We start from the raw sequence: 144,179 nt of genomic DNA on the forward strand, positions 1-144,179 counted from the left end.
AGAAGAAACCTGGACAACATTATAAGACCAGTGAAATCATATGAAAGTTGCTTAAACAACTCTAGTTTCCCTGTAGTCTACAGAGCATGGTTTCAAGATTTTTCCCATGATGCTTGTGGAGCAAGCTTTTTTCTTATATACTTTCAATTATTTGTGCAAAACTTATTTCCAGTGAAGATGCAAACAACAAAGCGAGCCTCTCAAGGCAAGATGCTTTCATACGTGCCTTTATTGCATTAATGCAGCCAGCTAGGTCCAACTTTAAAATTTCAGAAACTAAAGTCATAAACTTCTTAATGTGCAACTGAGCTCCAGCAAGGTTTCTGGGTAATAATTTAAGAAGACTTTAGGTTGCTTCTGCAGAATTGACAGTCACGGAACCAGAGTTACAGAAAAAAGCCCTAAACACCTACTGTATAGAATTTCTAAATTTCTGCTGAGTTGTTCCATGATTTTTTTTTTGTTAGAACTTTGTATTATTATTAGTTCATAAATTTGAAAACCCTGGAAGCTGATCCTGCAGGGTTTCCAAGCACAATGAGACAATCTCCATAAATTATTTTTAGCAAATAACTTCATACCTTTGAAACAAACAAAAATATTATACATCAGAAAGTATTGAAAATAAACTGGTACATACATTTTTGCAGTTCCTGTGCTACATCTTTTTAGATTTGATACTCCAGGCAATGTAAGACTTCTTCAAAGTTAAACTCTTCCCTTTAAAAAAAAATAAAAATTAAGCATAGCTTCTTCTTTTTAATACTACGTAAACATGGTTTCCCCGGAAAAAAAAAAATACCTCTTTGTAAAAAGACTAAATTTGTCATATTTCAGGTGAAAGAGTAGACTTTGCTTTTTTAAGACTGAGGATACATACATATACATAGAATAAAACGTTATTTTAGAATTTTCAATTTCCATCATGTCTGGATCACTTACGCTTTTTCTAAGACTTCCCAGGCTGTTATAAAGATTGAGAAGACAGCATCAGACCTTCAGATCTCCTATAGATCATCAGGGTGCCTTCATGCAAACCAAGTTACACGCAGGACACTGTTCCTTACATGAATATATGCGACAAACTGGTATGTGGCTCGCTGTTACAAGACCCATTGTTCACGTGGTTATAGCTGCATTCTGAGCTGTTTTCATTCCTCTCCAGCACATATCTCACGTTTTGAATACTACTCCAACCAGCCAGTCTAGCAACACAAAGACCAAATTACTCCTGTATCCTAGAGCTTACAGAGGGTGTCTTCCTGGGCTTGTGCCACGCTAACTCCTGGTGCTACCAAACAGACTCACAATATGCTCCCCAGTTTCCTCACTCTTTGAAGAGAGGCAAAGATCAAGAAATCCCCAAGAACTGTAAAACCATAGTCTGTTTGTGTAAATCAATATGACAGTGGCTGAGAAAATACAAAAAAATCATGCTATATAAGGCCTTGTTAATGCCAAGGACAAACAGGTAGCTCTCCCAGAGGGTAACGTACAAAACGTAGACCTTCAAGCATACTGGACAACCATGAGACCTGGCACAAGGACCTTGAAATCCTGTCTAGGCAGGCTTCAACCCCTGCCTGCTACTCTCACTGTCCATTCTCCAGCCTAAGAAGTCTCTAGCTGCCAGCACACATAAAAGGCATTGGTGTTATCTCCTAAAACATCTATCTGAAATCTGTTTTTATTCCTGGGTCCCAGTATTGCTGTTTTAGACAGCTGTACTCTTTCCCAGTTGAATTAGTCCCAATCCACACGCTCAAAACAATATAGCCCCTGAAATAGCCAGTAACACCCACCTGTGAGCCTCTGATGTCCTCCTTCTTCTTTTTGTCTCTCCTGCTGACATATGTTCTGTATCATGCAATTAAAATGACAATCCCACCTTCATCAATTTATTGTTGTTCCTGTTGTTCCAGGATGTTGTCCATTGCCCTGATTACAGACAAGTGGCATACTTAATCTGCTAACTATACTCTATTTTAAAATAAGTACTTTATCCAAGAAATACGATTACAGAGTGTTTGGAACCGTATGTTCTCCAGTTCTGATGGGAGCACCTGTCTCATGATTTTAATGCCAGAAATTAAATCATGGCACAAAAGAAATCTTAGCAATCTATCTTTTTCATCTGTTCAGCTATCATTCAGGAAGGTTTAACTTTGTAAAAAAACACAGCAGTACTGTTTTTCAAACAAAAGCTACTATAAGCAATGTATACCTAGAAAATGTTTACATTACCAAGTAGTGGGGCAATAGGAGCAGATCTGTATTTGCAAACCTGGAAACAGAAAACCAAACAAAAAGCACTAGGTATTTTTTCCGGTTTACAGTGTCCAGGAGAATGGACATCCAGACCATGAGCGATACCAGAGACATGAGCCAAACCCAAAAGGAGTCAGTATTCACAGGAGCCTCTGACAAATGAAGATATGTTGACACACAAAAATAATAAGGAAAGAAAAATATGAAGACCAAGAGAGAAGGCATTACTCAGAAGCAAAAGGACAGAGAAACTCGTGGGAGGACGTTGTAATTACCAAGGAAATAGTGACATGGGTAGTCCTCTGACTCAAGAAAGAGGGAAATGCTGGTCTTATCAGGGAAACATTCTTGGAAAGCAAAACTGAGGCTACTCAACAGGGGAGATATTTCAAAATGAGTCTCTTTCTTTCATTGTATCATTGAAAGGCCACACTGAAAAGCAATGAGTTTCCTCTCAGATACTTCTTCAGCCTGTCATCCTGAGCTAAATATCATACAAAGTAGGTTATAATTGCTATCGATCCCTACAGTACAGATGAACAAGTATATATCTGTAAAGATCTGCATAGAGTTATTATTTGGGTGAAAATCTCCATATTGGTCTTTTTTTTGCGATCTAATCTCTATGAAGACAAAGGTCTGCCTTTCAACAATCTGAAGCTGAAGTGCTGAAGTTATCAGTGTAAATCAACTAGCCAAAAGTTTCTGAAATGCAGATTTCAGCAGGACATCAGAAAATTTTTTGTTAAACTTGTCTTAAACTGCAAGTTATTTTTAGCAAAAAGAAAGCATCCAGACATCATGGCAAAGGCTGAGGAACAAGTTGAAGATCAAATAGCACGAGCAAGTTGAAAAGCAAAGAGCAAGGGTAAGAGCATATACTTCTACGGAGAAGACAAATTCTACTAAAGTCTGAGCTCCCTTCTTAAAAACTAGCAGCAGCATCTTTCAGTGTGCTTCTTAAAAATATTTCATTAAGACATAAAACTGGCAAAAAATTACACACCTTAGTACCCCTCCAATCCTGAGGATATAATCTCCACAAGTAATCTGCTGAGTCTATTATGTGTAATGGAAATAGAGCTGCTTAGTTGTTCATTTCCCTAAACTGTTCATCTGCTGTCAGTCTAAATCTCTTGTGCAATATTTGTGCCCTCCAGTTACTGTAACAGCAATTTTAGCTTTCAGAAGGCTTCCCCTTCCTCTTAAAGACTGAAATTTGTTTTGCAATTCAGTTCATTTTATTTATAAATATTTAATTTTCATTTGCCTCCTTAAAATTTGTTCTGAGTGGATAGTAACATGAATTTATTATGAAGTCTATTTATCTTTCTGTACCTCATTAGTGCTCAAGAGTTCTGTTGCCTCTACTAAGCATTCCGCTAAACAAACTTCTGGAGACCAAATTCAAGCACACGGAGGAAATGAAGCATAAATTTAGGATGCAGTGGTTCTTTTATGCCCCTCTGCAATCTTCCTCATGTCCCACTGGAGTTCAGAAATGTCATTAAGGTTGATGATCTGAAGACAGGAGACATGATCCGGACTAGTTTTAACTTCCCTGTTTCCTATACAAATTGCATCAACACTATTTCCAGGAATAACCCAAAGTGGCAGTTTCGAGGGTTATAAACACACACCCAACATAAGAAAAAAGGTGAAAAAAAGCCCAGTCAATCTTTAAAATTAAGCAAGAAACTCTGAGTCAGAGATTGTAGTTGTTATCCAATAGTACTTTATACTAGTTGTTATCCAATATTACTTTACGTTAGGTTCACTCACTGTTCATGTCTCAAAGAGAGATGAACACAACTGAGCGAATCAGAGAGTTCAAATTGAATTTGAGGGTGCTTGGAAAAAACAGAAGTGAAAAATGAAATGAAGAATACAGCAAAAGTTTTAAGATCAAAAAAAACCCCCAAATTCAAATCCCTAACATGCAGCTTGTCAGTGAAGGAATAACTAACAAAGAAATAACGGAACTTTTAGCCCATCTGTGCATCTCATCATGACAATGGCTGATGACATTGTCAACATACCTTCAATTCAACCACAATTAGCAAATATTCTGATAATTTAAATATCCCCAAAACACCAGCCAGGAACAGCACGGCATGATTTCAATCTATTTTGACTTAGGTGCATCACTACAGTTTCAGAGACACAGGTCACAATTAATGGAATTTTATTTGTCACTTAAAAACATTTATGATGCAACTTTCTTGGCTGGCTATCAAAAACTCTCTGACCTCCTCCCTGTTAGGGGGAAATTAGAAAGCAGTTAGCAACTGGGCAATTCCAAACACATTTGCATACTTTTTCTCCTAAGACCAGCACAACTACTTTATGTTTTATCAGTAAGTTCATAAAGGGAATCAGATTTTCTCATTAACACTAAGTAAATTGGGAGCTGGAGAGTAAAAAAATCTAGAAGGAGTTAATTCCGTTTTGAATTCTATATCAAAAATCATTGCAATGCTGAACATCTTGAGTACAGTAAGAGAATCATAGAATCATAAAATGGTTAGGGTTGGAAGGGACCTCAAAGATCATGTAGTTCCAACCCCCCTGCCATGGGTAGGGAAACCTTCCACTACACCAGGTTTCCCAAAGCCTCATCCAACCTGGCCTTGAACACTTCCAGGGATGGGGCAGCCACAACTTCTCTGGGAAACCTGTTCCACTGCCTCACCAACCTCAGAGTGAAAAATTTCTTTCTTATATCAGTCTAAATCTCCCCTCTTTCAGTTTAAAGCCATTGTCCCGTGTCCTATCACTACACGCCCTTGTAAAAAGTCCCTCTCCAGCTTTCCTGTAGGCCCCCTTTAAGTACTGGAAGGCTGCTATAAGATCACCTCAGAGCCTTCTCTTTTCCAGGCTGAACAGCCCCAACTCTCTCAGCCTGTCTTCATAGGAGAGGTGCTCCAGCCCTTGGATCATCTTTGTGGCTCTCCTCTGGACCCACTCCAGCAGCTCCATGTCCTTCTTGTGTTGGGGACTCCAGAGCTGAACGCAGTATTCCAGGTGGGGTCTGATGAGTGCAGAGTAGAGGGGCAGAATCACCTCCCTCGACCTGCTGGCCATGCTTCTTCTGACAAATGAAAACCATACTTTATACTTCTCATTGTTGGCTTACTGCAGCACATCAGAAAAAAAAAAAAAAAAAGAGAAAGTAACACTGCACTGCAAACATTTAACAGAAGTATTAAAAGAACAAGTGCTTCTTACTCTGTCTCTGCACAGATAAAAGGTAACGTATGTTGGGGCTGACGGAAAATGCATTATGTTCTTAAATCAGTGGGAAAGAATATAGTCAAAACTATCACTACTGGAATTATTGAAATGTTATGATGATCCATTTTCTTTAATACAGACTGATACTAATATCAGTGTGTACTTCAGATGAAACAACTAGTATTTTGAAAAGTTCATGCTGGTCTAGTAAAATAGATCCTGCAGTTCTCTGTATCACTATAATACCCATTAATCTGCCATGCTGTGCTATTTCAGACATCTGAACAGGTTTCTGGTTGCTATTATAATGGACTTCAGACTGGGTTTTGTAGTTTATAAAAGATTGCTCTAACACATTCTCTTCTTATTCCCAGACAAAACACAAAGCTTAGGACTGCCAGTAAGGTCCTACTATAACAGATACACTTTTTCAAAATACTGTTCACTACAGATGCTTCTGGCATTTAAGTTTCGTGAACAGGAACTACTCCAAAAATTGATGTCTACAACATCAGCTTTTGTCTTAACAGTTTCTAGACACCAGACATTTACAAAAGTCACATATTTTATTACAGAAATTTCTGAATTAACATGGGGTTTTCTTAGCTACTGGGAGAGTCTTATCAAGCACACTATCTAGTTAGCAAATCCTTGTGACAGTGAAAGCAAACTACCATAACCAGCTTAGCGTTCTTGACTATTTCTGGATTCTGCTAAAAAATGCGGTTTGCAGTAAAGTACTCACTGTAACACCCACCACAATTTTTAAGATTGAAGTCAGTACTGTTTGCTTAGTACATTAAAACTAAAATCCTATCAGATTACAGCTTGAAAATACAATACAGTTCCTTCTGAACCAGTAGTAAATCTGAAAAAATTGTATTATTTTCTTGATGGTCATAAATATTGTTAAAAAACTAGAACAAAGTCCTAGCCAGGGAAGAATACAGAGATATTGTTCAAGCAACCAGAGATCAGGTTAGGAAAGCTAAAGCCCTGATAGAGTTAAATCTGGCCACGGACATCAAGGGCAACAAAAAAAACTTCTATAGGTATGTCAGTGATAAAAAGAGATCTAGGGAAAACGTAGGCCCTCTCCAGAAGGAAACGGGGGACCTGGCTATCCGGGATATGGAGAAGGCTGAGGTTCTCAATAATTTCTTTGCCTCAGTCTTCACTGGCAAGAGCTCCAGCTGCACAGCCCAAGTCACAGAAGGCAAAGGCAGGGACTGTGAGAATGAAGAACCGCCCACAGTAGGAGAAGACCAGGTTCGAGACCATCTAAAGAATATGAAGGTGGACAAGTCCATGGGACCTGATAAGGTGCATCCGCGGGTCGGGAGGGAACTGGCAGATGAAGTTGCTAAGCCACTATCCATCATATTTCAGAAGACATGGCAGTCTGGTGAAGTTCCCAATGACTGGAAAAGGGGAAACATAGCCCCCATCTTTAAAAAGGGGAAAAAAGAAGACCCAGGGAACTACAGGCCAGTCAGTCTCACGTCTGTGCCCGGCAAGATCGTGGAGCAGATCCTCCTGGCAACTATGCTAAGGCACATAGAAAATAAGGAGGTGATTGGTGACAGCCAACATGGCTTCACTAAGGGCAAATCCTGCCTGATTAATTTGGTGGCCTTCTATGATGAGGTTACAGCACTGATGGAAAGGGAAGAGCAACTGACATCGTCTACCTGGACTTATCCAAAGCATTTGATACTGTCCCACATGACATCCTTGTCTCTAAACTGGAAAGACATGGTTTTGATGGGTGGACCACTTGGTGGATAAGGAACTGGCTGGATGGTCACACTCGAAGAGTTGTGGTCAACGGTTCAATGTCCAAGTGGAGGCCAGTGACAAATGGTGTTCCTCAGGGGTCAGTACTGGGACCAGTGCTATTTAACATCTTTGTTGGCAACATGGACAGTGGGATGGAGTGCACTCTCAGCAAGTTCGCAGATGACACCAAGTTGTGTGGTGTTGTGGACACGCTGGAGGGAAGGGATGCCATCCAGAGGGACCTTGACAGGCTGGAAAGGTGGGCCTGTGAGAACTTCATGAAGTTCAACAAGGCCAAGTGCAAGGTCCTGCACGTCGGTCGGGGCAATCCTAAGCACAAGTCCAGGCTGGGTGGAGAATGGATTGAGAGCAGCCCTGAGGAAAAGGACTTGGGAGTGCTGGTGGATGAGAAGCTCAACATGAGCTGGCAATGTGCACTGGCAGCCCAGAAAGCCAACCATATCCTGGGCTGCATCAAAAGGAGCATGGCCAGCAGGTCAAGGGAGGTGATTCTGCCCCTCTACTCAGCTCTTGTGAGACCCCACCTGGAATACTGCGTTCAGCTCTGGAGTCCCCAACATAAGAAGGACATGGAGCTGCTGGAGCAAATGCAGAGGAGGGCCACAAAGATGATCCAAGGGCTGGAACACCTCTCCTATGAAGACAGGCTGAGAGAGTTGGGGCTTTTCAGCCTGGAGAAGAGAAGGCTCTGAGGTGATCTTATAGCAGCCTTCCAGTACTTAAAGGGGGCCTACAGGAAAGCTGGAGAGGGACTTTTTACAAGGGCATGTAGTGATAGGACTAGGGGCAATGGATTTAAACTGAAAGAGGGGAGATTTAGATTAGATATACGGAAGAAATTTTTCACTCTGAGGTTGGTGAGGCAGTGGAACAGGTTTCCCAGAGAAGTTGTGGCTGCCCCATCCCTGGAAGTGTTCAAGGCCAGGTTGGATGAGGCTTTGGGCAGCCTGGTGTAGTGGAGGGTTTCCCTGGCCATGGCAGGGGGGTTGGAACTAGATGATCTTTGAGGTCCCTTCCAACCCTAACCATTTTATGATTCTATGATTCTATAATTTGCATAGTTCCCAAAAGTTGGAAGATAACAATGTGACTGGTACAGATCATTTCTACTATTTAAATTTTTATGCATTTGTACAAGATACTGGATGAGCCATTAACCTCTCAAAAGGTGACTACCAATGACTATGCAGTAAAATAATCAACAAAACCTAGGATAATAATTCAGATAAAATAGATTGATTAGTTTTTGTAGGGAACAAAAAATGAGTGGAAAGAACATTGATATTATCATTGTCATACATTCGTCAAGTTGGTTAATACAGTATAAGAAAGCACTCCAATAAGGAAGTGATGAAAGCTAAAAACAACCTACAGAAACTATTGGTAAGATAATCAGCTTTGAACAGACACATGACGTAATGTATTTGAAGGAGCAATTTTAGACATGGAATCTAGCAAAAAGGAACTGAGAGATTCTTGCAAGAACAAGTGGCAACAAATAGGAAACAGGAAGCCATGAAAACAGGAGACACAAAGAGGAGGTTTGAGAGACACATACAACACCAAAAGGATCAAAGCAGTGATAGCAGCACAAGAGATTACATGGGACTTTAAAAATACCTTACGTTTTCAGCATTGACATGCATGGTTAGATCTACATAACTATACTACAGGTAGGAATCAGATACTTGATTTGGTGCTTAAGTTCCAAAATTAGATACTCAGCATCATCACTGCTACTTAACCCTGAATATCAGCATACTCAGCTGCTAATGCGCAAGACAGCTGACGTCTCTAGCACCATCTTAATTTTAATCAGTTTCACTTCTGTTCGTATCTATGGATAGTTCCACATTCCTCTGTTTCTCTCAGCTGTGACACCCTAATCAAGGACATCCTCAGAAACCAGGCTGAAGACGGACAGTAAGACTAATGACAACCGTTCCCTGGAGCTAGGGCTTAAAACCCATGTCTTTCTACTCGCAGATGTGCAAGATCAAAAACTGATCTTTTGCACTCCCAATTAATATTTGATTATTCCACGCAAAGCCAAACACCTTCAAAAGGAGACACTGCAACCATCCCACCTCAGAGTATTTTATAGCCAGGATGCTTTCCTGGAAGATAGCAGATGCTGATTAGAGCTCCCTCAGGCAGAGGAAGGAACCAAACGTAAGCCTGCTGCCTTTTAACTGCTGAGCTAGTGCATAGCGTGCATTGGGAGTGGCAGGCAAGGAACAGAACAGTAAGAGTTTTTTGAACAAAAAAGGCTATATGGCTAATTGCAGGAAAGGGATCCTGAGTTAAAAGAGACTACAGTATCCGAGTCTCAGACAATGTCATTGCTTAAGGCACGGCCCCATCTGAAGTTCAAGATGTCTCGCAAGCAGCTCCCCACTCGGCTTGTTGGGATTTGTCATAAAAATCTCCTTTCCAGAGCGGCTGCCTAAGCAGTTAACCTTAACGTGTTAATTCACTAACACCAAGCACCTAGGCACTGCACAGCTCAAAGCTGCAGCAACTGGTGCTCTTCGTTGGGAGTGTGGTGCCCAGTTAGACGTCCAGAGATCCAGAAGCAAGGTGTCACTGCCAGCGCAGGGAAATACGTTGGTGACTTGGCAGCAGCACAATTCTGCGTGGACACTAGGCAATACAGTTCAAAAGCAAGCAGCCCAGACTGAGAGCACTGATTGTAATTCAACAGAAAGTCACAAGGAAATGGAGTGAAGAAAACCTTTTGGATATACAAACAGTGAAGTTCAGAGGGAAAGACATGCACCTACAAAACAAGTCTCCAACTCTGCCTCTCCACCTCCTCCCGTTGTGCTCCTCTCTTCCATAATTTCCAGTCTTATCACCAAACCTCCCACAATTTGTGTGCCACACCAGCTGCCTCCTTGAAAGCTACCATCTTTCCACAGCCTTACAGATAATAACCCTTCTCTCATCACACTAATAAAATTAAAATGATTAGCCACTAATCATTAAAATAAAACATTCTGTGTATATCTCTCCCTGAACATATATAAAATTATTTTAGGTTATTTGTAATGCAGACTGTAATTTCCCCTAATTAGGGATATTGGATTAGATTCTCAGTTGTGATACGAGTCAGTACATTTCCAAGAAACTATCTGATTTACACCACATGAGTATCTCGCTTGTCTAATTAATATGCATCAGGACATTATGCAGGAATGCTTGCCGCATGGCATACATGTCCATGAACTGAGTGATACATCACACAGATTCTTTCCAGATCTGAGATGTCAGAGAGGGTGTCCCACAACACTGCTATACTTGCACCTGTTCACATAGGTGTGGTTGAAGCATTACTGCAATAAGCATATTACAGATATATGTGCAGGAAGAAATTACAATCAAGATGGCATAAACCTTTGAGATTTTCATATGCTATTATCATCCAACAAGAAAACACTGATCCTTTGCATTGTTTTCTTTAATCTTGCTTGTCCGCATGTCTCAAGGAGTCTCCTATAGCACAAAAACACTTGGTACAAAACTTAAAATCTTAATACATCTTGAGCTATCATTTTCCTGAGAGCTGTCCAATCATTCCTAGGATTAGACAACACATGTCACGCATGTGAAAGTAAGTTTATCTAAGAAAGGGTGGGAAGCACACGGACACTTCAATTACCGTACTAAACAAAGAGTGCTGAAGTGCATTCCTCCACATGACACGGTAGCAGCTTCAATCTTCTTTCTTTCTTCCTCCTCAGATTAGATAAGGAGTGCAGCCACTCCACTTCCTAAACTGATCCTCAAGTTCTTCAATAATTCTTCCGACTGAAACCAAATAAGACAGCACAACAAGAACAAAAAAAAAACCCTGTAAAGTACTGTAGAGACACTATAGAGCACTTAACTTTCTTCATGCTACGTAACTAGGAAAGAATCATGTAGAGTTCCTTGAAAATGTTCAGGCCTCAGCAACCAACAACCTTTCTAAAATTAATACTAGGCTCAGCAGCACTGCACAAGATATCACAAGCCTGTGTGATCACAGGTAATTACTCATACCCGGTGCGATTTGAGCTTTCATCACAGTACCAAAACTGTTACAGTTGCATATAGTAGCTGTAGCAACGGATTGTTTAGTCAAGAATATTTACATTATCTAAATGTCTGATCTGAAATGTGCACACGTGTAAAATTCAGCTACAATTTAGTGATACACATATTGAAATTATACAGAAAAGAGCGGCAACAATGCCAAGGTACATAAACCAAAGTTTATCTTGTGAAAAGTTACAATTCCTGATGACATGTGGAAGTTCAGGCTGTTGCAATCAAAAGGCGTGTTTGCAAGTCTAACATTTATAATTACACAAACATTCCCCCACCCTTAATGTCAAATACACTGAATGCCTTTCCAACAGTGAGAGGCTTTCCAGCTGGTGGAGAAAACAGCATCAGGAATTCAATTTGTATATTATTTAAAACTATTATCTATCCACATTTCTAAAGAGAACAGAGTTCATTCTTGTTCCAGTCTGCTACTCTACTGCAGCCAGATTCTATAATAATGGATAGGATACAGAAATAACAGACATACGTATGAAGATTCACTTATAAACGGCTCAAAAATATTACTAAGCTAATACATACCTTTAATAAATGCTGAACTGTTTATTATAGAATGCAGTGGCTCAAAGTTTACTTATGCCTATTAAAAGTATATTAATTGTTAACACATGTATTCTCCATCTGCAACAAGCTTACAGTCTCAATTAACCAGACATTGGCCCTTTGCAAACTGCTTACCAGAGAAACAGTATTAAGTTCAAACTAAATACATTAAATCAACTACATATGGGTCCTTCTCCTCTAGACAAAGCTATTTCCAGTTTGGAAGGCAACAGAGTCAACTGAGATTGCAAAGGACAGGCCAGTAATAATTCTGTGTGTGACTTTGGAAAAGCTGTCCCAGGTTCCTCCACCTTCTTTTGTCTGTCTGGTGTTTTGACAACAATGATCTTGGATCAGTTCTCAGGCCTGGAATCATCCCACATTAGTAAGATACCTAACCAAAGTGCCTGCCTTAGAAGATTAATTGCCTAGGCTTCTTCTATAACCAGTGGACAGCATGACATAAATCTTCTACTGAACCATACGAAAGCTTTTCTGTATTCCTTTGATCATGTAGAATATGGGTTTAAAAATTAAATCAAGGTAATTGGTTATACCTGTATTGCTCCAAAACAAGGAATTTAGATACATTATTCATCCCTGATACAGTCTGGGCTTTTTTTCTAATAAATAGAAAGCAATAATGTGTCATTTCTGAAAGCAAATTCAAAACTTGAAGAGGCAGAAAAAGGCTGTAACACAGAGGGATACAGCTAGATTTGACTTACAGGCTTACCTGACTCAGATATACATTAAAAAAAAAAAAGTCCCATACACCACAGGGAAAACTCCAAGTGGTAGCAACGCCAAGATAAAACTAGCCATGGAAGCATTTCCATGGACATGATTGACACTAACCATATTCACAAGTTTCTTAAAGGACTACTGCTTTTTTTATTCCCCGGAGCAAATGATACAGATGTTCAAAATTAAAATATGCAGCATAGTACTGTTTATGCTAGGCTTCTGACTGAGATGAATAGAATGATAAATATGAGTTGCTGTTATTTACTATTCAGTTAGGCAGTTTATCAATGGCTATGTCAAAAATTTCATGTGCCACCTGCAAGATCTGCAGAGGCCCGAAGCAGCCTGAAGTACAGACTCACACTTAGTTTCCCTCATGGGGCTTTCAGAGCACACCCTGCCTTTTCTTTCCACGATCATTCTAGAAATCGAGTAAAAAGGGTAATATCATGAGGAGCTGAAACACTGATTTGAATGGAAACAAATTCTGAGTAATAGGGCTTCACTGAAGCATGGCAACAGAATAGCTGTGGATCCGCACATCCCTTCTGTCAACCTTTCAAAGATTCGGTGGTCGCTGCACTCCCTCGTGCTCTCACATCAGAAGAGCTTCTACTGCACTTCAGGACTGACCGCCACAGAAGTTTACTGGTGGGACTGCTCCCTGACAACCTGATAATTAAAATAAAATATCAGAGAAGAGAACTCAGAAAGAATATCCCCCTAGTCATCACATACTACCAGCGTAGCAGGGAGCAGATGCAGGCAGGTACTATCATGACAATCCACAAACATATATTCTCCATAACATTGGCTGCTGTAGCAGTGGGTACAGTGGCAGAAAGAAGGGTGACAGATACCACCCCTTGTAAAACCACTCCCAACTTTGTACGAGGCTTTAAGTGGTGTATGTCTCACTACCACAGCCAAGATGTCCTTGTTCTAGAGTAAAGAGCTAAAACCAGGCACAATTGCAGCAGGCCAGAGATTTTTAAGCAACTATAAACAAGCTGAATACTCTTCCACTAGAGTGATTCTATACGTTCAGCTTAAAAAATTTTTCATGTTTTATCTGCTTTACTAGCTGACAAATGAAAGTCAAGTAGTTCTTGAGCATCAGGCTGATGATGCAACTGTTTTCATCACAAGCAAACTGCAGGAATTCTTACAGGGCAAATGAAGCGCTTGATAGCAGGACAGGAGTGGGACTACTGTTGAATTTGGCTGTCTATTCCAGTTCCTGCCTAAGAACATACTGTAGCCTAACAGTATGTTTCAGCATTTGTTAATCTGATGAGGTCAGTCTGTTGAAGTTAATTTTTATTGCCCTATCTCAAACAAAAGGAAATGGGAATCATTAAGTTACCTTTCCCGATCATTCCTTCAATACACCTAGCTTCTTAGAGGATAAACTACCCTCTGCTGGAATAACAGAGAATTTACAGAAAAGAAAACATTTCCTTAAAATCTTCTTTTAGACCTTCTTAAAAGCACTCAGCTGCAAATACAGTTTGCCATTTGCTGCCAGCTTACTAACACTGGGGTTTATTCCAATGATTTTGCAGCCAGTGTCCTCTTAGTTAAAAGATAACTGACTCACCTAATATATGAATCATTCCCACAAAATTAGCCTTTTGTCAATTAGCTTAAGTAGATTTTTCTAAGAATCAAGCTTCTGATTTACAGATAGTATCTAGTAGCTTGTTGCTTTGTATTATTTTTCTTGTCCTGGAATCTTTCAGAATTCAAAGCTTAATTTTGTATAATTCACCCCGTGCAAGATTTGATTACATACAGTAGTTACATAATGTACAAAAACTTTCTGAATAATTGCAATGGCAAACATTTATAAAAAGGAAAAATCTTTGCTGAAGAGCCCAGCCTTCGAGAATACTTCCACCAGACATTGAAAGAGCTGTCCCACTGCACTACTAATTGCTCGTCCATCCTGACAGCTGGAAACACTTTCAAGCCCAGCCCCATAGTGGGCAGGATGGTACAAGAAGAAACTTATGTTAAACTTTCAGCTGATGATACTCATATCTAGCCTTAAATTACATGCCAAAGCCAGCCTCCAGGCTGCAGAGGTGGCATACAGCCTCAGCATTTACTATATAGGATTCTGCCGTCTTTCCAAAGATGGTCAAGGTACCTTCACAGAAGAAAACAAATTTCACCTCAAAATTAGTAACAATCTTCTTGGTAGTGCTTCACCAGGATAGAAATAGAGAACACAATCTGTACAGAGGTAGTATATTTTCCAGAAAAACTTCAGTTTATTTTACAAGGAGGTGTTGAAAAAAAAAAACAAAGCCAAGTATGACTACAAAGAAAGGAATGCTACAAAACTGTACCATAAATTAAGCCATGTCCATGACTGTTAATCTGGCTGCAAAAATCACAGGTCCACTGATTTCATTACAGGTGTCTTTGCTACACAGCTTTTAACACTTGATAAAAGTTTAAACTTTCAAAGATAGCTTCAGTTCGTTCTTCAAAGTTGCAGAATACGGCTGTTTAACACTCTCCCGGGTCCCGTTACAACACCTCAAGGAGGAAAAAAAAAACCAACAAAACACAAACAAACAAAGAGAAGAAAGCCTGCCAGTTTGTTGAAATTTCTGGCACACAGATACCATCACACAGTTACAGTCAGGATCCTTGGAAAGAGCCTTCAGTCTGCCTCTCATGGAAAATCTGCAGAACAGTTAGGCTCCAACAGGACCTGCCGGATAACTACTTCCGAGGTAATGCTGGGTTGCTTCTGCTTCCACCACAGCCGTCGATTACAATACGTCGTCACAACAAAATGAAACACCACACACATCCAATTGCAGAAACCTGAAACAACACAAAAATTTCTGATTACTAATCTTTGCAAAGTGTATTCTAAAGTTCTCTGTAAAACCAATCCAGCATATGTTCTAAAAAGATACTAGTTTACTCCAGTGAAGGTGCCACAGTCTGTGCCCAAGAGGAATTTAATTCATAACATTTTTTTCTACATAGGGTCTTACTTAGTTGTCTACTTGCAATTCATCAGGTAAGATCTGAAATAGTCAAAATTATTTTGGCTCTAAAAGGGCCCTTACTATAAGGGCTCTAAAATAAGAAAGTATGTTCCCAGCTGATTATTAGTGCTACTCTATGAACTTCTCTTATGCTGTTGGCCTCTGAAAGGCAAGTAAGAACTGCCAAATCTAAAAAAAAAAAAAAAAAAATCAGGAAAAACAGTATAAACAATAGTTGAGGAAGAAGCTAATTTAATCTATACTGCTCCAAAGAAAAGGGTTGGAAAAAAAAATAAAAGTATTTTAACTGTTAACGCAGACTTATTGCTGAAATAAAACTACATGCTGCTGCAGTGACAAATGTTATTACAGAGGAAAAAGTAATTCAGTGTACTATGAAGATTAGCAACATCGTTTAAACAGGAAAAAAACCCCAAACTTCAGTAGCATGATTGACTAATACGGAACACATGACTGTGGAGTAAATTATAGAGCTGTGTTTTTTGGCACGATAGCGTCCTACTGGAGTGCAGAGGTGCCTGGCGTGCCAGCACACCATCAGACCCCCCGGCAGCGGCAGTCTGCAGCTCTCTCCTCGGCAGTCACGCCATGAGAAGAGCGAGGGGCACGGCTGCTCACACTCCCCAGAGAATTCCCCGGCCCAGGGAAACCCCCCATTCATCGAGGTGTTTTATCAGGTACAACGGAAATGTGCCAGAAGTGCTAGTAACATTGCTAGTCATACTAGTAATAACCAGAACTCCTAAAATAAATTTAATATTGTTACTATCTGTGATGATTTTATATGAAAATATGTGGGCAGGAAAATATTAAATGCTTTAAAATATAAATTTGTTTAGCTACTTAAAATGCTGTTTCTATTCAGATTACATTACAGAATTCCCCACTTCCTTTTAAACATTTTTTCAACTTACTCCTTGTATATTTTTTTTCTTTTCTAATGCTTAATTAAAGAAAGGCTATTATGTAACCTTTGGTTCAGTCTATTTCCATTGTCTATTAATAGTGATTTTATTTTGGCATACAGACAGACTTTAGTCTAATGGTTGTTTTTTTCCTGAAAAACTTCATGTGTCAAAAGCATGACAGCTGAACAAAAATTAAGCAAAAAACCTACAAGAAAGTTTTCCCGTAGCCAAATTTCCCACCAAATGAGAAAGGCTGACAAACTGCTGAGTAAGTCAAGAACGCTATTGAACTTCAGATATTTAATGGGAGTTTAACATGCCAAACGTTTTTCAGACCTGCAGTGTTTTAAGAGCTTAGTCCAAAGTTTCCAAAATTGGTTGCATATCCACTTTCGCTGCCCGCTGAACACACAGCTCCTCTGGAAGTGGATATCATAGGAGCACTTACAGAAAATATTAATCGATTCATATGCCTACGTGAGCATTTTAGCATTAAAACCGCAGTTGCATACAGCAGGGAGACGTTTGTGTAGTTTATTTGTCTATATTCCAGCTGCCGCTGAGCAACACAGGTAAGGTTTTGGAACCATCGGCTGGTTACAGGAGCTTCACAAGGGATGTCACGTGGCAGCTGAGACATGCTGAATAAATATGAGCCTCTTACCACACCATGGAAGAAGAATAAAAACATCAAATATTGTAATTTAAATCTTTCACCAAGCTAGAAATAGGATCACAGTTAGTTATACAGCTCAACTAATCAAGCTATAGTAGTTGGCTCACACATTTCAGTATTAATCATCTAAAAATTTTATCAACACTAAAATCAGGAAGAGTCTACTCTGAAGCAAGTAGAAGTTTATCCTAATGATTTTCAGTGTCCATGTTTTCCAATCTAGTATTTTTTAAATTAATTGAGGTTTTTTCCATACGTGATTATCGCTCCAAAAGTTTCATTTTTTTCTTCGTAAAATTCTGACTTCTCACCTAAGCGGCCTCTGCACAAACAGTTCTTTGGTGGTTACTCAATGGTACAACGTTTGACATCGCAGCTATGACAGCATGACTACTCATGTTGCAAGTGGAAATTCTTCAGTTTTTCAGTTCCACTTTCTCTTCTTTGCTCTGAAGACTAGGGCTTTTGTGTGGTTACGCTTTTCATCCTGACTACAAGTTCTAGATATCAGAACCATTAGTTCAAAGGGAAACTCCTAAAAGTTACTGATTTTTTCTAATAAAAGTTTTACACAATGGGTAAATACACTAAGCTCACATGCAACCTGTCTCATAACTAACTCTGTGACTGATTTCTATCATATTTTCTAATTAAAGAACTAACAGTATTTCACAAAACACATCTTAATATCCTTGCACTCAAAACTATACCTCTGTTGTTTCTTCATTCATTTTCCTGGCTTCCCTGCATTTTTAATTAGTTCCTTAGATGCATCCATCATAAAACAGACCTTGTAGAATGAAAACCAGCATTCACTCCTTCACATGCACACATGTGTATACATACCCACAGAAGGTTCTGAGCACCCTCTACCACAGATTGAGGCTTCTGAAGACACACAGTCTTTAACGAGATGGTCAAAATACCTCGTAGGACTGGATCTACGAATAAGAGGAGCTAGAAAAAGGCAGCAAGAAATAAACACAAATCATTTCCTCTGCCCTTAGTCATTAAAAACTTTTGCACCCCTTCAGGGAAGCAAGGTAATTCTTTTCCCATGCTAGTAATGACTGCTGCACCTGTGTTAACTTAATCCCACATTGTAGACTCTAATACCAGAGCACCGAAGTCTCAACGTAGGAAAAAAGGACTATTGAGAAAGCACGTGCAATTACACCGCCTGAATTCGGAGCCTGCTCTGTACCTGGGTCAGCTTTCCTGGAACAGCTGGAAAACTGTTTAAAAGATAAGAAAAAACAGCCTTTGTGCTGTGCTTTCTTTTGAAAGTATTTTGAAGCCCTTACAATTTGCTTCTGACAATTAGGCAAACCTAATTGAGCAACCTCTCCTCCCACATGTAGCTCTGTGCTTGTGACAGAATGATTTCCAATTTTCTGAAAGTTAAAGAGCTGTTAATACTAACAAAACACACACAAAAAAGTTCTGTTTATTTCCTCTGAGCAGACAAGACCACCACCACTACTATCATTTATCTCTGTACACATTGTTTCAAAACCAACTATTTCTTCTAAAATTGAATTTTAGTTTTCAAAGCAGTTAGAAAACAACACTAAAAATCTAATCAAATAAAAACCCACTTTTTTCTTCATATCTGTTCATACAGCATTGACAACTGAAACTCTTCTTTCTCTTTCCCACAGTACACACTTGCTCTCTCTCCTCTATTTTGCTCTGTCAGTACTCTTACTGTCAGTATGTCATGATATTATCGTGACCTTACCAAATGCTATTAAGTCCACAGGCATCACTTTCACAGGCTTAAAAAACGAGAGGGGAGAGGACAGTAAGACTGAAAAAGAGTTTCATAATACATTTTGCCTTTACGTCGGAGAAGAGGTTCCTGAAAGGGTATAAATGCCATGCTCCAGGGCACAGCTTTTGTGTCCTCTGTAGCAAATGATGTCTCCTCACATAGCAGAAAGGGCGTCAGACCAGTCGGATCCGCGTGTCCGATCTGGTACGACGGTGCCAAGCTTCATCCCTGACCCAACAGCATTAGCACAGGTCACTAGTACTTTCCCCTCCAGCAGAAACACCCGCGTGTCTGCCCGTTGGGGTGGTCAGGTTTTCGTGGACGTTTCTGGACTAGGGACTCCATCACCACCACCGCCTGGGTGAAAGCCACTGCCGACCTGACATCAGCTCCGCTGAAGACGGAACTGTAACCTTGAGGCTCTGCCAGCAAGCGTAACCCTATTTCCAATTTATACGTGATCGCCTCACGGTCAAGACAAAACAAGTTCTTGAAACAAACATATAAACACTTCCCTCGAACGTGCACACGCCCTTCCTGTGTTTAGTAACCTCGCTAACAGAGGCCATCGGGAGATCTTCTCTCCGGCAGCCGGAGACACCGGGCATGGCTCACCTGATGCAAGAGCGTCCGCTGCCAGCCGCCGTGCTGCGGCATCGCCTCGCCGCCCCTGCGCTTACCTGCGCGGCACAGGGCCCGGCCGCAGCCGCTCCCGCGGCCGCCCGTCACTCAGCATCCGCGCAGGGGCTCCGGGGCGCGGAGGTGACAGAGCTCACCGCCCCTGCCAGGGCTCCGCGCCGAGCCAGCTCCTCGGCAAACACCGCTCCCTCGGAGCGCCCGTCCGGCAGCGCTGCCCACTAGGGGTAGGTGCGAGGAGCCCTCGCTCCCGTCCATTACAACGCAGGGGAGCACACGGGGCCGGGAGAGGAGACGGCCAAGCAGGGGCTGCGCCGCCAGGTACCCCCGACCCGGCGGGCGCCCGCCGCCCCCTCGCACGCGCGTACCGCGTACCCCGCACCCCCCCGCCCCGCCACCGGCCGCCCGCCTCCCGCTGCCGACGCCCCGCCTCGCCCCGCAGGCAGCCGTGGGCGGAGGTGCCCGCGCCCGGCCCCGCGCAACCTGCCCTCCCCGGCGCGGCCAATGGAGCGAGAGGGCGGGGAGGAGCGGCGGGAGCTGCCCTCGCCGCCTCCGCCCTCCGCGGCGAAACTCGGCGGGAGCGCCGCGGGGAGTTAGACGGCGCCCGCGCCCCGCAACGCACCGCACCGCGCCGCGCCGCGCCGGCCGGCGGGAGGGGATGAGCGGCGGCCACCGCGCTCCGGCACCTTCCCGCGCCGCCCCCGGGGGCACCTGGAGCCGCCGCCCGCTCGTCCAGGGCCGCCCCAGCGCCGCGCTGAGCCCTCCCCGGCGTCCGTGCGAGAGACGGTGAGGCGGCTCCGCTCCGCTCGGCTCCGCGCTCGGGCCGCCGCGATCCCGCTCCGGACTGGGCGGCGGGGCGCTGCGGTCTGCGCGGGGAGAGCAGCGGCAGGAAGAGGCAGCCTCGGCTCCCCCGGCCGCAGTCGGTCGCTGACGGACGGCACCCCGCTTCGGCTGCTTTTTAGGAGGTTTTTTTTTTTTTCTTTTTTTTAACTAAAACACACCGCTTTTTTTTTTTCCTTTTGAATTTTTATTTTCACGCTATACTACTCCCTCCCCTCCCTTACTCTGCCCGTACTTTTTGGACTCGCTCTCACCTTCGCTTGACTCCCCAGCAGCATCGTGGGCATCATGTCCTTCGACCCCACCATCATGCCACCTGCAAATGGCTCCGCCAACGGGACCGCCAGCGGGGCCGAGGGCGGGAAGCCCCCCACCATCCCCACCATCATGTTCATCTTCGGTGTGGTGGGCAACCTCATAGCCATCGTGGTGCTCTGCAAGTCCCGGAAGGAGCAGAAGGAGACCACTTTCTACACACTGGTCTGCGGGCTGGCGGTCACCGACCTCTTGGGGACCTGCCTGGTCAGTCCGGTCACTATTGCCACTTACCTGCAGAACCGCTGGCCAGGAGGAGCAGCGCTGTGTGAGTACAGCTCCTTCATCCTCCTTTTCTTTGGACTCTCTGGCCTGAGCATTATCTGTGCCATGTCTATAGAGAGGTACCTGGCCATCAACCATGCCTATTTCTACAACCATTATGTAGACAAGAAGCTGGCAGGGCTCACGCTCTTTGCCATCTATGCTTCCAACGTGCTGTTCTGCGCCCTCCCCAGCATGGGGCTCGGCAAATCTACCTTGCAGTACCCTTACACCTGGTGTTTCATAGACTGGCGAGCAAAAGAGGCTACCCATGCAGCATATTCCTACATGTACGCCGGCTTCAGCTCCTTCCTGATCATGGTCACCGTGATCTGCAACATCCTGGTGTGTGTGGCCCTCATTCGCATGCATCGCCAGTTCATGCGACGCACATCCTTGGGGACAGACACCACCTCCAGCCGTTTATCTGACTTTCGCAGACGCCGGAGCTTCCGTCGGATGGCCGGAGCAGAGATCCAGATGGTTATTCTGCTCATTGCCACTTCCCTGGTGGTGGTCATCTGCTCCATTCCTCTGGTGGTGAGTAACGTTGTGCAACCCTTCTTCTTTTCCATCACCGCTGAGTCTTTTTTCTTCCTAGTCTGTGCTGTGGGACAGTCTCTTATTTAGCTGGTGCTGCAAACAGTTACAATAACTTAAAGGCTGTTAGCATACGTGCATGGTGAGAGAAAGTTGTGTTGACTTAAATTTACACAAAAAGAAACACGCTTATCCCGAGTCCTGGGCTCCTTTGATTGGCTAAAAACACCAAAAGTTCTCAATAATTTTTCCACTGTTCAACTGGAATCCACATAGCAAAAATCTTACTGACAGCAAAAGGCACTTTAAAGTTCAGTTCCAAAATTAATTTGTGATGAGTGAAGTTTGGGTCTGGCCTGCGTTTCTGGATGTTTATTGTGTTTTAAAAATGTGCACACTGTTGCTGAAGGGTACAGTGGTCCTTGATGTGCGAAAGGAGGAGAGAGCTCTGTTCACTTGGCAGCACCAACACGCAGAGTACTTCACACCCAAAACGTGAGCCAAGCTTCCCCTCCTGAGGGATTCACCCACCATTTCTGGGGTAGATCCCACACAGACATCCCTCCAGCAGCTCCCCGCTGTGGGAGGAGTAAACTTGGTGGGACCACCCGTCCCTGTAATGCTCAGCTAAATGAGAGTTGGAGGAATCTGGCCCACGCAAACCTAGAGATCACACCGAAATGTCAAACAACATTACCACTAAGTGACTGCTAATTTTCTGAAATGGCTGATACAATTAGTGTCATTAAATTGAACATGCAGGATCCACTTATTTCTATTCCTCCACCTTATCTCCAAGGAAGACGAAAAAAACCCACCAGCTGGAGGCTCAGTTCTTACTTGCCACTCACCATAATAAAGCTTGGCAAACTTCTCTCCTCCTCTGGCTCAGAGACATTAAACAAATAGCTGGCTTGCCTTCTTCCCCACCTTCCAAAACACAGCGGAGGGAGCCAAGCAGTGGTTGTCAGACAGAAAGTGTTTTTAGAAGGATTGTTTTAAGAGGGTTTATTGTCGGTAGGGTGATCCTTCTGTTGTAGAGGGGCTACAATGTGTGAAATGCAGCTGGCCAGCTGGGGATGCGAAACAAATAAGAGTATACCGCAGCAAGGAAGCTTAGAGAAGTACATGCGAACAGCACTCGGGAAGTCAGTGAGTCCGACCTCTGCTTCACAGGAGCTGTAAGCGCAAGGGTCGGGCCAGTTTTGCCACATTACTGACATGAACAGGAGCCAGTGAAGTGTGGCTGTGCTGGAGCACCAGCGCCCCGGCTGTCGCTGAATGCCGTCTCCTGTCCCTCGGCGTTGTCACTTTGCTTCGCGCAGTGGCACGACCGAGCATGGTGCTGTGCGTTCGTTGCTTGACATCTGAAGGAAGTCAAAGGGTGCTGAGCTGCACGTAGGGTGTCTCTAGGAGGTGCACGTGTGTTGGATGGAGGAGCCACGCACAACCTGTCCTCCAGTCCAGCTCCAGAAACTGCAGGGGTAAGCCGACCTGCTGCGCCGTGAGGCATCAGGTCACGGAGTGGCCAAAACTCTGACAGTACTGTGGGTTGACAGTACTTAATTCGATTAATCTAGTATTGTAACAGCTACTTCACAAAAGAACAATATTGCATTTTCGAAAGAGATTCTGGTAAACGCAGAGAATGGGTTCCGGGAATTAAATAGTGTCGTAATGCGATACAGGGTATCAGGTGATAGACTCCAGCGGTTTCAGAAAAAAGCCAAACCTTATCCCCTGGAGGAGCAGCTAGAGGAAGACTGAGAAGTCTGAACGTAAAATGAAAAATGAAATTGCTCATATCCACTTGGAGCTAGGCGGTCTTTTACAGAATATTAAAAAGCAAAAAAAAGAGAAAAATCAAACGGGAGGGGTTACTAGAAAGGGAACTGGATTGTTGACAGTTAAAATTAATGAACCTGGGACGGGCAAAAGGTTTAATAAACAGTAGCTAGTGAAAAACTAGCAGAAGGTATGTGAAGGTGCAGGTGATGAAGTTGTGTAGCGCTCTCAGACCTTGATTTCAGTCTTTATAAAGGCACAGTGTTAGCTCGGTAGTGTTCGCGTAAGTTAGCTTTTCTCTGCTAGAGCTGCACATCTTTTCTGTATCTAAGATGAGGTAAGAGACCATCCTTTCACTTAGATGGATGACTAAGAAAAAAAGGAAGCTTTCTTTAAAAAAACAACATAACCACATATATACACATCATCACAGTGTCCACTGTGGTTACATTTCTTCATTGTTAAGTAGTTTTTATAAGTCATTTGCCTCCCCCTGCGGGAATAAGCTATAGCCATATACGCTTCTTTGAGCCATGATGTATGTACTGCAGTGTACGCCACTGTATTAAGCCCTCTGGTTGCATATAGACTGAGGTTAAGAACTCAGGTATAAACTCAGAGAAGTGACACCTTTATGCTATAAATCCCTAAAAAGACTCACTAGCAGAGACAGGTAAATACGAACCTAGACGTACGTTTTCATGACTTGGAGAGTTTCAGGGAGTGCTCACCGAGCGAGAGGCTCATCTATAGCAGGACAGCGGGGCAGTCGTCAGGAATATGCAGGTGGTAAGGTCGTGGGGGCAGCATGATTCAGATACACAAAGCAAGCTCAGAGGGTGCTTTGTGACTGAAGTTTTCTGATGAGCGGACTTCCTAGTGATGATTTCAGCTGAATAAGCCATCGCTGAAGTTGAAGCAAAAGCAGCTTCTGAAAGACAGACATAAACGTCTAACGTTTTACAACAAACACTTTCACAACATAATAAAATAGCAGGCTCTATTTATTAGGGATTGACAAAAAATTTTCAAGTCTTAAAATATTAAATAACCCTGAAATAATAAGCAAAGGCTTGTCTTGATTTAAAAAGTGGTTAAAGAACAGCAAGCTGAGTCACAGAGAACAGCAGGTTTTTATTAATGAGATGGTCCAGCACTCAGCTTGCAAGTAAGGTTTTTTAGTGTCTTAATGATTTATTCATAAAATCAGCAAAATTTTACAGCGACAAGTGCTGTAACAAAATTATGAGAGATTGTGCAAAACACTGAATGAACTTGACAGAACTGAAGGCTAATAAAATTTATCACAGAAAGAAAAGTTGAACAAAAAACATTAGTGAAAGGAAACTTTTTATATAACCTGATATGTTCTCAGTGTGCAGAAAGCGATGTGAAAGACATGAAGAGGAATCTGATAATAGTTGAAAAATGAAATAAGGAAAATACATAAATTGTGCACTGACTCTCATCTGTACTCCACACTGGTTATCTCATCTTTTAATATGCTGTGAGATTTTAGAAAATAGAATTGGATGGAGCTAAAACTAGGGAATAAGTTATATTAAAAAGGATTTTATCAAGGATACAGTAGCAATTATTACCCACCTTTAAAAAAACCACAACCTCTGTCAAGAGTAAATAGGCACACACTGCTCAAAATCTGTAATTCTCTCCTGCAGCCTGTTTAGATAGTTTTAAGATTTTTTAAGTGCATGATCTTCTTCTGATCCTGACCACTGAACATTGTTGTTAAATTACAGTGAAGTGGAAAATAAAATATCATGTTTCAGGATGTACATCTGGTTGTTTACATTAAATAATGAGGAGTTTCTAACTTAATGTTTAATTGATCTCAGAGTTTGGATTTTCTTTTGGATTGATTGGTTTTGACTTTTCTCTTTAAAATATTGGGGACTGTCCACAGACAAAAACAAGGTGGCAGATACAATTTTTGAGCAATGGAGTAGATACCAAGCAGACACCCAGCCCTTGAAGGGCAAAGGTTATTGGCTTGTGGAGCTGAAAAACTTGTTCCTGCTTACTACCGTACAGTTTTTAAATTTATCCTATCAGTATGTGGGGAGATTGTGAGGGCAGGTAGAAGCTATGAAGACAACTACCACTGTGACTGTAACTAAACAAGTCGCTTTATAATACTTCATAGGATTAGAAATTATGGTTTGCTTCCGTAGTTAGTAAAAAGGAAAAGTGGCAAAGAGCACACAGGACTCTGATCCTACAAGTACCTATCACCTGAGCATAAACTCAACATACCTTGGAGCTATATGCTTCTTAACACAATTGCAAACAAACTGCTTAGTACTTTTAAAATATGTTGCCTGAATTCTTCAGCTACAGAGCTAAATACAAAACTCATACTCTTTTGAGATTTGAATGGCTCTAGTTTGCTTCTTTCTTTCATGAGGGTTTCAAATTGCACAAGTTCAAACATCAGATTAGCTAACTGGGGAGTGGATTCCACTTACTTGGCATTAACTTAGAAGATGCAAGCCACTTTATCATGCTGCCTCCTGCAGCAGCAGATTTGTAGCCAAAACAGGGTACATCTCTTGCCGCTCGTGTAGATGATACGTTAGAAAATGCTGTTTCAGCAGTATGTAAAGAAACGATAAAACTGGCATTCCAACACAGATTAATTTTTACCTTACCGTGATTAAGATGCAATCCCAGCAATAGGTCTGAATTGATAAATGCATTTGAATTGATAAACGCAATTGATAAATGCATTTGACGTTTGGGAGGAGCTTCTGATAAAAGACATGAGACCTTTGTGGAAAGTAGAAACAGTTTTGTGCAGTTCAAAGTTTTCACTAAATAGGTCTGTTTTATGAACCTTTACCCTGTCCGTGCTGCGTATCTGTCAAAAGGAAATGAAGCCTACAGAGATAACGCGCGGCAAGCTTAGCTGCGCGATGAGCGACTGTGCTTTTCAGCCGGAGTCAGGACTTGAAAGGCATTTCTGCCTTTCCATGGAGTCTGCCGGGTAGACAGAGAAAGGTGAAATGGGTTCCTCAGTTTCGTGTGCTGCTTATCAAAAGAACAATCCCGCTGTTAAATCACTGACACGTGTAACTATAGCTCCAAGTTTAAAAAACAAAGTCGGGTCTCCAAAGTTGGACTGTGTACTTCTTCAGCTATCTTCAAAGTGTGCCTCCTGGTTCTGTGCTCCGGATGGATTTATCAGCAAACACCCCTCCCTGTCACACCTCCGACCTTCCCGGTAATGGCTGCACTTAGCTGTGCGAGCCACTCCCGCAGGACTTGTCCTTGGAACTCGCGGCTCCCGGGGCGCAGTGCTGCTCCAGTCGCCAACTGGCCAAACACACCGAGCGGCGTTCACACATCCCCAGGAGCGCTCCCCTGCGCAAGGAAATCCCGGTACAGAAAGAGGACAGGAGCACTTGGAAAGACGTGTCGTCATGGCACGGGTTAAACCCCCTGGGGAATTCTGACCTGTCTGTATGTACACGCTTGACCTCCTGTCGTTCTAGAGGGGAGAAAAAACTGTCAGAAACGGTCAGGTCAGGGATCTCAGGAGCAGATTTTGGCCGATGCCAGGTGGCGTCGCCTCAACTTGTTTTTCAGCCTTCCAGGTTCGGGAATGCCGGCTGCTGCGTTCCGGGTTCGGCGCCGGTGCCGCGCGCAGCCGCTTCACCCGCACGAGCGGGCACGCGGAGCCACGGCGCTCCCCGGACCCCGCGCGCCGCGCGCGCCCCTGCGCGGGGCGCCCCGGGGCTGCGGCCGCCCCTCGCGCGGGGCAGGCGGGCGCGCGCGCCCCGCGGCGGGAGACCGTGTGGCGGCCGCGCCCCCTGGCGGAGCGCGCGGGCCGCTCAGCGCCTCCTCCGGCCTGGCCGTGAACGCTTCCAGGGATGGGGCATCCACAGCTCCCACGGGCAACCTGTTCCAGTGCCTCGCCACCCTCCGAGTGAAGAATTTCTTCCTTATATCCAGTCTAAATCTGCCCACTTTCAGTTTAAAGCCATCGCCCCTTGTCCTGTGGGATAGGAGACTAATACAAAATGCATAATGAAAACATTTAAAGCAAGTAAAGCTTAATAAAAGAAAAATTCCTTAAAAAAAAAAAAAAGCTCAATATGCATAGGAATACTCTTTGAAGTACTTGAAGTCCATGTTTAGCTCAACAGAAAAATACGGTCAATAAATTTGTTGTCAAAAAGACATCTGCAGTGTTAGAAATCATTAGGAAAGTAACCGAGAATAAAACTTGGATCATTATATATTGCTGTATAAATTCAAGGTTTTCCCATATTTCGCATTCTGTGGGCAGGTTTTATTACCCATAAAACTAGAGAAAAGCACTGAGAAAGAAAACAAGGCAACCATGGGCTTGACAGTCAGTTTGAGAGAGACTATGCACAGGGCTTCCGAAGAGGGACTCTGCTTTGGAGCACACTCAGAATTCTGACGAGCCAAATGCCCCTACATTTCCCTGCTGCAGGAAAATTTCTCCAAACAGAACTGTGAAATTTTTCACCAGGCTTGTATGGCTTAACATGAGGAACTTCTAATAAAATGACTTAAGAGGGCTGTTCTAGTTTGGCTCGTGTATTTAAATGCTCGTCTGCCTCTTTGCCTAGCTAGGAGGTTACAGACAAAACTTGATTAATTTCAGGAGTCAAGGATAAGATTTTAAAAACCTCATAATTTTGCTACTAGATTTTTACTGTATCAGGTAAGAAGATAACTAAGGGATTTATTTTGACTTACCTTAAAGAATCTGAAGAAAACAGCATCTTCCACTATCAATCCTTTTCAGTGGCTTTCCTAGGCCTTCCTGTAATTCAACACTCTGTAAGTCTTGCTAAAATGGAGAACAGCTCTTTGAGGCTGATCAACATAACGATGTCATCCTTCTCAGTGACACTGGAAAAATAATGGTATCAAACAATTGGACTGTGCCTTACAGCAGCATTTACGAAAGTGGCTTCTAAACCAGGAAAGGGACTAGCTTACTGTTGTTTTTTTTCTTGGATTCAAAGGAAGACGTTGAAGATGACATTTCTGTGTAGAAGATGGGAACCTTTAGTCTTAAATTTTGTGCATGCTAAACTAAAAATTGATAATTAAATAGTCACTTCATGCAGCAGCTTCAACATCTTAAATTCTCAACCACTTCATCAGTATTTTTATGCTTTCATAAACAGACGCAAAATGCTGGCTCACGTAGGAGAGCAGAGCACTCCAGTCCAGTGCTGCAATCATATCATCATCCTGACCTATTAAAAATATCCTAGCTGGGGGACCTTTCCTTTTTTTTTTTTTTTTTTTTCCACATTTCTTTTTTCCAAACCATGCTGCAGCAAGCAAACAGTTGAGGGTATACAAAAAATCCAGTAAGAACACATGCCAGAAAAATGCATTTCTAAACTTGGTAATTGGCAGCTCTGGACTCGTTTCCAGAGTCTACCATACTTAGATTATAATCTGTGTTTCAGTTTGTTTTTAAACAAACAATTATTAGACCTTTGCTAGAGGGACTGATCAACCAGGTCTCCTCCGCGCAGCGGAGTCAGATATCTCTTTGCAGGTAATTTAAGACTCAAGATATACCAAGGAAGCAGGATACAGGTCGATGTATTTGCTTCTGGGTTCTATCATGGAAAAGGAATTTTTTAAAACACCGGATAAAATTTGGAGATTCAAGGATTAATTGTGAGGGGAGGAGAAAGGAAAAGCCATTCCTTTCTTGCCTGTAACAAAGAAGGCCAATTTCAGCACATTCATCTCTCCGATTTTTTTACTATTTCCGAAAATACACTCACAGCTGCTGATCTGAGATGCCTGGCTTTGCCACTGTCTTCTGTTGTCATAGCTTGCAGTAGCAAATCTAAATAGCTGCTTCAAAATGTAAACTTTGATTTCCTGACCTAATTGTGTAATTGTGTCTTTCTTTTCCCCCATCTCCTTTGGCAGGTCCGTGTCTTCGTGAACCAGCTGTATCAGCCGGAATCAGTACGGGATGTGAGGCAAAACCCTGACCTGCAAGCCATCCGCATTGCCTCGGTCAACCCCATTTTGGACCCATGGATCTACATCCTCCTCCGCAAGACTGTGCTCAGCAAAGCCATCGAGAAGATCAAATGCCTCTTCTGCCGCATTGGAGGGGCGCGGAGGCAGCACTCGGGGGGCAACTTCAACTGCGTGGATGGCCGCAGGACCTCTTCTGCCATGTCAAGTCAGTCGCCCTCCTTCATATCCCGTGAGCTGAGGGAGATCAGCAGCACCTCGCAAACGCTGCTCTACCCTCCCGAGTTCAGCGAAAGCAGCGTCGGGGGCCGCGCGCTGCTCCCAGGCCCCAGCACCAACTTGGCTCAGTCCGACACCACGTCAGTAAGGACACTGCGAAGCTCCGAGACCTCGGACTCTTCACAGGGGCAGGACTCTGAGAGCGTCTTCCTGGTGAATGAGGTCAGGTCTGGTGGCGGGGCCAGCTCTACATCCAAGGGCAGCCCCCTCCAGGTCACCTTTCCCACAGAGACACTGAATTTATCAGAAAAGTGTATATAGATGATAGCCTTGAAAGGCATCAACCCTGGGGATACTTCCTGGTACATTGGAAAAACTGGTGCAATAGATAGGTGTTCTGCCTGTTCACGGGGAGAGGGGTTCAGCTGTGCTCCAAAGGGCTATTTTTCTCTTGCCATGTGATGGGTACATTTCTTTTAAGACTACTGAGGACTGTGCGGAACAGATGCTGCGCTTGGGCCCTGCCATCAGAAATGGTACAAGGCAGGTCTAATGGGACTGGAAACATGAACTGCCTTGTCTTGTTCCGGGACACAGGAGAGCTACTGGGCTTTTGGAAATAGAATGACCCATCGCTTTCTTTTTTCTTTCTTTCCCTTTCCAAATCTGGTGGAACTGTGTTTTCTCTCCCCATGGTCGCTCAGCTACCCAGAGTTTAAGCTTCTGGTACTAGAGCTGAATGTGAGGCAGCTGCTAGGAACTGGGCACAGCTACTCTGAGAGCTGCCTAGGGCAGGATTTTAAAGTGTCTCATGAAGCATGAAAATGTGAATTTTTACCATTGTATATATATCAGGATTGAAAATATTTAAAAGTCTATTCTTCTCTATGAGAAGGTTTTTTATTAATACAAGGTATATAGAAACCAGCCTTCTCTTCCTCCAGTGTTTCCTGCTGATAAGACATTCTTGGTTTAGATTGTTGACCATGCTAGATTCACAGCTGATGAGGTAATTCTCTAGCTGAGAATACATAAGCACTTTCTGAGTGAAATGGGAATATACGCGCTATTAAAAGAGAAAAAGAAAACACATCTTTTCAGTTAAGAATATTCTTTTCAGTGTATGTACATACTAAAAAGCCAGATTTTATTTATGTGCTGAGAATGTTTCTCTGTATAACACATGCGCGCCTCTCTGACTACTTTGGCCCACATTCTGCACACACTTAGGCACACACTTAACACCGCCCATCAGAGTAGTCCCTCTGCTGCCAGGGAGACTCCTTACATGTAACGTTAAGGACATATAGAAGTGCTTTCAATATCAGGGCCTAAAATTTTAACCCCTGGTTAATAGTCTTAATATTCACTTTAGTTAAAGCATCACTGTTGTAATAAAGGTATTTTTTCATAACATTTATCATTTTACTTTAAATAGTAAATAGAATTTTATGACTGTGTAATCTGATACTCCATCAAATAAATGTACAAAACCATGGAGGCAGAATCTTCATTTAAAAGTATAGGTTATATAGAAACATATCTTGGTCTTGCAGCCCTTGAAAATCGTTTGTTCCTAGAGTTTTAACGGCAAACACATCACCAAAACCAGCTGTTAACCACTGACAAAACGGAGTTTTGTGTTTTATGTTGTAAGGGTTAGATCTTGTTCCAGAAACACTGTTTATCAAAATAATTCTGTACAGATATTTGGAGGATGTTTTGTCAAATACTAAGCATGTTATGCTGCTTGAAGTGTTTTCATGTGAAATGCTTTATTGTAATCTTGAGCCTTATGTTGATATGTTTAAGCAGTTGTACTGACCAAAGTAATTTTGGAGATTAAAATTAAATGGAAATGTTCTGCTTGATCTCAGAAGTTTATATGAGTCTGTTGTTCAGTGCCAACTCCTCACCTTAACAAGCCTCCTGTCTTGGAATGCTTTACACTCAGCTACTGTCAAAATGTACTTTGTTCTGTAAGTTTCCAAAGCACCACAGAAATGACCACCAGGACCAAGAAGCAGCCATCTTCAAAAATGTCCCTGAGAGCACTGATGTAGAGCCATGAAAATTCTTCATGCAAACCAACAAACAAAAATAAAAAACTACACTCGATTAAACCTCAGGCCTGCTCCATTATTTGCCTTTAACAGGGGAGCAGTTAAGCATATTTGCCTTGATACATATAGAAAGTGAAGTTAAATCTCTACACAAATATTTGCAGCAGTAGCCACTTTTCCACCAGTCAAGCCAGAGAACAGTATGTCTCAAGTTCCTACTGCAGTGACAGATAAAGTTTTGCCTGAATTCTTTGCAATTAAACCACTTAACTATGGTCTGTTGCTTACTAGTGACCAACAAATAGAATACACTCATGGTACTTCCCAAGACAGGAAATAGTACCTGGCTGAGTGGGAAGGTGGGATTGCCACCTGCAGATACACCCCCTGTGCCAATACTGGACCACACCTTTGCAGCTGGCCTGAAGCAGCAGCACACCCGTGTCATTGGTACTATCTGCAATGACAGTGTTAAACATCTACAGTGTGTAATAAGTATTGAAATAAGCACGGACTTACTATTTTTAATTGGTTTTTATTTTATTAATATTATTTTACTATTATTATTTCTCATCATCACTGATGAGAAACACATGTGGTCTGGAAGAGCTTTAAGCAAGAATAGACTATCTTAAGTAGCTGACCTTCTTGCTTCCCTTATCAAACACATATGATAAGCCTGAGGTGTTCGTACTGCCCACAGCATTGCTGGTGTGTCGGCAGTGGACTGGTCTCATGGCACACACCATCATCAACACTCACTCCCTCAGTAATGAGCTCACGGATTCCCAAACAGCCCACTGATCACAAAGTCTCCTCAGCAATACTGGAATTGCCTGCCACAACTCAATGGCAGTGCACAAAGACAAAATGGGAGCACCATTTGTACAAGTTGTTTGTTCACAAGTACTGCCTACTTGTGAACACAGATGAGCATTCAGATGTAGCCTGGCTAAAAGGACTGGATAAGCGTGTCCCTGTTTAGAGTGACAGACTATTAGGTCTCCCTCTCCTGCCCAACAGTCCCGCTCAGCTTTGGCACCCTCCTCCATGCTGACCACAAACACTTTACTGAATTACCTTCCTCAGCCTCCCTGAGCACAAGTCATCTCGTAAAATACAAGCTACAAGTTTGTAAAGATTAATTTGCCATGTGGAAGTTAACAGGTTATTTTCCTGCTAGGTATCATGAGTAGTTTCCTTACATTCAAAGGGCTTTCCTTCTCACACATAATACCTCCCTTCCACTCCTGGCCCCCTGAGATCCAGCCTGTCTTCCACATCTGTATCCACTTTCCCCAGTTCTCACGGAAAATTCACTAATTTGCCATTCAAAACTTTCTCACCCAAAAAGTTGTATCTACCTGACTGTTCTGCTAGTCCTGCGACGGGCACTCCCACTCCCTCCCTTAACACGGTCTGTCCTGCCCACACGTCCCAGACCCCTGCTTCACAGAACCATTCCCACCCAGAGCTATCGCCAGACCTCCCACTCCATTACCACGTCCCAGACCCCAGCCCTAGCTCAATTTAAGCCCCTGTCCTTTGGTACAGCTTAAAATCATAGAACCATAGAATGGTTTGGGTTGGAAGGGACCTTAAAGATCATAGATTCATAGATTCATAGATTTCTAGGTTGGAAAAGACCTTAGAGATCATCGAGTCCAACCATCCCTAATCCCCATTAAACCATATCCTCAAGTAGCTCATCCACCCTATTCTTAAACACATCCAGGGATGGGGACTCAACCACCTCCCTGGGCAGCTTATTCCAGTGGCTGACAACCCTTTCAGAGAAGAAATACTTCCTAACATCCAACCTGAATCTCCCCTGACTAAGCTTATGCCCATTTCCTCTTGTTCTATCACCCATCACTAATGTAAAGAGCCCTTCCCCTACCTCCCCACCATCTTTTCTCAAGTATTTATAGGCTGTAATCAGGTCTCCCCTCAGCCTCCTCTTCTCCAGGCTAAACAGCCCCAACTCCCTCAGCCGCTCCTCATAAGTTTTATTTTCCAGCCCCTTGACCAGTTTAGTCGCCCTTCTTTGGACTCGCTCCAGGAGCTCAATATCTCTCTTAAAGCGAGGGGCCCAAAACTGGACACAATATTCCAGGTGCGGCCTCACCAGTGCCGAGTACAGGGGCAGGATCACTTCCCTGCTCCTGCTGGTCACACTATTCTTGATACACGCCAGTATCCCATTGGCCTTTTTGGCCACCTGGGCACACTGCTGGCTCATATCAAGCCGGTAGTCAACCAACACCCCCAGGTCCTTCTCCGCCAGGCAGCTCTCCAGCCACTCCTCCCCGAGCCTATAGCGATGCTTGGGGTTTTTATACCCCAAGTGAAGGACTCTGCACTTGGCCTTATTAAAGCTCATGCCATTGGCCTCAGCCCAACGATCCAGTCTGTTCAAATCCCTCTGAAGGGCCTCCCTACCCTCGAGCAGATCGACACAGCCTCCCAGCTTGGTGTCGTCCGCAAATTTACTGAGGGTACATCATCTAGTTCCAAATCCCCTGCCATAGGCAGGGAAACCCTCCACTACACCAGGTTGCCCAAAGCCTCATCCTCAGCAAGTTCGCCGATGACACCAAGCTGTGTGGTGCCGTCGACAACGCTGGAAGGGAGGGATGCCATCCAGAGGGACCTCGACAGGCTGGAGAGGTGGGCCCGTGTCAACCTCATGAAGTTCAACCAGGCCAAATGCAAGGTCCTACATCTGGGTCGTGGCAATCCCAGGCACAAATACAGACTGGGCGGTGAATGGATCGAGAGCAGCCCTGAGGAGAAGGACTTGGGAGTACTGGTGGACGAGAAGCTCAATATGAGCCGGCAATGTGCTCTTGCGGCCCAGAAGGCCAACCGCATCCTGGGCTGCATCAAGAGGAGCGTGGCCAGCAGGTCGAGAGAGGTGATTCTCCCCCTCTACTCTGCCCTCGTGAGACCTCACTTGGAGTACTGCGTCCAGTTCTGGAGCCCCCAACATAAGAAGGACATGGACCAGTTGGAGAGGGTCCAGAGGAGGGCCACGAAGATGATAAGAGGGCTGGAGCCCCTTTCCTATGAGGACAGGCTGAAAGAGTTGGGGCTGTTCAGCCTGGAGAAGAGGAGGCTCCGGGGTGACCTTATAGCGGTCTTCCAGTACCTCAAAGGGGCCTACAAGAAAGATGGGGAGAGGCTGTTCAGGAGGGCCTGTTGTGATAGGACAAGGGGTAATGGTTTTAAAATAGAGGGAGGTAGATTCAGATTGGATATTAGGAAAAAATTTTTTACTATGAGAGTTGTAGAACACTGGAACGGGTTGCCCAGAGAAGTGGTGGATGCTCCATCCCTGGAGACGTTCAAGGCCAGGTTGGACGAGGCCCTGAGCAACCTGATCTAGTTGGAGATATCCCTGTTCCTTGCAGGGGGTTTGGACTAGATGACCTTCGAAGGTCCTTTCCAGCCCTAACCATTCTATGATTCTATGATTCATCCAGCCTGGCCTTGAACACTTCCAGGGATAGGGCATCCACAACTTCTCTGGGCAAACTGTTCCAGTGCCTCACCACCCTCTGAGTGAAAAATTTCTTCCTTATATCTAACCTAAATCTACCCTGTTTCAGTTTAAATCCATTTCCCCTTGTCCTATCACTACATGCCCTTGTAAAAGGTCCCTCTCCAGCTTTCCTGTAGGCCCCCTTTAAGTATTGGAAAGCTGCTATAAGATCACCCCGGAGCCTTCTCTTCTCCAGGCTGAACAGCCCCAACTCTCTCAGCCTGTCTTCATAGCAGAGGTGCTCCAGCACTCCGATCATCTTTGTGGCCCTCCTCTGGACTCGCTCCAGTAGCTCCATGTCCTTCTTATGTTGAGGACTCCAGAGCTGAACACAGTATTCCAGGTGGGGTCTCACGAGAGCTGAGTAGAGGGGCAGAATCACTTCCCTCGACCTGCTGGCCGCGCTTCTTTTGATACAGACCAGGATACGATTTGCTTTCTGGGCTGCCAGTGCACATTGCCGGCTCATGTTGAGCTTTTCATCCACCAGCACTCCCAAGTCCTTTTCCTCAGGGCTGCTCTCAATCCATTCTCCACCCAGCCTGGACTTGTGCTTGGGACTTCCCCGACCCATGTGCAGGACCTCGCACTTGGCCTTGTTGAACTTCATGAGGTTCTCACAGGCCCACCTCTCCAGCCTGTCAAGGTCCCTCTGGATGGCATCCCTTCCCTCCAGCGTGTCCACAACACCACACAACTTGGTGTCATCTGTAAACTTGCTGAGGGTGCACTCGATCCCACTGTCCATGTCTCCAACAAAGATGTTAAATAGCACTGGCCCCAGTACTGACTGCTGAGGAACACCACTCGTCACAGGCCTCCACTTGGACATTGAACCACTGACCACAACTCTTTGAGTGCGACCATCCAGCCAATTCCTTATCCACCAAGTCGTCCACCCATCGAAACCATGTCTTTCCAGTTTAGAGACAAGGATGTGGTGTGGGACAGTATCAAATGCTTTGGATAAGTCCAGGTAGATGATGTCAGTTGCTCTTCCCCTATCCATCGATGCTGTAACCTCATCATAGAAGGCCACCAAATTAGGCACGATTTGCCCTTAGTGAAGCCATGTTGGCTGTCACCAATCACCTCCTTATTTTCTATGTGCCTTAGCATAGTTGCCAGGAGGATCTGCTCCACGATCTTGCCGGGCACAGAGGTGAGACTGACTGGCCTGTAGTTCCCTGGGTCTTCTTTTTTCCCCTTTTTAAAGATGGGGGCTATGTTTCCCCTCTTCCTGTCACTGGGAACTTCACCAGATTGCCACGACTTAGACAATCGACAGTCAGGATGACAGGCAGCATCTGCGGGAGACAGTGGTTTCTATGAAAATGTGTAGATTAATTTGAATCTCTGATCAAGACTATATGTTAGCATTACAACCAGGCCCAGGTTTAGGGTGTAGGATACACTGACAGAGGGTTTGGACTATAAGGGTGGGCTGTAGGATCCTGTTTTAAACGAAGCTTACACATCTCTGCTGTCTGCAACACTACTGCTACCTAAGCCAAATCGGTGCTATTGGCACAATGCAAAGCACGAACAAAATTAGTCTAACCCACTAACTTCAAATGGCACCAGCCATCATCCTAACCAACAAGCTTTTTACAAAGTTTTTAGTTCTGCTCCTAGATACAACTGAAAATCTATCAAACTCAAGGCAGATTTACTATTAGAGCTACTAAATACCACCAGACTTTTCCAATCCTAGGCCCTGTTCTAGACCTGCTAGCTTTACCAGATCTAGAGACCATCTGAAGCCTAAATCACCTGCTTTCTGAGCATAAATAGTCAGCTCACTCCCCACATCTAATCTTTCCCCTCTACAACCCTTAATGCTCCTGGAGTTCCAGCTCTTAGAAAATCAGCCCTCAAAACCAGACCAGCACATTTGGCAGAATCCAGCAATCATCCATGTTCCTAAGCTCCTCCCACTTCTAAAGTAGCCCTCTCTGGAGATACCACAGATCAAGGACTCCAATCCATTTGAGAACACGATGTTAACATGATACCGACCTAATAAACCTGCCAATAAAGGAAGCCCACATGCTTCTGCTTTCCTGTGCACCAGTCATAACTATGCTTGTTATAGTTTTATAGCTATTATGTGACCTCAAAATAAATTAAGAGAGCTCCTGCCCTCAACATTAGTTTTTGCCTCCTTCCTCTTGGTTTTAGGATCTGGGGAGCACTTACTTTGTATGGTCAGGTAAGTTTCCACGCTACCTCTCTCATCTTGAACCCCAACACCAACAGATATTCAAGGAAAACTTTCAGGAACTAGAAGAGTTACAATTGCTATTTTCCCTTCATAAGTACTTTTTAAATCCAATCTCTTACAGTATTACTGAATTAGAGTCACTGTTGTGTTACCCAATCCATACTTTTACCCTCTAGTATTGTCAGAAAGGATTTATGGTCTCTCAGTATAATCTATGTTTAGTTTTTTAAAGATACTTATCTCCTCCTATAAGGGTGGAATTCACCTGCCCTGTTTCAGCATCTGAAGTTAACGACCAGTTAGTCACCTTCAGCTTCCTTTGTAGTCGATGGAAATAATTAGGCACCTTGGCAGGCTGATTCAACTCATCTTAAGATACTTATCTAACCAAAGGCACATGAATGGCCCTCTGAGGCTGTGTATTTCTTTCCACTGGATATAAAGGGATCCAAAGGGAAAAAATTATATTTAAATGTTTAATTGTAGATTTTAAATTAAGCAGAATTAATCTACCTAACCTACTGTTGTTGTTGAGACTTCCTCTTTAACGATGTTGAAACACTCAGCATTTTAACACATGATTCACACGGAAGGCACACACATGGAAGCTACTGCAGCCATTGCCACTAGTGATGATGAAGAACAATAAAAATAAATTCCTGCTGGCAAAGTGGGAGTATGCTTCACAGATATCCCACTTTAGTAACAAAGGCTTTTTCCTTTGGGTCCTTCTCATTTGGATACCCCGCGAGAAGTTTAAAAGCACTGAGCACTACCTTTTATTAAGTATTTTTCCTGATATGTCTTTTATTTCACTGTAACACATCAACACATTCAGCAGACACAGAAGAAGTCAATTCGTTAAATGAGTAACATTATAAAACGGTCAATGGTAACCCGTATTCTTGTTATAACCAAAAGAATAAAAAGGCATCACTAAGCAGCAGAGAAGTCAGTATTTTATTCAAATAGATCCAGAAAATCCCATACATGCAAAACATGGCATGCTGTACAAAAAACAATGTTGAAATCATCAATTTTTGGACTTCTTCCTAGTTTGAGAATAACAGTGCCACAAGAACTTGTCTGATCTACAGTGCTCTACCAGACACTACGGTCCTGACAATACCCAGAATTCATAACCTAATCCACTCAGAAGAAAAACACATTCAGCACAGAGGATGGAAACTACCACCCCTCAAACCCAGCATGGCCATTCTGCCTGATGGTGTAGATGCACACCCCTCCATTAGTTCGGCCCAGCAGTGCTGAAATCAATAGGAATTTTGTGAATCATTTCAGTGGAAACAGATTCTGTGATAACAGGGACCTCTGAAAGGAGGGAGGCAGTCCTTCCTGTATGAGTAAATACATAATGCTGACGCAAGTATAAAGCACAAAGATAGAAAAGATGTGTTGGATTGTAGCCAAGCGCCTTCAAAATCACAGAATGGTTTGGGTTGGAAGGGACCTGAAAGATATCTAGTTCCAACCCCCCTGCCGTGGGCAAGGACAAATTACAAAAGGAAAACATACCTTACAGCTTCTCACACATTTCCTTTTCTAGCCAGAGAATGTCTCTTCTTTCAAGAAATCTGTCCAAATGCTTCTCATGCTAACTCTTCCTATGGCTGACTAGATTGTATCATTAAGGAAAAATAAGATTTAGAAATTCTTCAACTAGGACAATTTAAACTTTCTATCAAGCCATACCTTAATCAAATATCTATTCAGTAAGCATTTAAGATCTATTTCTGAACTGAATGGACAAATAAAAATGTATCAGAGTGATGTTTTACATTTCCTAATATACTTCAGTTGCTGTAATTGTAATTATTTTGAGAACTCAGGAGATGTTATAAAGTGTAAATTTTTTGTGTTTGCTCGTGCAAGGGCAGATCTAAAAATTCACACATACACAAAAATATATCCAGGAAGACTCTTGCGAAAATTAATGAAAACTTAGTAAGTACGAGATGGCAATTCAGTTTTTGAAAAAGATAACTAATTTCTGCAAAGGCTGTAAGTGTCCTCTGAAATAAAGATATTCAACTGAAAGGATGATCTGAGGTAAATAATTTTTCTACAATACACTTTCTATAGCTAAAGTCAGTATGCTTCTCAAGCAACTTTGTTTCCTTTTAAAATGTGTTATTTTGCAAATAGAAATCAGATATGAAAAACGCGAAGATGACTGATTTCAAAAGGTTTCACTTTTCACTTACATAAAACCATTATTCAAAATGTTTTTATCATTCAAAATGTTATCAAGATCAAGTAGAAATGACATCTCCCAATCCTGAATTCTCCGGGAATTCCTCAGTTGACCATTTTTTCCAGTCCAGTTAGAAGATCACCATCTCTACCATGTCTCCAAGACAATGAAAAGAAAGTGGCCTCAGCACAGAGCACAAAGAAACAGCCTGACTTTGTTCCCCTGAACCGCCTCCGTGAGGAACCAACGGCCACCTTCCTCTAAAAAACGACAAATATTACACAAATCTGCTACGTTATGCCTCCACGTTAACGCCATGTGAACACCCACTGCAGCATTCAAAACACAAAAAGGATAAAAAGAGAGACGCAGGCAACGCTGTCTTGAAGAACTGGTTCACTAAGAACATGCTTTAAACGGCAGGTCATAAAAATCACGAAAAACAGATAAACACTATCCTAGTGCCACTAGAAAAGAAAAGGCTAAATGTAACACACTACTTAGACATACCTATTTCCAACTCTCACCATTTTACTTTTGGTGATGTCTGCAGCACAGCACTCAAGACCAAGAGCAGGCCAGCTTCAGTATCAGCTGAACGTTTTCTCTTCTGGTGAAACATTTGGTAATAACTAAGCACGCAGGGGCTTGTTTGGAATAGCATTTCCTTTCATCTAATCAGAAAGTGTTCAACACATTCGCCTATGAAAGCAACATAAAGGTTTCTACTGATTCGACTACAAATCAGATGCCAGGTCTATCGCACACACACAAGCGAAATAATAATCCATCTCTGCTTCATAGAAACTTCCTCATAGAAAAAGTAATCTTAATGAAAGCAAAGAATTCTGACAACAGAGAAAAGGAAAGTAAATAATGCTAACGAATGAGGATTTAAATTGATTTTTTTAAAAATCCTTTTTCCTTTACAGTTTAAATAAAAGCTTATTAATCACAGGAAAAATGTAGGCATTAACTTGAAAAATCATTAAGTACAGAAAGATGAAAGCAGTTGTTAGAACGTAGCTAAGCACTTTAACATTACATTTGTTTGTAATATTTTTACAATGAACTCTTGACATTCTTCTCCAGAAATATGGATGGAACAACAACTCAAGTCATTGCTTTTTCAATTTAGAAAATAAAAATAAGTTCAATTATTTAACTTTTGTAGGCTCTCCCACTGCTTAAAAAACAAAAACAGAGCAAGCCCAATACAATAAATAACACTAGTTCTGAAAACAGTACTGGCAAACCATAAGGCTGCCCTATCGGGCTCTGATGAAAAGGGTTTCATCAGGAGTTGTGGGACAATTCTCCTTCTCTGCAACAGTCTCTACCGCACCTGAAGCAGACACAATCACTACCGTTTTAGCTGCTGAAAGAGCTTTCTCCTTCTCTGCAATGGCAGCACAGACTTCCACAATTTCATCACTTTCAAAGTCATAGTCTGGGATTGATTCTTGTGCAAGATCTTTTTCTTTTGCCAGTGCTTGCACTGCCTCAGTCTTCGTTGCCTTCTGTTGTTCATGTAGTTTTCTTGCCCAGGAAAGGTCCTCTTTCCATACTTCAGGGTTCATTGGAAAGATGTGTAAGGATACCTGGAAACTTCGGATTGCCTACAAACAGAATAGAGCAGAAACAAGGATTGGAAACTTTAAAGCCTACATATTTCATAATAGAAATTAACAAACAAACAAACAAAAAAGTACAGAATTCAAAAAAAGATAAAAATGATTTTGATCCAGCCCGCCTTTAGCAGAACAATGCTCCCTCAGCTGTAAGTTCAATAGCAGTGTTAACCCCAAACAACTGCACATACAAGTGTCTGAAAGTATCAAGAATGCATGAACAAATCAGGTACCTGGCAACAAGGGTACAAATAAGGAGTTCACATGTCAAAAAGAATATTGTCAATAAAAAAGAAAATGCAAAAATAATTTTTGTTTTGATGGTTTTCTATCTCACTCTTCTCCTATCATCAGATGTATGAGAAGGCAAAAGCAGACAGATACGGTTTAAAGAATTGCAGAAAAGGGATGACTGGGATTTGAAGTATCACTAATATTGCTGCTTTTGAATTAGAAGTAGGCATTTCACACGCAGACATAATACTACAAGTAATCCCAGCCCCGTGATAAGCAGTTTCCGTAACAGGCTTGTGGCTGCAAACACACTTACCTAAACTGGTAAAGTAGACAAATAAACCCTCAACTTGGAAAGTTGCTCAAAGAAAGAACTCCTATAATCTTATAAACCATGTAATATTAATACAAGTAAGTATAGTTGATACTGTTTCTCCAGTCTTTCAGTTCAGTTGTGAGAAGTCCCACAAATACAAATACTCAGTATAGAAGTTATTAAATATAAAAAGAGATGACCATTTAATTTGGCAATAAGAAGAGATTGCCACAATACTGGAAAAAGGCTAGACCAAGAATTACAACTGTACTGGATTTGTAGCAACATTAACAGTGAAAAGGTCAAGACTGACTTTACCTACTCTGACTTATGTGTATGTGCACACAGGTATGTGTATATTTCACATTTATGACCATCAGTTATGGAAACAGCGACCTGAGTGACCAAACTCTTGTGTGACGATGTACAGAAGCATTCCTGTAGGGTGGGAAAACAGTGATGATACAGATTTGGATTATACCTGGGAACGGTTGTAGCAACTTGCCTATAAAGACGTATGAACCATCGAATTCCATATTCTGTTGTAATTTATAAATGCTCAAAGCATCCAAATTAATTTGAAAAATCACAACTTTTCATCTGCATTGACAGAAACTGCCAATTCACCCTTCTGCTGGCACAGAGTAACATACGAACGACATATGATGTGAACTCAGTGGACAAGAGATGCAAATCATACTTAAGAAACACTGATCATGCTATCAGTATTACTGTTGCTGCAATAGGCAGCCTTTTAGTTCCACGGGAAAAAAAAAAACAAACAACTTTATTACTGGTCCACAGCCAGCTCTGCAGTGCAGGAGCATGCTGAACTTTCAACAGAAGGAGGAGTGCAGTTAAATTCTTGTAAAACAGTGTCACTATTCAACTTTGCTAGCTTTTAATTTCCAGGGGTAGATGACCCTCTCAAACAAATAAAAAATGGTCTTTTTTTGCGTTTCAGTTGAAAATAAAATATAAACAAACACTATCTGCTTTTAAGCTTTCCATGAAAGAAGCCCGCTAATTAAAACATACATATAGTTATGTTCATGCACAATAAACATTAAACACAGTAATCAAATATAAGGTAAAATTTAATAAGCGTAGAAGCTGCCTCAATAATTCACACAATACAGCATAAACTGATCATTTTTGTAAATCTATTAGAGAAAATATTTGACATTTTTATAAATAAATAATAATGACACAATAAAGTAAGTTTTAAGTGCTGCAAAAAATCAAAGGGATTTGTTTTAAAGCAGAAATGTAATACCAAAAAATACAGAATTGTCATCTACATAACTGTTACATAACTGTAACTGCTTCCACAGCCGTTAATTTCTATTAAGACAGAAGAGAAGAAAATAATTGTGCTACTTTTAATGCTCCTGCTGATGGAGATGTAAATCTCCTTCTCCAGCTACCTGTCTGGCATTATAAAAAAATGCAGTCGCACTACATAAACTTGGTATTTCCAGATGTCGTGGTTTAGGCTGGCTGGCAACTAAATGCCACACAGCCACTTGCTCACCCTCCCCAACCCCCAGGAGATAGGGAAGACAATTTTAAAGGGCAGCTATGGTCTTAGAGACCCTGCATGTAAGGAATACGGGATTTTAAATCGGTATGTAGCTACATATCTACTTTTGCTTCTGTAGAGAAAAGTACTATAAAACCTACTGAAAGACGTTCTTGCTTGCTGAATTACACTACTTGAAGAATTCGTATTTTTAAAATAATTTACAATTCATCTCACTATAGGGTATTCTGTAGCAAACAATCTTCCATTTGTCCCATGAGCAGAATCTCTTCTGCTGGTTTGCAGAGTGTTTAGACTAGAAGGGCAGTTTTAATGAGACCACACTTTTTATAGCATGTTTTATAACACATGGACCTAGTAATGGTCATTATACAGTGATCTCAAGAAAAGGTAAAGGAGCATTGAAGAGGTTATGCAGTTCACATCTGCCCCCAAGGTTTGTATTAAGCCTTTATGTTACACCTGACAGACACTATCTGACCCATTTCAAAGGATGTTCGTCAGTGAAGATACGTATACATCTGTAAGTAATTTTACCCTGTGTTTAATGATCCTTAACTGTGGATTTTTTTACAGCATTCAGCGTAACACTTGGGGGTGCTGATGGATGAAAAGCTGGACATGAGCTGGCAACGTGTGCTGGCAGCCCAGAAAGCCAACCGTACCCTGGGCTGCATCAAAAGAAGTGTGGCCAGCAGGTAAAGGGAGGTGATTCTGCCCCTCTACTCTGCTGTCGTGAGAACCCACCTGGAGCGCTGAATTCAGCTCTGGGGCCCCCAACATAAGAAGGACATGGACCTGTCCTTCCACCTCAAAAGAAGTGGAAGAAGGCAAAGTCAGGGAGAATGGGAGAATGAAGAGCTGCTCACTGTAGGAGAAGATCAGGTTCAAGACCATCTAAGGAACCTGAAGGTGCACAAGTACATGTGACCTGATGAGATGCATCCAAGGGTCCAGATAGAACTTGCAGATGAAGTTGTTAAACCATTACCCATCATATTGGAGAATTCGTGGCAGTCCAGTGAAGTTCTCACCAACTGGAAAAGGGGAAACATAGCCCCCATCTTTAAAAAGGGAAAAAAAGGAAGACCTGAGGAACTACGGACCAGCCAGTCTCATCTCTGTGCCTGGCAAGGTCATGGAGCAGATCCTCCTGGAAACCATGCTAAAGCATATGGAAAAAAAGGAGGTGATTGGTGACAGTCAACATGGCTTCACTAAGGGCAAATCCTGCCGGACACATTTGGTGGCCTTCTATGACAGGGTTACAGCCTTGGTGGATAAAGGAAGAGCAAATGACATCATCTACCTGGACTTCTCCAAAGCATTTGACACCCTTGTCTCTAAATTGGAGAGACATCAAGCTGTGTGGTGTGGTGGACAAGCTGCTGCGACAGTCATCCAGAGGGACCTTCACAGGCTTGAGAAGTGGGCCTGTGTGAACCTCAGGAAGCACAACGAGGCCAAGTGCAATGTCCTGCATATGGGTGGGGGCAATCCCAAGCACAAGGACAGGCTGGGCGGAGAAGCAGCCCTGAGGAGAAGGACTTAGGGTGTTAGTGGATAAGAAGATCAACATGAACCGGCAACGTGCACTTGCAGCCCAGAAAGCCAACCGTATCCAGGGCTGCATCCAAAGAAATGTAGCCAGCAGGTCGAGGGAAGTGATTCTGCCCTCTACTCTGCTCTCGTGAGATCCCATCTGGAGTACTGTGTTCAGCTCTGGGGACTCCAACATAAGAAGGACATGGAGCTGCTGGAGTGAGTCCAGAGGAGGGCCACAAAGATGATCCAAGGGCTGGAGCACCTCTGCTATGAAGAGAGGCTGAAAGAGTTGGAGTTCAGCTTGGAGAAGAGAACATTCCAGGGAGAACATAGAGCAACCTCCCAGTACCTAAAGGGGGCCTACAAGAAAGCTGGAGAGGGACTTTTGACAAGGGCATGTAGTGATAGGACAAGGGGCAATGGCTTTAAACTGAAAGAGGGCAGATTTAGATTAGATATAAGGAAAAACTTCTTCACTGTGAGGGTGGTCAGACACTGGAACAGGTTTCCCAGAGAAGTTGTGGATGCCCCATCCCTGAAAGAGGTCAAGGCCAGGTTGGATGAGGCTTTGAGCAACCTGATCTAGTGGAAAGTGTCCCTGCTCGTGACAGGCAGGTTGGAACTGGATGATCTTTAAGGTTGCCTCCAACCCAAACCATTCTATGATTCTATGACTTCTGAGGAAGGCAGTATTACAGAGTATTACCTGATATTACCTATAACTGGGTAGGACTGTTTAAAGATGTTGAAAAGAATTTAACAGAACCCCACTTTAACTGACACAGCATTTTATTTTCTCTATAACTTAATACTTCCCAAATACTCTTCTCTAGAATGTGTGTGTGGCTGGAAGGTACTTCAAGATGGAGTTGGCAGGACAGAAATATGCCTTGTCCTGTGTTTTATTTTCAAAAGAAATGTTTTTTATCAAAGGCTGATAAGGAAAACATTACCATTTAACGTGTGACCACAAAAACTATAAATGGAATAACATGAAATTCTAGTCCAAAATTAGAAAACAAATAGCAATTTTTAAAATTGCATTGCCTCCTTTTCTTTCCATTTATGCACATAAGAAGAATAACTTTCAACTATATTAATATACTGATAAAATTAAATATTCCATGACTATAAAATAATACACACATTTTGTTGTTCTTAGAAAGATTACCACAGCAGTGTAATTAAATTTTCTAATCTCATATAAAACTATAAAAATAAAATCTGAGTTATTTATACCTCAAGTTGAAAGGAACACAATCTGAAGCACAGACTTGACTGCTTTTCAATGGAAAGCCAAGCATTCGTTTCCTTTTGATTATCAAAATCTTTATGTTTCTACATACTTACATTAGTAACATTTTGAAAAATTCTCTCAAATTCAGAATGTTACGCTAATTAGCTGGATTCCAAGAGAATGCAGTAATTTACCTCTTTGCTAGTACATAACTCCCACCATTACGCAAAAGACCTAAAACTATTTCTTTCAATAAAAGAAAAGGACTAATCTGAGGATTCATATTGCCAAGGCTTGATGTAGTATCACATTTGAAGACTGCTAAACCACTAACTACTTAGTAACAATACAGTAAGCCACATCCTCCAAAACTCCAAACAAAAAGCACGCATAAGCAGTTCGTATTTACGCGTCTGCTTGGTTAACTTTGTAATCTTCAGTACTCCAGATTTGACATGGAAGCCCCAGCCTCCAACGGGGTAAGCTTAAGTCACAGAATCCCAGAATGGTTGAGGTTGGCCAGATCTTCCGAGGTCATCTGGGCGAACCTGCTGCTCAAGCAGGGCCACCTGGAGGTGGCCACCCATCACCATGTCCAGCTGGCTTATGAATTTCTCCAAGGTGTGAGCCTCAGACACTTTCAGTTGGTTGGTTGTTTTTTTTAAAAAAATTTATTTTGTTTTTGTTGTTTGCTTGTTTAATAAGTGTGAGGCTTACTCTGTCTCATTGGAAGAACTGTTCTAATGAAGATACTAGTGTGAAATTGTTACTATTTAAATTATCATTGTTACTATTTGTTACATTTAATTGTCATCAATACAGTAAATATCATTTGTAAAAACAAACATTTACAATTAAATGAAAGAAATATTGCAAGTCTGACTACATTTCTACAGTATCGACATTTACGTTGCTAAGTTTACTTGGGTATGCCTTTGCAAATTGATTTGTAGAATTTAAGGAATCTCTGCCTTTACAGAAGTAAAGTTCTACCTGCTCACATTTAAGTATTACTGTTGAATTACCCTGTTTAGTCAATCCAGAAAAAAGAGCAAACATCTTTTGTAAAAGCTAAATAAAAAGGGGCTAATTTATCTCACTCTTTCTGTCACAAGTTTGGCAAAAACAAACCAAACCAAATCTTTCTTTTTTTGCCAGAAATGAATATATTACACAGCTCATAATATAAATTAGATTTGTTTGGAAGCTGTATTTTAGACCTGGGAAACATGAAATTAAAATACAGTAAATTGTTTTTTCTGATGAAAAAGGGCATCATTCATTGTGAAGTAATAAAAATATTTACAACAGACCATTTGGCAGGATGTGGGTAGTGAAGACAGACATTGGTGGGGGAGAAATGAAACAAAGCAACAGAAGGAGCTGCTCTTGAGATGGATAGTAATTCCCAAATATCAAACATTACTAAAAAGCCCTTACATCTATCCTTTATTAACTTTTCTTTGTAAAATATATAATGCAGTGAAAAATTAAAAGATTATGGTAATAAAAGGCTAATGGGAAAAGGATAATTAAGACTTAGACCACCTGGTCAAGAAGCCTCCACAGATTCAATAATTATGAAATCATTTAACCTTTTAAGACTCCTCCAGTCTTAATCTTTTAAGATTCCTTAAAAATTGCTTGGTTCAAAAATAAATAGTGAACATTATCTGCATTTTAGAATAGCTCCCCAAGTTATTCTTTGTACGTGAGAACATAGAAAGGCAAAAAAGTAGAAACACCAGTACTAAAGCACTGGAGACACCGACAGGAGCTTAGTCACCTCTGGGCTCCCTACGCAAACAGACAGACAAAAACATTCAGAGGGCAAACTACCTCGTGATAATCCCTCCTCCCTCTCTCTTCACAGACAGTAAGGTTAATTTAACAATTACAGAAGCACCTAGCGTTCTGTTTCAGATTAATAACGCGCTTTGATGCAAATCTCTGATTGTTCCCACTTACAGTGCTTTGGTCTGCATCATGAAACAGTCTCAGGCTACACAAACTGGATTCCTTTCTCATTAAGCTTGGCGGTGCACTCCAAGAGAGCACCTGAGGTGCACCAAACTGCTTCCAAGCAGAACAAAATTAGTCTAATGTGGACATTGGGTCCCCAGCACTAGTAATTCAAGATATCTACTCCTATTGGTGTGATGTGACTTGCCAATGTAGACAACACTTACAGTATCTGGTGAGCAGATACCTGGTGGTATAACTAGTATTGGTATATCAATATCTACAATTCACACCACAGTAACTAGCATATTTTATACAATAAGCAGCATCAGTTACCTAGGATTCTTGAAGGAAATAAAACTTTGAATTCCCAGAGACTAATGCATTTAAAAATCTCAGACATAATTTACAGCAACAATTTCAGGCACTTAAAAGGAAAAAAAAAAAATTATAGATTGTAGATCCAGAGAGGACAGACCATCTACTTTTACCTTCTACACCACAAAAGTCATGGAATGTCACCAGTTAAGTGATGTGATGCAGATATGTCTGGATTCATATTGAATATGTTGTATTATGATACTGCAGCAAGATAAAATAGCCCACTACACATCTGTAACACACAGCTTTTATCTTATGTTATTCTGTGCTGGGTTTATGTGGTGAGGTTTTGGTAGCAGGTGAGGAGCTACAAGTATAGCCCCTGTCAGGAGCTGCTGGAAGTTTCCACAGCTCCAAGTGGGACCCACCTCTGTCCAGGGCCGAGATAATCACCGCCTCTGGGAGCAATGCATTTAAGAAGGGACAAAGGAACCCGCGACATGTGCGACATGTGCGGCCTGCAGTGCAGAGGGGTGCTTAGCTGCTGCCTGGGGCTAAACCATGACATATTCTCATTGTTTGTTTTTTTTGTTTGTACTTTAATACTGCTCCTCAGTACATTTTAAATTAAAAGAAACTGGTTTTGTGTGATGTTAGCCTCCCTCAAAAAAATCATAATTATTTTTTTTATTCCTGAAAATGTTTGGTCCAAACATTGTAAACTTGCAAAAACATTCTAGAACAAAATTTTATGTATTAAACCAGCACACAGCTACTTCTATTAAAAAAAAAATAAATCTTTTTTTACGTGAAAACTCATGGTGAAACATTTTTCTAACAGACTTTAGTTAATGTGTCTGAATTAAAAAACTTCACTCACTATGTTTCCACACTACCTAGCAGAAAACTATTACATTATGTACTTTACGTTATTTACAAGTGTATAGCCTACAGGTGGAGGGTGATCTGACATGGAGGAAGAGTCTCCTTTTGCATCACATCATGTAGCCAAGACAGCACGAGGGCAAACAGCTGCAGGTAGAGAAAAGATGCACTCCAGCTACTGCAGAGCATCCCAGCCTTTTTGCTGTCTCATTAGAAAAGAAGCAGCTTCAGCCAGCATTTAGGGTCAAGGAGCCAGAGGAAAGCATGAATGAGCACACGTGATTTGCTGCACCTCAGTAGGAGTCGGTGAAAACAAGGTACTAGAATTATATTAGCAGGCATGTATAGAACTGAGCCTGAACATCAACTGGGACTTCACAGTACCTTCACCTTTAAACTATGGTGAGCTGCACTGCAGCAGTACAGTGCTCAGAATGTAGTATGTGCAGTTATGTCAACATAATTATTCTATTACATAAAGCCACCACGTAAATATTGTAGATAACACAAAAGGTTTCAAGCTAGGCAGGTCTTCCAAAAGCCTAGCAACAAAACCACACAGGATGTATTTGTAAAAAATACAAAGTAGAGGGAATACTGGAGATAAATAACAACAACCTTTTCCCTTGCCTATTTTCAGGTTACATAAGGATATTCAGCTACCTTGGTATTTCTGTATTCTCATTCTCTCACATACAATTTAGAGATACTACACTACACTTGATCTTAGCCAAAAGGCCGAGAGTGTGGTTTACAAGTTTAGCATATTAATGTTGTCCATCTTCCTACCAGTGCTATCTCTCCTAATCCAAGCTGGGCACGTCCCAAAGTCTGCCAGGCATCCCAGGAACGTGGGTTTCTCTGGACCGCCATTTCTGCTGCATGCACTGCTGGGAACATTTCATGTAAAGACATCAGGACCTATAACAGAAAAAGAAAAATAAGAGAAATAAGAATAAGCAAAATTGAAAAGAGATTTAAGTTTTCTATGATTACCCAGGCAACCACCATTCTTTCAAATACTAAGGACAGGTTCATCTCACTCAGCTTTTTCTAGTTGTCTAGTCTCAGAGAGTCACCCAGACTCATTCCACAGCCTATGGAGAGAAATAGACATGTGAGAGGATGATTCATCTAAACTAATTAAGCAACTCTATTAGAAGTGGATTAATTACTTCTGAAGGTGTATCTCCCTCTCCTGTTCTTCCTACAAACCCCACACTGTAAAAGCATAACAGAATACACTGAAGGACAAACATATTGAGAATTAAACACAATAAATAAACAAGTAGTGTTGAAAAACAATATTGAAAAACTTGGCTTATATTTTTCTTTTTAATAGAAGACTGGAATCTACTAAATACAGTTGCAGTGCACATGACAGAATTATAGAAACAATCCCTGTAATTCAGTATGGAAACAGCCTGTAACAATGACTGTTGCATTTGGAGAGTAAGCATTCTGCAATAGCAAAGCCTAACTTAGACATGAAGTCACCTACATTTATTTTTTTTTTAAAAAAGTGGTTTCTGAATGTGGAAATCTCTTTTACTCAGCAGTACAGGTTAGTGTGTCAGCCTGTCACCATAGTATTCTACTCTTTGCATTGAATCTCCATAACTAAGCCTATAAATCATAGACAACTATACATAACATGGCTCAAAGCTTGCCGTATTTTTCCAAGACCACCATGAGGTTGGCATATTACCTGAAGACCTGCATCACTCTGAGATCATGATTTCAGACACCCACATGCTATGGTGATAGATACCAGTCTAAGAAACAAATGACAACTGCATTCCAATAGTATGATGAGAATGTAAACCACAAGAGTAAGACTCATGTGTGGGCAACCACTTTCATCCCAACTGACCCACAAGTATGATGAATAATATTAGAACATATTAGACTACTGCTGAAGTGCAAAAAGCATTTTTTTAACCTTACAGTTCTATGATATATTAAATAGACAAATATGAGTGTGGAGTAGAGGAGGATTCAAATGCAATAATCTTGAGTATTTAATTAATATGAAGTACTTGCACAGAACTGGGCAAGCACAGTAAAAACAAAACCAAAACCAAACTAACAGCTTTACTACAGAAAGTAATCCTCTAACCAAGAAACACAGGAAGCATCACTTCCAAAAACCCCTTTGGATCCATGCTGCTGCTGTTTTAATAAGTCGAATTTTTCTAAACACTAGTCCTGTGGTTTCTCTTTAATTCCATTTAATAGGCTGTACACTGGAATTTAGAAGTACCTAAAAATCCTTAAAAAACAACCCACAGCTGTATGTCATGTCATCTTTCTTTTTTTCCTCAACAGTTCTCAATGACTGTGCTTTGTAAGCAAAGTTTGTAATGAATAATATGTATTTTTCCAAAACTTTCAGTTCAATTGCATTTTTGTGTGCAGTTTCTCTTATCTGCAGCAGATTGGTGAATTGAATCAAACTGTTACTAGTGGATAGGTGTACATCCTATCGAGATGAAGTGATTCTGCATCCATCAGTAAGCTTTTACATTAATCTCTCAATGTGTTTGTTCTCATAAGAGAAAAAAAAATCCAAGTATACACTCACTTGAACATTTTTATGCATCCTGAGTATTCAGTATTTCCAACTAGTACTTTCTACCACAACACAATTCCAAAACATCTACATAAGTATTTAGGAAATGTTTTCTAGTTTTTAATGAATTTTACTGTTTTGTTTACTCAGTTGTGATCTCACTAACAAAAGACAATTTTTCCACTTTCCTCTGTTTATGACTGTTGCGTGTACTAATTTAGACAGCTGCTTTACAAATGCTCTTCTAGATCATGGTGGTAATTACTGTGCTTATAGTAACTACAGCATCAGTTTATCAAGGTACATTCCAACAAATATGAATTTGAATGTACATGCATTTTGTCCAGCACAGGAGTTTTCTTCAGTTATTAACAGAATTACTCAACTATACTTGCCAGTCATTACAAAGGAACAAACTTGTTAATGCACACTATTTTCCTACACTTTTGTTTTCGGGTGAAGAGATCATCAAAATGAACATACAATAGCAGACCTGAATGTGTGCAGCCTTGCCTTGGGTTACTCTACCTATGATATTATTATCACTTCAATAAAATACCGCTGCATGCTAAATACCACTGCTACTTGAAAAACTGAACCAGTCAACACTCAGTTAGTCCAGATCTGGAAAGCCATCCTGAAAAAAAGACTGAAAAACACCGCTAGCATGAAGTTTTCTTCTGCACAGATTTGACAAGAGGTGCTCAGTCCTCTTACTGGGGCCGGCCAGATGGCCAAGACAAGGCCAGGCAGGAACATGTGTGCTGTAGCCCCCTTCGTCCTACAACATGCCTGTCAGTCATATGCTCAACGTGCCGCCACCTCGAGCACCAAATCTATGTGCACATACGTTATCCCCCAATAACACGTAGTTTAGTGTGGTCTCCATTTCACTCATATGGTAAGTACCTAAAGGGTTATTGTCACTTCTTACACATGTGCCCCTTAGACAGGGTGTGTCCAAAAAGGGGGAAGTCAAGTAGTAGATCATAGGAATTATACTGGTGGCCTTTGTCGAAGCACAGATTTCTCATCCTGAACTAGTTTAACATAGCAGTCTAACAAAACCGCACAATCATACTTCTAATTCCATCGACAGCATTTCATGCACAGCATATACTTCAGTATTTACACATACTTGAATAATATAATAATTTGAGTTCTGCATGACAATACAAGATGTGAGGCTTATTTTCAAGGATGCAGCTACTCTTAAATACTCACTTCACTGCATTTCAGATTTTCTTGCATAACTCATTGCTAGTTTAAACATACCTAGGACTGACCTTGTCTCTCCCAAATGATCTTACTTTCTTTTTCCTGTAGTACAGTCATTAGCACGACAGTATCATTTTTAATTTTTTCTTCTTTCACATAAATTTAGTCTACATTTATGCCTTATATAAGACCAAGGTTATTTTGCTATCTGCAAAACTCTTTTCATTGTCTTGATTATGTTCTCTTATTGCCGGTTTCCTTGATCCCTACATATCCCACTATAACGGACCAAAGTCCATTTGACTTGACTAAAAAAAATTAGACGCTTACTGAATGTCTTGTTTAACGTCTACCTCCCATTTTCTACTGTGTGCAATTTATTTTCTCCTCTCGTTTTAAGAATCTATATTATTTGTTTCCTTTTATTTACCTCATTTTGAATAAGTTACTCTCATTTTATTTGCTTCAACATGGCACGAACATAATGGTCTATTTTTCTGCTTCTAACGAAAATGCACACAGGTCTTCTTTCATTTCAGTCCATTTGTTTGAAATACTTGAGCTGATCAGAAAACTATTACGTTTTCATTCAGATGTGTGACTGAAACATTAAGCTGGAAGCCAGTAGCAGCACCTACACCCGATTTGAGCAGAATGCTTGCTGCTCCTCTTGCCTTTGCTCAATTTTATCTCATTGTTACAGTCATTTATTTTCTTTGTAAGTTTGTTTACACTTAGACATTTAACTTCAGTAACTGCTTTGAAATAGTTATTCTGTAGAAAACAGAATAAATAGAACATGCCCGCAAGGGCTCCCTCCAAAATGGATTTGTGCTGAAAAAAGTGTTGATAACAGAGATGTTTTCGTTACCGCCGAGCAGTGCTTGCACAGAGTCAAGGCCTTTTCTGCTCCTCACCCCACCCCACCAGCCAGCAGGCCGGCGATGCACAAGAAGTTGGAAGGGGACACAGCTGGGACAGCTGATCCCAACTCACCAAAGGGGTATCCCATACCATATGACACCATGCTCAGCATATAAAGCTGAGGGAAGAAGGAGGAAGGGAGAGACGTTCAGAGTGATGGCATTTGTCTTCCCAAGTAACTACTAAGCATGATGAAGTCTTGCTTTCCTGGAGGTGGCTGAACACCTGCCTGTCCACGAGAAGTAGTGAAGGAATCCCTTGTTTTGCTTTGCTTGCGTGCGCATCTTTTGCTTTACCTATTAAACTGTATTTATCGCAACCCACAAGTTTTCTCAATTTTACTCTTCTGATTGTTTCTTCATCCCACCGAGGAGGGAGGAAGGGAGTGGCTGTGTGGTGCTTAGTTGCCAGCTGGGGTTAAAACATAACGCTTCATCAGTAACTTCGTGCAATCTCTTTTGATTCAAGGTACATTCACAGCAATTTCAGCATGGTTTTGGTGTTTGTTTTTTTTTTTTTTTGGACAGCAGAGACAATTGTCACCCTCTGCTAGTTACTTCTTGCAAAACATTCAAATTATAGTAAGAACAGCAACACGCAAGCATTATTCTAAAAAGGTCACAAACCATTATAATAGAGTACTCGGACTTAATTTTTTTTTTAATACATGTTTATTTTTCAGAGAAACTCACTCAGTTGCATTAGGGTATTTTTCAATGACCAGACAAATAGTATGATCCTTCACAGAGGAACTATGTATCACTGAAAGCTCCATTTAACTCCCCCTTCCTCAATATTTTAGCCTCAACTTAGGGTCTTTAGCTTGCCATGCATTCAGAAAAATGCACAAATACAGCTTTCTTATTTGAGAGTATGAAGATATTAAGCATTTACTTATCAAAATTATGCTGGGAAAAACCTTCCTAAAACAGACAATCCTACCAGCAAATTAAGTTTGTCATCTATTTTGCAGCAACCTATGACAGATTCGCCATAATCACCTAAGGTAAATATGAGTATCTGTGTGTTTGCTTATGAACACTCTTTCAAGACCTGACATGGTAAGATTCTATTCCTTTCCTGTTTCTCTCAAATTAATTTCTCAGATTAAATTTCTTTTGTAAACTTCATCAGCAGGACGGCACTCAGGTTTCACAGCTAAGTGATCTCACTGCATATTTGATTTTTTCCAATTAGAGTGATAACACTGTTAGAAAACATTCATAAAACTGATCAAACAAATAGAAAAAAAAATCTTACAAAACAGAAAAATCATCTCAAGACTCTCATGTACGAATACATTAAAAACTACTAGAGGGAAATGACTTACAAAGATGATCACTAGGTGTATTTTCAGAACTTACTTTATTCCAACACAGACTTATCATGATCACGTGCATTGAAAGAATCATAAAATCATAGAATGGTTAGGATTGGAAGGGATCTTAAAGATCATCTAGTTCCAACCCCTCTGCCACAGGCAGGGACATCTTCCACTGGGATCAGGTTGCTCAGAACATCCATGTCACCACAAAGACTTAGTTTAACAGATGTAGCATTAACAAAAAACATGTGAGACAGATTAGAAGAATTAGAAGAACTCAGCGGAAAAAAAACAATTAAACATAGCAACTGTCATCGGAAGACTGATGAAGTATAAAGAATCCAGGCAGTAGAGTGACCCATCCTGTCCTACTCACATTTTGGAAGTGTTATGAATCTGAGTAAGTCCTGGTTTTAGAGGAGGTCACTGGCTTGAAGCTGAATCACTATATATAGATACATTCCACGTCCAGCGAAACCAACCCAATTCCTTCTTCCATCCAAAAAGCCATTTCAAAACACTGATGAATAAATTCTTCCTACCCCTAAGCAGTTTACATTTATCCATGCTGTACCACTGCACCACACAGCAATGCCTTTTGATAGCTACCTTTCTGGAGTTTACATCAATGTTTTGATGATAAACTCTTCTCGCTACATCCCAGCTCGAAAATAAAAAAAAAAAAAAAACAAATGACAAAACATTTAAAAATAATCAGCAATTATTAGCTGATTTGTTATAACATAAACTTGGGATTGTGAGTCTGGTCATGTTTTAGGAACCTTACAATTTCTTAGGCAGGAAGAGGGATGAGTGGAAGTTGATATTTTCTTCACTGAGTTTGAGATTAAGAAAACCTTTAGAGGAAGAGAAACAGAATGATTTGAATGCGAGTATGATGGGTTTGGCCTATTAAAAAAGAAAAAAAAAAAAAAGAGATATACATCTGAAATCCCAGTCCTGTTCACTGAACGCACATTGAGGATGCAGGGTTGTACAGAAACTAGACAGTCAGACAGCTGATGACAAACATCCAAAAAGCTTATTAAGTAGAGCTTAAATAGCTTAAAGAGTCCCACGTGGTGCAGCATACAAACATTCAGACTCAAATTCAAAGGATTTCTCAAAGCCTGGTCCTCCATCTTTGTAATTCGAAGCAGCAATAAAATAAGCCAGTCCATGTTTAAGAAGCTTAGCCCACAATGAATTTCAAGCAGTCTTAGCGACTGCATTAATATAAGCAGTCTTCATATACTCCTTTTAATATACTTACAATACTACTTATCTAATACTAGAATCAACACTAGGCTGTTGTTTTTGTTAAAGACTTTTTTTTAAGGAAAAATGCAAAAATTCTAACTGCTTGCACAAACATTTACTTGTCACTCATTGTTCTTGAAATGGGGGAGCAGTTTAGGCTGTTAATGGAGTATTAGGTACATACACTGAAAGATCTTGCATGCAAAGAACAGTTTAAGTGCACTCCTAACCTCTCCACACATCATAATAATCTGTTTTTAAATGGAGCAAAGAGTAGCTGAGAGTAATGGAAAAAAAAAATCTCACCAACTTTTATGGGTTTTTGAAGAGGTTGAGCAATTTCACAATTCCCATATGTTTTTCTGGGAACACACTTACAGCAAGTGTCATTGACAACTGGGGACTTTAAACACTATTTCCGCTCTTCAGAAATACTGAAATACATTTGTCCTACATCTGTTAAAATACAGATCTTTAAGAACTTACGATAAATATTTAAAGATTCCTGCTGTGCCATCAGCATATTTATCTGAGCTGTGTATTAAACAACGGAGTATTTAAAATGTTAAGTTTGCTGCTGAGAAAGGAAATACTAATGAACTGGCAAGCTGCTATATAACCCAACATAAGATTATCTTCATAAATGTAACAGGATACACAGATATTCAAGCCCTTGCAAAACACTCCATCCAATGTTAATTCTCAAAAGAAATTACTTCATGAGGAGACTTTTTCTCTCTGAAAAAGAATTAGTATAGACCATAAAGAATCTTCGCATATCGCAAGTCATAGAATCATAGAATGGTTAGGGTTGGAAGGGACCTCAAAGATCATCTAGTTCCAACTGCTGCCATGGACAGAGAAATCCTCCACTACACCAGGTTGCCCAAAGCCTCATCCAACCTGGCCTTGAACACTTCCAGGGATGGGGCATCCACAAATTCTCTGGGCAACGTGTTCCACTGCCTCACCACCCTCAATGAAAAAAAATTCCTTCCTTATATCTAATCTCAATCTGCCCTCTTTCAGTTTAAAGCCATTGCCCTTTGTCCTATCACTACATGCCCTCGTCAAAAGTCCCTCTTCAGCTTTCCTGTAGGCCCCCTTGAAGTACTGGAAGGCTGCAACACAATCACCCCAGAGCCTTCTCTTTTCCAGGCTGAACAGCCCCAACTGTCTCAGCCTGTCTTCATAGCAGAGGTGTTCCAGCCCTTGGATCATATTCGTGGCCCTCCTCATCCTTAACATGAATCACCACCTCTAGTATGTGACTCACGTACCAAGACAGGCAGATTTTCATAGGCCCAGCGGTGGCCAAGCCCTTACTGAAGCTGATGTACAATGTTCTTTGAAATGTGAAGCTACCAAAACTTTCTCATTTAGCTACACAATAATAGCTGCAGTATTTGTGCTGGTATGCTGGACTGGAATCATATAGTCAGCTTTAAGACAGTATCATTTAAATATTGACCACAATATTTTTGGAATGAACTACGTATTCCTAACCTGGCAGAAACAGATTTTTACAGCTCACATTAGTGCTTTTAAAAGTACAAAGGTATCAAATTACACATCATGCTAATAAACTTCCAGTAAGCCTAAGTCATACCACAAAAAAACATCTGTAATAGTTATTTGCGTGTACTGGAGAGATGTTACCAATTAAAGATTAGAGGTTTTGTTAAAAGGATTCAAGAAATTATTTTATAAATGCATATTTTGTACGTAAACTTTTCTTGTGTTCTCATTCACAGTGTAACAGAAGTGTTATGCAGTATCAGATAGTGGAAGCACAGGGAAAATGTGTAACTGCCCGGCACTGCTCTCCTCTTCACGAAAGAAAGTAAGCAAAGGCATGCTGGAGGCAGAGGCTTGGGTTCCTTTATTCTTCCAGCTTTCATTACTCTCCAATGGTTTCATTAGACAGGCAAAGACATTTTACAAGACAAATCAGAGTCACACAGCTGGTTTCTCAGCTCCTCCTGGTCAACAGGAAAGCTGTGTGCCTTATTCCTCCAACTCACCTTTTACCATTCAGCTGAATTACAGGGACTCAGGTGCTGACTAAGCAAACAGCCCTCAGTATTAAGTATTGCAGCTAGAGCACTGATTGAAGGATGTTGTAGTAAGCAACCGTTTGCCTAAGTCACTGTATCATAGCTTTGATCCTAGTAAGCTAACGTAATTCCTTGTTCTCCTGTTATTTCCACTGTGAAAATATTTAATTTTAATCTATTTCTATTAGAATACTTTGGGAGAGCTAGCTTAATTCCCCGTATTCACATAAGACCATAATAAAGAACTGTTACAAGAGAGCTATTCGTTAATTTGTCCCACTGAGCATAACTGTCCTTTTCAACAGCTTTCTCTTGACTTTAAGTCAAAAAAAGAAATTCTAATTGCAAAATAAAGGGTACTTCAAAAACATCCTGTGTTAAAGAGCCAGCATTGGACATGAACTATTTCCTTCCAACCTAGAAGAAATCCTACTAGGTGATCTGTTTTATTCAAAATAGAGCTAAATCTTTTAAACTACAGTAAAAAAAAAACTCTAGGACTCATACCATTTTCACGTCTTATCAGAATTTCTTTACAAGTGGAGTTAAAAATTAAATGCACAAATGTACAGCTACATAAGTTAACAACCTTTACAGCAACCTGGAAAGCTGCTTATTAAAGAATTCTATTATTCTGCCTCTTCCACAACTTCCAATACTTCCAACTTCCGATACTGCATATTAAGATTTGGAACTCCTTGGCACATAGCTCTGCAGATGCTAAAAGTTTACACAAGAGCAGAAAGTAATGAGACAAAACTGTTGAAGAAAAATCTCTCAAACACAGAGAAGTTTAGAAGGGCCAAAGCTTGCTGGAGGCTGGGCAAAGTCATGGAGGAAGTCCTGCTACATGCTTGTACCATTTGTATGACTCTTTCCCAGCCATCCACTGCTGGAAGTGGCTAGATAGATCATAGAATGGTTTGAGTTGGAAAGGACCTTAAAGATTATCTAGTTCCAACCCCCTGCCATGTGCAGGGACACTTTCCACTAGATCAGGTTGCTCAAAGCCTCATCCAACCTGGCCTTGAACGCTTCCAGGGATGGGTCATCCACAAGTTCTCCAGGCAACCTGTTCCAGTGCCTCACCGCTCTCAGAGTAAAGAATTTCTTCCCTCAAGTCTAGTCTGAATCTACTCTCTTTCAGTTTAAAGCCATTTCCCCTTGTCCTATCACTACATGCCCTTGTAAAAATTCCCTCTCCAGCTTTCCTGTAGGCCCCCTTGAAGTACTGGAAGGCTGCTATAAAGTCTTTTATTTAAGCTAGCATTGATGTAAAGACATCTAAATACAAGTAAATATTCAATGGAGCTTAAAAGTTTAAGATGTTTTGTTACCATAGAACTCTAGAAGTATGTAGGAGCCGGGCAGCTGCCTGTGTCGGGCCGGCGCCGCCCACGGAGAATGGCGGTGGCGGAGCCAGCTGGGGAACTCGGGGGCACCCCACTCCCGGGGTGCCCACTGGGCTGAGTTCACCTGGAGAGGACTGAGATCTGAGAGAAACAGCCACATCGACACCAGGTCAGTGAGGATGGAGCGGGAGGAGGTGTGCCGGAGCCGAGTTTCCCCTGCGGCTGATGGTGAGATAGCAGGCGGCCCCCTGCAACCAGGACGGCCTCGGTGGAGCAGAGACCCACTCGCAGCCCGTGGGGAGAAGATGCCTGAGCCTGAGCATGGTCGTGTTGGGACACACGACAAGGCAGAGAGGCATCTGAAGTCTGCGTGATGACCCACGCTGGAGCGAGTGGCTACAGCTCCCTAAGCATCCGAGACTGTGGTAAAGCCCACACTGGAGCAATCTGTGGGGAAGGATTGTTTCAAGTGGGCTGGACTCACGCTGGAGAAGTTTGTGGATTTTTCCTCATGGGTAGGGGACCCACTGGAGCAGGGGAAAAGGGTGTAAGGACTCCTCCTCCTTTAAGAAAGAGGCAGCAGTAACAACATGGGATGAACTGACCTGCACTCCCCCAGTCCCTGCCCCCTGTGCTGCTGGGGGGAGGAGGTAGAGCCGGGAGGAAAAGGAAGGGGGGGGGAAGGTGTCGGTTTTAAGATCTGGTTTTGTTTCTTTCTGTCCTCTCAAGTAATCGGTTTTTGTTTCCCTTCGTCCTTCTAAGTAATCATTAATAAACTGTTTTGCTTTGAGAAAAGCTCTGCCTGTTTTGCCCAGGACCATGGTTGGTGGGTGCTCCCTCTGTTCTTGTCTCAACCCTCAGTCCCTTTGGAGTTTTTTTTCTCTCCTCTCTACTTTACTGGAGAAGGAGAGACTGTGTGAGTTTTAGTTGCTGGATCAGCCTAAAACCACAAGGAGTAAATGCTAATATGCTATCTAAATAACATATAGATCGGATCCTAAGCATGGCCAAGTTAAGAGAAAGTGCCAGTGCAGAATTTCCATAAAGTTTGGACAACGTGCATGAAGAGATTTTTTTATTTTTTCTTTCTAAAAAGATATACACCTCCTGGTTTAGAAATTACAAAGAAATAATTGACTACAAATCTAGTCTGCCGAGAAGAAAGTGAAGAGAACAAATGCCTACTTTTCAGCATCATTTAGGCTATAGGATGAGAGAAATGCACTAGAAAAATTCAGCTATTTAGAGTAAAAACAACTACTGCATCTTATCACCAACACCATTCAAATTAACGAACCAAGTCAGAAATCAATCTCTCATACACAACCCTCCTTGAATCTTTCCTAACACAGTCTATCTGGATCCCTTATATACACTTGATATGTTGACAAAGCAATCCAACAATACACTTCTCCCAAAATAATTCAGGAAAAAAAAGCTTTAAAGCCATGAAGTTTTTCTCAAATCAAATAAGATCTAAACCTTCTGCAGCTATATAAAACCAAAGCCTCCTTCAGCGTTACTGTACTGAAATGAGCTTATGATTATTCAATGCATTATTCTGCAGAATCAAACTTTCTTCACTTCACAGACAACACAACTGTGAGGAGGAGATGTGATAGCATCCAGGAAAAAAAAAAAAAGCAGTCACCACACCTTGGAAAAGAGTCAGCTTTGCTTCATGGGTTTTGTTGGCGGATTTCTTGGGTTTGTATTTTTTTGTGGGTTTGTTTGGTTTGTTGTTTTGTCGGGGTTTTTTTTGGGTGGGGAGGAAGGAAAGGTTGTTTAATTTTTTATACAAGAAAAGAATTACAATAACAACTAAGATTTTAAAAATAAACAATATAGTAAGCTTCCTAAAAGTTACGTAACATATTCATTGAAGTACCATGATTTCACTTTCTCTTTTCCTATCTCCTAAATTCAGATGATGTATTTTTCAGCCATATTTTGAGTAGCTACCTTCCTAAAAATAATCCTTCCCATTCTAATCTATCCAGCTGGTTTAAAGAAGCCATACATTTCTTGTTCTCATGTTCAATCTAAATTAAAATCACTTTTGCAGAAGAGAGAATACAGGAGAAAAATATAATGTATTTTTGTACCTTTGCATACAGATGGAGACAAAAAGCTTCCCCATCCGAATAAAATAATGCATCCTGGTACTTTTGCCACCCAAGTCACGCAAAGACACGCTGAAATTACAATCTGATCTTACAAATTTAGTGAAATAGTGATGGCTGCAAGCCTTTTTCCTCAAAACTGCTTTAGAATAAAGGCTTAGATGAATTGACTAGTAAGTATACTCTGTTTAGTGCTTTTTTCCAAGACTAATTTATCTACGTAATACTCAATATGGAAACAGACTGGAGCATATCTTTTGCATACAGTATCCCTGTTTAATGTTCATAGTATTAAGTCAACTTTTTAGAAAAAATAGGCTTATTTTCAATGGTTAAATTTGCTAATTTATCACAATAAGGCTTTCTCTGCTTCTCCCAATATAATTTTTCAATATTCCAGTTGTTTTTTCTACATTGTACCGTCTTAATTCATGTCTAACAAAACATTATTTATTGTAATTGGCTAGGATAACAGCATTACTTTAATTCCTGTTAAAAGCTACCCTGTCGTGTTGGGAAAAATTAAAACTTGAAAAAAACATGAAAAGTCATGCTGTAGTTTACGTGCACAACAACTGCACAATGTTGCACAGTATCTGTTCACAAGCACAATGTTTTATTTTTTAATTTCTAAACTGAAAAAGAATTGTCATGCTTTACCTGTGATTTCATCTCATAAAGTGTAGCATCCTCTGGAGTTAACTGAAGTGCTTCATCCCACTTGTGAATAGCCTCTCGGTACCTGTAGTCAAAACAATATTACAGTCTCACTATATTTAAAGATAGTAGATATTTATATCCTGACATTGTCCTAAATAAAGTGCTATGGCATCTCATTAGTATTAATAATTTTTCTAACCACTTCCCTATAAGACATGCTGAACTGTTCTGAAGAACTGGCTGTTTGTTCTGACCAAATGGATGCTAAGTACTACTGTATAACTGGGCTCAACTGAATTTACAAGGCAACACAGGAAACTTATGGCAAAGCAACACCTTAAAACTAGAAATCTTGAACTGAGTCCAGTCCCCCTCATTGTCAAAATCATCCTTAGTCAGGCATAAAGAAATATAATCTGAACCCGACATGCCTTGCTACAGTCATCATTTAAATTTCTAAATTTTAGCCTAAAAAGGCTGAAATGTAGGACTTGCCCTCCTGCATTTCTATACTATAAGATACTAAAGACATCTGAGTAACTCTGGTATACAAACATAAGAAGGAAGTTGAAAGTAAACATTTACAACAAAATCACTCAACTTTGGGAAGGTATACAATAGCTTCATCATATACTGATTGCCCTTCCCTAGAGAACTGAAGAGCACAGAAGAGCTGAACAAAATAAAAAAAAAAGTATGTCTTTGTCTTGAACAAAGAGGTAAAACTTCGACAAATGCATACTAGGGTTCTGAACCATACTGAAGAACTCTAACAGCATAATAAGATGCAGTTACAGAGGTGCAGTCTTTCAACCCTGAAGGTGGCCTCAGATTAACATTAACGAGCCTGTGGGGTGCCACAAGTTCTATGAATCTGTTTCAAAATCCACCTTTGTTATGGAACTGCATAGGAACTCCTATATTTATATTACTTTCAATGCAAAGGTATGAAAACAGTTACTCTGGATAGATACATACACTGCAATTTTAATACAGTATAGATAAAACAAAAGTAATTTTCACACACACTTCATGTGGAAACAGTTTTCATCTTCCCCTACTCCCCATTCTTCCTTCCCTTTCCCTTCCCAGTTTTTATGTCCTCTAGCTTCTATTACACCTCCAGGTTTTCCAGAGCAGTCACATAAAGACTTCATTAAGTTCTGAACCAACTTGGAATAGAAGAACATTTTGTAAAAACAATGCAACTGAAGTCAAACTCTTAATACAATTCAGGTATTATTAGTTTGCAAATGACACTGATAAGTATGTTTAGCATTCAAATTAAACACCAAAGGATGTTTCAGTAATTTTTCACATTTCCTCAAAGTTTAGCCACCAGCTGTACGCTTGTCACCTCAGTTCATTCCCCATGGGCAGGTGCTCACGCTAATGGAAACATCACCACATTTTCTACGTGTGTCAGTAGAAGCACTAGGCTGTCATTTAGTCAGCAAGACTACTTTTTGAGTACAAGATAATAGTTTTGTTCCAGACCTAGCACACATGTAGTGCAATAAAACCTACGTGAGTAAGCAAGTCCTCAGCTCAGCTAGGTGATGTCCTGGCCACGCTGTAAGGCACAATATTGTAAGCGTGGCAAAACAGTTTAGAAAAAGACGATTTTGGAAAACAAAGCAAATACAGTAATGACATCCAGTAACCAGACAGCAAAGAACACTGGCATTCTGGAAACAGAAAGATACAAGACAAAAGGTGCATTTCAGGAATCTTCATGTTTACTTCTACAGAGGGAGACATCATTGCTCGAAGTGTCAATCTGAACCATATAAAAACTCATAGTGAGAACAAGCTACCTCTGAAGAGAGCACCAAATATAAGCAAATATTTCCCCCAAATCTTGTTGAGTTTTGCTGTCAATTTGTTAAGAGTCTGCCAACAGAATAAAGATGAGCAAGGGAAAAGAGGTTGTCCATTCACAGAAATGTTGTGCTATGTGTGTTCTGTGTATGAACAGTAAGTTACTCTGCCTGTGAGCCTCAGAAAGCGCCATCCAAGAAAAGTGATGGCAGAATGCAGGAATCACTTCCCAGGACTAAGAACAAAACAGAAGAGGGCTGGAGAAGGAATATTGTCTGCAGGTACACGCTGAACCACCTGCTCAAAAAGATTGACTGCTGACTACCAGTTTGCAGTGTGGAGACATCCACGCTGCTGTGAAATATTCATCTTTTCAGTGCATATACTTCCTTAAGAAGACAGTCTTATAAAACATGACTGTTCTATTTTTTTAACTACTCAGGAAAAAAAAAAAGTTTCCATTGGTCTTCCAGGAAACACTAAAGACATTGTTCTTATTAAGAGAAACTAAGCCATGTTCTTTGCTCTAGTAACGCAAATTCAGGAAAAAATTCCTTTCTATATAGATAGTCCATTAATCAAAGAATTTTCTGCCTCATTCTTTCAAAGGAAAAGTTTATATACTGTACTAAATATCAAATGCCTTATTGAAAAAGTTGCCTGGGGACATAAGATACAGTTGTAAAGCCAATGTTCCAGTAAATGTTTTAGGAAAACCATAAACCTTGGCTGAAATTAAGTGAGTGAAATTGAGTGAAATTAAGTGACAGGAGTAGTGTCGTAAAATAGTTAAAAAATAGATCATTTTACAGTCTCTCAGTATTTTTTTTGAGCTGAACTGTATAGGACTTTTACCATTATAATGAGAGGGAAAAGCAAAATTTTAATATGACATCTGCTTTGGGTTTAATTAACACAAGTTTAATGAGCATTCCATTTGCTATTCCATATCTTTTCTCAGCAAGTAAATAAGCTCACATACAGTTGAGTGCCGAGCAGGTTAACAAGCTCTTAACAAGCTTGTATGCATCAGCTCAACTGCAAAAACTGCCATGTCATGGCTGGCAAAATTGAAGTAGCCAATTTTAGTTTAACGCTCTTCCACTGAACTCTTCCTGAACTTCTTCCCATATGCTTAATATGGAGAGCACACATGTTCAGAATACATGCTATGGCACAGCTGATGCACAGTAACATGCCTTTGAATGTTATGTCCCTTCAGAAAAAGGGATATGAAACCTAGCACTTCAAAAATTAAAATAACTTTAATCAAAAATAACATCTCTTAAACAAGAATGAGTGTCAAAAATCGCAGATCCACCCACTGATGATGCTAGAAATCCTCTTCAGAATCCTCTGATATTTATCAAAGTGGAGATTACTCCCAAGCACCAGTTGGCTGGGGGCCTGCTGACCAGAAAGCAGCTTTGTGGATGAAAGACTTGGGAGTCCTGAGGACAAAAAGTTGACTATGAGTCAGCAATGTGCCCTTGCAGCAAAGAAGCCCAAGAGCATCCTGAGCTGCCTCAGCATCACCAGCAGACAGAGAGGTGATCTACCTCATCTCTGGTGAGATCACATCTGGAGTGCTGTGTCCAGTTCTGAGCTGCCCAGTATGAGAGATATGGACATACTTGAGTGAGTCCAGCAATGGGCCATGAAAATAAGGGCTTGGAGCATCTGTCATATAAGGAGAGGCAGAGAAAGATGGGACTAAGCAGCCTGGAGAAGGGAAGGCTCAAGGGAAATCTCATCAAAGTGTAAAAATACTCTATTTGGAAGGGGGACAGGGAGTAAAGATGGAAACACACTCTTCTCAGCTATGCCCAGTGACAAGACAAGAAGCAACAGGCACAAATTAAAGCACAGGAAATTTTGTTTAAACATAGCTCCATCATTAGAAGTATCTAAAACTCAACTAGACAATGTCCTTCGCAACTTGCTCTAGTTGACTTTGCTTTGAGCAGAAGTTGGAATAGAAAATCTTCTGGGGTACCTTAGGATTATAACGATACTGAGACATCAGCAACTTCAGTGATACATGATTTAAGATGAAATATTATTCTCTCTTGACTAAATGAAAACAAATTTTAAGCAAAATATAATCTTACAACAGACCCATTAATTTTTAGTACAAAAACTAATGTAGCAGTAAAGAAGTCACAGAATATTAATAATGGGCATATCTTGATTTTATAGCATATCAAATTAGTATTTCCAGCAAAATTAAAACCCTAATACGTACATACATTGTAACCAAACATCTAAACTCGAGTAATATAAAGCATTTTTAAGATTATCGTATCTTGAAGAATTGAATTACTATTTATGTGAGTATAGACATATAGCATACTTTATCTGCTCCCAGTGATTTCAGTAAAATAGTACACGTCACTACAAAAAATAACACAACTATAACCAGAACTTATCGTTTTCTCCACTTTATTGCAACACCATAAAAAGGAATAAATTATTGAGAACTGGATACAACTACGATGGCTTCAGTGTTTAAAATTTGATGGATCTTGCCAATTTTTATTTAACAGCATATGAAATCCTATAGCTCCCCTGAAGTACTAAAACTGCTCTCTTCAGATGTGCTACTGACCATCTGGGAGCTATACAGATTTGGCACATTTTACTACAGCTTGCTAAACTTTTGAAACAAACATCTCATGCTTACACTTCACTTTGATCACCACTTCTGGGAAAACAGGATCTCTTGAACTCTTAAGCAAAATCATTAAAACAAATTCATGTTTCCATTTAAAAAAATATTTAATTAAAGTCTTCCAGGTTAAAAAAACAAAACAAACAAACAAAAACTTCTACAAATTACAGAGAGACCAGTTTTTGAATCACACATACATATAGTGCTAAAAACCATCACTGCAGATCATGCAGGATCTAGAGTCCTGTAGCTTTACTCTGACAGGCTTGCCACAGCTGATGCTTCAGGAACAGATTAAGGCAAGGCATGCTCAGAGTGACAGTGAAAATATCAAGAGATGAGATGGCTCCAAATTCAGACAAAATGAGACAGGCCTGCAAGAGAGAGGCCGATCACAGGAGTACAGTGTCAGGAGATGGATGAGACAACTCCCGGGAATTCTTACAGACTTGGAGGGATACTCCTACAATCAGATGTTACAGGAGGATGAGGAAAAACACAGATGGAGCTAAGGAAGGGAAGAGGAAAACAACATTTTAAAAAACAATATGGCTAATTGTCAAATATTCATATCATAGAGGATGAACATGAATGGTCTGTGGCCACCAGAAACACCAGCTAGAACAATTTTTATCTAGTGTAGAGTCAAATTCAGACTTTGGTGGAAGCTAGAGAACAAGAACACTAGCCAGTAATTACACAGAGTATATAAAACGGAAAGAAATAAAAAGCAAAGTTTAAGTTGATTACAGGAATATACTTCCCTTTTTAAGCTGGGAGATGATGCAGGACTGGACTGTGGGAGAAAAGATTCAAAGAACAGGTGAAGGAGGATTGTAGAAAGGATGAAGGAGAATGAAAATAACATAGCTTTTTAGTCTTTAAAAACTTCAGAGTCCTGCAACCCAGCTAAGTTTTTTACAGTAAAATACATCCCCTCCTAGGGTGGGGAGGGAGGTGTATGGCACTTTAAAGAATCATCTAGAGAAGAACAGTGTGCAGGTACAGGCGAAAGGAAATTGTTTGCTGAAGTGTGCACAGAAAATCCTTGTCCACAGTTAGTACCATGGATCTAACATCATTAGCACATCTAGCCTCACTGGTTACCTTCACAAGATTGGTAGACCTTTAAACACATGAAGTACAATAGTAAACGTTCTTCTGAAGTCTTAGCAACTCCACAATTATGTTTTTTTATTGCAGACAATTCTGACACTATTGATGAATCACCATTACTGCAGCTCAAAACCATAGCTATTTTATGGTAAATGAAGTGTCATATGTTACTTCCGATTATGGAGGTAGAAAGTTAAAACCAACTGCTTTACTGTCTACTAAAACTTCCAATAAAATGTTTTAATTTAACAGGCTGATTTAGGTATGGTCACACCAATTACCACAGGTGAAGAAGTGCATGGGAATTCTTCAATGGCACCTGACCACATCCATGTCCTTGCCCCACAGGACGGGGAGAGAAACACAAACAAACTTGCTGTAACTGCCGTTCAAGTAGGTGAACTATACTGGATTTACCACAGGGCAAAACAACATGCACATAGCTAATGCACATAATTTCAAAGCGTAAGTATTCAGAGTTACTATTCTTGCACATTTTAGACCTCTCAATATCAGGTCATTGACACTTGGACACTACAGTGAAAATAAGTCGCATTTATACAGCAGAACCTTTTCCTATACAGCAAATACAAAGTTCTGTTACAAGTCAATCAGCTGAATACGCCACAAAATTAAATAGCTACACAAATATTTCAAAGAGACTAAGCTCACTTACGAACTTCCACAGAGGAATAGATGGGAAATCCCATTTCATCACATGCCAAAAGCAATCACCACAAGATCTAAACCACAAGATCAAGTTTTTAACATAAGTTCCACTTCTCATTTTCCTAATTTTTATCTCAGCCACACATGTAAATATGGACACTTTTTATCATTGCATCTATTAGGCAAATACAGTTTTGAAACTACCTTTGGAAAAGAAAAGGTATGAAATCCAACACTGGAGAAAGATGATCTCATAACTAATACCCAGTAGCGAAAGCCACAAAATCAGGGTTCTGATACTGTCTCTGACAGCGACATTCTCTCTCACATGGGAATAACATTTAATGTCCTTGCATATGAAATGAAAAAGTAATCTCATAAAAAAATCACTCACTACTACTTCACAATTATTTTATTGAGACCCAAGAACAGAATATACTGCAGTAAATAATTTTAATGACAAATGACCGAGTAGCTGCTGCAACAGAGCACTAGATAATAATGAGGAGTGAACAGTGCCTACACTTGACAGTCTGCCATAAAATGTCTTTCGCAAATACATTTTATATTGAATTGTGAGCTGAGGACCCTGCTGCCTTTGACTTATTATATACTCTTCTTTACAATCTGGTGAATCACTGATTCATGGTCCACTCCACTCAGACACTGCCCTTATCTGTAAGGAGACAAGAAAACAGGCAACACAAATGCAACACCTCTGGCTGCTAATGAATTCTCTTGCTGCTAACTGAATGACCACTTCGTTCCTATGCCTTGTGCACTGGTGCTATCAGTGTGCATGGTTTCAGGGCTCTGTCCTCAAAGAGGGCTTTGAAAAGCGTGTACGTGCATATGCTTGTGTTTAGTCTTCAAACATGAAATAATTACTTCAGCTCTGACTAATATAGAATTATACAGGTAATTAATAAGCACTGGTTGAAGCAAGACTAAAGCACATATTTTTCTTTTTAAAAAATATTTATATTCATGAAAAACCCAAATGACTTGTGTACTACCAAACAAAACGTCAGTGAAGCATGTCAATCACATGCAAAATCCTAGACACTGAATGCTCTACAGTTTTGTTTCTGGCCTTGCTGCAGAATCTCCCTGGACCTGGCACTGCTACTTTGTATTTTTTCTCTGAAAATATGGATTTGATATAAAACTCACATAACAGAGGAATTTACTTATCTGCAATAAGATTACATCATGAAGACTATCAGAAGCTCAAAAGAAATACCCTGCTAATCTCAAAAGACTTTTTTATCTTTGCAAATGACCCTACTGCTCAAAAGAATCAAAATGAATGTAAATTTATCTGACAAGTTCAGGCTAATTTAAATTATTTGTGGTAGTATTAAGACCTTTGTAGTGTAATTTGTAAGCGAGAATGGTTAATAGCACAAGTTCTCTCTACAAGCTGTTAACTTAGACACCAGGGTATTATTCAGAGTGGAGGAAGAAAATTGGAAGAATTTATTACTCTTCCTTCAATTAAGTGGTGGTTTTGCTGGTTTAGTTTTGTCATGAAAACCACAAGCCCCTCCTGTCTCTGACAGCACATCTGATTAACTACAGAAATATTAACAGATAGATTGCAGTGAGAAATATTTAGATTTTTACCATGTAAAAGTTAAAAACTACAGTATGGATAAATGTTTGACCTTAAGGATGAGTCACAAGCAATAAGCTCTTTCCACCTGTATTCTATTAACACACAACTCTCAAGTAATTACAAAACAGATCATAAAGAAGTGTGTAAAAATACACTGTGAAAGATCTTAATTCAGCAGACAGTGAGCAATATTTGAGAACTTTACAGACAGGAAAACCTTTTACCTGTATTTCTCCAGTATCAATAGTTGCAAGTTATGTAACATATCTGTTTGTCTTAAACACACAGCAGAACAATCATCTTTGTGTTTAAAGACAGTGCTAACAATAGAGTTGTTGATACAGAGGAAATAATGGTTATATTCACATATACTGTAAGTCATATTAGAGTGCTTAAAACCAGAAATTGTCAAGACTTTCCACACCATTAAGACATATACTCTCATCAGAGAACATTTAGTATGTCGTACAACTATGTGTTCATTTAAGAGCCTTAAAAAGAACAAATATGAATTACAGACATACAAATAAAAAAAGACTATCCATTTTCAAACGCTTTCAGGTTCAACATTAGTCTCAGATAAGATGACAACCGGTAAAAAAGAAAACACCTAAGGAACCCTCTACGGGGTCTAGAAGCTGCTTTGCAACAATCTATAAACACGGAGTACTTTGTTAAATCCAAGCCTTGTAGTTTAACATAACATAATTAAAATCAGGTATTGACTGTCACATTACAGGTGAAAGCTCTGTAGAAAGCCAAAATGAGCAGTGCCAAATAGGACCAAAACTGAGGTTTACACAGGGAAATTCAAGTCAAGAACAGGAATACAAGTTTTATTACTCCTGAACCTGCCATTTGATTATTTATAAGAACAGCCTGTCATAACCTTACAAGTTTCAAAATAAAAGTTGTTTCAGTAAAAGCAATTCTCTATTTTATTATCCTAAAAAAAAGCTGCAAATTAATATAAATCAAGTATCAGTATTGCAATAGTTATAACATTTTAAGTAGTCACAGTGAAGTAATGTATTTTTATTGCTGAAATGAAGTTTTAAATACAAAGCTTTAGTTCCTCAAAATAGTTTCAACAGTAGTTCCTCTGAAAGCAGCAGGAAGAAAAATGTAGAAGAAAAACTATTATGCCGCATTTGAAGCAATTTTGAAGTTGTATTCCATTCTTCAGAATTATTTGTTCCGATAGCCTTTAGAAATATCGTAGTAGAGCCAGAATGATGGGTACCATCTGTTTTCTTCTTAGTTGAGTAGACACTTAATCCTTTTAATTATTTGTCCACAGATGGCTGACTGCTCTGTCTCTCTTACCTCATGTTATGTTCCTACTGGTTCTCAGAAATCAGTCATAGAAACTAGGGCAAGAAGTCAAAAGCTGTCAACAGGACCACAAAAAAGCACCAAAAAAATTTCTGGGATTTAAATACCAGTATTTCTCTAAGTTTCTCAAAATGACTTATTGCCAAAATATGCTCAAGGGTAGGGTATTAACAGGGCAAAACATTTTGGGAGAGAGATACATAAAAAGCAATAATCTGTCTGCTCACATTCTATTCTGAGCAGTTCCATTTCAGTTGACATGCTCTTATTAACTGTACTAAATAATGTCATTCCCCTTCGTTTTCTTTCCCTCTATTCCTTCTTTACGACATCTGCTGATGTTGACATCACAGAGCAATACTGACAGAAGTTATATAAAAAAACAGAGCGAAAGAGGTAAAGACAGAGGAAACATAATATATATGGCATTTTGAGATGTAAAGGGCAATTTTAATTTATTTTTCATTAAATTACCAATAAATTAAGTAGACAGGTACCCTACAAACCTCCCCACATAGCTGAAACCAGTAGAAAGTACCAATGTAAAAAGACTATAAAGTACCAATGCAAGTACTAATCAGCAAAAAAAACATTGAGTCTCGTGAAATATAGATGTGCAATAAACAGTATGACTTATCTACAAGGACATAATATACATAAATACAGATTGTACGGGGACGGGATGTCACCATCCAGAACTAAAGGAATGTATCAGACAATTCTAAATCCCCAGATGACCAACACGCAAATCACGCATATAAAAGCGGCAAGAAGAGCAGAACTCTCACTACCAGCACTGCAGAGACAATGAGTGGTGAGTCTTAGTAGGCAAAAATTTTCTATAAAGGGGCAGATGAAGCAATTTTGTGCACCAATTTCCACGACAGAGCTAGTTAGTCACTTAAAATGCTGTTATGCTTCCACTGATAAGCAACTTTACAAGAACCGACAGATTCAGACGATGATGATTTCTGTTGGCTGTGTGATTTTGCATACACACAGTATTGCCTATCGATATAGAGTTCAACCAGTTCTTGCTGTTACTATCTCCTTCAAATTTTCCCCATAGCACAGCAGGAGATGCAAAATAAAACATTCAAGATTCAACAGAAGATCAATATTTCAGACGTTTTTATCTACATTAATTACTGGATAGGAATACTTAAGTTATTTATTCCACAGTATCCTATGCTTCTGAATCCTAACTTATAAACTTAATTCTTCCTCTTATTTTATGACTCAAATTCTATGCTCTGCCTAGCAGGGAACATCTACAAAGAATATTTTGAGTTCTGGAAGGGCTCCCTTTCCATTAAACTACCCATAGATTTACAACACACTTCCAGAAAAGTAAACAGGACAGCAGACACTAGTTTGTTGCAATAATGCACACAGCTGTAGTGCATCTGCGAACTCGCAGATACCTTCTTTTGGAGAAAAAAAAAAAAAAAAAAGGAAGTAATCAAAGCTTGATAAGCGTCAGTGTGTATCTGAAGAAGGATCCAGGGCTCAATTAATTATAAAAATATGCCCTTCAATGTATATTCCTTACTACCTTCTCTCTTTAAACATTAGGTTGATCTCATCATTAAATAAGCATAATTAAGTCTGGTTTGCAAAAGCCTTATCTCTCTACTAATCCTTTTCCTGGATTTAATGAAAGCTATCATCCACAAACTCTAAGAGCGCCAATAAACTTATTCTCCAGCTTTGCTTGGTATTTGAAACTTCTCTCTCAAGCTCAATTTATTATCAGAAGATGATGACCAAAACTAAGCAACTTGCACACCCTCACAATCAGTTAAAATATATTCAAAAACTATAAGTTACCAGGAAAAAAAAGCCAGATTTCTGATTCTTACACAATGCTCCATGTAATAGCTGTCTATATTGGTAATCTATATCAAACTTCCTTAGGTTTTATGACAGCAATTTATTCTGTAAATTATTAGAGCATTTTCATATTTATGATTCTAATTTTAGTACTCATTTCTTTCATTCTGTATGTCAATAACACTTCTCAAGTTTTTTCCAGTATTGCTTGGAATTCCTTTCTCACTTTGAATCCCACAAAAGAAATCAGCTACTAAAATAAATAATTTCTGAAACCTTGTTCATTCAACTCCAGCCACAAGACAGTAGTATTGGAATTCTGCCACATATTTGTAGAGTCATTCTAAGTGAGTCCTCAAAAGTTATTCTGCACTCTTCTCACCTCAGCCTACCTTCTTGCCTGTGCTTTGCACCTGTATAAAAGCTTTTGCTTCTTAGATCAAATCAACAGCCTAATCCAGGTTACTATCTGTCCAAACATCAGTTTATAGAATCATAGAATCGTTAGGGCTGGAAGGGACCTTCAAAGGTCATCTAGTCCATCCCCCCTGCAAGGAACAGGGATATCTCCAACTAGATCAGGTTGCTCAGGGCCTCGTCCAACCGGGCCTTGAACGTCTCCAGGGATGGAGCATCCACCACCTCTCTGGGCAACCTGTTCCAGTGTTCTACAACTCTCATGGTAAAAAATTTTTTCCTAATATCCAATCTGAATCTACCTCCCTCTATTTTAAAACCATTACCCCTTGTCCTATCACAACTGGCCCTCCTGAACAGCCTCTCCCCATCTTTCTTGTAGCCCCCCTTGAGGTACTGGAAGACCGCTATAAGGTCACCCCGGAGCCTCCTCTTCTCCAGGCTGAACAGCCCCAACTCTTTCAGCCTGTCCTCATAGGAAAGGGGCTCCAGCCCTCTTATCATCTTCGTGGCCCTCCTCTGGACCCTCTCCAACTGGTCCATGTCCTTCTTATGTTGGGGGCTCCAGAACTGGACGCAATACTCCAAACGAGGTCTCACGAGGGCAGAGTAGAGGGGGAGAATCACCTCCCTCAACCTGCTGGCCACGCTCCTCTTGATGCAGCCCAGGACGCGGTTGGCCTTCTGGGCCGCAAGAGCACATTGCCGGCTCATATTGAGCTTCTCGTCCACCAGTACTCCCAAGTCCTTCTCAGGGCTGCTCACGATCCATTCTCCGCCCAGTCTGTATTTGTGCCTGGGATTGCCACGACCCAGATGTAGGACCTTGCACTTGGCCTGGTTAAACTTCATGAGGTTGGTACGGGCCCACCTCTCCAGCCTGTCGAGGTCCCTCTGGATGGCATCCCTCCCTTCCAGTTTGCTTTATAACACCAAACAGCTCCTCAGTGTAATTCTCCATTTGGCAACAAAAACACAAAGAAAGCAGCTTTATTTAGGTAGCAATGATACTACTTTATTGTAATAGTTTCACATGATAGACAGATTTCAACAACTAAAGTATATATGCCAATGATATCCTGGGCTGCATCCAAAGCAGCGTGTCCAGCAGGTCGAGGGAGGGGATTCTGTCCCTCTACTCTGCTCTCATGAGACCCCACCTGGAATACTGTGTTCAGCTCTGAAGTCCCCAACATAAGAAGGACATGGAGCTGCTGGAGCGAGTCCAGAGGAGGGCCACAAAGATGATCGGAGTGCTGGAGCACCTCTGCTATGAAGACAGGCTGAGAGAGTTGGGGCTGTTCAGCCTGGAGAAGAGAAGGCTCCGGGGTGATCTTATAGCAGCTTTCCAGTACTTAAAGGGGGCCTACTCGAAAGCTGGAGAGGAACTTTTTGCAAGGGTATATGGTGATAAGACAAGGGGCAATGGATTTAAACTGAAAGAGGATAGATTTCAATTAGATATAAGGAAGGAATTTTTTACAATGAGGGTGGTGAGGCACTGGAACAGGTTCCCCAGAGAAGTTGTGGATGCCCCATCCCCGACAGTGTTCAAGACCAGGTAGGATGAGGCTTTATAAAATCATAGAATGGTTAGAGTTGGAAGGGACGTTAAAGATCATCTAGTTCCAACCCTCCTGCCATGGGCAGGGACACCCTCCACTACACCAGGCTGCTCAAAGCTTCATCCAGAAGTAGAAAGGTATGGTTCTTTGTCTAAAACCTTTGACTTATGGTATTTAAACACCATACTAGAAAACTGAGCATGGCATTATAAATACTGTGATTCTTCTCTGAAGATTGGGGTGGATGCACTGGTCACGCAAATGATTGTAGTAAGAAAAATGTATAATGTCTATCACCTATTTCATATACATCACACAGTTTACCAAAAGTGTTTGGCAGTATACATAAACAATTTTGTTGTGTTACGACTCTATTTGCACCTACCTCCCAGGTACTACTCAAATTAGAGAGGATAACTGCTCTGCAGATAACACATTTGCACAATCCCTTACAAGCTAAGGAAGAGTAATTTGTTCAAGGTCCAGAGACAGAGTGAGAGAAGCATTAGACTCATTCTGAAGGAGAAGAACATTTTAAAAGTATAAAAACTTAAATGTCTAACCTACAAGTAAAAATACATCTATCGACCTCCATTTCAAATCGTTAAGTGCAATACATTAACAGTAACACACAGGCAACGACTACATAACAATACCACATAAAAGAAAGAACTTGTCTCCACTTCTCATGCTGTTTGGCCACTTACTGTAATACATGTTTTCCTGCCTGTTTTGGTCAAAGCATTTGAGAATCAGATCGAAGCCAGCAACCAGAAAGAAGCTATTTTCCACCTAGGCTTCTTCTCCAGAGCAGTGACAAACTGGTACTCCGAGTTAGCTCCTCTCATGGTGAAACAACAAAATGAGAACATTGCAAAGAGGCAGAAACGAGAGGGCAGGAGAGCTGGGTCACACTGACCCTGCTGAAATCAGCTTAACCAGTGATGGAACTGCAACGTTTGGCTAGATACTTGACTTGTAAACAACCAAAGCCAGGTAGCATGTATACCATGTATACTTGCTTTCAATTAACTCAGCCCTGATATAATTTAACAACAGTCTACAAAATGACTAAACAGTTAACTCCCACGTAAATAAATGAACAGGACAAAAAGCAATAGAGAAAGTCAAGATCCACAACACATTAAATTTTTCTTAATTTGATGACCACATGTTAGTGTACAAGACACTTGTAAACAATTAGCAGTCCTATGAGATCAAATATTTCCACAAAGAAAAAAGAGAATGTACCACTCTTGATTTTCTCCACCTATTTGAACTAACCCTTCAAAAGACCTGACTGATCAAGGCGCTATTCCTAAAGAGTTTTTCTTCTGAGCCTGTACTGCCAAGCATCCTTTCCAGTTTTAAAGATACTTTCACAATATGCCGTTAAGACATGGAGGACACCCTTAAGGGAACTAGAAAACAAGCTCACATGCTACAAAAACCAAAATCTTTGTAACAAAACACATTGCTGTACCCTAATTCTTTAGAAAACTCCTGATACAAATGCCGAGAGGCAATTATGATCCCTTAAACTCAGCACATTTTAATTTTAGAAGATACAGACAATAGGTGCATATCATGTTCAATGAGGATCGTGCAAGGGATATTGAATCACTGTTTCAAAATCAAATTCCAGGAACCATAAAGACAGTAAAAACAAAGGGGGTGGACAAGAATATTATCTTTGTTGGCAACAATAACTAGGCTTTGTTTAAGAGCAACTGGACAAAGGTAGTACATTAGAAAACCACTTTATTTTTTTCCCCTGCAGCTTCCTCGATGAAGAGAAATAATACTATGAAAAAATAATTTCTAAATGTAAAAGTTTTATTATTCAAGTAAGAGCAACTAGGTATATCCAACAGTAGATCTGGACAATAAACAAAACCACAAAACTGTAACTTTAAAAAATTAAATACATTCATATTTTACAGTATCCAAGTCGCAATACACAATGGCATTAAAATAGGGAATCCTGGACACTGTGACCGCAGCACTTCAGCAGAGCAACTCTGGCAAGTGTCTGTCAAGAAAACGATGTGAAAAAGGCCCTAGGTTGTATTTCTCTGTAAAAACTGCTTAGATTATTAACGCAAATTACCAGATTTTGCTAAATTGTTTTATACTATGTAATAAATAATAGCATTCTCTACATTTAAAAGCAGCATAATTAGAATGTCTAACTGAAGTTATGGGCAAAATCTCCTAGCTCAAGTCAGAAACACGTTCTTTAACTTCTAGGTAGACTTTTGCATTGTTCACATTAATCTCCAGCCACCATCTACCAGCACAGACCTGGCAGCAGAAATTGGTTTCTGCAGGTCAGCAGTAGTGCTGTGTTTTCTGCCACCCTGTCTACTATTTTAAAAATTGCCCCCTGTCCCAGCCAGTTTGTAACAGTAATAAACAGCAAGAGAAAAGGAATGACGACAGTTTCGGAGATCATCTCTGAAAACAAACAAGCCAGTCGTGAGAGAAACTTGCAGTGAAGCACTTCATGTCAACAAAACACTTAAGAGGAAATGAAAATGCACAAGGTGCACTCTGCTGTATATACTCACTATCCCTCATATGCAGCAAAAGGTTTTAAGTGTTGCTCAGAAAAAAACATCTCAAAGGCTGCATGGCATACATACATCAGATTAAAAGAAAATCAGACTGTCAAAAGAATAAAGTAGAAAAAGGTAAAAAGAGTAATTAACTCTACTTGTGTATAACTTACAAGACTAGAAATATGCCAGCACATGTGCTTTCACATATTTAATTATTTTTTATAAGCATAGCTATGCTAATGAGTGATAAAAATTAAAAGTAAAATATTGTCATAATAAGTAACAAAAATAAAAATAAAAAATAATATTTTTATATATTATTTATTTACAGTCCATTATTCCATGTAGTTCCTTATAGGTCCTAAAGTAGTGCTACAGAGTTATTTTGGGATTAGATGCAAATATTCTGTTTGGTCATAAAAGAAAGCTGTCTGAATAAAGGGCTAGGAATTAAACAGAAGCAGCTAGCAATGCAAAAGTTCAGAAACTAGCAGAAACTATTCCTGCCTTACTGATTACTAAGAAGAAATTTCCATTTTTTAATGAAATGTAAAAATCAGAGGCAAGTATTTGTTATTTTCCAGTAACTTCACATACTTTAGAAGCATAGAAGAAGGTAACTGTCAGGCACAACTCCTCTACATAGACATATTAACATATACATAGAATTTAATATGTACTGATGAAACTTTTACTTAAAAACCAATTTTTTTCATGCTTCTTCAATTCCGGTAACATACTCTACGTATTTAAATATAAGAGGTTTTTTAAGTAAACAGACACATTTTCAAAGAGTTTACTTAAAAAAAAACACTACATAGCACATGTCCAGTGAACACAACAGCTTTCCACTTAGAAAGTTCTGCAAATTTTATTTCATGCACAGAAGGACTAGACCCTCTAAACTTCAATCCGAAGACAAGATAACACATAAATTATCCTTCATCTCCAAACAGGTATTAGCAGTTAGGCCCAATCCATCCCACCTAAGTTTAGGTACCTGACCTTGAGCGCTGACACGAAGATGTCCATCACCCCGAGCCTCACAGGCTGCACAGGCAGGCTCACAGTGCCAGGGAACATGCCCCGACACTGGGACCTGAGCAGCGTCCCTCAGTCCTACAGAGCAGTCTTCAGCACGGCTGTGGCCAGCGAGCACTGCCCCAGGTTGTCCACAGCGTCCCATTCAGGAAGGCAAACGAACCACAAAATGGTCCTGGTACAGGTATAATGTATCTGTAGGGTTAAGAGCGAGCAACAGGAACCTCCAAATTGCAATTTAAGCTCTTAAGTGAGCTGAATTATGTCGATATCTCTTTCTCCTTACATTGCAAAGAGATCTTGAACAAATATAGATTCATATCCTGGCTGACTCCAATAAGTGCCTGAAGTTATACAGGAATATATAAAGGCATCAATCAAATGATGTTTTCTATTTAAGAAAAACATAAATATATGTGTATATGGCTTCACTAAGGGCAAATCCTGCCTGACTAATTTGGTGGCCTTCTATGATGAGGTTACAGTATTGATGGATAGGGGAAGAGCAACTGACATCGTCTACCTGGACTTATCCAAAGCATTTGATACTGTCCCACACGACATCCTTGTCTCTAAACTGGAAAGACATGGTTTTGATGGATGGACCACTCAGTGGGTAAGGAATTGGCTAGAAGGTCGCACTCAAAGAGTTGTGGTCAACAGTTCAATGTCCACGTGGAGGCCTGTGACGAATGGTGTTCCTCAGGGGTCAGTACTGGGGCCAGTGCTATTTAACATCTTTGTTGGAGACATGGACAGTGGGATGGAGTGCACCCTCAGCAAGTTTGCAGATGACACCAAGTTGTGTGGTGTAGTGGACACGCTGGAGGGAAGGGAAGCCATCCAGAGGGACCTTGACAGGCTGGAGAGGTGGGCCTGTGAAAACCTCATGAAGTTCAACAAGGCCAAGTGCAAGGTCCTGCACGTGGGTTGGGGCAATCCCAAGCACAAGTACAGGCTGGGTGGAGAATGGATTGAGAGCAGCCCTGAGGAAAAGGACTTGGGAGTGCTGGTGGATGAGAAGCTCAACATGAGCCGGCAATGTGCGCTGGCAACCCAGAAAGCCAACCGTATCCTGGGCTGTATCAAAAGAAGCGTGGCCAGCAGGTCGAGGGAAGTGATTCTGCCCCTCTACTTAGCTCTCGTGAGACCCCACCTGGAATACTGCGTTCAGCTCTTGGAGTCCCCAACACAAGAAGGACATGGAGCTGCTGGAGCGAGTCCAGAGGAGGGCCACGAAGATGATCCGAGGGCTGGAGCACCTCTGCTATGAAGACAGGCTGAGAGAGTTGGGGCTGTTCAGCCTAGAGAAGAGAAGGCTCCGGGGTGATCTTATAGCAGCTTTCCAGTACCTAAAGGGGGCCTACAGGAAAGCTGGAGAGGGCCTTTTGACAAGGGCATGTAGTGATAGGACAAGGGGCAATGGCTTTAAATTGAAAGAGGGGAGATTTAGATTGGATATAAGGAAGAAATTTTTTTACATTGAGGGTGGTGAGGCACTGGAACAGGTTGCCCAGAGAAGTTGTGGATGCCCCATCCTTGGAAGTGTTCAAGGCCAGGTTGGATGAGGCTTTGGGCAACCTGGTGTAGTGGAGGATTTCTCTGCCCATGGCAGGGGGGTTGGAACTAGATGATCTTTAAGGTTCCTTCCAACCCTAACCATTCTATGATATACAAATGCTTCCACAGTCTACAGTTTTTCCATGAATATTCCTTCTGTTTCTATTTACAAACACATACCTACATAAATATGAATACATTCAAATACAGGTGGATACTACAATGTCACAATTCAAAATAGTCGTAAAAACAATTCTAACAAAAGATATTCTCAAAATTATTCGAAATCTCGGTTTAAATAATCTACAACTCTTGTACATACTCTCAGAAAAATCTGTACTAAATTAATAACAATTTCAAAATTGAACTGCTTTGCCAAATAATAAACAGTTGTTGGAAAATAATGTGTGCCAGAACAAAAAAACTGCTAAACTGAAGATACACTGCAATTTAAACAAAAGGAACTGCTTAAAACAAACACTCTGCGAAGAACCTCCTCCTCAATGAGAGGAAACAACTAGATGCGTTACAACTCAGTAAGTGTGGAAAAAACAATAAAGCTACCAATAAAAATTAACTTAAAGACAAAAACTAATGCATTACTTCACACAGCAGTTCACGGGAGCGTGTTGAAACACACTCCCTGCACTTTTTTTTTTTAATTCTGTAGAAAGGTTGAGGCCTGCAAAACAATCCATATGTTCTGACTAATAAGAGAGCTGCACCATGTGCATTTCCAAAAAAGTGGAGAAGTTCATACTTGTTCAGAGCCTTTTCTGTTTCAGCTCATGTGTTCTGCACTCAAGACTTACAGTTCACACACTTTTAGTCTCATTTCAGTGAGCATATCATGCGTAACATACTCGCAAGGAAGTGAACAGCAAGAAAGTTACATATACACACAACAGACATTAACGCTAAACACTGAAAAACATTAAAAAACAAGCAGGTATTCTGACTAGAAGGCATGACCGTTTTAATCAAGCTCCTATTCAAACTATACAGTTTTACTTACAGTGACAAGTCTATCTATTTTCTCTGCAGTTTTGCATGACTGACTTTAGACTCAGCCTCACCAAATTTAATTTTGCTAATAATTACTGAGATTTTAAAAAATCATTTTATTTGGAATTTTATTTTAAAATTAAAATAATTAATTTATTTATTTAAATTTGTAAATTAAAAATAATTTATATTATTACAAACACTGGTCTTGGTTATTCACTCCAAAAGAGGTAAGCACTATACCGAATAGCTAATTATAGCTGTCATGCAAATTACATCAAAGACTGATACTAAATAGTTATTTCAGTAGGACTGAGTACTTACTACATTCTCCTAGTTTCATCATAAGTATTTTCCAGTGACTTCCCCTACACTTAATTACAAAACCCAACTGTGTAAGGCTTTCAGATCACTCTTATGAAAGAGACAACATTCCCCAATGCAATATACCAGCAGCCTAACAGAATTTTAGACTTTATTCTAGGAGCTAGAAATAAAAGCTAAATTTGCAGACTCCCAGATTATCTACTGAAGCAATCCTTTTAATTTTCTAACTTTTAAAATACATATTTGCTTTAAATGAGGTCAATTAGCAGACAGAGATGGTAAGAAGGCAGAGCAAAGTCTGCCCATTTTTTGCATCTCCCTCTGTACCCAAAGCATTCCGAACATACATGGACTAAAGAAAGAAAATGAAAAATAAATTAGAGAAACAGGAACAAGTTGCTCACTCACCAAGAAAGGTTCCACACCAATGATCTGTACAGTCAAATTCAAGTCTGAGGAACTACCTTCTGCATTCTAAACACGTCTGTAGTTTTAATGAGATATAATTAGAGAATGGCCAAGATTGCAATGAACCTCTGGAAATCATCTAGTCCAAATAACCTGCTCAAGCAGGGTCTGCTAAAGCAGGTTGCTCATGTTATTGTCCAGTCAGGTTCCGAGTATCAACAAGGATGGAAAGTCCACACCATTCTCTGGCCAATCTGTCATCTATCAGGTTGACTAAGCACGATTTTTCCTTTGCTAACTCATGTCAACTACTCCCAATAACCTTCTTGAACTTCCTGTTTCAAAATGGTTTCAAGAATTACTTGCTCCATCACATTCCCAGGGACAGATTTGAGGTTGATGGGCCTGTAAGTGCCTGAATCCTCCTTCTTATCCTTCATGAAGGTAACAAGTGAAAAGTGGCTTTCTAGCACCCCTCAGGAAACACCGTAGCTGTCAGGACCTTTCAAATATAGTTGAAGAGTCTTTGTGATGCCATCAATCATCTCCCTCAGCACTCATGGATGCACCCCATCAGGTCTCAGGAACTTGTATATGTCAGGTTTGTCTTAACATTTTGTAGCCTGATCCTCCTCCTCCAAGGGAAAACCTTGCTTGCTCCAGAAATTCCCTTTGGTCTCAAGGGACATCTGTCTCAAGTTCCTGAAGGCAAACTCCATCATTGAAGACCAAGGGAAAGCAGACATTGAGTACCAAGACTGTTCTGCATCCTTTGTCACTAGATCTCTGCCCCATTCAGGATATGGAGAAGGCTGAGTTTCTTAATGACTTTTTTGCCTGAGTCTTCACTGGCAAGAGCTCCAGCTGCACTGCCCAAGTCACAGAAGGCAAAGGCAGGGACAGGGAGAATGAGGAACTGCCCACTGTAAGAGAAGGTCAGGTGTGAGACCATCTAAAGAACCTGAAGGTGCACCCGCGGGTCCTGAAGGAACTGGCAGATGAGGTTGCTAAGCCACTGTCCATCATATTTCAGAAGTCATGGCAGTCTGGTGAAGCTCCCACTGACTGGAAAAAAGGAAACATAGCCCCCATCTTTAAAACAGGAAAAAAAGAAGACCCAGGGAACTACAGGCCAGTCAGTCTCACCTCTGTGCCCAGCAAGGGCATGGAGCAGATCCTGCCGGCAAGTATGCTAAGGCACAAGGAAAATAAGGAGGTGATTGGTGACAGCCAACATGGCTTCACTAAAGGCAAATCTTGCCTGACAAATTTGGTGGCCTTCTATGGTGGGGTTACAGCACTGATAGATAAGGCAAGAGCAACTGACATCATCTACCTGGACTTGTCCAAAGCATTTGACACTATCTCACACGACGTCCTTGTCTCTAAATGGGAGACACACAGATTTGATGGATGGACCACTCTGTGGATAAGGAATTGGCTGGATGGTCGCTCTCAAAGAGTTGTGGTCAATGGTTCAATGTCCAAGTGGAGACCAGTGATGAGTGGTATTCCTCTGGGGTCAATACTGAGGCCAGTGCTATTTAACATAGAATCATAGAATCATAGAATGGTTAGGGCTGGAAGGGACCTTCAAAGGTCATCTAGTCCAACCCCCCTGCAAGGAACAGGGATATCTCCAACTAGATCAGGTTGCTCAGGGCCTCGTCCAACCGGGCCTTGAACGTCTCCAGGGATGGAGCATCCACCACCTCTCTGGGCAACCTGTTCCAGTGTTCTACAACTCTCATGGTAAAAAATTTTTTCCTAATATCCAACCTGAATCTACCTCCCTCTATTTTAAAACCATTACCCCTTGTCCTATCACAACTGGCCCTCCTGAATAGCCTCTCCCCATCTTTCCTGTAGGCCCCCTTGAGGTACTGGAAGACCGCTATAAGGTCACCCCGGAGCCTCCTCTTCTCCAGGCTGAACAGCCCCAACTCTTTCAGCCTGTCCTCATAGGAAAGGTGCTCCAGCCCTCTTATCATCTTCGTGGCCCTCCTCTGGACCCTCTCCAACTGGTCCATGTCCTTCTTATGTTGGGGGCTCCAGAACTGGACGCAGTACTCCAGGTGAGGTCTCACGAGGGCAGAGTAGAGGGGAAGAATCACCTCTCTCGACCTGCTGGCCACGCTCCTCTTGATGCAGCCCAGGACGTGGTTGGCCTTCTGGGCCGCAAGAGCACATTGCCGGCTCATATTGAGCTTCTCGTCCACCAGTACTCCCAAGTCCTTCTCCTCAGGGCTGCTCTCGATCCATTCTCCGCCCAGTCTGTATTTGTGCCTGGGATTGCCACGACCCAGATGTAGGACCTTGCATTTGGCCTGGTTAAACTTCATGAGGTTAAACATCTTTGTTGGTGGCATGGACAGTGGGATCAAGTGCACCCTCAGCAAGTTTGCTGATGACAAATGGACTGAGAGCAGCCCTGAGGAAAAGGACTTGGGAGTGTTGGTGGATGAGAAGCTCAACATGAGCCGGCAATGTGCACTGGCAGCCCAGAAGGCAAATCCTATCCTGGGCTGCATCCAAAGAAACACGGCCAGCAGGTCGAGGGAGGGGATTCTGTCCCTCTGCTCAGCTCTTGTGAGACCTCACCTGGAATACTGTGTTCAGCTCTTCGAGTCCCCAACACAAGAAGGACATGGAGCTACTGGAGCGAGTCCAGAGGAGGGCCACAAAGATGATCTGAGGGCTGGAGCACCTCTGCTATGAAGACAGGCTGAAAGAGTTGGGGCTGTTCAGCCTGGAGAAGAGAAGGCTCCGGGGTGATCTTATTGCAGCTTTCCAGTACCTAAAAGGGGCCTACAAGAAAGCTGGAGAGGGACTTTTGACAAGGGCATGTAGTGATAGGACAAGGGGCAATGGATTTAAACTGAAAGAGGGCAGATTTAGATTACATATAAGGAAAAAGTTCTTCACTCAGAGGGTGGTGAGGCATAGAACAGGTTTCCCAGAGAAGTTGTGGATGCCCCATCCTTGGAAGTGTTCCAGGCCAGGTTGGATGAGGCTTTGAGCAATCTGGTGAGGTGGAGGGTGTCCCTGCCCATGGCAGGGGGGTTGGAACTAGATGATCTTTGAGGTCCCTTCCAATCTTAACCATTCTATGACTCTATGATTCAGCAGAGGACCCATATTTTTCCCAGTCTTCCTCTTGCTGCCGATACACCTATAGAAGCTGCTCTTGTTGCCCTTCACATCCCTCACCAGATTCAACTCCAGATGGCCTTAGGCTCTCCTAATCCCATCCCTGCACACTCGGACAGGGTCTCTATGGGTCCCATAACCCTGCTCTCACCTATTTTATATTTCCATTATATGTTTGGATTTTATCAGGAGCTCCCTGTACATCCATACAGGACTCGACTCCTCTTGATTTACTCCTCATCAGGATGAGCCGTTCTTCAGCTTGGAGGAGATAACTTGAAAAAAAACAAGACCAGCTCTCCTGGACTGCTTTTCTGTCTAACATACTCCACTTCTCTTAGGCCCCTCCATAATGTAACTCATTCTATTAAACTGCTGGGACGTTTCTGCCAAAGATGGCTGTTGGATCTTCTGCGAAACCTCTTTATTAACACTACATTATGTAAGTAACACCTGTTTTACTGAATGAAGATTGAAAGGCAATTTCAACACAATGATCTTTGCCATGTTAGTTGCATCAAAATCAATTATCAATATAATCTGAAAGTAATTTTATTACTTTTGTAAATCATAAGTAATCAAGTGCTTATCACAATCTAAACCTGAAAGACACTTGTAAATTGAACAAATACAAATGTTATAAGAACATGACAAAGATTTTGCAATTTTATTTAAATAGGTATTACTCTTCTGCTCCATCTGCTAAATAAATTATTTTTTGGTAACACTTAACACTACACTAAACATACTTTTTGAAGGAATGTACCTCATCATCTGGCACTGACACCTTATAATCTCTAGAGAGAAAGACAAACTCAATTACAGCTTACATAGCTACGGAACCACAAGCTACACGTTGAAGCAATGCTGGCATATCAGCATCAGAGGAAAGTCTCAATTGTTAAAATGTGGAATAGAATAATAGAATGATTAGGGTTGGAAGGGACCTCAAAAATCATCCAGTTCTAAGCCCCGCGCCATGGGCAGGGAAACTCTCCACTACACCAGGTTGCCCAAAGCCTCATCCAACCTGGCCTTGAACACTTCCAGGGATGGGGCATCCACAACTTCTCTGGGCAACCTGTTCCAGTGCCTCACCACTCTCAGAGTGAAAAATTTCTTCCTTGTATCTAATCTAAATTTGCCCTCTTTCAGTTTAAATCCATTGCCCCTTGTCCTATCACTACATGCCCTTGTAAAAAATCCCTCTCCCGCTTTCCTTTAGGCCCCCTTTAGAATCATAGAATGGTTAGGGTTGGAAGGGACCTCAAAAATCATCCAGTTCCAACCCCCCCGCCATGGGCAGGGAAACCCTCCACTACACCAGGTTGCCCAAAGCCTCATCCAACCTGGCCTTGAACACTTCCAGGGATGGGGCATCCACAACTTCTCTGGGAAACCTGTTCCAGTGCCTCACCACCCTCAATGTAAAAAATTTCTTTCTTATATCCAATCTAAATCTGCCCTCTTTCAGTTTAAATCCATTACCCCTTGTCCTGTGTCATGGTTTGATGTGGAGGGGGTGGGGGTTCTGGTGGCAGGAGAGGGGTTTTGGTCCCTGTTACCTCCCCGGTTTTGGAACCAGGTTAGGCTTGGTACTGGCCACCAGATCAGACTGCCATCCCCCTCGGGACTGAGCCAATAGGGCGCCTCTGCGAATTGCCCTATTTAAGTCAGGACAAGGGAACCGGAAAAGGTGCTTTGCCCAGGAGCGAGGAGAGAAGGGAGGAGGGCACTGCCCCCGCTCCCTGGCTCCCAGCCGGGCAGCTGCCTGTGTCAGGCCGGCGCCGCCCACGGAGAATGGCGGTGGCAGAGCCAGCTGGGGAACTCGGGGGCACCCCACTCCCGGGGTGGCCACTGGGCTGAGTTCACCTGGAGAGGACTGAGATCTGAGAAACAGCCACATCGACACCAGGTCAGTGAGGATGGAGCGGGAGGAGGTGTGCCGGAGCCGAGTTTCCCCTGTGGCTGATGGTGAGATAGCAGGCGGCCCCCTGCAACCAGGACGGCCTCGGTGGAGCAGAGACCCACTCGCAGCCCGTGGGGAGAAGATGCCTGAGCCTGAGCATGGTCGTGTTGGGACACACGACAAGGCAGAGAGGCATCTGAAGTCTGCGTGACAACCCACGCTGGAGCGAGTGGCTACAGCTCCCTAAGCATCCGAGACTGTGGTAAAGCCCACACCGGAGCAATCTGTGGGGAAGGATTGTTTCCAGTGGGCTGGACTCACGCTGGAGAAGTTTGTGGATTTTTCCTCATGGGTAGGGGATCCACTGGAGCAGGGGAAAAGGGTGTAAGGACTCCTCCTCCTTTAAGAAAGAGGCAGCAGTAACAACATGGGATGAACTGACCTGCACTCCCCCAGTCCCTGCCCCCTGTGCTGCTGGGGGGAGGAGGTAGAGCTGGGAGGAAAAGGAAGGGGGGGGGAAGGTGTCGGTTTTAAGATCTGGTTTTGTTTCTTTCTATCCTCTCAAGTAACCGGTTTTATTTCCCTTTGTCCTTCTAAGTAACCATTAATAAACTGTTTTGCTTTAAGAAAGCCCAGTCTGTTTTGCCCAGGACCATGGTTGGCGGGTGCTCCCTCTGTTCTTGTCTCAACCCTCAGTCCCTTTGTTTTTTTTTTCTCCTCTCTACTTTACTGGAGAAGGAGAGACTGTGTGAGTTTTAGTTGCTGGATCAGCCTAAAACCACGACATCCTATCACTACATGTCCTTGTCAAAAGTCCCTCTCCAGCTTTCCTGTAGGCTCACTTTAAGTACAGGAAGGCTGCAATAAGATCACCTCGGAGCCTTCTCTTCTCCAGGCTGAACAGCCCCAACTCTCTCAGCCTGTCTTCATAGCAGAGGTGCTCCAGCACTCCGATCATCTTCGTGGCCCTCCTCTGGACTCGCTCCAGCAGCTCCATGTCCTTCTTATGTTGGGGACTCCAAGAGCTGAACACAGTATTCCAGGTGGGGTCTCACGAGAGCAGAGTAGAGGGGCAGAATCACTTCCCTCGACCAGCTGGCCACACTTCTTTTGATACAGCCCAGGATACGGTTGGCTTTCTGGGTTGCCAGCGCACATTGCCGGCTCATGGTGAGCTTCTCATCCACCAACACTCCCAAGTCCTTTTCCTCAGGGCTGCTCTCAATCCATTCTCTGCCCAGCCTGTACTTGTGCTTGGGATTGCCCCGACCCACATGCAGGACCTTGCACTTGTCCTTGTTGTACTTCATGAAGTTCTCACAGGCCCACCTCTCCAGCCTGTCAAGGTCCCTCTGGATGGCATCCCTTCCCTCCAGCATGTACACAACACCACACAACTTGGTGTCATCTGTAAACTTGCTAAGGGTGCACTCGATCCCACTTGTCCATGTCTCCAACAAAGATGTTAAATAGCACTGACCCCAGTACTGACCCCTGAGGAACACCACTCGTCACTGGCCTCCACGTGGACACTGAACCATTAACCACAACTCTCTGAGTGCGACCTTCTAGCCAATTCCTTATCCACTGAGTGGTCCATCCATCAAAACCATGTCTTTCCAGTTTAGAGACAAGGATGTGGTGTGGGACAGTATCAAATGCTTTGGATAAGTCCAGGTAGACAATGTCAGTTGCTCTTCCCCTATCCATCAATGCTGTAACCTCATCATAGAAGGCCACCAAATTAGTCAGGCAGGATTTGCCCTTAGTGAAGCCATGTTGGCTGTCACAAATCACCTCACAATTACCACAATTTAGGTACTGGAAGGCTGCAATAAGATCACCCTGGAGCCTTCTCTCCTCTACAGGCTGAACAGCCCCAACTCTCTCAGCCTTTCTTAACAAAAGTTCATTTAAAAAGAAAATAGAAAATGAAGTAATTCTCAAAGATTAATTATTCTAGAAAAGTAAACAGTTTCATGAAAACTGACCTTTTATAGGGACTGCTCATAGCACTTTGCCATGTCCTTATTTAATTTGCTACTGCAAAAGCTAAAGGAAAGAGGAAAATCTTATTAATCAGCCTAATTTGAAACCAAGTGACGTCAAGTGATACAATTATTCATTTTTACATAGGTGAATATGTAACCTCAGCCAAAACATAAGAGTGTTCGAGGTGAAAACACAATCTTCCCAAACCAGTACGAGCTTTTTTTAGTGCAATATGGAATGACAAATAAATATCATCAGAAGCGAGAGTATTACTGACTTTTATTTAGTAAAATTGAAAAATTAAATGCAAATCAACAAGAATTTAAACCCAATAGTGTCTATTTGCAAAAGAAAATTAAGTATTTAGATGAGCATTTTTTGCACATTTTCAGGGTAATTGAGAAGAACTCTATCTCCACCTACTGGAGTTTGTAGTTTGAAAACAGCACAGGCGGATTGCAGTCATCTGTATGAATGTGCAACTCGATTACATTGAAGATACTAGTCTGACAGAAGTTTTTCTTTTCCTTGCTGTTAGCTCCCTACATGCCATATGTTTGAGGACATTATACTTCACTGTTTAATCTCTCCTACACCCATTCTTAAACTTGTGTCCACAGCCAAAGACTACCTAGCTACCAGTCAAAATACACTGTAAACGCAAATGGCTGTGTTCAAAATACTGACGCTGAGCACATGAACTTTTATCCTCTTGGATTATGTAGGATTTAAAGCAGTGCAGGACTATCAACACAAAAATCCTAACCTGGATTGTGGTTGTTGGGTTTTGTTTGTTTGTTTTTCAATTCCAGTGTATGTGGGCACACATACATTTCAATTCCAGTGTATGTGGACACTGGTGTGTCAAACTGGATAATCTACCAGCATTATAAATTTCATTCAAGCAAAAACAATTTCTCCTCTAGAATGTTCTCCATTCTCTCCACCAACAGACAATATTCTGTTTCCCAAAAGACTATGTGTATGTTTGTACATGTTTAATTGCTCCTTCCCATACTTCAAAAGAGCACACGAATGTGACACTTCTTCCACATTTCTGCCTTTTCCTTCTGTTGTGACAGCAAGATGGCTCATTTACAAGCCACCTTCAAAACTGCCTATTGACCAAGTTTCTAGGTCAGAATTTCCTAGAACATGTCTTCCACAATAGCAGACTCACTAGGATAACCAACCTAGTTCAACACCTCTTTCTAGTAGTCTCCCCATCTTTTTTCCAATTCCACAAAAAGATTAACATAGATCAGAAACTGTTCTCTTCAGGACCATTTTTCTTCTGTGTGTGTCTCAGTCTCAGCTTAACAGGTTCATGAACACACATTACAGCAGGTACAAATACTCCTCGAGCAGCTTCCACAAAAGCTGAAAACCTGGAGAGGGCTGCCACCTCCGAAACAATTCACCCATGCCACTCCCGCGTTTGCCAATGGGCAAAGAAAGCAGGTTGTACAAATCCTGAACACTCAAGAAGCCCATTCATTATTCCTTCCTCCCAAGAAGCACTGAGACTCACTTCACAAGCACAAGTCAATCAGATCTCACTTATCCAGAGAAACAGACTTAACTGCATACACAGAGACTAACAAAGCCATGGTGGGTGTGTAACACCATCACCGCCTTCCTTTACCAGAAAAATAAGCTGATGGACTAACGAAGCATAAAGGTGGTAATCAGTATTTTAGCTAAGTAATAGCAGATTCGCTTATAAAATTCACTTTTCATCATACTAATTTTGCCATGCACATTACCTTCGAGTCTCTTTTCCCTGAGAAGTGAAGTTGAATTTATTACTTTCCATTCTTTCCTTTATTTAGCCATTTGCTTCTTCCCAAGTCTGTTTTCTTTCAGGATCCCCTTCTCTCCACTCCACAAATTACACCTACTAAGATACAATCTTAGTTATCCTCTAGTGCCCAGTCTTTGCTTTCCTTCTGAGTTTCTTCAGTGGACAAGACAACATCCTTCTACCTAAATGCTACACAATCCAACCTAAATCTTTCTGTGACTGTTATTATGCTTTGGTATTTCAGGAAACAGACTACATGAGAGTTGTAGAACACTGGAACAGGTTGCCCAGAGAGGTGGTGGATGCTCCATCCCTGGAGACGTTCAAGGCCCGGTTGGACGAGGCCCTGAGCAACCTGATCTAGTTGGAGATATCCCTGTTCCTTGCAAGGGGGTTGGACTAGATGACCTTTGAAGGTCCCTTCCAGCCCTAACCATTCTATGATTCTATGATTCTATGATTAAGTATTTAATTATTTAAATGAGTCTGCCTATGTTGTACAAATGTATATTCAAGAAATAAACCATGTAAGTCTGAAAGACAATTGCAGCAACGACTTTCCACCACAGAATAAACATTCCTTTCAGCCTGCTTCCACAACTTCCTTGTAATGGTATGTCAACTATTCCACCTGTTTAAGTAACAAAAGCCTCCCATTGTGAGTTTAGCCTCTAATCTATTTGAAATCTTTAAGAGAAAGATCTGCCTGAAAGTTATATACCCTGACAGCACCATACTACCTTAATTGTCTGAACTGTACAGTGTGCTGAAGTAATTGATGGGAAGTACAATTTCAAGTGAGAACTTCTGTTAAGCCTCAGATATAAGAGTGTAAACACAAAAAAGCATGATAAGCCTCCCAAAAGCTGCATTTTAAATTTCTTGTTACTTGTTTCTCATACCGGTTAGAAGCCATTCCGTGTTTCTCAGTAGCTCTTATGAGCACTTCTGATGAGGTATAGTTATCACTAAATACACAAAAAAAAACTTATGTTGCTACTTATGGATGGGTTAAGCTTTTGTATTGGTTTCTAACTGACAGATAAAGGAAAACTCAATCTCTAAGACCAATTTATGATTTTAAAAGCACCAAAAATTACCAGCTGCTCAAAATAAATATGCAGTAGTCTATCTCCCTACCCTAAACCACATACACAACAGATTACTTACTGCTGTTCAAGAGATTTATTGCCCTTTACATAATACACGAAAACAAATAGTCAAAAAAAGAACACCAAAATCCACAGAGAAAAGATACACAACATTCAAAGCAAAATATAAGGAAGGTAAAGGTAGAATGAAAGAGAAGACAAATAAAAACCTATCTCTGCCTAATATATGTAAGTACAGTAAACACTAGTGATTACCAGAAAACATTTAGAAATAATTGTTTTGTCAAGCTTAAAAGCACAATCCCTGTATCCTGAAAATGACAGAACAAACCTACCTTTCTGTAGACCACTGTATGACTTATTTCCAGTGTTAAACCAAAAATGTTAATAGATTCTTAAATTGTGTCCTGTATTTTCAGCTAATAAGATTAATGTAACCAACTTATAAGCTACTGCATTAAAGGTACAGATTAATACAATGGCAGAATGTTTAAAACTGATTTAGCTTAACTTGGTTTAAATTTACAGTCAACTTTAAAAGGCTTCCAAGTTTTATTCAGGAATTACAGAACTCGGGAACAAAAGGATGTACAGAAGTGAATCAGTGCTCGCCTGAACAGAGTTGCCATTTGAATGAACAGTAAAGAGGCAACTGTGTTTAAGTATTTGAAAATAAGTCTTTTCTCAAAGACATTTTGTATTAATTTTTTAAATCAGATCAGACCACACACAGAGCATGTTTATTATCATACATAAAGGGCCTGCTTTATAAATGTTCTCTCCTCCATATTGCTCAGGGGACTCTTTTTTAGGATGAAATTTCTTAACACAAAAAGTTTAACAGCACAGGAGAGCATACTGACTTATTATGGAATTTTTTCTACCAGGAAAATAATGTGATATCTGATCCAGGACCATAAATAAAGTGGACATGCTCATACAGGTAAAGTCACAACACAGATTTAGATGTCAAGATTTTAAGAGGACTATTCTTGGAACCGTGGGGTTTTTTCCCCCCTCCAGAGAAGATCTAGCCAAATTATGTAGTTAAGATGTAATTTATAGTCCCTCCTTCCCTCTTCTAACCCTTCCCTACTGCAAAGGTAACTTCTGCTTGAAGCATAATAAGATAATGGAACCATCTTTGCAATATCCTTCCAAAATTGCCAAAGTCTCAAGACTCAGTACTGCTGTTAGAAGATGTTCAGAGCAGCCACCTGAACTTGACTTTCCAAAAGCATTAGACACATTAATAGTGTATTAGATGCTTTGCAGTATTTGCCTAGGTACTGTACACGTGCAGATAAGCTTACTCTTAATAAGAGAAAAGACACATTTACAAGAGAGGAGAAAGCTACTGGAGTAGCCAAAACATTACCTACAGCGTGGCTTATCTCATTGTACGTTGTTTACCCTTTCAACTTTCAGATCCTATCAGTTATTCATCTCCCTCCTTCTATCATCGTTTTTTTTTTACGTGAACACATAAAAATAAGACAGAATAAAGACACGACTGCCAACACCACCAAAGGAAACAACTTATTTAGTACCAGACGCTAAAGGTAGAATGAAGGAAATGATCACTTTTTCACATAAGAAAAACGTGAATGACGCTGCTAGCAAATTACCTAGTGTTTAAAGAAGGGATTAAAATATCATTTAGCACTTATTCAGTCAAAGAAAAAGAGTGAGATAACATTAGTACCTCCTGTTTTCAGCCAAACTTGCACCTTCATCCTTCAGCTCCTTACTTTTCTTTACACAGTCTTCTACGAGAATTTCCTTTCTTCTCTTTGTTGCATGCACCCAGTTGGCATCATCATCATCACCCAGATCCTTGTCATCCGCAGCTTCTGCTTCAAATTGCTGAGAAGTAGCTTTTGAAACTTTCTCGCCAATCTTTCTCTTCCACCCAAAAGAAGCCATTTGGGAAACTAGAGAGAAATGTATTTTCAGTGGTTAAGTAATTTAACTTTTAAGTACACAGGAAAAAAAAAAAACAAACCCAAAACAACAACAAAACAAACTACCTCACTCATGTCGATTGTAACACAGTAAGATGTAACAGACTGCCACCCCCCACCCCACAAATTCTGCCCATCGGCTTCACCAGAGATGTTAGTCAAGCAACGATAAGTTTGAGCCCAGCTGGAAGATGTTCTCCAGCAATAGAAAAAGGAACAAGGAAGAAAAAAAGAAAAAAAAAAAAAGCGCCAGAGTTCTGACACACCAGAAAGCCTTAAAACGTTGAAGCCGACACACCAGAAACCGGGCAAAAACAGGCAGAAAAGGACACGTTTCAGTATCAGGGATGCATCATAGGCACGGCCACTGCCCGGACCGCTACAAGCTGCACCGGCCACGCAGACCCTCCGCCGCACGGCCCTACGCGCCTTCGGCCCGGTGAGGGCTTCCCGGCACGGCCGCTCCTCCGCCGGCGGGGCGACCCCGAGACCGGCGACCCCGAGACCGGCGCCCCCGGCACGGGCGCCCCCGGCACGGCACGGCCCGCCGCTCACCCCGGCCAGGAGCCGGCCCGGCACACCCGACGCGGAGGCGACAGGAGCCGAGCAGCCGGCAGGGCTGAAGGAGACCGCCCCGCACGTCCCCGGGGTCGAGCCCCCGGCAGGGCCCGCGGCAGCAGCCCGTTACCTGTCGCGCTCCTCCGGGCACCTCTCTTCCGGCTACGGGCCCGCGCGACCCTTGACCCCCGACGAGAGGAAGCGGAAGGGCGGGGCGGCAGCAGCGAGCAGGGCCGGCGGGGCCCCGGCCGCCGCCATCGCCCCTCGCGGCGCCAGGGACGAGCATGGCCGCCGGCCCCGCGGGGCGTGCCGGGAGCTGCAGTCCCGGGGCGCCAGAGGCGCCGGCAGGGGAAGGGCCGAGAGGGCGCGACCGTGCCGGGGAAATCCACCGTTCGTGAGCGGGAGGCGACCCGGCGCGGCGGGGGAGCGCCCGGGGGGCGAGCCCGGGTGCCCCGTTCCCTGCGGCGCGGCGGGAGGGGCGGCTTCGAGGGGTTTAGTAACGTCAGCGCCGAGCGCATGACGTAGTTAAGCAGTGCCGCGTGTGGGCGCGCGAAGGGGTGACGATATCGCCTGCTGGCGATGCACGCGGCACCGAGGGACGGGGGACGCCTCCATGTCACCGACGGATGCCGGCGGGAGCAGCCACTTGCCCCCGGGAGAGCTGGCTCCGAGCGGGAAGCGCTGCAAGGGAAAATGACCGAGGCCGAAAATGAGAGGGTTTTTTCCTAAAAGGAAGAAAAAGACAGGCTGCGGGGTTTAAAATTGCTCCCTAGTTACCAGGGCAGATACCGAGAGAAAAGAACCATCCGTGGAGCCTGAGAAGAGCAGAGCGGATAATGCGGGATAAGGCAGGCAGGGCAAAAGAGGACTATTCTACTGATTATTCAGTGTTCCTCCCATCTCGAATTCCTTTTTGCAGCAAGAGTTTATAGGATCTAAGGCAAAATAAGGCAGAACCGTCAGTCAGTGGCCCGGCTGGCACGGTTACTGGCCCAGCCTGTGCAGCTGCAGTTCTGAAGTGATTTGTTTAGTGCTCGTGGTGCTGCTTATTCTAAAATCACAATTGCTGCTGGTTTTAACACAAGTGTTAACAGCCCTCATCTGTTAATTTGTAACACCTAACACCAAAAGACAGCATGCACACAGCTTCAGACATGATGGTTCAGTATTTCATGTTTACTTAGTTTTGAAAGTTTAAAAAGTTACACAGTTATAAACAAGCATTTTTGCCATTCAGCTTTGTCAAAAGAAGTTACATAGGAAGTAGGCACATCTTTGTTAAAGAACAGGACTTCGTTTCTTACAATGGTAATCAACTCGCAAAATAAAATTTATTTCCAAGTTTGTATTAAACACTCATATCAAGACAAACATGACAGTTTTTTTTTTTAAATATTGCACCACCAAGATGAATTTTTATCCATTGCCTAGTGAGTTATATTGCACATGGACAATCAGGTTCATCCATGTTTCTGAAAAAATTACAATACAAAGGCAAGATAATTCTATGTACTCCAAAAGGAGCAAGCTTGGGAATACAGAGCAACACAACTTGACCAATTTGTGTATTTGCATAAACGGAGTCCTTACAGCCCCAACAGCTTTCTTAGTGAGTTTTGTTTCACAGCCTATTGGCAGACACTACAGCGATGCTCAAAAAGGGTCTGCAAGATCAGCAGGAAGATGTCAAGAAAGCCGCCTCAGCGAGATCTACAAAGCACAGGAAAGTCACGCCAACGGACAACTGTTCCGAGTTCAGCTAGGCTGTCAGTCCCCCTTTCTCCCTCCTCACCCCCTGTAAAAATCTCAGTTCAGTCAGAAAGCTTTTGGCCATCAAAACTGATTTATCATACCAATAAAATTTAGTTTATTTAAAACTACACACAGAGTACGCTTCTGCCAGAAACCTACTTTAACCTCCAGATACCAAGACAAAGTAGAAACCATGGTTGTCTTAAATGCACAAGAGGGCCAAAAAAGTACATAAAAATTAAGAGTTATTTGCACCTTGACACCTTTCATTTGTGGCCAGCATTACAGGTCTGCAAAACAGCAGCTGATACCATTTGTAAACACTTAGTTTAACTAAGTATTAACTAAGTACCAAGAGTGATCCCAAACCAATTCCAGATGAGGAATTACTACAATTAAAAACCCTGTGCATTTGTTATACTTGTACGAGTACAATATTTAACAAATTCAAAACGAAAGGGTGGCAAAAAATGAACACACTGATGTATTCAGTACATCAGAACCAATTCCTACGAGACTAAAAACAGGACTTAAAAAGTGAGATTTGCAGCAGGTCCCTCGTGCTAATATCTCAATCTCAGGAGTTCAAACCCAAAGATGTATTTAAGGAAAATCTTCCACTTTGAGACACAGTAATACTACCTTGCATTACAGGGACCGTGTGTGACACCTGAGGATGAGAGGATGAACAACTTAAGTTGTAATTGGTACCTACATAATGGACAGGCCACACAATTGCCCAGATTGGAACCCAGTTACAGCAGTTCTGGAGCTGAGAGCAGCTTTATGTTTCTTCAGATTCTGTGCATGTCTGTAACAGAAGGATTTCTGGACTGAAGCTAGCTGACCTGGATTACACTGTGCTTCTATCTGTACCTAGCAGTTTTCTGTGGATGATGTCTCAGACTCAGTGGTTGTTGGCAAGAATCCCCATCCTGGACTTTCAACAGTCCAGGTTTCACTGTTCATAGTAATGCCTTGATTTCCAGTCTCTCCACGGGAGAGCAACCTTTGAAATTGAGTAGGTCATGAAGTTTATTTTGAAGAGAACATTAATTTTTGAATGCAAAACTAAACATTTTATGACATACAGTTTACTGTTTATGTCTATTAGTGCTAGACAAAAATGGAACTGCGACTAATTATACCCCATTTACAAGAGACTAAATCTTTTTGTGCAAGTACTAGCTGTGATTTTAACATAAGGTTCATTTTTTCTTCCTGAAACATTGCAAAAACCATAAATGCAGAAGGACTTATGTTACTGGTAATTGCAATCTACAGTTGAAAACTTTTTTAATATGCACTCAAGTTGTCATGACCAGCTGTCAACATTGATCTGAAAAGCCGGACTATTTAATTTCACAATTCATTTAAATTGCGAAGTTTGCTATAAAGGTAGCCAGGGAAAACCTAACCTATAGAAGTAGTTTCAACTGCAAAGTGAATTCTATATAATGTATGCTAAGTTAACATGATAAACAGCTGTATCCAAGCATTAACAAGTATTTTAAAAATCTGTCAATTTCATGTTCTGGAAGAGCATGCAGCAGCCCTTAGGCTGTGCTCTTAACTACATGCACATGTTTCTAAAGAAAAGGATTCTCAGCCTGCAGTAGCAGTGGCGAGCTGCTGTGCTGCTACCACACTAAGGTGTAAGCATGGATCAGGAGCTTGCTGACAGCTGTCCTTCACAGAACAACATTTTTGTTTAGTCCATGGGGTGCCAAGCCTTCTTAGTGTTAAGTCTCTCGCCATTGTTGTAGACCTAATTGTTCTACTCAGCTCACAGAATCTCACCCTTAGTGCATTACAGAGCACCTATGTGCATTTCCAACTGGTTGAATTTGCATGCATTTAATCAAATTTATCCATTGTTAAGAGTAGTATATTGTAGCACATTAAACTATTGTTTACCATTTAATAAGGGGGAAGAAACAGGAGTTTTAACACATTACTGTTAGAAGATGTTGATAGTTCTGACCAACTGAGGCACAACTGTAGATGGTGACCAACAAGTCATACTTAGGTCACTGAACTAATAAGTGTACATTTACTTACAGTGCGTCAGATCTATGTATTACTAGTGGGGAAAAAAAAAAAACCAAGAAGAAGGTCTAACTTAGATCTTATATGCAGCCTAACATACACTCAATGTAAAATGTTATGAACACTACCTCAAGGGCAGTGGTTTCCTGTACCTGAATTACACTACTGGACAGCAACAATTGGAATTCACTCCAGCTTCAAAAGAATACACGTAACTGCCCAGAATCATTTCAATCCCCGTGCAAATTGCATTCTGTGGCTAGCTTTTTCAGCGCCTTAGTTAATTTAACTTGATTATAATCGGAAGCATCTGACTATGATTTAGGCATGCTTATTGCTATAAAAGAAATAAGCCCATCTTCAAAATTATTGTGCAAGAATTTTAATAAGATTTGCACACATCTCAAAAAATTCTATTGTATGACTCCCTGGTCTTGGAGTTAAGTCAGCTGTGGAAGAGTCAAGCGAAGAGCTCACTGATGACGTAAGGGATGTATCTGCAGATTTTCCTTGTGCATCAGCATCTGAATCTTTCTGACAGGATCTATAGTTGCTCACAGAACCTGATCTCTGTGGAGTTGCAGTCCCAGACTTCGCTTCAGTAATTTCATCTGGGTAGAAAGGGGAGAGAGGAAGAAATTAGTTAGCAGTATCAAATCAGTTATAGGAACAGCAAACACCTTCCCCTTCTCATACATGTTTTTCCAAATCTTGATTAATACATAAGCAGCTTTTGCAAACTGTATGTATTTAATACAAAGTAAGAGCTTACACATATAGTAACCCAGAAGCAAATGTTCTTACGCAAGTTATTCCTGGACTCTGAACCGTGCTCCGGAACCATCTAGATTGAGCTTAGGACAGTACTTGCCATATTTTTCATGAACTAATTTCAGTGGCTAATAGTTCGATTTCAGTCACTTAAAATAGAAACAGGATAGTATCGTAAGGTTAAGTCCAACAACAGTTCAAACACTTTGTAGAGGCTTTTTGCTAGCATGTACTTTATTTTTATTCTATTTTTTTATTTATTTGTTTACTTATAATTTGTTATTATTAGTATTTTTATTATAATGCATTGATACTTTAATAACTAATACTCCTACCTTAATTTATCCTTCACTTTTGGAAGTTTTTCCCTTTAGTATGTTGTATACTTGGGCTGCAGCAGCTTAAATTTACCTTCAGTATGAGGGGGAAATATTGTCATCTCAGAAGTAACATTCTACTGAAGTATCTCTATCCTTACTTTAAACACTGAACATGAGTTTAACTCTCACCTGGCATCAAAAAAGTCATGTTCACTGATTTCCCCTGAAAATAAGAGAGACTGCCTTTTCACATCAAAGCTTCTTTAAACTACAGTTTGGTAAGAGGAACAGAGAGCAGTTAGCTGTGGTGTAGAGAAAGGAAAGTCAAATCAGCTTCACTATTGGAAGACAGATGGCAAATCCATGCCCTTAGGTTGTATTTCCTCAAAAGCTGAAGCCAGGACTGCAGCAGGTTGCCCTCCTCCAGCTGCATGGTCCTAAGCAGGCATCTCCCCTCCAACAGGGATGGCATTCACCCTGTACTGCAGTACGTCAGTACAGGAAAGTGTTTAATCCCCTGTATCAAGTACCACTGGATGTAAGCAAGCATCTGTACTGTTGTAAGGAACAAGGCAAGAACTGCACTGCCCAAACAGATCAGATTAAACTTTCATGAGATACAGCCTTAGCCACCTTACACTATAATCCAACCAAACTCCAGTAAATCCTTTTTCCACGCCACATGTTTTACCCTAGGTATGTCATCTACACCCCTGGCTGTAAGTAATTCTGCTTTAGTCTACTATGCCCATAAACCAGCATTATGGCCAGTCTCTACTAGCTCCTGCATTCATTTTCAGGAAGGTATCCAACCAGGATTTGTATGCTGCATTACCGTCACTCTATAAAGGTCTTTCTACAGGTTAGACCAACTGCTTTCAAGACTTCATTTACTACGAGTGCAGAATTTTGTCTACTACTAGCATTGGTGGGTTGATTCCGCCTGGAGCTAATCCTCAGTGCAATGGGGAAGAGAATTGGAAGGGCAAAAGTGAGAAAACTCATGGCCAGAAATAAACACAGTTTAATAACCAGAAGAAAAAGGGAAAAAAAACATCACAGATGCAAAGGCCACCACTCACCACCTCTCCAAAGCAGAATGATGCCCACCCAGTCTCAAGGCTAACTTCTCCAAACCTCCATCCCCTCAGTTTCTTTGCTAAGCATAACATTATATGGCATGGAATATCCTTTTTGATCAATCTGGCTCAGCTCTCCAGATTGCATCCCTCCCCCAGCCTACTCACTGGGTGTGACAGAGGGGGGAAAAAGTAAGACTAGACACTATACAAGTACTGCTCAGCAACAGCCAGGACACTGGTGTGCTCTCAACAATGTTTTAGTCACAGATCCAAAACACAGCACCCTATAAGTGGCTATGAAGAAAATTAACTCCATCTCAGTCAGACTCAGTACAGCAATGTACAGTAAGAGTCAAATTTAAATGCCCAGATGCCAAGCTTTATCTTCACTAGGAAACGTTATTCACATGCTGACTTCAGATCTAAATTAGTGTTTAAATTTGGGGTGAGGCTCCAAAGGCAGTTTAGGTTGATTCAAATCTCACCTCCCACAGCCCTGTCCTTTTGCAGTAGCAGTATAAGTGCTGGTGCAGACACAAAATGGAGCAGTTCAGGAGCCGATATAGCTAAAAAGCTATTATTTAAGGGATGAAGCAGCTAACCGTCTGATCACAAGAACACTAGACCAGGAAGGAATAAAGAAACAGTAATGCAGATCTAGATGGGCTTAAGCTAATGAATAGCAACACTTACTTAACATATAAACAAGTAAATTAAGACAGGTTTGCATTTAGAATTATTTTCCGTACAACTCCACTAACTTATGTAAGTCTTCACATACCATCAATGCTACGAAAGTCCAGTAAGTATGTCCTGCTGTCCACCTGATACAACTGTAGACTCATTTTGGAATATGCACTTGTTACCGGATTCTTCCTTCGAACACGTAGATAGTATGGATTTACAACCTAGTACAAAACAGATTTGCGTTAGTTACAAGAACCGCTTGAGAAGCACTGCGTATTGCTCCTGTCATTTTAACCCACTGGTATTAAGGGATTTCAGGCTTAACTGTTAGAGTTTTGGTTGGGTGTTGGGGGGGGAGGGGGGGGCGGGGCACGGGGGGGTAGCCAACAGAGAAACATTCCTACAGCCCCAAGAGAAAAGTCAGACCTACGTTGGCAAGACGTTTTTTCCTATCAGCATGAATAGCTTCCCCAAACACCCTTCCCGCACAGCAAACACAAGCAGTCAGCACAGGCACATGAGATTTCAGTCTTCTAGACTCAATCAAAAATTTACTTTGTCTGCTGTTAAGGTCCTTTATCCTTTTACCTTCCATTCATAATCCAGTTGTTTAATTGCTCGACAAACTTCAGCCATGATATCATTTGGTCGACTCTGACTCCGTATTCCCAAGTGCCACTTGGCTCTTCTTACACCTTGGTGTTTTGACTTCTGTGGATTCAGCTCATCAAGAGTATGGCGAGGACGTGGTGCTTCAGCTACTAAAAATGGCACTCTTTCAGGATGAGGGCGAGACAGATGGTGATCGTCAAGAAATGAATCTGGTGGGCTTGTAGCCAAGTAGAAGTCTTTTGCCTCATTCATTATTCTTCTATTATCTATAATGAGGTGGTAAGCAACCGCTAAAGGGTCCTGATGATTTCGGCTGTACAGACAACTTAGCACTTCCTCTTCAGTGCACTCAAACTTCTCACATACTTCTTTTAAGGCTTCATCATCAATCATGGTAGAGCTATATGATGGGTCTTCAGGAAACAAGTATTTGGGAAGGTCCTGCTTAAACCATTCATGTTCCCTAGATTTAAAAATAAACAAAGTCTGAGTATATGTATGTTAAACAAACCTTTTCAATACTATTTTTTTTTAAATAAAATTAGCTTTAGTCTGCAGAAAAACAATCCCACTTGTCAGTCCAAGTCCTCTTCTGTGCAGCACAGAAAATGAAGCAGTACATAATGGAAAATAATCCCTTCCTTTAGAAGATTTTGCTAGACATTTTGCAGGAAAAAAATCCTTTTTAAGTGTTTCAACCACCTGAGGTCCAAAAACATCTCTGTATAACTCATCAACCAGCTTTTTACATAAATGGTGAGGTTTTTTTACCGCTACTATGTCCGTTTTGAGATATTTTCAACTTAAATTCTTATACTACCCACTGGAGTTGTCCATTCCCTCAAGTACATGCATAACAATACATAAGTAACAAAACTAAAAAGTGTTGATGCAGAATAATTTTTTGGTAGATGTCTGGACATGGATTTTTGAACATTAAAGTCACATGCTCCCACCCCAAATAAGCTGCCTGTAATTTTTTAATTCAGAACATCCCCAGCTATCTCTTCCAGACTTGAAGAGTTGAGGGAAGCTATGGAAGCATCAATCTGTGCCTCTTTACTACTATATCCATGAGCTGGTGTTCATAAGAAAGAAAAGGAAAGATACAGAAGCAAATACGTTGCCTAATCACACACAAAAAAAATAAGATTGTCTGGTGTGCCTACAGTAAGCTGCTTAATTAGCCAAAGGGTATGGTATGACATTAATTTTGAAATCATTCTGGCCTATAGCATAAAGACTTGCTACAGATTTAAAAGTAGTTATATGGATGTCATGGTTTAACCTCATCCCACAACTAAGAGCCACACAGCCACTTGCTCACTCCCCTCCTGGTGGGATGGGGGGAACAATCAGTAGAGTAAAAGTGAGAACAAAACTTTTAGAGTTTTCTCACAGCTGAGACACAGGCCCATAGGGAGGAAGTAAGATTCTCTTTGAATTCTCAGAGTTGGCTGACCAATCCATCCACAGCTGGTGCCTCCATGTCTGTCCAGCTTGCTATTGCCAGAGTGTTGGTGTATGACATTGATGCATTTCATACAAACGTTTGCCGCATGGACCATGGGCACCAGGTTTCATCCAGGTCTTTGGATACCTGGTTGTCGCCAGGTTGCTATATATCACCTCTACCACTGCTAATTCCCTCAGATACTGGATACCTCCCTCAATGGTGGTCCATTTGCTTAGGGAATTTGCCAGATTTTCCCTGCAGGGATACCTGACAGCAGCTGCCTCCAAAGACTGAGGATGCCTGCCCCTTTTACAATCCCTTTGTCAATGGCTTTATCCCTAGCAAGGGATCCCAGTTGCCAGGCTGCCTTACTCTCTAATTCCTGATTATTTGCTGCATTATTAATCTGCTCACCTGGTTGACAGCTGAAATCACTTCACATACCTCGCAACTAGATAGAGATCAGGTGGTTTCTGTCTCATTTATGATTTCAGTCTCTTCCTCCTCCTGTTCTTGCAAATGCTCTGCTGCAGAACAGGCTGCTGCTTCTCTCTCCTGCTCCCTCTTAGAAGAAGTTTCTTTATCCCTTACTAAATTAATCGACTTCCATTGTTTATTTTTAATTATAAGTGCAACTGATATAGTTGAAGGCTGAGTCTCCAGCTTTCCACAGTGTCCCTTTTCAGAGCCACAGACCCTCTCTTCTCTTTGAGGGGAGTGAATAGTTTTGAGCAGCGCTCAGTAGGTGCAAGCCAGGCCCAAGTACAACATGGCAAGTTGTGCCTCTTTGGAACAGCCAGGGCATTTTGTTTTTTTTTTTAATCCCCAAAAACTTTATAGCACTCCATCAGGATCCTGCACTTGTTTAGGAGAAAAGCCCCAGACCATCAGAGGTGGCAAGCTTTCTAGGTACCTGCCTATATTCTCCCACACACCTTGCCACCCACACCCACACTGCCATGGGGCCTGGGTGATATTCCTAAATAGCTTGTTAACCTTAGAAAAAGCTGAAACAGTATTTCTAAGAAATACCAGTAGAAGTATTTTGATTACCCAAGGATGTGCACGATACTGAAGAGTTGTTATAACAAGGGAGAACCACAGACGGTGCTCGTGAAGGTGCCATTCTGTATTTCCTCCACAAAAAAACTTCTTGGACAAAGAAGCGTAACTGTTAATTACCTCCAGCAAATGGTACCGAAAGCACAGTAACAGCTCCAGTACGGAGCCCAAATACCAGATTAAGCTGAAGGCCAGTGTTTTAATAATAAATGTCCCAAGAAAAACATCACTAAGCCCACAGAGCACGGCAAATTGCAAAAACCAAAACCAGTTTCTAACATGTACAGCAAAAAAAAAAACATGTCACAGATCAGATAAACTTATATCAAGAACAGATAAATCAGTATCATGACCAGCAAATGTTAACAGATATAATAATTATAAATTCTGTCTAATACGCTCTGGTCAAATCTGTTATCTCAAACCCTTCAAGCTCCACGTTGGGCACCAAAAAGGGCTGTCATGGCTCCACCCCATCCAGCAACTAAGCACCACAAAGCCACTTGCTCACTCCCTGCCAGTAGGATGGGAGGGCTGAATCACATGATTAAAAGTGAGAAAGAAACTTGCAGACCGAGACAAAAACAGTTTAACATTTTTTTAATTGTAAGAAAAAAGAAAAAAAAGCAAAACAAAGAGATGGGAAATAAAACCCAAGACAGTCAAGTGGTACGAATTAAAACAATTGCTTACCACCAAACTGATGCCCAGCCAGTTGCTGAGCAGTAGCCCACCCCTGCCAACCTACCCCCTAGTTTTATTGCTGAGCACGATGCCATATGGTACGGAATATCCCTTTGGTCAGTTGTCCCAACTGTGTCCTCTCCCAGCTTTTTGTGCACCTCTAACTTACTTACTGGCAGGGCAGCATGAGGAGTAGAAAAGGCCTCGACACTCCGTAAGCACTATTCAGTAGTAACTAAAACATCTTTGTTACCAACACTACTTTCAGAACAAATCCAAAACAGTGCCCAATACAAGCTACTATGAAGAAATTTAACTCTATCCTGGCCAAAACCAGTACCATGGACCAAGCTCTAGTCAGTTTGATCCCGAGAACATGCCTCAGCATGAACATGTTGCGCAAAATACACTTTCATCAGAAGCAACCAGTTAATCCGGAAGCTACCACTACGTAGCACAGCAGTAGCTAGATGACTGAGCCCAGGGGAAGATTTTGTTACTATTTATTGCAGTAAGCCCCTCCTCTTGCATGCACAAAAGCTCTGCCCCCCCGCCCCACCATGAAAAAGATATTCAATTAAACTCAGTTTGTCCTTTAAACTGTCAGGTGACATGTCTTATATAGCTAATAGGACGGAAGTGTTTAGGATTCCAAATCAATCCACGCTCAGTAATCAACATTTTTCAACATCTTTTTCAGACTATCTCTCTTCCAGATTTATCTAACACGACTGAGATAAGCTAAGTTCCCATATGCTCAAGTTTTATAATGCTTAGTTCTCACAGTGCTTTGATTTCTGCAAGAAAGTACTTCCCATCGTTAAAAAGCAGCAAGGGATAAGGACATGACATTTTGTTTTACTGAAAGAACATGAACATTGCCAACTTCCTAACTTCAAACACTAAAAGCAGCAGCATCTTCACTAAGGTAGTATATCAGAGCCCTCCCTTAGAGCTTCTTACAAAGGAAACAGAAACCTGCTGCGTGAAGTACAGCTCTATCAGCTACTAATTTATTTTTTTTATTTGACCCACTGCATACTTGTCAAAGCAGTTACCTTCTCCAGAATCTCCTCTTGGAATCTGGAGCTCATGATGGCTATCTGTTCCGACAAGCTTTAACTTGTCAGTAGTTGATGCAGTAATTATCACGCATACACAACCTCATGCCAGGGTTTTGAAGACCAAAAGTGCTACCTTGCATGTGGAATATTCACAGTCTTAAAAGACGATTTTTCAGTCTGAAGAAATATTAATAAAAGTGGTAGCTATCAGATTAAAAAGCCATCACTTTTCTCTCAGATTTTTACAGTACAGAATACTGGTTAACAGCAGGAACTTTTATTTGCCCAGAGAAGTCAGAGTGTCATTTTTGCAAACCATTCTGCAGGTAAACAGCTTTCCTACAGCGCTCTTAAACCTAGAGTTTTTCAGAATTTCTATATGTAATGTAAATAATTTGTTTTACTGTGACCACCAATAGACATTTCATTGGCCACTGGAAATCAGAACCATCAGAGCTAAAGCCACATCACCAGAAGTTGAATTTTTCATCTCGGTCTATAAAACACAAGACAAGTTGTATGAATTATTTCTTTGTTCTGCATATCGGCACTGAGATTACCATTCCAGCATCCTGTGATCAGACATCAGTTAGTGCTTTACCTAATGTCTCTGATTGTTGATCTCTTCATTGGATCCACTTGCAGCATGTGTTTCAGAAGACTAATTACAGACGGATTCAGGTACTGAGGGGTATAAAAGATACCATCACATATCTTCTTAAATAGGGTTGGCACGTGATCATCATCAAATGGAAGCGTTCCACATAACAAAGCATAGAGAATAACCCCACTGCTCCAAATATCTACTTCTGGACCTGCATATAATCTGGGAAAAAGTTAACTATTAGTGATTTGTGTTTAATACATTTAAATAGGTTTTTTTCCTCTCTACTTTCTTACATTGTATCACAGTAATTAAAAGTGTATGAACTTGGGACAATTAATCTGCAAGTACTATATCATTTTAGTTCTATGTCATGCCTCCCTTGAACTTCAGTGTCCTTCCCCTTCAAATACATAACAGGGCACAAGTACGTAGTTTTCATCTCTATAACAATAATTCACCAATGCAATTTAAGACAATGGCAAACTGAAAGAAATTTGCACCTACTACTAAGAAAGCCCATGTTATATATCGTTATCACTGTTTTTTGCACTGGAATCTGTGCAACATCATCTATCCCTCAAATCTGAGAGGCTGAAAAGTTTAAGTGAAGTCCATATAGCAGAACTTGTCACATTCTGTACTGCTGCCTGAATAAAACAGACATTTGGCCTCAATCAGCAAGAGGTAATATTAGGGTGGGTAGCTGAAAGCAGCAGATTTGACAAACATCAATTCAAAAAAACGGGAGAAGTCACCTTCAGACTGAGTATCTACTCTGCAGCAGCTATTTCACTGCTGCACAACTTCACAGCAGACTTTCCCTGTAATCCTGTAAGTAACTCTACTTCCAAGATCTGAGCTGTTTTAAACCAATGCAGGCACACTGTACACACCGGATTTAGGGCATTAGATATCACCTCCACCTTACAGGAACCATTCAAAGTTACTTCATAGAAGCCTTAAGTACTCAAGAAAAATTATCCAGACAATTAAAAGTTCAATCCACAGTTTGTCAGCATCGAGCCTGTCGGTTGCACTAGTTCTGTAGGCTTTAGAATCAAGCAGCAACATGACTGAAGTACATGTACACACATATCCAATAGAAAAGAAACTACCTTCCTGAAATTACTTCTGGTGCAGCATAGTTAGGGGAACCACAGCTTGTTCTTAAAAACTCTCCATCTGACATCATATTTGACAGACCTGAAAGTGTACAAGAGTAACTACTAAAAATTCAGAGAGCAAAATGATTTCACAGTGCACGTACCACCTAGAACAAACAGCTAGTAATTCAAATTAGAAAGTTAACAAGTTTATCTCAGTAAAGCAGTAACGTTGTTTGGAATTACTGAAATTTTTATATGAGCATGCCACACAATTCTCCTTTTAGTTTACCAGAAATCTGAGTAACGTCAATGAATTATTGCACACAACCTGGAATATTTGAGAACATAATTAATTCCAAGACAAAAAACAGTTCAGTTCAGATGTCACAGGCAGGATAGACAATAAAGTTTCTCTAAGGGAGATGGAGCAACATAGCAAGATAGGATTTTGGTCATTAACAAGGAAGTCTTAAAAATCACATTTGCTTCTAAATGCCAAGTGGAAGATGCTACCACAGAATTGCCTAAAATTCTGTCCGAGGTCATACAGAATAAGAGAACTGAGAAGTACACATGGCTTCATCATAATTTAGACACCTATGCTGCTCAACTGGTTCCTGAATCACCGCAGTTCGGTATTTTGATTTTAGATATTCTGTTAGTAATTAAAGTGTACTTCAGAACTCTGCCATCTTCATCCACAAGCCCTCAGTATAGTCAAGAACTAGCAGTTCGAGAATAGCTGTGGAAAATATCTTCTACTGTCCTCAGTGGAGGCTGCATGATCAAGACTACCATAAGCCAGAGAACTCAGTCTCCAAGAGGGCATTATGCCCTTTTACAGGGCAGGGGGAAGATGAAAGAGTACAGTTTGGCTAGCTGTCATATCCTAATACACAAAATCTTTTATTAAGCTCTTGTTTAATACACTAGGCACGAATAACTGAGTGCTACAGCTTTGCTGACACTTGTTACAGGAAGATATTTTTGTAAGTCACTGTACTTCATTTCTTCACCACATAAGCCATTTCAGTCAAGGCATTTTCTACACACAAGAAGTCAATACGATTCCCAGTGCCTACATACTTCTAAAACATACTTAGAATACTCAGCATTACCTAGCACCTTTCATCACAGACCTCAAAGTACTTTATAAGGGCAGGTATTATCCACTACGTCTAAAAGAGATATATCATGAAGATACAGCAGCATGGATACCTTACTATGCTTATATAGTGAAACTTCCTGATTCAGATAGTTCCAAGAACCAGCTGTCAGTCTTCTCAGCAGCTGTGTCACCATCAGCTAGTATACACAATTAAGCTTTCTGATTAGTTAGGCAGGTATATAGCACAGAAGCATGGGAGTTTGCAAGATTAATTGTTCTTATCTTACCTTCTATGCTTTAACTACATTTTCTCAATCACATCTTTAGATTTTTTGAAGTGAATTTAGAATAGTGTAACAGGAAGACTAGCATATTTTGCTATAGCAATGTGGTTCTTAAACATGATGAACTGCCCTTGCACTTTACTTCCAAGAGAGCTAAGCATCTACCATTTTACAGACAGTGAAACAGGCAGTAAGAGTGAATTTTGAAGTGGAAAGGTCAGGAACTAAGTCTATTTAGCATTTCATAGAAAATATTGTTAAGAAAACACAAATCAGTTCACCATTTCACCCAGTCACAGAAAATACCTGAAAAGAAAGTTTGGAGGGAAAAGAAGTTTTACACATGTACAAGAATATAATTTTGTCTTACATTCATACTCTTCAGGTTCTTGTATTGTGTCCCACCACTAGGATATTCAAGTATACACACTTTACTAAATATTTCTCGGGGTAATTAACAGGATCTAAATAACACTGGAAATGTGATCAGATATGAAGTAGCAATGCTTACCAAAGTCAGCTATCTTGGCATTCATGTGAGCATCAAGCAGCACATTTTCAGGCTTCAGATCTCTATGTACCACCATATGCCTGTGACAGTAATCCACACCAGAAAGGATTTGCTGGAACAGGCGTCTACTTTCCTTCTCATCAAGCTAAGACAGACAAAGGTTTTAAACACTTATGAGACAGCAGAAGATAACTTGTTTTCCATTTACATGAACTAAACGAAATCTTCCCATGACTTAAAGTTATAATTTATAGTTTTGATACTTGATACAGTAGCTTATCAGAACTTGTAGCAGAAAGCTTCACACCTTACATCATTTCGTTTGTACCACAGCTCTAAAATGATTAAAACAAAACATATCCACTGACTCAGAAAGTCACTGACATTTCTCAAACACTTTTGAAATTGTTTAAGTAGATGTTACACACTCAGTAACTAGAAACATTAGCACCCAAACATTAACTTCATCTAATCGGAAGATTAACAAACTTCAACATTTAAGCACAGCATAAGATTTAAGTTGACAAAAGATGCTGACACAGAGCACAGAAGTGATACATTTTAGACGCTATTCATGCTATTAGCGGCTAACCCCAAACAGCAGACTGATTAAGTCGTGTCTAAGTTTGTCCTAACAACTAACTAAAAGTATCCTGGCTATCTAGATGGTTTGTCAAAAGTGGCTTCGGAGCTTTCACAGAAACTGTTCTACTAGTAGAAGAGAGTAATAAGGGCACAATTGTAGCTTTCCACTAATGAGTTACACTGAAGAAATAGTTTTCGGCTACTCCAGCTGGATACATATCCATCCAGTTTGTACCCAGTGATTGTAAATTAACCTGTCAGTACCAGTAGAGGGCAAAAAAGCTGTAACAAATCATACATAAAGATCTGAAACACGTTAATATGCAACCATTTTACTTTCACAACAAGATGTGGTCATAAAGTATATTTTAATTGCTAACAGCAAAATTAATGCTGAATACAGAAAAATGAACCTTCATTTAGCAGAGTGTGATCAGTACCTCCTGCTCCTGGCCTCAGTAACATGGTTAGCATATCTAACACCATTTTATGAGGCAAGCAGCCATTCTGTGAGTGAGCAAGTCACATATTTGTGCCCTTTCCCTCATTATCAGGCCCTAAAGGTCCCGTCAACCAAGTAGACAAAAGAAACAGATTTCTTTTTCCCCTCCCTACTGGCCTCAAGATTCCTGGGCACCAGGCTGATTATTCCCCTCCTTACTGGCCTTGAAGGTCCCAGGCATCCAGCCAGGTGGTGGTGATAACCCCTCACAGAACAGAGAAACCTAACAGCACACAAAGTCCGTAAAATCCAGCAGTTACTAGGCCTAAGTGGGGAACCTGGACCAGAACTGCTCATGGAAAGTGAGACCCATGACGCTCTTGGGCCCAGGGACACCTCCACTGTCCTCTGCTTCCTCTGAGGACTGAGTGACTGGTATTATTTCACATGATTCTCAAATCTAGACTGTGATTGTTCTATTGATAATTTAAACAATATATTAAGATTTGACTCAATTTGCAGAAGACCTAGGTGATTAGAAATCATAAGTTAAGTTGTATTATAAATTCTGTATTACGCTACTTATAAACTGTACTACGTTGATGCTGCTTGCAGAAATCCTGTGCCACTTTAATCATAAGTTCTGTGCTACACTAATCATAACACCCTGTTAAGAAAATAAAGCTTTCATTTTATCGGTCTGCCAAGGATCACCAAAAAGAATCTGTTTGTCCCCTCAGGGTTGGATGACACAGGAACGCTGCAAAAGCACTAACAGAATGCAAGACATTGATTTGTAGAGTTGGACTACATCTTACCCTTCCATTTTTACAGATATAATCAAACAGTTCTCCTCCTGAAACATATTCCATCACCATGAAAATGTCAGTTGGTGTACTGATGACCTGGTACCTGATAAGAGAAGGTATCTGTTAATCCATGCACTCAGTAAAAGATGCTAGTTACATTTAGTTAAAACCAAATTTGTACCAAGAGTCAGATAAAAGTATACTTCAAAATATTTATCAGCTAATTTACAACCACTGGAACAACAATATTTTTCAGAAGCTATTTCCTCTTCTTTCACTATGTGATGACATCATTGCCAAGACTAGCAGGAAATTTGTATTCCCCATCAGGAATATCAGTCTTTGTACTTACAGAGAACTAAGCTTAGTCCAAATGATTTCTATGAAACAGTGCCACCTTGCAGACAGCTTGGTGCAATGAGGAAGGAATTCAAAAGGACTGTCAGTGTCTCAAAAATATATACTTTTCAACTTGAATATGCAAAAAACCTCACTTGCCACAAATAAAAAATGTACTTCAAGACTAGAAAACAATTGCTCTTAATAATCATGAATATCATATTTTACAGAGAGACCTAAATTTGTCTTTAGTATTTAAGAGTATCAACATTCTGGTTATTATATTTTGATGTAATACTATACTGCAACATTTCTATAACCTCAATACCCTTCTGAGGCACTTATTAGCATGAAATCTTCAAAGTTAGTTTTACCTAAAACATTATAGTCCAAGATGCTTTACCTTTGCCCATCTTCTACTATCTTGGTTGAAAGTACCTCATGTACTTAAATATCAACAATATTCTGAAGACATGGCTAAGACACTACTACAGAAAGCATTTTAATCCTTTTAATCCAAAAGTTACAGCCGTGCTTCTCTATAGTCAGCTCATTTTTCTGGTTGTAGTTACACACCTATAATATAAATAAGGTTATCAAACCGCACAGCATAGATGACCAGAATGCAAAAAGGGGCACTTTTATGTAGGAAAACAAGATGCATGCTATTGCTAGAGGTCAAAAACCACAAGAAGAGATCCTCCAAAGGTCTTTATTTAAAGTGTGGTATAGAAAGAAAATCTCATTGCTACAAGCTTACAATTGTATAAACTGCTAAAGCCGTGTATGAAATTTTTCATAAAGCACAGCAACATTCCAAATCAGACACTAATTTGCAATATTAAACTGAAGAAATCCCAAATATCTTAAGCTGCTATCTAGCAGTTCCCCAATTTACACATAGGCTAATAATCTTTCTGCTTTAGAAATGAAGGCTGACCAACTGAAAAGTTAGGGAGCCATCAATTTTTCCATCATCTCCTACATCTTGTCCGTTCTCTCACATGCAGGAGAAAAAACTTGTCCCCATAGTTCCCTGAGAAAGAAACTGTCATCTGAAACCTGTTAAGCTGGCTTAACAGTTTAGCAGCACCAGAAGTACGCATTCCTGTTCCACCCCCATATCTCAGCTGGTACACTGACACTTCCTATTTTGTTTTGGCTGCAAGTATGCCCTTTGGATCATTCATAAACTCTAACTGGCAGCACAAGCAATTTTGCGGCCAAATCAGCTCAACAGTCTTCTCAAAATGAACCCACTGAAGAAGTTAGTGAGTTATTTTACACAATCCAATTCAGCTTCAGTGAAAGAGCTGTTGCCAAATTAGAGGGACTGTATAGGTAAGGCATCTGTCAGTGGCAACAGGGTCTCATGACAAGACTCTGTCAATTGAAAAAAACAATACTAACATCAACACCATGATTAAGACAGCAAAAGTCACCCACACTCGGGAGATGCAGGTTAACTTTAAAGGAAACATAAGTAAAAAAATCCAATAGCATTTACAATTTATTTCCTCAGGCCAGACATGAAGGGCCTACTGCAGGATATATTTAATTGTACTCTGAACTCCAGTGATGAACTGTTGATCAAATAACAGCTGTAAACAGGCACACTATAAATATCAGGCACATTTAGACAAGTGCTACCAGCTATATTGAAGCATTTTGAAATATCAATCACATTTAACAAACTGTACATTCTTAAATCAGACGAATCGTGCAGAGCACCATCGACATTGGAAAACCGCAGATTAGTTGAGCACATCACCAAAAACATATTTTGAGTAAGAAAATACAAAAAACTTACTATAGAAATGTCCTTTACAATCTTATTAATTCATTTTCTAAGCAGAAAAAAAATCAAATATAATCAGAAAAATAAAACTGAAGTAGCAGCTAAAAACAGAGATGGCTGCTACTATTTATCAAGCCATTACCTTTTATACACCTGTCCAAAGAATTTGTAGAGCAAAGATCTAATGGAAGAAGCTCTCTGGCCTGCAGAGAAGATCGGTTTTGTGAAAATGCATTACAGAGGACATTGAAAATGGTTGCATACTTGGAAGGTGGTTCCTTTCCTGACAAGATACTGCTAGTAGCATTGCCCATTAAACATGTTTCAGATCACTGCGAGCAAAAAGAGATTACTGCTTAAATACATTTCATTATAGCAAGCAAAACTTACAGCTTAATTATATGAGGATGCCTGAAGAGTTTGAGGTTCTGAATCTCCCTGCGGATTTTTCCTACAACATCAAGGCTGCGAATCTTCTGTCGATTCAGGATCTTCACTGCAACTTTATGCCCAGTTAACTCATGTTTCCCAACTGCAAGGAACAAGGAAGTATTTAGTCAGGGTTTTCAATTGCTCCATAAAGATGTTACTTTGCCCATTTTGACTGTAGCCAAGAAATACAAGTTAAGATGTTAGCATTCCACATATGCTCCCAGAAGTCAATCATTAGAAGATGAATGGGATATGTAAGAAAAATCTTAAACCTAACCCTCAGAAGTCTTGGAGCATGATGATATTTTTCCACTATTACAAACAAAGCATATGCCAAAAACATTGCCATCCTTGCTAATCAGGGAGATCATTTTCTCTCCCTGTGTAAGACACTCCAAGCTTTTGGCTCACTTGGTAACCCACTCAGATAGGTTCTCCTGTAGCTCTTCTATTTTACCTGCAAGGAAGGATCACTCTTACTAAAGAAATTAGTTATCCTTCCCCCAAGGACCCTCTTTCAGCAATTACTCTGCATTACCACTAAGCGTATCTGATCATTTTACTTGAAAAATAATTGTTTATCTGTCCTTGGAGCAGTCTAACCCTATATAAGCTCCACAATCTGTACAGTAAACATCAGAGCTTCTTATATGAAGTAAGAGGAAAAGCAACAGGAAATGCATAAAACAAAATCCGATAGTAACTACAAGAAGCACTGCAAACATACAACCTCATACATTCCTCAGTTTCTTTCTTCTAGGAGAGTTTCATTTTTCTTTCAACAGAGGAACTTAAAAGCGTGAAGTATTTCCTAGACAGTTACCCCTCTTGAAGTCCTTAGTTTTGCAGGTGCTATTGGAAGTAGCCACAACAAAGTTTCTAAAGACATTTTTCTTAAACCCAACATTGGGTCACAGACAAACCACAGAAGGTAAGTATCTCTTCCACTAGAAGGCTTCACTATCTGCATTGGTTTCTGCATGCAGAGATTATAACTACATCACTTTCATTCGCCAGCCTGATCCCTACCATCTGAAGACAAAACGGATTCCAGAGACACCTACATATTAATCCTTGCCCACCCGAAGGACATTGCTAACACACTTATGCTGAACACATTACTTGCTTATCTGGGTGGCTCTTACCACTTCAGAATCTAACTAAGCCCCAGGCTCCAAGCTTTATTTAAATATATCCATGGGAAGCTGTGGTCAGCCAATTTGTTTCATTTCTGATTTGTCAGCCTACCTTAGATGAAAACCGAATTTCATTAGAACTCAGAAAAAACATCAGAAAGTAATTTATTAGTGACAGTAATTTATGTTCACTATGCAAGGCATATAAAAAAGGAGTTTTCCAAAACACATTTTCCATTCAAAGTAATTAAATAGTAACATTTGCAACTGGCTGAAACCAATTCTAGCTGTCACAGCCTTCAAGACTGTGTGCCTCAAGCCTCGATTTTATTCATGACTGGGAGAAAACAAGATTTTCTGCTTCTTCAAGTCTGTTTGCCACCTTTGAACAAATTATTGTAATGAAAACATACTGTGGTTTTGTACAGGTGCAAAGACATCCCCAAAGTCTGCTGGCTTGCTGAAGACACTTCAAATTGAACTGCTATTTTCTTCAGTAATTTTTGCCTCCTTTTAATTCAATTTAAGATCATAACAAATCTAGCTTTTTTAAGATATGAGCTTCCAATTACCATTTACTTCATGAAATAAAACTGTTTTCTCTGATACAGTTAAAGGTAACTGCTCTAAGTGAAACAGCAGATACTAACTGGAAACAGACTGCAGGTTACTTTGGAATTCAGCATATAGACAGAACTGAAAGCAAGACCTCAGATGACAACATCATGTAGAAAAGTAAGAAGCCAGTGTTATCTTTCCAAAAGCTACTTTGTACTACCTCTTGACAGAAGGTTTACCTATAAAAGGCAAAGGTCACAAATTAGAAGCAATCACAATATATTTACGTTATTCACCCTAATCCTCAACCACCTCCGAGTACTTCTTCAAAAGACTCACTGCAAAAAGAAGTTTATGTTACAGACATAATATTTCCCTGTATTTCTTTATTCTCTGAAAATAAAAACTGACTTCAAGCTTCACTATGGCTATGCATAGCACCAAGATATCCAAAAGAGTTGACAGTCTCAAAGCAGCAGTGACTTCTCTTAACTGCTGAAGAGCAGGAGCAACAGTCTCTAAACTCAGTTCAGCAGGTCTTCAGTTGGTAAAGAAAATGGATTACAAGGCCACTCAGAGTAAATACAACATTCTTATGAAATACAGGTACCAGTCATGAAGCTTGTAGGAAGAAAGCAGAACAAGTGTTTACGCTGTATTTAATGAAACATTTCTGCAACAGGTCAAAAAGCCAATTCGAGGCTCAGAGGAAAGTAATCTTTAAAAGCATGAGCTAAACAAATGTTATCACTAACATTAAAAAAAACAACAGTTAATGCTGTGCAAAGGCATATTGCTGCACAACGACACTAAGCAGCAAACTGATCTTCATTGCCCATTTCCAGGTCTCTTATCATTGCCTTGACCAAGAAGACTTATTCATACCAGTTTTGCAGTCTATACAGACCAGGGTTTTTAACCTAGTTCTATAAACTGGAACAAATACTGTGTATTTACAACCTTAAGCAGTATCCCTCATTCTCGCAGTACAAATCACTGGATGACTGACTATTCTTCCTTTTGTGAAAGCTAACTTTATTTCCAAAAACATCTGGAAATAAAAGTTTGCATTTGGTTTCAGCAGGAAACATCAGCAGTGACAAAAACAGGAATAGGTGTTTTATCCTGAATTCTGGTAAAGTTTAAATAAGAATGTGTCTCACATAATCGACTTTGGTTCAGTACCCTCTTCTGCTCCACAGCTGCTCACTTCTGTGGCATTTTAGCTTTGCCTAGAAATAGCTGTCTCCACCATGAATGCCTATCTGAGGCACAGTCAAGTGAACTAAGTCAGTCAGTAGTTAACTCAGGCTAGTACGGCCAGGTGAACAATTAAACTGGAAAAACATCACATCAGTGACAAGTTACCTGTGAGGATAAAAGGGTAAGCAGCAGGGTGAATTCATCCTCATCCAACAGCATGGATACCTTGACAGCAGGACATCCTTAATAACTACTAAGTAAAGCACTGTTTTCCAGTTCGATCCTTTTGAGCTGACATCGCTGTTAAAATTAAAGACCCACTTTCAAGAAGCCATATGTCTGACCCTCCTACATCACATGAGCTCAAGGAAAACCCTAACTGAACTAAAAAAATGAACACATTTGTTAGTGTTTTTCTCTTCATTGTCAACTGATGAAACCATACCAGAGTCCTTAGAGAAGGTAAATGATGACGATTACAAGAAAACAATCACAGATCTGGCATTAAATGAAGATGATGTGCTCAGGAGGAAAACCAGTGCATCATAGATAAAACAAGTCCTTTATTAAGTGTACCTAAAGCAAGACAAAACTAACACAGTATATCATCTAGGGGAAAAAGATACTCTTAAAATAATTTGTAATCAGAATCAGAGCATTAGTCCATGAAAGCTAACACCTGCTTCCAGATCCTAAACAAATTCCCAAGCCCCTTGAGGAAGGTATTCATTATGCAGAATGATGCTGCATTTCACCAAAAGGTGATTTCTCCCCATCCTTAACAAAAAACACAGTCATCATGCATGTGTGTACTCTTCACATAACAGTTACAAAGGAGCCTAAAAGAACACCTACCGTCAATCGAATAAGGAAGACACGGACATGGAACGGAAACAGAGCAGTAATAAAATCACAACTCTATCTTTTTTTCAAGTTAACTGTATTCCATCAAACACTAACAGCAACAATGTTCAATGATATATTAAAATTGTAACAGTAGCTTCACAAATTGACCGTCTTTGAAGGTTTCAACTTCAGACGCATTTTTGCCAATACAGATAGGAACAGGGGCTGTAGTGCAACAGCACTCTCGAACTCAAGAGCATGTTAGAATATTAGAATGGATATGACCATTAGAATTGAATTAGAATGGGTATGCCTACCTTAGTTTTACACAGTGCACTGGGGGAAAAAGAAAAAATAAAAAAAACACCAAACAAGGCACACAAGCATCTTTGACTCCTCATCTCCCCTCAACCATGTAGTCCCTCCATTAGGAAAGAGAATCTGATGCTTGTCTTCTGCCTTACCTCATTTCCTCTCTATTTAAGGAGGTGCTAAGTTCCCTAGGAAATGAATGGTACTCCAGTTGCGGGTCACTGTTCCCAAGTGGCCGGGGAGGGGCTGTCATTTTATAAGCCTGTCTTGAAAAACGGAGACTCAAAAGGGCTCTACTCTCAAAGTATTTTCCGATGCTTTCCTAGAGACAAACACACTCCTATTTTCTGCACATTAGTAATTTCTTCAGAACATGCCAATAGGTGAAAGAGCTTGTGCAGAGAACGTACAATAGCAACATCTACACTGCAAAAAGGTATCACGTTAAAAGTCAGCTAGCACATTAGATACAGCAGGATGAACTGGGGGGTTTTTACTGGTTATAACAATGAGCAATCTGTTAGGTTAACCATAAAAAAACCTTACAAGAATTACAACCTGAGTCTAGTCTAACTCATTTGTCAAAGGGCATTTTCAATTGCATACCCCAATATTTGAACAATTCCCAAAAACGCAGCAGGAACAATGTAAGCTACACACAGTTTTTCCACTTGTGGCAATGTAAGCTGTACAGTTTTTCCACTTGTGGCAGACAGCCTCAAGGGAAAGTTTAATTTTTATTTTATTTCTACTAGGCTTTAAATTCACGGGATGGCATCTGCACCTCTACTGGGAAAAGTTTTTTAAGTCTGAAAAAAACTTTGATAAGCCCTGGTGAACTAGATTTAGCACAAAGTCTTTCCATATCTGTGTGTCAGTTGTGCTGCCAGTTAATCCAGTAACCCCAAACTCATCTTTTTAGGCTTATTTCTCTCTTTGTAGAGAGAGGAATCTTGCTTTCCTTGTAAGGACATCAAGCGTTAGTATTAGTGCAGCAAAACGCAACGTACAGACAGCCCCAGAATTAGGACTCTACTTTCACCACATAGCCGGTGCTATTTTAAATAAACGCAGCATCATCAGCTTCCAGCAATTATTTCCGTAAATACAGAAGAGAAAGCTGCTTCTCTCCCCGCCATTACTTCCTGCTAAGGGACTACACGTCCCGCCCCGCCAAGCCGGCGCACACAACTCCTCTTCCCGAGCGGCGCTCGCGGCGCACCGGGCGCTGTTTCCGCCGCACCGCGCTCGGCCGGCGGCCCCCGCCCCGCGGCCACCGCGGCCGGGCCGAGCTCCCGCTAACGGCCCGGGAAACGCCTCCCGCCGGCGGCCCGGCCGGCCCCTCTCCCTCCGCCCCCGCCGGACCGGGCTGCCGGCGCCGCCGCAGCCCGGTGACTCACCCGGCCCAGCGGGCAGCGCCCAGCAGCTCAAGCTGCCCGGCATCGCCTCCGGCGAACCCCCGCCCGCCGCAGCGCTCCGGGCGGGAGGCAGAGCGGGGCCGAGGCTGGGCTGGGGCGGCGGCGGCCCGGACCCCGCACGCCCATCCTCGGACCCTCACACGTCCCCCCGACCGGGCCTCGGCGGCCGCCCAGCGCCACCGCACCGGCCGCCATGAGGTGACGGCAGGCGGCAGCAGCAAGAGAGACGCCGCCGCTCCCCGCGACGAGCCCGCCCGGCGCGCTGCCCGGCCGTGCCGTGCCGCTCCGCAGGGCAGGCGGCGGCCCCGCTCCTCGCCGCTCACCCTTGACTTTGCCGAAGGTGCCGACACCGAGCGTGTCACCCAAGATGTAGTGACCGATCTTCACTCGCCCGTGCTCGTGCTTCTGTTTATCCGACGCCGCCATCTTGAGCCAAGGGCCGAGTCTGCGCATAGTGCCCGCCCGCGCCGGCGGGGAGGAGCAACCACACAGCGCCCGCCCGCCGCGAAACCCGGAAGTGGCAGCCGCGCTTGCTGCCTGCCCGCCCGCCCGCCCGCCTGCGTCGAGCAGGAACCATTGTGGTTCGCGGGGGAGCTCAGGGCCGGCGCAGCGGCGCCCCGCCAGAAACAGCCCCGAGAGGCTGCGGGGCGGTGGAGGGCTGGGAGCGGGTCCCGTTGTGACACACACCCACCCGCGGAGCAGAGGGGATTCGGGACGCGGGTTTCGGGACCGGGGGGCGGAAGGCGGGCGCGGGGCGCGCTGCTTGGCGGCGGCGGCGGTTCCCTTCAGCCCCTCTGGAGCGGCGGCCTCGGCCCGCCCGTGTGCGCCCGATTCTCCAGACTTCAGTGGATGATACCGACTAAAATGCTTTCTCTTGCCAACCCTAAGCACAGCTCCTGAATGTGTTTGTCAGTAGGCAAATGCATTGTAGAAACAATATAAAGATTTTAAAATGCGCGTACATCAGGAAGTTAAACTGTGGGGATTTTTTCTAGTAATGGTCCCAAATCTGTTTCAGAGAGATATTACTCATGTTACCAGCCATTAATTTAACAGAAATTCGGAAAAGAGAAATTCTGGCCCATCGAAAATCTTCATATTTCAAAGCGACCCTCTACCCTAATGGGGTTGTCACCGAAAATCGGGCAGAAATTCTCTGACGCAGTTTGCAGGGTGAGAAAGCGGCATTACTGTATCTGTTGTGGCGCCGGGTGCACAGGGGATGTCTCCTCCCCATGCACACCCGGCCCCTGGACAGAAACTTGGTTATACACTGCAATCATGCGTATTCACAACATGTTTCCATATTCATTGTTATTCTCTTAATTGGTTAGTTTTCTCCGCTTTACACGTAAATTACTTTGCATGCTCATTTCTCTTCCTCCGCCCCTTTCTTTTGGGTCTGGGGTATGTTTAGGGCAAGTGGTCCATGAATCCGTGGTCGCCATCTCCCACTGCCAGAATTACCTTTTCCCCAAGTCACTGCTGCACACGTTCACAGTTCAGAAAAACGCAAGAACAAAGTTTATACGTTCTCTGGGATGTTCCCTTCAAGGGCAGACAGTGCTTGAGAAAGAGTTTCCCTTCTAATCACTCCCAGCAGCTTCAAGGATGTCATCTTGTTCTGTTCCTTAGGTATGTGCAAACCACCTACTAAACGCTTCATGAAATTCTTACAAAAGTTTTAACCCCTTCATTGTTGGATAACAGGGTAAAAAAATAAAACCCATCTGTTCATTAATATGGAAGAAAAATTCTGAAAAATTCCATAGGAAATAAAAAGAATCCTTTTAAAAAAAAATTATGATAAAACCAAGTAATTTGTTCAGCCAATACCAAAACACAGGCTGGTAGGCAATGTAGGAGCTACTTATAATACTTACCCTGTTAAAATTTGCATGCCATGAAATAAAATAACATTCTAAGTGGTAAAATAGTCAAAACAAGGAAAGTAAAACTAATGCATAACTTTTATTTGAGTAATTTAGAATTTTAATTTCAAACGTTTCCATGACGGTCGTCTTTGAGTGGAAAATGTGAGAAGCTTTCAGCCTGCACTAATTGACGAGTATAAAGCTTTAGTACAAATGTAATAAATTAATGTTAAAAGATAGAAATATAATGCAGGAAAAGCAAGTGCTAGTGTTCCTCAGTAATCTGCATTAATGTGTAAAGGTGCCAGATTTTTAACTTCCCGACTTCAGAATTCAGATATGTTAATTATGCCCTTTCTGGACATCATCCAAAGATATGTATTCCCACAGAAATTCTAATTTGAATCACAATTCATGCTCAGCATCAGTAGGCTCGTGAATCATGTTGTTGTGCAATATTTTTTTTTGTTCTTGTTCTTCAAGGAGAAGAATAGAGAGTACAGAAATCTGGCTGGCCGTTTCTCTGTAGCAGTCTCCTGTCTTCTGCTGCAGGACCCATCAGTTCCTAACAGAGTGTCGTGGGTTAGGCCGCTCCAGCAACCGAACCCACGCAGCCGGTCACTCATCCTCCCCCACCCCCAGGAATGAGGGAGAGAATTAAAGGAGAAAAGGGAAACCCGTGGTTGAGATAAGAACAATTTAATACAGGTAAGTAATGCACAGTGTCGATGCTCACCACCCCCTCTTATCCGCAGCCCGTCTCGTCCCGAAGCCGCAATCCCGGACGAACGCGAGGCCCCAAAATAGAGAGGGGCAGAGAGAGATAGTACTCTGAGAGTGGGAGTGCTGGGAGAGAGAGAAAGAAAAAAAAAGCAATAGAGCAAAAGTGCAGCAAGCACAAAAGAGCAAAAGCGGCGAAAGAGCCAAAGCGCAAAAGCCCTTCTGTCCGGCTGCCCCTCACTTTTATACTGGGCATGACGCTGCATGATATGGAATACTAATTGGCCAGTTTGGCCCTCATTCTTAAGTTCCACCACAAATCACAAGGGGAATCGTGTCCCCCTTGTCCCAACTATGCTCCCCCCTTATCCCGCCGTGCTCCTGCACTCCGGCACACTGAAAAGTCCTTGGAGTCTCACATCCAACCATAAACATCAGCTTGCTGTCAACATTCTTCTCAGAGCGAGCCTCTGAGTAAAACCAAAACACCGAGCTCTTCTAGCTGCTAAAAAGAAGAGCCAACACTGTCCCAGCTAAAACCAGGACACAGAGCCTCAGCATATGTACAGAAAGAGCGTGGAGGGGAGCTCAGGAGCAAGCATCAGGCTCTGTACCCATCTGTATCAATGTAATTTCCTATAGTTCTGCTTAAGTGGAAATGGCATCCCCTATTTTTAAGAAAAAGCAGAACAAGTCCAGAGCTATTAGCTTCCACAAACATGGCTTTTAACTTACTTGAATTTCAGTTCTAAAATAAAATGAGGCCTTACTTTAAAAGTGCAGACATTAAAAGGTATTTGTCATTCACTAATGTAAACTCAACAACTTTTTACTTTGTGGCATATTTTGTCCACCAGGACTCTGCCCCCCATATCCCACAGCAGAAAAATAATCACCATCAGGGCCAGGCATTGTTTTATTGAAAATGTTTTCTGTAGAAGGTCAGTAAGTAGTTTCACACCTGAGAAGCCTTCAGTGGTGCCATAAGAAGAAACGACAAAAGAGAGAACCAAGAATAGTTGGCTAGAGTCACAGAAATACAAAACCAAGCAGATAAATAACAACAGAAGTTCAGTTCCAAGAGCATAATGCTGCTCAGTAGGATGTGTTTGAGCTAAGTGATAGCTGGGACCTTCTGCAGCTACTAGAGCCAGCAAAAAGCCTGAAATGGTCTACCAGTACTTGTAAAATATATGGGGAATATATAGTAAGAATTCACCTATTCAATAAAATAGCTGAAAACTGCTCCTGTAAGTGTACCTGATGACAGGATTCCAGTGATCAAGTACATTTCAAACACTAAAGAGAGCTCAGACCTTTATGGACCCTAGTCCATAATAAACATTAACAAGGCATGCAAGGCTGCATGGGCTTTTTCCCATGTTAGCGGCTTATTGTTACTAAAACAAACATACAAGCTAGGAGCACTAACATTTTTTTTCTTCAGTTATTGATCTTTTGAGAAAGTACATTATCTCAGTAAGGTGGGAACACAGGTTTGAGTTTTGCTTTTTTTTCCCCACCCTTTTTCTCCCTTCATCTTCCTGTATAATGCTTGTCTTTGCAAACAAGGTGAGCTCATACTCAGGTGACATCAGTCCCACCAACTGGTCAGTGATTGCTCTTGCTTTTGCTTACCCAATGTCTTATGGACTCACCTAGCTGTGTGCTGGACATTTGTCCAGAAGGATGCTGTGACAGACAGTATCAAAAGCATTGCTAAAATCCAAGTACAACGAAGGAAAGCTGGCTTAAGAATTTTGAGTAGAGTCTGTAGCGATAGGACAAGGGGTAATGGTTTTAGACTAAAAGAGGGTAGATTTGGACTAGATGTAAGAAAAAATGTTTTTACAGTGAGGGTGGTGAAACACTGGAAGAGGTTGCCCAGAAAGGTGGTAGATGCCCCATCTCTGGAAACATTCAAGGCCAGGCTGGACGGGGCTCTGAGCAACCTGATTTAGTTGGAGATGTCCCTGCTCATTGCAGGGGGGTTGGACTACATGATCTTTAAAGGTCTCTTCTAACCCAAACCATTCTGTGATTCTGTAATTCTGTGATTCTAAGAATTTTGCAGTGTCCTCAACCCCAAAGCTAGTAACAGCAGCAGAGATAGAGGCCTGGAGCTCGGCAAAGTACACTTTCATGGGAAGCAAAGAGAACGTGGAAGTAGCACCTGGCATCTGCAGAAGAAACATGCAGTGTATTCAGAGGTAATGTGGAGTAATGGATCAAAGAGAAAAGGGCAAGAACTGAGTGCATGTTAGCAAATCATAGCAGCAATGCCAAGGAGATCCTAATGCGAGCAAGTAGAAACCATCAACATTAACATCTCCCGCTTTAAAACTGTTAGCAAAGCTGAGGATTTTTTTTCTGTCATCTCCAATCCTTTGTCTTCTTTTACTGTTTAATCGAGTGCACCCTCAGCAAGTTTGCAGATGACACCAAGTTGTTTGGTGTTGTGGACACGCTGGAGGGAAGGGATGCCATCCAGAGAGACTTTGACAGGCTGGAGAGATGGGCCTCTGAGAACCTCATGAAGTTCAACAAGGCCAAGCGCAAGGTCCTGCACGTGGGTCACGACAATCCCAAGCACAAGTACAGGCTGGGCGGAGAATGGATTGAGAGCAGCCCTGAGGAAAAGGACTTCGGAGTGCTGGTGGATGAGAAGCTCAACATGAGCCGGCAATGTGCGCTGGCAGCTCAGAAAGCCAACCATATCCTGGGCTGCATCAAAAGAAGCGTGGCCAGCAGGTCGAAGGAACTGATTCTGCCCCTCTATTCTGCTCTTGTCAGACCCCACCTGGAATACTGTGTTCAGTTCAGGAGTCCCCAACAGAAGAAGGACATGGAGCTGCTGGAGCAAGTTGAGAGGAGGGCCATGAAGATGATCCGAGGGCTGAAACACCTTTCCTATGAAGACAGGCTGAGAGAGTTGGGGCTGTTCAGCCTGGAGAAGAGAAGCTCCACGGTGATCTTATTGCAGCCTTCCAGTACTTAAAGGGGGCTTACAGGAAAGCTGGAGAGGGATTTTCACAAAGGCTTGTAGTAATAGGACAAGGGGCAATGGCTTTAAACTGAAAGAGGGCATATTTAGATTAGATACAAGAAAGAAATATTTCACTCAGAGAGTGGTGAGGCACTGGTCCCTGGAAGTGTTCAAGGCCAGGTTGGATGAGGCTCTGGGCAACCTGGTATAGTGGAGGGTTTCCCTGCCCATGGCAGGGAGGTTGGAACTAGATGATCTTTGAAGTCCCTTCCAACCCTGACCATTCTATGATTCTCTGATTTATTCATTAGACATACACTACTCCTGAGAGCCATGTGGTCTCCTTCCTGGCTCTGAACTGTACACCATTCCCACTGCCAGGTCACAACAAGCCCCCCAGCATGTCATTTATGGCTGCAGGCCTTGGTTTTGAAAACCAAAGACTAGGCTAAACAGTGGATTTCTTTCCAGAAAAATGTACTCGGTCTTTCAAACTTTTGTCTCAGACCAGTACCCTTATTATTGGGCAACTCATGCTGTAGATGCTGTGCTAGGGAACGTTCAAGATCAAATTACTCATGGAAATGACAGAGCAAAGAGAGACGATCTGTAACCTTCTATGCAGGTCTCTAAGCAGAGGATGGCAAGAGCCCTTGCATCTGCTCGTTTTCTTACTGGCTTTGGTCCGATCTAATTTTTAACGTCATGTATCAGGATTTCTGGGATGGGGTTGGACAACATAACTGAAGAGAGTCTGGACTCCTTAATTAGCTGATACCTGTGCATAGAAGAAAGAACATTTCTTTCCTAAGTACTAACTTAACAGATTTTGCCACCCTCGTCGCTCTGGTCTCCTTAGTGTGGCTGCGGCTGTTACAGCTTATCGTTCACTGGGTTGATTCTCTAAGCCACTTGTCCTGTAGAGAGCAACAGGGCAGTTGTGGGCTACTTCAGCCAGTAGTGTTGCCAAAGGAAACGTTTAATCAAACCACAACTTAAGGCACAAGTCTTTGTGATTTTTTTTTTTTCCCCAGAAGCGTTCCTTAATGAGGTTGGAAGGGTTATTGGAGTTAGAGGAATTCAGAAGTAGTACATAATTCTCCCATGATCTTCCCATGATCTTCCCGTGATCTCCTGATGATCCCATGATGCCACCTCTGTCCACAACACCACACAACTTGGTATCATCTGTAAACTTGCTGAGGGTGCACTCGATCCCACTGTCCATGTCGCCAACAAAGATGTTAAATAGCACTGGCCCCAGTACTGACCCCTGAGGAACACCACGTGTCACTGGCCTCCACTTGGACATTGAACCACTGACCACAACTCTTTGAGTGCGACCATCCAACCAATTCCTTATACACCGAGTGGTCCACCCATCAAAACCATGTCTTTCCGGTTTAGAGACAAGGATGTCGTGTGGGACAGTATCCAATGCTTTGGATAAGTCCAGGTAGACGATGTCAGTTGCTCTTCCCCTATCCATCAATGCTGCAACTTCATCACAGAAGGCCACCAAATTAGGCACGATTTGCCCTTAGTGAAGCCACGTTGGCTGTCACCAATCACCTCCTTACTTTCTATGTGCCTTAGCATAGTTGCCAGGAGGATCTGCTCCACTATCTTGCCGGGCACAGAGGTGAGACTGACTGGCCTGTAGTTCCCTGGGTCCTCTTGTTTTCCCTTTTTAAAAATGGGGGCTGTGTTTCCCTTTTTCCAGTCAGTGGGAAATTCACCAGAGAGCCACGACTTCTGAAATATGATGGATGGAATATGATGAAATGTGATGGCATAGAAGTTTCTGAACTATCAGAAGATGAACTTTTTGTCTTTCCTCTCTTCTTTTTCTCCATTTATGATGTTTTCCTTTCTTAGATTTATTCTTTTTTTTTTTCCCTTTCTTTTTTGTGTGATTTTTGTTTTTTTGACTTTGGCCCATCCTCTTCAGCTGTGCTTGATGAGGAAGATCTAGTAAACTATATATATATATATATATATATACAGATTGATATGTAATTAAAAGCAGCAATGATGATTTAATGTTTAATGATTTAAAGTTGAGTGATCAGTAATCTCTTGATGTGCCCCTGTTTATTGATCAGGGTAGAGCATAAGTTCTCTGAGGGCTGCAGAGGAGCTCGCAAGTGAAAAGAGGAAGAGCAAAAGCCCAGCTTGGCCCAGTAACCTCAAGCTGATGAGAATAACTTGAGCATGAGATTTTTAAGCAGGTCGATATTTGGCAAAGAGCAGACACGCAGCGGTCAATTACGTGTGCTTCTGGAAGGCTTTCCGTCTGCTTTTGAAAACATCCCCTTGGCAATCAAAAGGGCGGAAGCACTTGGGCACGTGTCATCTTTCCCAGGTGTAAGCACGCGGTGCGAATGCTTCACTTCTCTCCCACACCTGACAGCAGACAGCGTAACCATCCCGACGTTGGGATCCAACGGCGCGCAACATTTATTTCCTGGACAGTTTTCATCTCCCTCTTCTCCCTTTCTTATTTGTGGACTTGATAATGTTAGTTGGGACAATAAATTTTCCGAGCTCTTTTCTAACACAGAGTCTAAGAAATACAGTTGTGGCCCTTTTGGACCCGAATCCTCTTTCTCGTTTACTTTTGCTTTTCTTCCTTCTCTCGCCTTACATTCTGGGCCTACGCAAAAGATCTAGAAGAGTCTGGAAGGTGCAAGGTGGAAGCTGCTGTTGGGGGTTCCGTCATTTGCATAGCTTATCCCCCCCCCGCCCCCGCCCCTGCCCCCGAGAACGTTTGGGTCACAATGGCAGTTTTGGAATGCTCCCTGCCAGTTGGGTCAACAGATCCAGCGCAGACGGTAGGTGCAGTTGGAGCTCCTCTGTCTGGCCCAAATCCTCCATTACTGGTGACCCAGAAGAGGGGAGATTTGAATCTACAGGTCTCCTTAGACGACCTTCAGGAGCTGTGGGTTGCGGATGAGGACGGGCTCTCTTTCTCTGCTGCGGTGACTGGTGCCATTGCTCTCAGGAGGTGGACCAGCTTCAAGAGGTGAATCTGCATTTCCCTGCTTCTGGGGGTCACGGGAGCTGTTTGGGAGGTGAGGGAGATGTGAATTCCCGGTCTTGAGCCAAGCTGGGCAGAGCAGAGATGGCCTGTAATTTAGCTGCCCTCGATTCCTTACCTGGAATGTCCCGCCTGCACAAGTGCGCTAAGGTCCTCCTTAGCTCTGCAGGGGTTATAACGCATGCAATCAGTGAGTCTAGTGTGGGGTCTTTCTGACCAAATACAGAAGCATTTGCTTTAGGATAAGAGAAACAGTACCCTCGACTCCCTGCTTGTACTGCCTAACTCTCCGTTGCCTAAAAATGGGCCCGAGGTTGGCTGGGACACGGGTGTCTACGGTAGAGACACCCACATTTAGTCAGAAGACTCCCATCCCGGTCTCCGGTGTTCCTCATCAGGTCTCTCCCAACTGCGCTGTTAGTCCTCCTTGAAGCCAAGTACAGCCTCTGACTCTTTTCTTTCTCTCTTTGTATTTTTTTTAGCAGAAAGGAGGATCAGTCTTAGCCGTTCAGTTGCGGAAGAAAGTTTGTGTTGGAAGATAACACATGGATCTTCAAGTAGGTCTAATGAGATGCCTTTTCCTCTTCTGTTCCTCCCTGATAAGCTTAGGCACTCTCTGTTTGCCCTGTTGCTGAGGGCCGCTGCCCAAGATCCCTGGCATTGCCCAGGGAGATTCTCTACGTCATTCTGCACCGTGAATTCACAGGCATGGCGTGTTTGTAGGACGTAAGCTAACTAAATCGCATCAAAGTGAAAAAAGTGCCCTGTAACTTGCGAGAGATACCAGCGGAATAGAATCCGAATGTACGTATTTTGAACCAAAGGTGCTTCATGAGTTAGGTAAAAATTTTTGGCACGGCACTCTACATTTAGTTTGGCTTTACAGCTATTTTAGATTTAAACTTGGAATTGAAACCAGTTTGCTCCAATGGAGGTGGAAATCATGTTCAAATAGCCAAGCATTTTTTTCAAACGAGAGTAAGCAACGTCGTAGCTAGAAAGGGTGGTTTGGCTTTCAAGCACTGCATATCTTTGAAGCCAAATCTCCAAGTTCCTGATCAAGCGGCCTAGAAAAACAATCTTTTAATTCTGAGTCACAACTCTTCCAATCCTCCCCCTTCTGAAAAACGATTTTAGATGTTTCTTGCTAGAGACGTAGGCACTTAGTGGTTGGGCTGCGGCCTCTCAAGACTTCTCTCTCTCTTTCTTCAGAAGACTCTCGGGCTGCAGCAAGCGTCCGGATGCTGCCGTGACAATGAAGGATCCAGAAAACAAGCCAGTAAATTGCCAAGGCGAGTCAAAGGTGAGAGCCTGAGTCCCACCTGTCCTAGCGAATGGCCTGCCCAGCTGTGGGCTGGTGGCACAGGCCACCTGCAATTCCGGGTCTTGGGCGCAAATCTTGTGCAGTTTGGTACTTGCCTCCTTCCTCACAAAGGAAGCCAAACACATGAGAAGAGATCCCTGTTACCTAGTTGAGGAAAGGGACAAGAATCTTGTCTTGAGATCTGTTTGCCTCTTGGGGAGGACAGACTTGAGCCCAAAGAAGGAGAGTGCCCTACCAAAGGGCTGCTGGACCTGTGTGTCCGTAATCTGAGAAACCAGGAACAAATCCAGCGTTTGCCTTCAGGGATGTTTGAAAACTCACGCAACTTCTGAAATTCACAGCGGACGCACAAAGGAAGGATGCTTGTGATGCATTTTTATTTGGAAAACCATCTTGGCGTGGTCATTTCCATCCCGTTTTCCCTCTTGCCTTTTCCTTCCCAGGGACTGAAGTCTGCTCCAGCTCTTCAAGCTGCACAGGCAGCGTTTCAGTGCCTGAGCTCCACGTCTCTGCTGCTGGAAGCCAAAGATCTTCTTTTTCTCACAAGTAAGCAAAGCAATTTTTCCTGCCTAGTGCAAGTGTCGCTAGTGCAAAGACACGACTAGGTAAGATCTTGTTGCAGTTAAGACCTATGATCCCAGCCTGTATTGTGGTGACACTACAGTCACTGCACAAACAGTTGGGGGACACTACGCTCTCGGGCAGCACTTAGGGCAAAGAGAACTGTGGGACGAGAGAGAGGAAAAAGATGCTGTATTTGGAGCACCAAAGCTGTCAAGGTGCCGCATCAGCCGAACTGTAGGAGTGCTATTCTGTGACGGTTTGGGTTTTTTCCTTCTTTTCAGGCAATCGGCGAGGAACACTTCTTGTGGTGAGAGTCACGGCGTTAAGCCACAAAATGCAGAGCAGTATGTGACTCCTCAGCAGCAGAACGAGGTCACAGTACATCATCTGCAGACAAAGCTGAAGGACTCTGAGAGCAAAGTTAAGGAAAGGTATATTTCCCTTCAGAAAGCAGCATTAGAATGATTTCCTCAGGAGCATTTAGGAATGCCAATCCTGAACGTTTTTACTCGTTTCTTGACCACATCAAGTTTTCTTTAAGCAATGTAATTATGGTCAGTCTGTTTAGGTTGTTTTCAGGTATTTCACAGTGTCATGGCATGCTCAGTGAAAACGGACCATGCACTTTCCTGTCTCTCCTCTCTTTCTCGAACTTTCCCAACAGAATCTTTTCAAAGGAGAACTTTTTTTCGGGTCTCGTTTAGCATTGACACTTTTTATCGATAAACCAGTTTCTGCCTGCAAGCATGTCTTTCCTTAGTCTCCTGTTGTACCTCACTCAGAGAAACAGGAGTCCCCCTGCTGCCCGAAGGAAGGAAAAGCTCTTCCCCAAATCAGTGTGGCCGCTTGTGCTTTTTTTCGCTTTGGTATCGAACTGTTCCCGGGAGCCCTTTGGGTGGACGCTTTTCCTAAAAGCGCCCTGAGAGCGGGCTCTCCAGCACACACACGCCAGGCGGGCCCAAAGGGCCGTTTGAGTGGAGCCCCAAGGCAGGGAGCCAGTGCCCCCTGGGTCCAGCTCGGGATAGCCCCCCACCTCTGCATCGGCAAGGGCTGCATCTCACGCAGAGGCTCGTGCACTGTGCAGTCAGCACAAGTGTGACACCGTTTTTCTTCTGCCACAGGGAAAGGGAAATAGCAGAGCTGAAAGCTCAGCTGGCACGGATGAAGGAAGAGTGGATTGAGGAAGAGAGTAAGCGCGTGGAGGCGGAGCTGGCTTTCTTGGAAGCAAGAAAGGAAATTAAAGAACTCAAGCAGGTGGTGGAGAGCATGAAGGAGAGCTTGGCTGAGAAAGACCAAGAACTGCAGAAATACTTCCTAGACATAAGCATTGAAAACAAGAAGCTGGAATCTTTGGCGCAGAGCATGGAGATGGCTCTGGGCAGCTCTGTGAGGGATGAGCAGTGCCTGGAGCACACGTGTGACGCAGAGGAGAAGCCGTTAGAGTCGTCTGCCACCATGCCAGACAGCCTGATGGCAGACGACGGAGCTTTGGAGGAGGTGGCAGGTAGCGGGCTGCTTCTTCAGGAGGACACTAGAGCTGCCGGGGCTGATTCCTCCGAAGGGAGTTTGCCACCTGGACCACGGAGACGACGCATTCGGCTCCCTCCAGCTCTGCGCTCCATAGGGAGAGGCCTGAAAGCGACGTGGAGGAGCATCTCACTTCTGCCCAGCAGGAGGAGAGAAGCAGCAAAGTGATGGTGGAACAGGCCATAACATAAAGAGTTACTGTTTATTTAGCTGTTTTATTGTGAATTTCCTTCCTAATCACAAGTTCAATAAAGCACGTCAGAAGCGTTAAACCTGTGCGAGTATTTTCTTGTAGCAAAGCCAGAAAAACTACCGCCTCCCAGCCGAGCTGTCGGGCACAGGCTGAGCGTCAGGAGGCACTGCATCAGGGCAGGGGGAAGCCCCAGGACCTGGAGAACGCATAGAGATATACTAACTCAAAGACTTGTGCCTTAAGTTGTGGTTTAATTAAATGTGGTGGCACGGCTGGGAGAGTTCCAAAGTGCCCCCCTCCTGGGGCACCCATTGGGTGGAGTTTGTCTTGCTGGGACTGCCGAGGTTCATCGGGCCCGGCACAACTGGAGCAAAGGCAGGGATAGAGGAGAACACAACCTGTGCTCCTGATCCCTTGACCAGGCGGCCCAAGGCTCTGAAGTCCTTCTTCATTGTCCTTGGTTGGAGTGGTTCTTCCTAATTCCTCACTGCCTACCTGAAACAGCAAAAGGGGGTAATAGTCTGAGGGCCGTACAAGGGAAGGAAGCTTCTTCCTTACATCTTTAACTCTGACCCCTGGGAGGCAACAGACCTCCCTGTGCAGCGGGTCTGGTCTGCACATCGGGCCTTCCGTTCCCTTAAGCACTGAGTCACCAATGACAACGGCCCGTCTTTTATTCCTTACTGATGAGGTTTTAATGCCGACGGCAGTCCGACTAGGCTTTGGTGACACCTCCAAGCAGGGAGAACCAACATCCTCACTGTTTTCCAGTTCCCCTTGCAGAGCACTGTACCTGTTACGCAAGGACACCTGGAGGGGGCGGGGGAATTGCCAGGCAGTTGCGCTTGCCACGCCGAGCAGGGACCTTGTGCCATTGCCCCCTGTCCCCTAATTCTTCACATTCCCTCATCCCCTTTAACCTCTCCTTCTTTCAGCTCTGCCACAACCAGATTATGGAAGCTGTCAACTTCCCTCTCGCTTTCCCTAGTTATTCTTAACCTACTCACCTCCTCCCTGAGCTCCGACACTTCATCCTGGAGCTGTGGCACCCGGCTTAGCAGGTCATCAACCTGCTCGCACCTCACACAGCCATCCTCGGGATCGCTCCCAGCTACCAGGCGGGTTGCTGCGAGAGCCGGGGTGGAGCCAGCACACCCGTGGTAATTAATTTAATTAATTAATTAACCCGCCTTTTATTACATATCAATCTGTGTATATATATATATATATATTATTTTCTACTAGATTACTAGATCTTCCTCATCAAGCGCAGCTGAAGAGGATGGGCCAAAGTCAAAAAAAACCAAAAATCACACAAAAAAGAAAGGGAAAAGGAAAAAAAGAATAAATCTAAGAAAGGAAAACATCATAAAAAGGAGAAAAAGAAGAGACGAAAGGAAAAAAGTTCATCTTCTGATAGTTGAGACACTTCTAGTAGGGACTGAGGTGCTGGCCTGGTTTTGCATCCTCTTCTGCAGAGGAGGTGATTCTCCTTTCAAATCAAATTGATTTATGCTTCTCCATGCTGTTGTCCTAAAATGATGTTTATGTATATTTTTAAGAAATATCTTTGCAAATATCAGTGCTTCACATTATTAGATGGACCATTTGGGAAAAAATCTGCTCTTCCATTTCAAGTTTATTAGTACTAAACCATGCAAGTTCAACTAGTGCTTCACTCTTAGTTCAGCTGTGATTAGTTGCATTTGGAAGTCTTTGCGCTAGGATATGGCAAACTTCAGTTTGCAAGTCTTTGCGTAGAAAGCTTTGGACTTGAATATGCTTCGGGTCAGAATGGTTAAATCAAATTTGGAATTTCAAGTGATATTTTTTGTTACGTTATCCTTCAGATAAATGTATGTTTTGCAGAACATTTTCTACTTACATACCTTAATTAGTAAGTGCAAATATGAAGTAGTGTTTGTGTCCGGAGAAGGGAAAGCATGGGCAAAGAGAAGCTAAAAGAGATGGCTCCTTCAAAATTATCTTCTCAAATTGATCTAGTCATAGCCTGTGAAACATATGCTTTTTGCAGCATCACTGTAAGCAAGCTGAAAACAAACTGATACAAACAAAATCTATTAATTTTTCAAAGTCCTTTCTTTCTACCTAGGTTTTGTTCTTTTAGAATTATAACCATTTCATCTTTGGCATACATATCAAGTTCCACTTCCTAATGCTGGATGACTCTCCAGCAAGATTGTTTACAAAGTTCTAAGAACCATGTTAATACAGTATGTGGCGATTAATGCCTACCTGAAACAAAAGAGGATATGCAAAAGACTGACAATTGAAAAGAATCTTGAAACCTCCATTTGTTCTAATAAAACTCCCATTGAAAAGTTAAAAAACAAACCTCTTGGTGGAGTGTAAGCAATCTGTCGTGTTGAAGTTGGTAGCAAAAGTTCCCATTTGCTATGGGGAGCAGTGTTGAGCGTGTTGTTGAGGTTTAGCCCAGCCACCAGCTAAGCTACCACGCAGCCACTCGCTCACTCCTCCACCTCTGTGTGAGGTGGAGAGGAGAAAAATGCAACCGAAGGCCTGAGGGTCAAGAGAAGAACAAGGAGGGATCATCCACCAACCATGGCCCTGGGCAAAACAGACAAATCAATTTAATTTGTTATCAGTTACTTCAGAGAAGATAAGGAGAAAACGGAAACAGATCTTAAGACAGCTTCCCCCACCCGTCCCTTCTTCCTGGCTCTACTTCCTTCCTCCAGCAGCGCAGGGGGACAGGGAATGGGGGGTGTTGCAGCTAAGTTCATCACACATTGTTTCTGCTGCTCCTTCCTTAAAGGGAGAGGACTCCTCACACTCTTCCCCTGCTCCAACGTGGGGCCCCTCCTCACAGGAAAATAGTCCACAACCTTCTCCAATAGGAGTCCTTCCCGCAGGATGCAATCCTTACCCATCAGATTGCTCCAGCACAGGCTTTGCCCATGGATTCATAGCATCTTAGGGTGCAGCCACCTGCTGCAGTGTGCAGGATTCCCTTCTCACAGACTGCACATGCACCTCTGCTCCACGGTCAGTCTGGAGCAGCATGGGAAGTTCTTCCCTCCAGACAGTCCTCCAGGAACTCTCTTGTGTGCAGGCGTCTCTGCTCCAGCATGGGGTTTTCTACAGGCTGCAGGTGGATCTCTGCTCCACCATTAATCTCCACGGGCTGCAGAGGGGCCGCTGCCGTCTCACCACGGGCTGCAGGGGAACCTCAGCTCCGGCACACCAACTCCCGCTCCATCTTTGCTGACCTGGTGTCTGCGTAGTTGTTTCTCTCACATCTCAGTTCTGTCTCTGCTCCAGCTGTGCCGCGCCCGATGAACCTCGGCAGTCCCAGCAAGACAAACTCCACCCAATGGGTGCCCCAGGAGGGGGGCACTTTGGAGCTCTCCAAGCCGTGCCACCGCAGCTGTCTCCAGTCAAATGCTGGCGGCCCAGCGCGGGCAGCTGCCCACCCAGGAGGCCAGGGGAGGGGGCCAGATGCCACATCCGCCCCCCCGCCTCCTCCCTCTCTTCACTGGTGGTCCCACCTGGCTCGAGTTCCTTTGTCCCCATCTTAAATAGGGCAATCCCAGCGGTGCTGACTGGCTCGGCCCTGGCCAGAGGGGAGAGGGGTCTGACCTGGCCAGAGGCCGGTCCAACGGGTTTCGGAGCCAGGAAGCTTCTCGCATCTCTTTACAGGGGCTCTCTCTGCAGCCACTTGCCTGCTACAAAAACGCCATCACACAAACCCAGCACACAAGTCCAAATTTTATAACTGGATTCTTGGGTATCCGATTCAGATCTTGTACTGCGGTAGGGTACAGGTTTAAGACAAACGGATACTTTTGAGAGAGCAGATTTTAGGTGTGTAGTCCTACCCCGGGAATGCCTGAACCTCATTTACAGCTTTTTGAAAATGCTCTTCATGCCTGTGTTTTCAGGTTTTCTTTGCTTAGACACAGAACTGCTTCCTCCTGAGCAGCTTGGCGTACAACTGCATTGCAAATCTCATGGGAGTCGGAATCTGCGGAAGAGCAACACCTAAGCTTTCTTAACAATAATACCGCTGGCCTGTGTTTTCTACAGCGGGTTAGAGCACTGAGTCACTACCAAATGTTTTATGGTGTTTTAGTGGTTACTGCATTGGGCTTGAAAGTGAGATACTTGGATCTAACTCTGTCTTTCAAACTTTTGTCTCAGACCAGTACCCTTATTATTGGGCAACTCATGCTGTAGATGCTGTGCTAGGGAACGTTCAAGATCAAATTACTCATGGAAATGACAGAGCAAAGAGAGACGATCTGTAACCTTCTATGCAGGTCTCTAAGCAGAGGATGGCAAGAGCCCTTGCATCTGCTCGTTTTCTTACTGGCTTTGGTCCGATCTAATTTTTAACGTCATGTATCAGGATTTCTGGGATGGGGTTGGACAACATAACTGAAGAGAGTCTGGACTCCTTAATTAGCTGATACCTGTGCATAGTAGAAAGAACATTTCTTTCCTAAGTACTAACTTAACAGATTTTGCCACCCTCGTCGCTCTGGTCTCCTTAGTGTGGCTGCGGCTGTTACAGCTTATCGTTCACTGGGTTGATTCTCTAAGCCACTTGTCCTGTAGAGAGCAACAGGGCAGTTGCCAAAGGAAACGTTTAATCAAACCACAACTTAAGGCACAAGTCTTTGTGATTTTTTTTTTTTTTTCCCCAGAAGCGTTCCTTAATGAGGTTGGAAGGGTTATTGGAGTTAGAGGAATTCAGAAGTAGTACATAATTCTCCCATGATCTTCCCATGATCTTCCCGTGATCTCCTGATGATCCTATGATGCCACCTCTGTCCACAACACCACACAACTTGGTATCATCTGTAAACTTGCTGAGGGTGCACTCGATCCCACTGTCCATGTCGCCAACAAAGATGTTAAATAGCACTGGCCCCAGTACTGACCCCTGAGGAACACCACGCGTCACTGGCCTCCACTTGGACTTTGAACCACTGACCACAACTCTTTGAGTGCGACCATCCAGCCAATTCCTTACACACCGAGTGGTCCACCCATCAAAACCATGTCTTTCCGGTTTAGAGACAAGGATGTCGTGTGGGACAGTATCAAATGCTTTGGATAAGTTCAGGTAGACGATGTCAGTTGCTCTTCCCCTATCCATCAATGCTGCAACTTCATCACAGAAGGCCACCAAATTAGGCACGATTTGCCCTTAGTGAAGCCATGTTGGCTGTCACCAATCACCTCCTTACTTTCTATGTGCCTTAGCATAGTTGCCAGGAGGATCTGCTCCACTATCTTGCCGGGCACAGAGGTGAGACTGACTGGCCTGTAGTTCCCTGGGTCCTCTTGTTTTCCCTTTTTTAAAAATGGGGGCTGTGTTTCCCTTTTTCCAGTCAGTGGGAAATTCACCAGAGTGCCACGACTTCTGAAATATGATGGATGGAATATGATGAAATGTGATGGCATAGAAGTGTCTGAACTATCAGAAGATGAACTTTTTGTCTTTCCTCTCTTCTTTTTCTCCATTTATGATGTTTTCCTTTCTTAGATTTATTCTTTTTTTTTTTTCCCTTTCTTTTTTGTGTGATTTTTGGTTTTTTGACTTTGGCCCATCCTCTTCAGCTGTGCTTGATGAGGAAGATCTAGTAAACTATATATATATATATATATATATATACACAGATTGATATGTAATTAAAAGCAGCAATGATGATTTAATGTTTAATGATTTAAAGTTTAGTGATCAGTAATCTCTTGATGTGCCCCTGTTTATTGATCAGGGTAGAGCATAAGTTCTCTGAGGGCTGCAGAGGAGCTCGCAAGTGAAAAGAGGAAGAGCAAAAGCCCAGCTTGGCCCAGTAACCTCAAGCTGATGAGAATAACTTGAGCATGAGATTTTAAGCAGGTCGATATTTGGCAAAGAGCAGACACGCAGCGGTCAATTACGTGTGCTTCTGGAAGGCTTTCCGTCTGCTTTTGAAAACATCCCCTTGGCAATCAAAAGGGCAGAAGCACTTGGGCACGTGTCATCTTTCCCAGGTGTAAGCACGCGGTGCGAATGCTTCACTTCTCTCCCACACCTGACAGCAGACAGCGTAACCATCCCGACGTTGGGATCCAACAGCGCGCAACATTTATTTCCTGGACAGTTTTCATCTCCCTCTTCTCCCTTTCTTATTTGTGGACTTGATAATGTTAGTTGGGACAATAAATTTTCCGAGCTCTTTTCTAACACAGAGTCTAAGAAATACAGTTGTGGCCCTTTTGGACCCGAATCCTCTTTCTCGTTTACTTTTGCTTTTCTTCCTTCTCTCGCCTTACATTCTGGGCCTACGCAAAAGATCTAGAAGAGTCTGGAAGGTGCAAGGTGGAAGCTGCTGTTGGGGGTTCCGTCATTTGCATAGCTTATCCCCCCCGCCCCCGCCCCCGCCCCCGCCCCCGAGAACGTTTGGGTCACAATGGCAGTTTTGGAATGCTCCCTGCCAGTTGGGTCAACAGATCCAGCGCAGACGGTAGGTGCAGTTGGAGCTCCTCTGTCTGGCCCAAATCCTCCAGTACTGGTGACCCAGAAGAGGGGAGATTTGAATCTACAGGTCTCCTTAGACGACCTTCAGGAGCTGTGGGTTGCGGATGAGGACGGGCTCTCTTTCTCTGCTGCGGTGACTGGTGCCATTGCTCTCAGGAGGTGGACCAGCTTCAAGAGGTGAATCTGCATTTCCCTGCTTCTGGGGGTCACGGGAGCTGTTTGGGAGGTGAGGGAGATGTGAATTCCCGGTCTTGAGCCAAGCTGGGCAGAGCAGAGATGGCCTGTAATTTAGCTGCCCCTCGATTCCTTACCTGGAATGTCCCACCTGCACAAGTGCGCTAAGGTCCTCCTTAGCTCTGCAGGGGTTATAACGCATGCAATTCAGTGAGTCTAGTGTGGGGTCTTTCTGACCAAATACAGAAGCATTTGCTTTAGGATAAGAGAAACAGTACCCTCGACTCCCTGCTTGTACTGCCTAACTCTCCGTTGCCTAAAAATGGGCCCGAGGTTGGCTGGGACACGGGTGTCTACAGTAGAGACACCCACATTTAGTCAGAAGACTCCCATCCCGGTCTCCGGTGTTCCTCATCAGGTCTCTCCCAACTGCGCTGTTAGTCCTCCTTGAAGCCAAGTACAGCCTCTGACTCTTTTCTTTCTCTCTTTGTATTTTTTTAGCAGAAAGGAGGATCAGTCTTAGCCGTTCAGGTTGCGGAAGAAAGTTTGTGTTGGAAGATAACACATGGATCTTCAAGTAGGTCTAATGAGATGCCTTTTCCTCTTCTGTTCCTCCCTGATAAGCTTAGGCACTCTCTGTTTGCCCTGTTGCTGAGGGCCGCTGCCCAAGATCCCTGGCATTGCCCAGGGAGATTCTCTACGTCATTCTGCACCGTGAATTCACAGGCATGGCGTGTTTGTAGGACGTAAGCTAACTAAATCGCATCAAAGTGAAAAAAGTGCCCTGTAACTTGCGAGAGATACCAGCGGAATAGAATCCGAATGTACGTATTTTGAACCAAAGGTGCTTCATGAGTTAGGTAAAAATTTTTGGCACGGCACTCTACATTTAGTTTGGCTTTACAGCTATTTTAGATTTAAACTTGGAATTGAAACCAGTTTGCTCCAATGGAGGTGGAAATCATGTTCAAATAGCCAAGCATTTTTTCAAACGAGAGTAAGCAACGTCGTAGCTAGAAAGGGTGGTTTGGCTTTCAAGCACTGCATATCTTTGAAGCCAAATCTCCAAGTTCCTGATCAAGCGGCCTAGAAAAACAATCTTTTAATTCTGAGTCACAACTCTTCCAATCCTCCCCCTTCTGAAAAACGATTTTAGATGTTTCTTGCTAGAGACGTAGGCCTTAGTGGTTGGGCTGCGGCCTCTCAAGACTTCTCTCTCTCTTTCTTCAGAAGACTCTCGGGCTGCAGCAAGCGTCCGGATGCTGCCGTGACAATGAAGGATCCAGAAAACAGCCAGTAAATTGCCAAGGCGAGTCAAAGGTGAGAGCCTGAGTCCCACCTGTCCTAGCGAATGGCCTGCCCAGCTGTGGGCTGGTGGGCACAGGCCACCTGCAATTCCGGGTCTTGGGCGCAAATCTTGTGCAGTTTGGTACTTGCCTCCTTCCTCACAAAGGAAGCCAAACACATGAGAAGAGATCCCTGTTACCTAGTTGAGGAAAGGGACAAGAATCTTGTCTTGAGATCTGTTTTGCCTCTTGGGGAGGACAGACTTGAGCCCAAAGAAGGAGAGTGCCCTACCAAAGGGCTGCTGGACCTGTGTGTCCGTAATCTGAGAAACCAGGAACAAATCCAGCGTTTGCCTTCAGGGATGTTTGAAAACTCACGCAACTTCTGAAATTCACAGCGGACTGCACAAAGGAAGGATGCTTGTGATGCATTTTTATTTGGAAAACCATCTGGCGTGGTCATTTCCAGCCCGTTTCCCTCTTGCCTTTTCCTTCCCAGGGACTGTAAGTCTGCTCCAGCTCTTCAAGCTGCACAGGCAGCGTTTCAGTGCCTGATCTCCACGTCTCTGCTGCTGGAAGCCAAGATCTTCTTTTTCTCACAAGTAAGCAAAGCATTTTTCCTGCCTAGTGCAAGTGTCGCTAGTGCAAAGACACGACTAGGTAAGATCTTGTTGCAGTTAAGACCTATGATCCCAGCCTGTATTGTGGTGACACTACAGTCCACTGCACAAACAGTTGGGGGACACTACGCTCTCGGGCAGCACTTAGGGCAAAGAGAACTGTGGGACGAGAGAGAGGAAAAGATGCTGTATTTGGAGCACCAAAGCTGTCAAGGTGGCCGCATCAGCCGAACTGTAGGAGTGCTATTCTGTGACGGTTTGGGTTTTTTCCTTCTTTTCAGGCAATCGGCGAGGAACACTTCTTGTGGTGAGAGTCACGGCGTTAAGCCACAAAATGCAGAGCAGTATGTGACTCCTCAGCAGCAGAACGAGGTCACAGTACATCATCTGCAGACAAAGCTGAAGGACTCTGAGAGCAAAGTTAAGGAAAGGTATATTTCCCTTCAGAAAGCAGCATTAGAATGATTTCCTCAGGAGCATTTAGGAATGCCAATCCTGAACGTTTTTACTCGTTTCTTGACCACATCAAGTTTTCTTTAAGCAAGGTAATTATGGTCAGTCTGTTTTAGGTTGTTTTCAGGTATTTCACAGTGTCATGGCATGCTCAGTGAAAACGGACCATGCACTTTCCTGTCTCTCCTCTCTTTCTCGAACTTTCCCAACAGAATCTTTCAAAGGAGAACTTTTTTTCGGGTCTCGTTTAGCATTGACACTTTTTATCGATAAACCAGTTTCTGCCTGCAAGCATGTCTTTTCCTTAGTCCTCCTGTTGTACCTCACTCAGAGAAACAGGAGTCCCCCTGCTGCCCGAAGGAAGGAAAAGCTCTTCCCCAAATCAGTGTGGCCGCTTGTGCTTTGTTTTCGCTTTGGTATCGAACTGTTCCCGGAGCCCTTTGGGTGGACGCTTTCCTAAAAGCGCCCTGAGAGCGGGCTCTCCAGCACACACACGCCAGGCGGGCCCAAAGGGCCGTTTGAGTGGAGCCCCAAGGCAGGGAGCCAGTGCCCCCCTGGGTCCAGCTCGGGATAGCCCCCCACCTCTGCATCGGCAAGGGCTGCATCTCACGCAGAGGCTCGTGCACTGTGCAGTCAGCACAAGTGTGACACCGTTTTCTTCTGCCACATGGAAAGGAAAATAGCAGAGCTGAAAGCTCAGCTGGCACGGATGAAGGAAGAGTGGATTGAGGAAGAGAGTAAGCGCGTGGAGGCGGAGCTGGCTTTCTTGGAAGCAAGAAAGGAAATTAAAGAACTCAAGCAGGTGGTGGAGAGCATGAAGGAGAGCTTGGCTGAGAAAGACCAAGAACTGCAGAAATACTTCCTAGACATAAGCATTGAAAACAAGAAGCTGGAATCTTTGGCGCAGAGCATGGAGATGGCTCTGGGCAGCTCTGTGAGGGATGAGCAGTGCCTGGAGCACACGTGTGACGCAGAGGAGAAGCCGTTAGAGTCGTCTGCCACCATGCCAGACAGCCTGATGGCAGACGACGGAGCTTTGGAGGAGGTGGCAGGTAGCGGGCTGCTTCTTCAGGAGGACACTAGAGCTGCCGGGGCTGATTCCTCCGAAGGGAGTTTGCCACCTGGACCACGGAGACGACGCATTCGGCTCCCTCCAGCTCTGCGCTCCATAGGGAGAGGCCTGAAAGCGACGTGGAGGAGCATCTCACTTCTGCCCAGCAGGAGAGAGAAGCAGCAAAGTGATGGTGGAACAGGCCATAACATAAAGAGTTACTGTTTATTTAGCTGTTTTATTGTGAATTTCCTTCCTAATCACAAGTTCAATAAAGCACGTCAGAAGCGTTAAACCTGTGCGAGTATTTTCTTGTAGCAAAGCCAGAAAAACTACCGCCTCCCAGCCGAGCTGTCGGGCACAGGCTGAGCGTCAGGAGGCAACTGCATCAGGGCAGGGGGAAGCCCCAGGACCTGGAGAACGCATAGAGATATACTAACTCAAAGACTTGTGCCTTAAGTTGTGGTTTAATTAAATGTGGTGGCACGGCTGGGAGAGTTCCAAAGTGCCCCCCTCCTGGGGCACCCATTGGGTGGAGTTTGTCTTGCTGGGACTGCCGAGGTTCATCGGGCCCGGCACAACTGGAGCAAAGACAGGGATAGAGGAGAACACAACCTGTGCTCCTGATCCCTTGACCAGGCGGCCCAAGGCTCTGAAGTCCTTCTTCATTGTCCTTGGTTGGAGTGGTTCTTCCTAATTCCTCACTGCCTACCTAAACAGCAAAAGGGGGTAATAGTCTGAGGGCCGTACAAGGGAAGGAAGCTTCTTCCTTACATCTTTAACTCTGACGCCTGGGAGGCAACAGACCTCCGTGTGCAGCGGGTCTGGTCTGCACATCGGGCCTTCCGTTCCCTTAAGCACTGAGTCACCAATGACAACGGCCCGTCTTTTATTCCTTACTGATGAGGTTTTAATGCCGACGGCAGTCCGACTAGGCTTTGGTGACACCTCCAAGCAGGGAGAACCAACATCCTCACTGTTTTCCAGTTCCCCTTGCAGAGCACTGTACCTGTTACGCAAGGACACCTGGAGGGGGCGGGGGAATTGCCAGGCAGTTGCGCTTGCCACGCCGAGCAGGGACCTTGTGCCATTGCCCCCCTGTCCCCTAATTCTTCACATTCCCTCATCCCCTTTAACCTCTCCTTCTTTCAGCTCTGCCACAACCAGATTATGGAAGCTGTCAACATTCCCTCTCGCTTTCCCTAGTTATTCTTACCTACTCACCTCCTCCTGAGCTCCGACACTTCATCCTGGAGCTGTGGCACCCGGCTTAGCAGGTCATCAAACCTGCTCGCACCTCACACAGCCATCCTCGGGATCGCTCCCAGCTACCAGGGCGGGTTGCTGCGAGAGCCGGGGTGAGCCAGCACACCCGTGGTAATTAATTTAATTAATTAATTAACCCGCCTTTTATTACATATCAATCTGTGTATATATATATATATATTATTTTCTACTAGATTACTAGATCTTCCTC

General features: G+C 42.3%; 3 protein-coding genes across 7 annotated transcripts; 1 reads left to right on the forward strand and 2 right to left on the reverse strand.

Moving 5' to 3' along the window:
- The first annotated feature begins 20,856 nt into the window (after positions 1–20,856).
- PTGER4 (prostaglandin E receptor 4) lies at positions 20,857–30,045 on the forward strand. Its single transcript, XM_086629775.1, has 2 exons — positions 20,857–21,687; positions 29,428–30,045. The coding sequence occupies exons 1-2, from the start codon at positions 20,857–20,859 to the stop codon at positions 30,019–30,021; spliced, it is 1,425 nt and encodes a 474-aa protein (XP_086485901.1). The 3' UTR covers positions 30,022–30,045.
- Positions 30,046–38,470: 8,425 nt separating this feature from the next.
- On the reverse strand, positions 38,471–95,515 carry TTC33 (tetratricopeptide repeat domain 33). Of its 2 annotated transcripts, XM_086628924.1 has the most exons (6): positions 95,477–95,515; positions 94,530–94,758; positions 92,615–92,680; positions 62,911–62,992; positions 50,210–50,341; positions 38,471–41,365 (listed from the first exon to the last, which is right to left on the reverse strand). In XM_086628924.1, the coding sequence occupies exons 2-6, from the start codon at positions 94,748–94,750 to the stop codon at positions 41,015–41,017; spliced, it is 852 nt and encodes a 283-aa protein (XP_086485050.1). In that variant the 5' UTR covers positions 94,751–94,758; positions 95,477–95,515; the 3' UTR covers positions 38,471–41,014. The 2 variants fall into 2 exon arrangements, with proteins under 2 accessions (XP_086485050.1, XP_086485051.1); XM_086628925.1 differs by lacking the exon at positions 92,615–92,680.
- Positions 95,516–99,219: 3,704 nt separating this feature from the next.
- PRKAA1 (protein kinase AMP-activated catalytic subunit alpha 1) lies at positions 99,220–120,847 on the reverse strand. Of its 4 annotated transcripts, XM_086628896.1 has the most exons (10): positions 120,634–120,832; positions 118,818–118,835; positions 114,865–115,006; positions 112,347–112,440; positions 110,502–110,646; positions 108,608–108,695; positions 107,487–107,711; positions 102,596–103,082; positions 102,102–102,228; positions 99,220–99,758 (listed from the first exon to the last, which is right to left on the reverse strand). In XM_086628896.1, the coding sequence occupies exons 1-10, from the start codon at positions 120,830–120,832 to the stop codon at positions 99,514–99,516; spliced, it is 1,770 nt and encodes a 589-aa protein (XP_086485022.1). In that variant the 3' UTR covers positions 99,220–99,513. The 4 variants fall into 4 exon arrangements, with proteins under 4 accessions (XP_086485022.1, XP_086485024.1, XP_086485023.1 ...); XM_086628898.1 differs by lacking the exon at positions 118,818–118,835 and having other exon boundaries at positions 120,703–120,847; XM_086628897.1 differs by lacking the exons at positions 107,487–107,711; positions 118,818–118,835 and having other exon boundaries at positions 120,703–120,832.
- Positions 120,848–144,179: the final 23,332 nt, after the last annotated feature.

The sequence above is a fragment of the Tauraco erythrolophus genome, chromosome Z (genome assembly GCF_009769465.1).
Source record: "Tauraco erythrolophus isolate bTauEry1 chromosome Z, bTauEry1.pri, whole genome shotgun sequence".
Classification (NCBI taxonomy): Eukaryota; Metazoa; Chordata; class Aves; order Musophagiformes; family Musophagidae; genus Tauraco; species Tauraco erythrolophus.

Coding starts and splice junctions, on each gene's coding strand:
- TTC33 (XM_086628924.1), bottom strand. CDS start 94,750: ATGGCTTCTTTTGGGTGGAAGAGAAAGATTGGCGAGAAAGTTTCAAAA. Junction 62,993..92,614: donor CACGGAATGGCTTCTAACCG/GTATGAGAAACA, acceptor TTTTGACTACAG/GTACCGAGAGGCTATTCACA. Junction 50,342..62,910: donor TTTATGAGATGAAATCACAG/GTAAAGCATGAC, acceptor TTTCTGTTATAG/GTCCTGATGTCTTTACATGA.
- PRKAA1 (XM_086628896.1), bottom strand. CDS start 120,832: ATGCGCAGACTCGGCCCTTGGCTCAAGATGGCGGCGTCGGATAAACAG. Junction 108,696..110,501: donor TGCCAAGATAGCTGACTTTG/GTAAGCATTGCT, acceptor GTACACTTTCAG/GTCTGTCAAATATGATGTCA. Junction 103,083..107,486: donor TCAACAATCAGAGACATTAG/GTAAAGCACTAA, acceptor TTTTAAATCTAG/GGAACATGAATGGTTTAAGC.
- PTGER4 (XM_086629775.1), top strand. CDS start 20,857: ATGTCCTTCGACCCCACCATCATGCCACCTGCAAATGGCTCCGCCAAC. Junction 21,688..29,427: donor TCTGCTCCATTCCTCTGGTG/GTGAGTAACGTT, acceptor CTCCTTTGGCAG/GTCCGTGTCTTCGTGAACCA.